General features: G+C 40.6%; 4 protein-coding genes across 12 annotated transcripts; 2 read left to right on the top strand and 2 right to left on the bottom strand.

The window, feature by feature from the left end:
* Positions 1-18,802: 18,802 nt before the first annotated feature.
* Positions 18,803-39,028, bottom strand: macroh2a1 (macroH2A.1 histone). Of its 2 annotated transcripts, none has more exons than XM_082548873.1 (9): positions 38,874-39,028; positions 37,372-37,572; positions 36,759-36,865; positions 36,468-36,659; positions 35,592-35,699; positions 32,028-32,127; positions 27,632-27,721; positions 22,472-22,646; positions 18,803-20,359 (listed from the first exon to the last, which is right to left on the bottom strand). In XM_082548873.1, the coding sequence occupies exons 2-9, from the start codon at positions 37,541-37,543 to the stop codon at positions 20,194-20,196; spliced, it is 1,110 nt and encodes a 369-aa protein (XP_082404999.1). In that variant the 5' UTR covers positions 37,544-37,572; positions 38,874-39,028; the 3' UTR covers positions 18,803-20,193. The 2 variants fall into 2 exon arrangements, with proteins under 2 accessions (XP_082404999.1, XP_082405000.1); XM_082548874.1 differs by lacking the exon at positions 32,028-32,127 and adding an exon at positions 29,782-29,872 and having other exon boundaries at positions 38,874-39,027.
* Positions 39,029-46,685: 7,657 nt separating this feature from the next.
* faxdc2 (fatty acid hydroxylase domain containing 2) lies at positions 46,686-61,460 on the top strand. Its single transcript, XM_082548638.1, has 9 exons — positions 46,686-46,817; positions 47,828-47,871; positions 49,464-49,561; positions 50,082-50,185; positions 51,383-51,504; positions 54,125-54,330; positions 54,760-54,865; positions 56,976-57,142; positions 58,294-61,460. The coding sequence occupies exons 1-9, from the start codon at positions 46,793-46,795 to the stop codon at positions 58,448-58,450; spliced, it is 1,029 nt and encodes a 342-aa protein (XP_082404764.1). The 5' UTR covers positions 46,686-46,792; the 3' UTR covers positions 58,451-61,460.
* Positions 59,410-114,895, bottom strand: larp1 (La ribonucleoprotein 1, translational regulator). 8 transcript variants are annotated; one of them, XM_082548630.1, is made up of 21 exons: positions 114,152-114,895; positions 86,848-86,912; positions 85,100-85,165; positions 80,560-80,631; positions 77,597-77,747; positions 75,429-75,563; positions 74,744-74,896; positions 72,093-72,255; positions 70,487-70,631; positions 69,812-69,992; positions 69,449-69,630; positions 69,031-69,135; positions 68,506-68,832; positions 67,454-67,577; positions 64,852-65,057; positions 64,647-64,753; positions 64,297-64,454; positions 64,026-64,170; positions 63,712-63,821; positions 63,474-63,601; positions 59,410-62,745 (listed from the first exon to the last, which is right to left on the bottom strand). In XM_082548630.1, the coding sequence occupies exons 1-21, from the start codon at positions 114,546-114,548 to the stop codon at positions 62,521-62,523; spliced, it is 3,345 nt and encodes a 1,114-aa protein (XP_082404756.1). In that variant the 5' UTR covers positions 114,549-114,895; the 3' UTR covers positions 59,410-62,520. The 8 variants fall into 8 exon arrangements, with proteins under 8 accessions (XP_082404756.1, XP_082404758.1, XP_082404759.1 ...); XM_082548632.1 differs by having other exon boundaries at positions 69,031-69,114; XM_082548633.1 differs by having other exon boundaries at positions 69,031-69,111.
* Positions 114,896-128,612: 13,717 nt separating this feature from the next.
* LOC309715643 (uncharacterized protein) lies at positions 128,613-142,616 on the top strand. The gene is made up of 14 exons (XM_082548911.1): positions 128,613-128,810; positions 129,472-129,595; positions 130,047-130,153; positions 130,232-130,328; positions 130,474-130,550; positions 131,334-131,491; positions 131,604-131,724; positions 136,720-136,821; positions 138,177-138,300; positions 138,768-138,874; positions 139,090-139,186; positions 139,300-139,376; positions 142,102-142,259; positions 142,403-142,616. Exons 1-14 carry the CDS (start codon positions 128,718-128,720, stop codon positions 142,533-142,535), a joined length of 1,575 nt encoding a protein of 524 aa, XP_082405037.1. The 5' UTR covers positions 128,613-128,717; the 3' UTR covers positions 142,536-142,616.
* The last annotated feature ends 1,563 nt before the right edge of the window (positions 142,617-144,179 follow it).

Raw genomic sequence — 144,179 nt, 5'->3', positions numbered from 1 at the left:
TTCCAGCCACAGCTTTTTGAGTTTAGGAGTAAACCAGGGTTTGTCATTGTTATAACTCACCCTGGTGCGTGATGGCACAATGCTGTCCTCACAGAAGTGGATATAGGAGGTGACAGTGTCCGTAAACTCGTCCAAGCTGTTAGAAGCAGCCTTCAGTGTGTCCCAGTCTGTAGACTCCAAACACGTGCGAAGCTCCTCCACAGCCTCGTTGCTCCACAGTTTTTTGGTCCTCACGACAGGTTTGGAGAGCTTCAGCCTCTGTCTGTACGCGGGGATTAGGTGGATCATGACGTGGTCAGACAGTCCAAGTGAAGCGCGGGGCACCGCACGATAGGCCCCGCTGATCGTGCTGTAACAGTGGTCTAATGTCCTCTCCTCTCTGGTCGGGCATTTAATATACTGCTTATATAATAGAAAGCAGACAGAAAGGCAGGCATTAAATGAAAGAAATACAGGCACAGAGAGATTTCGAGTGTGCTCCCCTGTCAGTATTTGTTAACCTGGCAGCAAAAGGCCCAGATCCCCCTGTAAGCTCCTAATTGAGCTCCATTGTCCTGCTGGACTTTGAACTCTGAGAGGTGATAGATGACACCCAGGGCTGCTGTTTGACTCCTGTACACCCTCTGTGGTGTGTGTGTCTGTGTGCATGCTGTGTGTGCATAGGATGGGTTAAGGCCTCAGATCCTGAAGGTACAAAAAGCAGAAGCTTAAAGTGTCGAGACCCTGACACCCAAAACACACAGATAAAGGTGTACATGTGTGGCCTGAAAAAGCATGAAAACCCAGCATATAAATATATAAAGACTCAAAACACCTGTGTGACAATAAACACAGAGGTACATGCATCTAAACATGCACTTTTCATGCCCAGACCAAAGTCTTTGTGATTCAGAGTGTCTCGTAAAGCATCCAGGCTGAAGACCACCAGGTTGGCTCCACCTGTCCATCTTCCCTGAAAAGATTTTCTCAGACATAATCTGTCTCCAGGGTCGTTTTCTTATCTCACAGTGGTACATGTTGTGTAAAGGGGCTGAGATATCTATGGCACAGGTTTGCACCATAGATGTTGGAGGGTTTTCTTTTGATACAATTACTAACATAATTGGTTTGTAGAGTCTAAGTTGCAGCCCCTGACATCTCAGAGCAGAAGGATGAAAAACATTATGCGATCAAACACATTTGAAGATATCTCAGTCTCAACTTCTTTTTTTGTTGACAAATTAGGCCTTAAAAAGTGGCCAGAAATTTAAGTTACTCATTATATTGTTCATGCTTAAATAAGCCATGTATATGTAGAAATACATTATGATATATGACATTTTTCAATTGCATTAAAGAGGCTAAAATCTGTTAAGGCGTGTGTATTTTTGGCCTCCAAGATTTTAATTTGACTGCATGCAGTGTGCGCTTGTGTTTTTTAGCCTCTTCACCTGCTTCAAAGCTTTCTGAGTCTTTAGACTGTAGCCTCCCCAAGACTGTAATCAAATGAACAGTTAAGAAAATGTGTGGCATTTGTATTTATTTCATTTCTTTTTTCAGTCAGATACAGACTTGTACTCGCTGGGATGATTTAATTCCTCCAAATTCAACACTACTCACTGCCATTATGTGTCATGGTGGTCGTTTATGTGAAACCAAATGCATCCCAGGACATCTAAGAATCAATGAGCTGACACGTCCTGACTAATCCTTAGATGTTCTGTGCTGTAAAAATATTTTGTACCCTCTGGGTCATTTATTATTTATGATTATTTTTCGCACAGATCCGTAGTGCAGATATGTAAGAAGCAGTGTTTGGCGCGGCTTGCGTGAAAATCATCCATCGTGTGGTCGAGTCAAGTGATTGTCAGTAAATCCTCCCTGATGTCTCGGTTACGATTTGTTGTGTGATCACAAGCGGTTGTTCTTTGATTTGTAGACAGGTGTTTTTAGATACAAACGTGATGTATCTGTTTTGGGTTCCATCAGGAAGTGCATCCGGCTTAAAAAACGGCCAAATGAAATATGTGTCCCTGCCGTGACAACCCTCTGTGAATAAGGAGGAGCTAGAAGTAGCTTTTTATTCTACCTGTCGTTCAAACCACATAATGACCGGTTCCAGATTCTGTAAAGCATTAAGGTAAATTATTACAAATATAACTATTGCTCCTTAACTCTGAGAAATAATGAATATATTTATACCATCCAGACATCTGTTGAAAAATAAACAAATAAATAAATAATTATGATTATTATTAATAATAATTTCATCTTATCAGGGTTTACGCTGGGTTTTGCCAAGGTAATGTATACTGGGACCCTAACCTGATTCAAAGCAGGGCCAAAATAATGAGTGGCTGTGTTTTTCAACTCATTATTTTGATCTAATGGCCCCTCATTTGCACTTCTCCCTTCTATCTAAACTGATAATCAAAGTGTAGATGCGTGAAAATCATCCATCGTGTGGTCGAGTCAAATGATTGGCAGTAAATCCTTCCTGATGTCTCGGTTACGGTTTGTTGTGGCACAGTCTCTGGAGATTTGTGATTGGCACTGGTTGATTGTCTGTTTTGTCTCTGTGTTTGGAAACACGATTGTGTATTGTGATGGAGACGTGGGTCACTGGCACAGGATGTTTTTATTCAATTTTAGTGCAAATTACTTTCTTTGAAATTGTGAAATTCTGTTTGGCAAAAGATGTGGATCTGGAGATCAGATAGGTAGAGCTATAAACTGTTATTGCAACTTACAAATTGTGTTGTGTAGCTATGTGACCTGGAGTGGCCATGGGAATGCAACACTTGGCCATAAATAGTGATCCAGTGTCATCAGCTTTGGATTGGGTGGACATCATTGCTCTGAAATCCTAATGAAATGGAAATTTTATGTGGAAATGTTCATATATGCTATTTCAGAAATAGCATATTTATGATGTTGTAGATGATAGAAACAGTGCCCATGAAGTTCTGGTGCAGTTCATGATTATACCAGCTATGTTTTATAAAAGAAGTGATTCAGAAAAGGAAAAAAAAATCACAAAAATCTTTAAACACTGGCCTAAAACCAAAAGGAAAATCGAAAACAGACAGTTTCCTACTGATACCTGAGGGATGATCGTGTAAGCTATGATGTCTACACTTGCATTTTCCATCTGTGCACGTGCTGTTGTCTGTTAGTGCCAGTATTCTTGGATATCTGTTTGTAGATGCCAGATGTAACTGCTTTAGATGGAGATTAAGCTCATTACAGATCTTGTTGACAATTTCATTTGAACCATGTGAAAATAAATCCAAAGCCGCTTTGATCCAAGTAATTTTTTTTTCAATAGTGTTCACATAGTTTTGTGGTTTTTACAATGGTATAAGGAGCAGCCATCGCCTGCTGTGTGATCACAAGCGGTTGTTCTTTGATTTGTAGACAGGTGTTTTTAGATACAAACGTGATTGTATCTGTTTTGGGTTCCATCAGGAAGTGCATCCGTCTAAAGGAAAACGGCCAAATGAGATATTTGTCCTTACCGTGACAACCCTCTGTGAATAAGGAGGAGCTAGAAGTAGCTTTTTATTCTACCTGCCATTCAAACCACATAATGACCGGTTGCTCTTTACCTCTAAAGAATTATGAATATATTTATACCATCCAGACACCTGTTGAAAAATAAACTAATTAATTAATAAAATAAAAATAAACTACAGTTTACAGCACACACTCAGAAAATGAACTACATTGCTGTAACCGTAGATAGGTGCAGTCCCCTCAAAGGTGTCGTTGAACCGTTGACGGGGGGGGGGGGAACTTATCTTTCTATTGTATCATGTAGCATAGAGACTCGTCTTCAAGCATTGGTGACAATATCTACTTATTTATTTCACCTACAGCCAGTTTAGAATTACCAATTAACCTAACATGCGTGTCTTTGGACTTTCGGGGAGATAGCATAGAAACAGGAGAAGAAGAAAAAACAAACACCAGGTGACACAGGGAAAACAAAGACCTCAGGAGAGCTCAAACCCAGAAACTTCTTGTTATGAGGCAACAGCGGCCAGATAACAGCAGGAAGGTTGGTAGATCGAGCCCTGGCTCCTCCAGTCTGCATGTCGAAGACACTGAACTCCAATTTGTCCCCGATGTATCCATGTGAGTGTGTGCAAGATTGATAGGCAGGATGTTTAGGATTGAAACATTTTGCTTGTATGAATTTATGTGTGATGTCTGACGTCTTAAATTTGTGCAAACGTGTCAAAATCTTTATCTGATTTATTTTTGTATTTGGGTCACACACACTCTTTCCTGATATTGCACATAGAGATCTTTAGGGAATGGTGCAAACTTCTATTTTTCCTGATTGGGAAGACACTGAAAAACTAGTTCATCTGAGGTCCAATAACAATCCCTAGGCATTTTATTTTTGACAGTATTTAAAAATGTAATGCTTTGGGACACATTTTCTTCTTTTGCTTTATAATTTAAAAAGTTACACACTTGACAGTTGACTCCATATTAAAGTGTTCTCGCTGCTAGTGATGCATGTGAAAAGCTAACACGCTATTGTCCACAATTCTCACCATGCCTCCATCTGTTGCCATCTTTCTTCTGGCCTCGGGAGATTCAGGAAATCAGTTGGCTGAAGAAAGTGGCGTCAGTGGGCCTGCGTGGCTGAGACCAGCTTCAGTGGATTTAGGGTCACACCCAGTGTTTGAAATTAACACCAGCCTAACACCAACCAAATGCTGATAGATGCAAATCTGCAAATGGTCTCCAGCTCTCTGACAATATTCTAGCTGGAAGAGATAAACCTTTAATGTTGGCTTTGTTCTATTTTAAAAATTATTTCAAGTCACTTGAGCACAACTGAATAAATATTATTTTTAAATCCCTTTGTTATTAAAAGGAAATTTAATAAGAAAATACTGCTTATGTAGTGCTTTTGTTAGCACGTACATATATTTTAGGCTCACTTGACTTATAGCTCATTAATTACAATATCATTTAGTTTTTTGGTTGGTGTGTACACTTACAGTGATTTCTGCTGATTTTACTTTGTTGATTTTTACAAAAGTCAGCAAGAAAATGTGTGAGTTAGGAGTTCTGATGCATTTTCTTTGTCTTTTAATGATCAATTATGGCATTAATTGAGTATAAGAACTTTTCTGTCAGTTTTTCCCACTGTGTTCACTCCCAGTTACACACCGTGCTGCATCGCAGGAATGAGCAGTCGGACGCACCGAACGCACACTCACCTCCCTGTGTATTCAAAGTGTGCAGGCTTCCACATGTGCATGCATGAATACAGACAGGTATACATCATATATACACTAAGACACAGGTAAAGCAACACTTCCACCAACACGGAGCTGAGCATGAGTCATGGTGCTAAAGCTCGCCCCGAGGTGAACCCTCATCTTACCTCCACCCTTCTCTATCCTCTTCATCTTGGGTGGGGAGGGGAGGCCTGGTGTCACCTGTCTGTTTCTGAAGGTGTCAAAGCACCGAGGTGAGAGCCCTCTTGCTGTTCTGAAGAAGGTTGGGATCCTAGGTAGCCGAAGGCCAGCATCCTCCTCCACACAAGCATCGCAGTGATGAAGAAATGTGGAGACCAAAGAGGCCAGAGCGGCGAGTCCTCTTTTTAAAAATCATAATGGCAGCTGCATGTGTTTTGTGGCCTGCTTTGTTGAAAAGCTGCCCAGCTGTTGGTGCCTCCCAGCCTCCATTCACTTTTCTCCTCTCCAGTTCTTTCTTGGCTTTCTCTCCTGCACCTCTCCTCTTTGCCTCCTTCCCCCCTCTTCATTCTGGCCCTCCCTTCATGCCAAACCCCCATGCTTTGATACCCTTCATTTAGCGTGTCAGCAGCGATGACACATGTACCCATTCAACCTCCCCTGTCTACATTGTTAGAAGAGTATTCCAAGTCAAGCAGGAACAAGCAGAGCCCTTTGCTTCCCATTGAAAATTTTCTGCCCAATAAAGCCTCCAGACATTCGACTGGCTGAATATTTGGCCTTTTGAAAAGGATTCCTCCTTGGAGGGCCCTCGTACAAAGCCATGAGAGAGTATAATTTGCGTGGTGTGTTTACATCAAGATCCCCTCCTGTCAGGGGTGAAGACTCTTTTATCTCTGCGGGTGTCTTGAGCACGTCTGGTTCAGAACATGCAGGGGCACAAAGCTGAGCGACAGAATAACGTCAGCATGAGTGGCAGTGGGCTCAATAGCAGTGGCTCTAACAAATCCTCCTCTATCTGGCCCAGAATCCCACCGCTCGAACTGCAGTGAATCACACTGAGCTTAATGATTTGCAGATATACGCAGAGAAGAAAGCTGGAACCTCCGGGGCCGGAGTTTATCTCTGGACCTGACCCTTTGATCTGGCCCTCAGATTAACCCCGCAGACAAAGAGATAGAGCCTGTGCGCGTGTGTGTGTGTCCCGTCAGCATATATGTCGTGTGAGAATATGTGTGTGGAGATGGTTGAGTGGTGAATAACCTCTGTATGACCCTAAAGACCCTGGAAAGACCAATAAAAGCTATTTACAACTGCAATGCATTACCTGACCCTGCGGTTCTGTTCCCAGGAGAAATTCACTGTCATGTTTGTCTGTCATGTAAACACCTTATCTATGATTCTGCAGCAATGCTTTTTCATTAATCACTAGAGTAAGATGGAGATGGCAGTCTCACACACACACACACACACACACACACACACACACACACACACACACACACACACACACACACACACCATACTGTACTGTATCTCATTAGCTATTGGAATGATTCTCATTCAGTTCGACCTTTTGAAGCTGGCATGTATGTAAATGTACAACTAATGTAAATTATTTGTATATTAATGAAGATCCTTTTTTTCTGCAAATGTATAGTAAAAGAACTAAATACTAATTTACAGAAAATGTAAGATTAGTTCTTAAGCAGTGAACTGTGAACAATCATATCAAACTTATTTGATATGCTTATTTGATTATTTCTAATCAAACAGTGAATAGCAGGGTGAACAACAGGTTTTTGCTGCCCCCTCAAGCACTAAGTTGAATGGGCAAGCCTACTGGCTAGCCTGCTGACTTAGCTACTGAGGGCAGTATATACAATTTTTTGAGGGGTCGACTCCCAGTGTAGACAGGATCTGTCAGACCCAAGACTTCAGTTCTGTCCATCTCTCACTTGTCAAACTATCAAGATCAAGATGAGATTACATTTTGGCAGATACAATTCCCCTTTTGCTTAATAAATGAGCCCTTTACCTACACACAACGAAAGCCCATTCAAAAGTGATCGCTCATTTGCTCTTTGCCTAAAACCGCTCAACAAACAGAACCCATAAAACGTCAGGTTCTAAAAATATTTCCACTGCATTTTCAGCGCAGCATCACTCTCGCTAATCACATCATGCTACTGGAGAACACGTTTGCATCACTGCACCAAGCAACAAATTATCAGCATGTTAGCATTTTCTGCCTGATTATACTGCAATATAACCAAGCCCAGAATATCCATGGCCCCCAGAAGGTTTTGGTGGCCAGACTTGTGTTTTTTGACATTCTTGCTCCCCAGAGGATGAACTTTTGGACACTGTTGCAGCTTGTGCAGCTAAAGTCTTTATTTGAACTCAGGACTTGTGATGCTTTTCATGCCCACAAGGTCTTTCCTGTAGTGCTAAATAGTAACTAATACCTTTTAGTTACTAACAACATGTTGCAAATTGCACAGCAATGTTTCATCCTTCATGTTAATCTGGCATTGGTCAGCTGGCTGGTCTTGGAGAAAAAAAACGCATGCCCAACTCCAAGCAATTAAACAATCTAATGAGTGTGTAGCCAATAAAATACCAAAATATTAATTATAACTTCAACACTCGCAATTTCCTCAGACCTGAGGTAAGCCACAGGCTGAAACAGGTCAGTTTTTTCCACTACCACGCCGTAATAAATGCATTATATACGTCATGGTGAGTGCTGAAGTTCTTATTAATAGTTTGGTCTTGTTAAAAACCCAGCATGGTATTAAGAAGGAACTATTTGTTCTTTACTATGTTAAAAATGTTCAGAAATTATGTTTAATATGTTCAAATTGTAGAGTACATCTGATTGCCCCGTCATTAGCGTGTCCTTCTCAGACTAGTGCTAAAACTGAAAGGTTAAGCTAATTTGCCTGGCAGTAAAGAGAAAGCCTCATGATGGTAACAGATTTGTCCTAGCTGTGTGTTAACGTTTAAGCCAGTGATAAAGTTTATGATCCTCAGATTGTTATCAAATGTCAACGTGAAGCAGAGTTTATTTTGAAAGATCCAGCCGCAATTCTTAAACAGAAGATTTTTACTGAGGTTATTGCACATTTTGTTTTCTTCGAAATAAGTTAGTAAAGGCATTTAATTGAACCTAAAGTTATAAAGCTGTCCCTTTAAACAACAGAGCAACACTGAAAGTGGAGCTACAAGGTCAGCATTCTTTGCACTAAAACCCAGAGGCTTCATGTCCTCGGTGGACAAAACTGGTTTCGCTTTATTCCACTATAATGAAATTCTGTTCCGGTTTGACTGCTCACCAAACGGTGGATGAAGACATCACAGCGGCCACCCACAGCTGCTCATGTATCACACAAGAACAGCACACAGTCTGTTTGTCTGCCGCTGACGGATGGAATAAGCAAGAAGGAAGGCGAGAAAGAACCCGAGAGCCAGCCCTACTCTACGTCTCCGTCCACACGTTCATATTAGGCTGGCTTTTGATGACTCGTTTAAATTTGTAATTCAACATGGATGCCTTGGGCTGCGCTGTAATTCCTCACCCCAAAGCTAGTTTTTGATTCAGCTTTCTTGTCGGTCTCATTCACAGAGACAGACACAGATCTGAATAAAGGCAAAAGATTTGCTTTTCTTAACATAAAAACATCCTGGAGTAATGGATGTATAGAAAGTCACGTATGTGTGACTGCAGTGTGTCTCAAACATGTCTTTTTAGGACCATATGAGAGGAAGAGCCTTCAGCGTTCAGGACTCGCTTCTGTGGAACCAGCTCCCAGTTTGAATTCAGGACACAGACACCCTCTCTACTTTTAAGATTAGACTTAAAACTCTCCTTTTTGATAAAGCTTACAGTTAGAGCTGGGCCTAGACTGCTGGGACTTCCTATAATGCACCAAGTGTTTCATCTTCACTCAACACTTCACTCTCTATCTGTTTATACACCACTCTGCCTTTAATCTTTAGTTATCATTAATCGCTGACTTTCTTCCACAATGTGTGTTTTGTCTTCCTCCCCTCATAACTGATGCCCCTCCCTGAGCCTGGTTCTGCTGGAGGTTTCTTCCTGTTAAAAGAGGGTTTTTGGTTCCCACTTGTTGATTGTTTTCTATGCATTATTGTTGGGTCTTTACCTTACGATATCAAGCACCTCGAGGTGACCATTGTTGTGATTTGATGCTATATAAATAAAATTTAATTTAAATGAGTACTTCTTTCCCCTCTCTTTGACATAATGCAGTATCACAGCTGTAAAACTGCAGCTCTTTGGGAGTTTTGTCCCTTTTGACAAAAGAACCGAGGATTATTGCTGCCGTCAGTCAGCATGTGATACTCTGTTGAGGAAATAATGTTTCACGGTTCACAGATATAAAGGACAAAATATAGATGGATTAAAGCAATAAATGAATTACTTGATATCAAAGATAAAAACAGATGATTACAGCAGGTATGGTCAGCCAGAGCTTTTATACCCTCTTCTATATTTACTCTTCCTTGCAGATAACGGGACGTAGTGATGTTCTGCAGTAAGCTGCAGCCTCCACAGATCTAAATAGAAAACATATAAGCAGACACAGAATTGTGTTGTGTTACTTAGACTACACTTACTTGATTCATAATATTTTACCAACAAATATGCATTAACATTACACACATTAATGCTATTACTAGGGTTAAAACTTTCTAATCCAGCTGGATGTAAACACTATAATATTAGCTTATGCAGTTTTAAAAATCTCATCTCAACCACTGTTATTTTTTCTTGTTTTATCATCCTTCAAAGCCCCCGTGTTGCTCTGCTGTTCAGAGTCATGGGTGACATTGACTCACAGCGGTAGAATAAACGTATAAAACCGGCCTGTTCCCCTTTGTCCATAAGACTGGCGGCTCTACTAAAGCCCCTCAACCTGGAACAAGACACTGGGGATAAAGACTGAATATCTGGAATCTCAGACTCTTGAGCCACTTGGGGACACATCTCCGTCACTGTCCTCTGTGCAGTCATACCTCTGTTCACCTTCTTAAACTCTTTGCAGTGACTGACAGCTGCACTGAAGCTTTTCACAAAAAGCCATATTTTAAAATGTATTTACCATTTTTCTGACTGAGGTGGAGATTGATGGAGGAGGAGGGGTTGTGGACAAGGAGAGCAGGAAGAGAAGGAAAAGCTCCCCAGATGAAAATCCTAAATCAGTATGCCCTGCTGCTGCAGCTGAGGCCTAGGCTGGGATTGCATTTAATTTATTCTCTTAAGCCTGGGAATCAGGCCATCAAAAGGAACCAAACTATCAGGTTTCCTGCACTAAATGGTCCAACAGTGTGATGTGGCCAGTCTGGGATCCAACTTAACCCTTTCGAGGTGGCAGACAAGCATCAGAGGCAGCAGCCTTGCTTGTCCAAACTAATTTCTTTCCCGACAATCGTAGGCTGCAGACTGAGAAACACATCGACTTGTTTGTGTGTACTGAAGGTGACACCATGTGTGGAAGGATGGCACTCCCTCCTAATGTTTGGTAGATGTTGGCGATCCCTTCTTTAGCCCTGTTTAATGGTTGCGGATCATGGGATTAAGGGACACAGGCTCACAGTAGGTCACAGGAGTTCGGCATAGCCTCCCTTTTAGTAAACTGTTGAAATACCAGCCTGATCATTCAGCGCGGCATATTTTAAATCCAGTTGAGTACCCACACAAGATTTTTATAAAGTAAGGCAAAAACATGAGGACGTTTCTCTACCTCACAATTGAATTTGCTGCTATTGCTCTGTTGCAACACAAAACACACAAAACTGGAACGCAAGTATGTGTGATGCATTCAGCTTTCGTTCCGGATGCGAGCATTTTCACCCGGTTACAGACCCACACCTTTCACCTTTTCCCAAGCTTTTCCTCAACCAAGAAAACTGGGTGTTTTATTTATCTAACCCGCACCAGAGTTTAGTGTTAATAAATTAAATCTCAGCTATGTTAAAGCTAGACTCTGTGGACAGAAAGCATGAATATAAAAACTGTCATGTTGAATGAAAGCTTGGCTCTAGTCCTGTCTGGCAGTGTACTTCATATAATACTGCGCATATCTCGCCTGTGACATGAACCAGTGTTTGCCATAATAAATCCTTAAGTCTTAACCATACTATTATAGTTGTAGCAATTCAGTACTGAACAACTTCAGCTAAATGTGATACTAATACAGTATATATATATACAGGCTATTTCTGAATAGAAAGCTAGATAAGGAAAAGCACAGAGTTTAGTGTAACACGATACAGCTCAGTTTAACTAAATATAGAGTTGAAGTAGCCTTAAGTGTAGTTTAAAGAGACTTTTTAAATATTGAAAGATTGTAGCAGTATGTTAGATAGAGGAGAAGAAGAAGAAGAGCTGGACAGCGTCTCCAGGACTGTGTGGGTGTGATTTGATCACATTTGACTGATGGTGGCATTTTCCTGGCGGCAAAAGAAAACAGCAGCAACTGCCATCAGCTTCTGATTCCAGTATTGCTAACATCTGCCATTTCCCCAAAGATCGCAGCTCACTTCAAACCGACGGGGCTAGCGCAAGAAAAACAACAAATTTAGAAAACTATCATGTGAAACAAGCAAAATTGGCCTTTAAAGAGGTTGGCAATGATACTTGTTTTGCATTTCAGCCAATATCAACATTTTGTAAAGTGAGTGGGGTTTTTTCAAAATGCAGAAGTAAAAGCAGTCACATGTTATAACCCCCCAAAACTGCAATTACTTTCACATTTTGGATGTTTAGCAAACAAATGCTTAACTCAAATACTGCTAAATATTCAGTAAAAAAAAAAAAAAAAAGGACTCTGTGCAGTCCTGTGAAAACATCTTTACAGCTGCTAATCAAATCAGATCATCAAACAAGTGTGAGCACCTCCATAAAGGAGGTTATGCTGTGTGTTAATACAATTCTACAGTCTTCCCAGCAAATTCTGACTCTAAGGTCAAACTGTCCAGCACTCAGAGAAAATGCAAGAAACAAACAAACATCTGAACAAACCACAAGACCTCTGAAGCAATGTCCTTTGGACAACATGACCAAAGTGGAGATGTTTGGCCATAAAGCACAGTGCCCCACCTTTTGTCAAAGCCAAGCAAAGCCTATCAGCACAAACACCTTATACCAGCTGTCAAGCAAAGCAATGGACAGGTGATTATTTGGGCACCTAGCTCTCACTGAGCCGTCTGTATACCAAAGTATTCTAGAGTCAAATGTGAGGTCGTTTGACAAACAGCTAAAGCTTGACCAAAACTTGGTCATGCAAAAAAAACGACGATCCCAAGCACAGCAGCAAATCTACAACAAAAAGACTGCAAAGGAAAAAAATCATAGCGCTCCGATGTCCCAATCAAGGTTCAGATCGAAGGAGCTTAAGAGAACTGAATGAACTGAAGCAACATTAAAAAGAAAGAAAATTTAGCCAAGATTCCTTCACAATGATGTGACAGGCTCATAAAGTCATACAGAAAACGATTATGTCAAGTTATTGCTGCTGAAAGTGGTTCTGCAAACTAATCAGTCATGGTGTGTACATGGGGTTTTTCCACATGATTGGACACAAATTCTTGCTGGACGATTCAGCTAATGTTTTACATGGTCTACAACCTTATTGTATTAAAACAACTTTTTATTTTAAAACTACCGTAACTGTTAGAAACCAAAGTTTAGTTTTATCTTAGATGAAATTCACCCCTGTTGCTATGATGCCAGGGAGTAGAAGAAAGCATGTGAAAATAGAGCTCTTTAGACACTAAAGTTTGTCATTTTTGGACACAATTCCTGTTGTCTTTATGTGGTCAAACTGGGACCATCCGCTCCTCCAAAGAGTTTAAAATTTACAGTATACAGGAAGTGATTCAAAGTGAGTCTTTTGTTAGGTCTGCTTTAAGCCCAGATTCCATGGTTTTCCCAAAATAACCCACTTGGGTCACATGAGGTCAGATGCAATATTTTTTTGCTCATGTGTAAATCCATCTCTTGAGTTCTTGGAAATTATCAAATTTCTTGCCGTGCTTTTGTCCTCGACCACATGAAACCCCAGCTTGACCAAAAAACAACCAAAGGCTACTGTTAAACCGTCTCAGAGAAGCACAAAACACCAACCATGCTCACAAATATACTTCACAGAGGCTTTATTTCCTGCTCGACTTAAAAACCAGTTGCACCGCAGAGGGTTTAGGAGGTTTTTATTAACTTATTCAAACATGAGAAGCAGTCTGGTACACAGGTTTTTTCAAAATGTCCTTGGAGCTCTGAGAGGCACCATGAAAACGTAAGCTGTGTATTTACACTGGAAAAGTGACCAAACTGAACATGCTTTTTAAAAATAGTCATAATAATTTTTCTTTAAGTTTATGTTAATGTACAGTTTTGTTTCATTTGGGGGGGGGGGGGGGGGGGGGGGAGGAGCAGGAGGTTGCAGCTGAAATGTAAAAAGCTGTAGAAGATAGTGACAATGACATCAGAAAGAAGCCAGAGTAGTTTACCAATAAATACTGCTGATGAAGTTCTTTATTTGGAGGTTTTATGTTTTTTATGCCACTGAATGATCTGTATGTAGGGGTGTTTGTGTTGTAAGCTACATATGTTAGCTTTTTAGAACATCCTGCAATTTGCAGAGTCCGAAAGTGGCCAATTAATGGAAACTGTTTTTATTAAAAGAATAGAAATATAACATTTTCTTCCTCTTTGATTTCAGTTTTATGAAATAATCAAAGTGATAACACCTTTAACACACTTGTTAGCCTTTTCTTTGACCCTCTATTAATGACTCTTTCTTGTGTTCAACTCATCTCGGTGCCAACACGTACACTTCGATGTCCAAAACCAGTAGCAGTTGGAACCAGACTGTTGCTGTTATTAGGCTCCAGTCAGGACTCATGGCTATAAAGAACATAATATTGCTCTCGTCTTATGAATACAATGAAAAGCGGGGCAGATCTCTGATGACCAGCCTCTTACCCCTCATCTTTCTACTCCTTGATCTTTCCTCACTGTTTGCTTTACTTTATTTTCTGTTTTTCCTTCCCCCCCCCTCCCCCTGTAATTTTTTCGTGCAAAGAATAAAATTTCATCTGCGCGGGCTCTGGGAAAGGCGACCATCGGATTGGCCCTTGCCCGTACAGATGCTTTGAATTTATGGGGCTTTTCTGCCTGCGAGCTGAAGCGGGGTTGGATGGAGGGATGGATGGTGAGATGGAGGAAAAGAGATGGGAGGGGTTGGAAGGGGGTTGAAACCTGCCTGTATTTCCTGGGGATTAGGCATCAGATGGGCGCCCTCAGAGGAGGTCTCAGGTCCCGGCCTCCCTGGATGGCTGGGAAACTGACCCCCATCTGACTTCCATGGTCTTCCCTGTTCCCTACCAGCATGTAGCCCCAGGACAGGACCAAGGCCTGGGCTCTATCCAATAACCAGCCGGCTCACCTTTTCCTGCATGGTGCACCAAATATAGAATGTTTATTTCATGTTTTTTTATACCTTCAAAGACTTCAGGTTTAGTGTAACTGTTTTTACAGTTTTTCTTCATCATTTCTATCTGAAGTAACAATATGATTACTGAGAGCTGGGAAAATCACTGAAAAAAGACAGCCTGTTTGATTTTGTTGGAGCAATTTTCCTCAGTAAATAAGACCGACATTAAAATGACTGAAATGATCCAAAAACTATTAAACCTAGCCTGATTTAAATGTAAATAAGAGGGGGGACACAAGTATACAGTTGGTTTGAGAAGTCTGATTCACAAATAATATACAGATGAGGTTGAAAAGCATGACATAAACTTGACACAGAGGACGCTCGCCTAATGTAAAGTGTTGACATGTGTTGGCTGAAGCACTGAGGCACAATTTTGACCTTTGTGTCAATTTTGTGTCACATCTTTTTTCTCTTACAGTTTCTCTGCTTATAGAACCATTGGTAAGTGTTGGTAGACCAGTCTGTGTCTTCCAAAGCAATCACACAGCGGTTTTCGGTACAGAACCGTATGCCTCACGTCAGCCAGCTTTACCTTGGGACAGCAACCATTCAATCGGGGAATGCCAATTTTTCCTGTGGTTGCCAGACTGCCACCAACTGGTCTCCAGGCCTATGCCATTGAGGCCTAATGGTATAATCATACAAGGGAAGCCAGTGGTTGGACACGCCAGCGCAACCAAATTACTGCAACTGTGAGCAATGTTGCCTATGACAAGGTTGCTTTAGTGACAGGTACCAGGTCTGTAGTCAATCACCATCAGCTGCTGTCTTCAAAGCAACTTGGGCATCAAAACAGAGTTACAATTGCAATAAAACTGAATTTGCAACAGAATGGAGTCAAGTTGGCATTTATATGCAGTCTGTTTGCGATAATACAGCCATTAACTGAGATAAACCAGCTAAAATCACAAATCTTTTGCTGTTTAGCATACAAAAATTAACATTAACTATTGACATTCAGACTCCAGCCTGAGGCTCACAGATTTGAAATTCAGAGATTCCTTCACAAATAGTGAAACAGTTACTATAGAAACTATCGATTCAACTTTAAACTCATAGACAATCTGCAACGTTGCTTTCATGCAGGAATATAACCAGAAAACCACCAGTTGTTGAGTCCCGTATTGCAAAGACACACATCACAGACAAGCTGCTCAGCCCATACTGACTCAGATTGATTACACTGTGTTGGCAATCTGTCTGTGTTTATCACGTAGACCCAAATTATTTCCAAACCCTAACCAATCTGTCTGAGAGTGATTGCAGCCATTCCCAGTCTGGCCACAATTGTTGGGGGTGTTGCACGCTCAAACTCTGGGCAACCAGTTGGTCACTGCAACCACTTGGAGTCACTGTGAAAAACACTCAGTGCGATCACTGAGCAACCACCGATTTTTCCTAGGTACAAGGAAGTTGTCGTCTTGTTTTCACTATAGTATGACTGAGACATACCACAATTTTTTACCAGCAATTTTAATGAATTTTATGTTGCAAATATATTATTACTACTGTACCGGCAACATTTGTAGATCAACAATGGATCACATGGTGGTACAATATCCCAGTTTCCTTATTTTCATCTTTCAGCTAATTTTTGATTTTACCTGCTCTACATGCCCAACACCAAACAAGCTAGAGACAAGATAGCACCTGGTGGCTGAAATCAGTTGAGAACATAACTTCAATTTAATTGAATTTAATTGAAATTTTATTTATATAGCACCAGATTAAAATAACAGTCATCTCAAGGCGTTTTAATGAATTTGTTATAAAGAGCTTTTAATATAAGAGTGAGAACATCAACTATATGACAGTCCCCTGTAAACAAACTCTCCTCTTTAATAGGAAGAGACCTTGAGCAGTAGAGTCAGGAGATGAGAAAAACAGATGAGAAAAAACGAGTTTAAAAAGTAGAGTGAATATTAAACCTGTTCACCACGTGCCAAGTAACACAACTCTAAATGACTCCAAATGTTTTGTACTTGTTGAATGAGTCGGCAGAAAACACACACTACTTTAAAAATGATGGTGCATCATAATTATGCATAGAGGCTTTTTGCTCAAAATACCAAATGAGTATTTCAGAGGGCCAGCTCAGGTTGAGCTAAGATGGTTTGGACATGCAGGGCAATGAAGAGCAGGGATAGGGGAAGAAGACGACTACAGAGAAGGTCCATGGATGTAGTGAAGGAGGACATGGAGAGGGTTAGTGTGATAGAAGGGGATGGTAGGTGTAGGGTGAGATGGAGGTAGATGATCTGAATGTGTGGCACTTGTAGGTCGCTTTGCTTTCACTCTTCTGTCCAGTTCATCCCAATGATGAACGATGGGGTTTAAGTCTGGAGACTGTTCTGGCCACTCCATGTTTTCAAGCTTACCATCTTGTTCTTTTTTCCTGAGGTAGTTCTGGCAAAGCTTAGACGTATGTTCTGGGTCATTATCCTGCAGTAGGATGAACCCCTGATCAATTAGGTGCATATCAGATGGAATTGGATGGCGTTGCAGGATGCTGTGGTAGCCCTCTAGTAGTAGTTTGGTTCAGAGTGCCTCTCAGTCTATTCAAGTCACCGACCCTGGATCCATCATACATCCTCGTCCATGTTTGACAGTGGATGCCACACACTGTGGAGCCATCCTTTCACCTACTCAACAGCGTGCAAAGATCCTGCGTAACAATTTCAAATTTAGATTCCTCAGTTCATAATACCTCTTCCAGTCTTCAGCAGTCCAGTGGCAGTGTTTCATTTGTCTTATTCTGACATCTTAGCAGTGGCTTTCTTGCTGCAACTCGTCCTGTCAAACATGCAGCTCGAAGTCTTCTCTTCACAGTTGAAACTGAGACCTGATTACCACGAACACTATTAAGCTGTGCTTTAAGCTGTTGTCCTGTGAGTCTCCTATCATGCAAGCTGTTAACTCTCAGAAACTTGTCCTCTGATTCAGTCGTGGCTTTGGGTCTGCCAGACCTCCTCCTGTGACAGTTTACCCCATTTTCTGAGTGCCTTTTAACGGTGAAGGAAGCTGTACTCACAGACACCTCGACTTTCCTTCAAATTTCTCTGTAGGAAAGATCGACATTTTTAAGTGTTACGATGGTCTGTCTCTCCTCCATTGTTATTTGCCCTTTTCTTACCATTTTTGTAGCAACACACTACTTTCTGCAGTACAATGTGGTGCAACTGATGCTCACGGGGGTATGTTACCGCAGTGTTTTCCAACACTGCTTTCATGCAGACAGAGGGGGTTATAAGTAATCCAGAGAAGTTGGAACACCTGTAAGAATTGGTAGCACCAACTGTCAAGGCTTGATTAACCTCCAGCTTTAAATTGTGTTCCCTGAAAAAGGCCTTTTTGTATAATTCTGAAATGTACATTATCTTTCAGTTTTGAGTAACCTTAACTTTTTTTTTTTTTAACCATACCTTTGTACCATTTTAAGCTATTGATTGGACTCGAACAACTTGAATTGCAATAAGTAACTGGAAAAGTTTGGGTTTTCTACGATTATTATTTTAACATTTGCCTCCTTATGTTCCATTTTACACTGATGAAAATGGGAGATATGCGAGAAGCTCATGTGAAAAAATCTGTAGGGAAGTAAAAGTTAAGCAACGATGACAAACTCATCCTAACCAAAAACAGTTGCTTTAAGTCTTTTGGATTCATGCACAACTTGAACCAATCTTAAACGTGTGACCCTAAATTAAATTAAAAGAGAAATGAAAACTACTCAGGATTTCTTCCAGTAAAAAAAAACTCATTTGGGCCTCCTGAACACAGACACGCATATGCTCAATGAGCTGAGATTCGTGAGGCTTTCGCTGTGGCTCTCAGTCAAATCAAATAAATGTAGCGTGTCATCTTTTTGCCATTTGTTCTGCAACACTTACAATTATGCTCACTTTAAAACAGTGGAGAGGGATTTATTACTACATCCAGCATACACACACTCTTTTCCAAAGGGGACAACAAAGGCTTCTATTTCAATTAAACTTCACGCTCACACATGCATTTTTAATCATGAAGCTCACGGTTACTGGCAGCATCCCACAGATCTGCATGAAACACAAAATGATCTCAGAATTTTTGAAGGTATTTTATTACCGGAGTGTGTACAGACCTTTTGCAATCATCAATTGTAGCAATTATTAGAAAGCACCTTACTTTTTTTTTTCCCATAAAAAGTTAGACTGTTGAAAAGTCTAAATGCAGCAAAACAGTCCGGTTCCTCATGTACGTTCAAATAGTCCCAATTCAAATCCAACCTCAAATCAACCGCTGTCTGTGTGAAGAGGTCTGCTGCTGCACAAGAAAATGGCTGAGATGGAAAGTCCAATTTGTGATTATAGGGCGCCATCTGGTGGTGGCTGAATGGAAAGAACCAAAAACCAAAAGCAACAGCAAGACAGCCTCTGAATGAGTACATACTGTATGTTTTATGGCTTAACAAAGACAAACACACTTCTACATTTTTTTTTCCTTCCAAATACCGTGCCACTTAGAATCAGTCAGAAAATTAAAATAGAAAATAAAAATCTATGTTACAGTTCATTATTTTACTATAACATTTCACAAATACTCCATCTATATAAACACTTATAGGAACACACAATATAACCTATTGTTGCTCTGCAAAGACCTCCAATCTCCACTTATTCAATGTAAATGTACATTTTTCCAGGTGCAAGTATAAACTCTTAATATTAGGGTCAAGACATATCAATAAACTCTTTCCAATTGAGGTTTTTTTTGGAAATTGAAGGCATCTGCAGCACACTGCGAAAGCATCTTTTGCCTGTGGAATCAAAGGCAAAAAAAAAAAAAAAAAAAAAAAAAAAAGAGGAATTTGCAACACACAACACAAAAACAAAACTCACTCCTTTAGTCTTTAACACCGATCTCGTAAAGACCAAACCAAACGGAACTTTTCTTTACGCTTTTCATTACACAGTGCGATACCAACAGAAATTATCCAAAAATGTAGACTTAATACCCAAAAAAATACAACACACGATTAAGTGTCCTGTGTTACTAAGCACGAAAGAATGAGGGTAGCTGTTTTTATTGACTGTACTGTGTTTACATGCATTAACCCGTATTTATCGGCCTTCTCTGGAAGCCTTTTGTACTTGAGGTGTAGCAATGTCTCATAGCATCTTTTTAAACCGTATATGTTCTGAAAATTAAATCTTAGAGTGAGTGTTCTCACTTGTTCAATCTGTTTTGTGTGGCACTGTGTGTTAAAAGACCGCAGAATGAACAGTGCACGTCTACATTTAAATGCCAGTGATGACAAGTAAATAGGAAATTAAAAACAATATAGGAATTTTACAAACTTAATGCAAAAACAAGTTCCCAGCCTTAAGAAAAAATTTTCTTTTTTTCTTCTCTTCAAAATTAATCGATCACTAGTAAACGCCGCCTTCTTTCCTTGCAGGTAAAAACAAGGAGGGGAATATTCCGTACTTTTAGCTCGTCTCCAGCTTCGCCATTTCTTGCACGTAGATCCCGATGCTCTCGCTGTCAAACAGCACGAAGTAGACGGTCTTGATGGTGGAAGACATGGTGGCCACAAAATAACTGGAGATGGCCTTGAGGATCAGCTGGGCTGCCGTCTGCTTCGGGAAACCATTCCTGATGGGAGAGTTCGCACACACTTGGTGAAATGTGGTCTCACACGCACACACTGCAGAGATTGTCATTATGTTAGTGGTAAGGATACACATGAAGGTAGTTATTTACTAGGCACATATTATAGATTGAATTTGGAACCAAGTTTTACTGCTTTCAACTCAGGCACCAATTTTAAGCTGTAAAAGGGTGAATGGCGAGGTAAAGTTTTTCCTATAGCTGTTCAAACCTCATGAACCTGAACTTTGGCTGCCCACCGTTATTCGCTGGTTTCCAACCAGTGGCTTAACAAAGGTTGGGAAGATCAAATCTGAGCTTCTGATTATCAAGATAAGAAATGAGAAAAAAAAGGTTTCAAGCTAAATGCTAATGAGAACAAAAGTAAAAGTGCTAAAAAGTTTAGCAGGCTAATTACACATCGTTAGCTAAAAAAGTCAGACGTAGCCAGTATAACATCATCCACTGGTCTTGAAATTGTCGTCTTGTTGGCATTTTGGTCTTTAGATACTGAATGCAGCCACATTTGGATGAGTGGGTGGTGTGGGTTAACTAAAGCTCATGCTAACTATCTTGTTTAGACCTCAGTAACACAGGCCTAAACTGTGCGACCATCCGACGAGGTTAAAATAAACGTTGACTAGTTTGGAGTACATGCTGAAGGTTTTTGCGTGAAGCTGAGTTAAATCTGTTGCAAAGAAGGTGCAGCACCAAAAAAACCTCCATGTGATTGCTTTAGCAGATTGCTGCAGTTGTCTGTAGTTTGCAGGAAAAATGACGACTTGTCTGCAAACATCCGCCAATTTAATTTCCCAGCCATAGTGAAACTTGGAAGACGTTCACGTTCAGCAGCCTTACTACGGCAAACATATTTCAAAAGGCACAGCTTTCACTTTAAAAGGTGAACAGCCTGGGCCACACTTTTCAGAGTTTCACTCCTGCTAAATAAAGACTGAGTTGCAAACAAGTCAGCATATTCCATGTAAACTACTACCACCAAAGAAATCGCAGAGGTTTGCAAAGGATTTCATGCTACCAATAGGCAACTGGTCAAGGAATACACTCTGGATTAAATCACAACCTATTTTATCTCAGTCTCCTCTAAATGAGGCCATAATTATCATTTCTTCATTAAAATTAAATATCATTTATTTCTATGAAAATGCAAAGATGTGGCTTTAGACCAGAAAAAGCAATCTGATTGCTATGCAGGAGTCAACTTCTGCAGGCCTGTTCATCTTTTATAGAGTTTAAGAAAACAACAAGTGTGTAAAGACATAAGATGTTTGCAGATCACCAAAAATTTTGCCAATTTCTCCTCAGACAGATGTGAATGTGTGTTAAGTTGACTAATGTAAAGCCACATAGCATTTTACTTTGGAAAATGTTGCTTTATTGCTTAATTTTGATGCTACAACATGCAGAGTTACCTTTTCAATCAAACCTTTGTTTGAACTTTGAACCATTGTCAAATATTCAGTAAAGTAATTCTGAGTAATTAATATCAAGTATGTAAATCTAAAATGAAGATTGGCACTAGAAGCGGGTTTGATTTCAGCCTTATAGGGAAAAAAAACGCTTAAAATGCAACATCACGTACAGTCAGGATGTCATGTTGGTCATCTCCATCTTTTATATACAGTCTATGACCTCATTGTGCTGCTCTCAGTGCTTTCTATGGGATCAAGCTGGATGTGTTCACCTCTGTTGCCAAAGAATTCGTCTCAATCCCCATTTTAAGTTACAAAATAAAAGAAGGAAAACTGTATGGGTACGCACATAAACATGAGCATGAACAATATTTTCTATAGCCGAAGATCCAAGAATGCTACTCAAAGGAGATCTGAGACGTTTCTCCCAGCTGGAATGTTATTTCAGGAGAACTCAGTACAGTTTTTTGGGTTTCCAAAGTGTTCATATTATCCCCCTTTTTAAAAAAAAAAAAAAAAAAAAACACTTTTAGCTTTAGACCAAAAAAAAAAAAAGTAAAAGTAAAAATGTCCTTAAGTGGATAATCATACTGCATACTGGTGATATACAGGATGTGGACCAGATAACATTACATTTTCTAAGAGTGTCTTGTTTTTACAGGCGTCTTTCATCTGCGTGTTTTCTTACCTTCCACTCCCGATGGAGGGAAAGGCCACAGACTTCAGTTTCTTCTCATCTGCCAGAGCGAGGCAGTTCTTCACCGTCTTGTCCAGCATCTCCTCGCACTTGTCGGAGCCCCAGCCTGGACTGTTACAGTGGATAACGTACTTAGCAGGCAGGCCAAAGCCAGCGGTCAACACGGCTGAGAGAAGGGGGAGGAAAGAATGGTTAATCACTATGAAGGAAAGAGGAGAGGAAATCGAGACACCAGACGGAGAAGAACTGGGAAACAAGTAAGGATAAATACTATGCTTGCACAAAATGCCAACATTTTTAGTCTTGTTGCAATTATGAGTTTTTTGAAACACAGCCCGAGATTCATTTAGTCAGAACAGTCAAATGTCACAGCTTCTTTCACTCAGTTTTGTCAGAAATAAAAACCTACAAGTTGTTTGGAGGCCAAAGGTGCTAAAAGATCACTGCTTAGTGGAAAATCTCCAAAATCTCCAGGATATTTCAGTGAGGTGGGCTGTTCCTCCAGACAGCAGAGAAGAAGGGGGGAAAAGAAAAGTAGAACAGCAAAGACGGGGAAGAAAAAGGAATGAAGTGAAAGTAAGAGAAAGAAAAATGAGAGAAGCCTGTACTCTGTTGTTTAACATTTAGCTTAGTCTTCCCTCAAACCCAGCAGCTGTAAAAAGTGTAACTCAGCCAAAGCCTCTGATTCTGTGAAGTGCAAAAGCCTCCAGTCAGAGTTTATTAGCCCACAGCGAACGTGTGACTGGACCGAAGTCAACGCTGAGGACGAGTTCATTTCCAGATGGCTCAGAGAGGACGGAGAGACTTCACACAGCTGAGCGAGAGCCAGTCACGCCGCATGTGTGATCTGGTTGTGAGGTAAAGTTGAAGGACGATGATGATTATGGTTTTCATGACTGCCTGCCGAGTCCAATTTGTTTTATGGTTTGGGTGGGAGGAAGTGTGTGTGGTGGTGTTTGTGCACTGCGCATAACCTGCCGATCAAACGATGATGAAATCCAGCCCTGCAACACTTATGTGGATTTTCTGCATCTAGGTGCAAGGAACTTATCTGGTTACGCTAATGATCGCTGTCTTTTAATCAATCTGCCACTGAAATATGAACACCATCACATTGCTGCAAGAGACAAGAACCTTCAGGAACCCAGCATGTACCTGTGGGTCTGATACTGCCATTTACAGGCTAAAAAAAAAAAAAAAAAACACAAACAAAAAAATATATATATACCCAGTGCCAGCTGCTGGTCGATGGCCAGGCTAATCATATTGTGCATTTAAATTTTGATACTCATGTTAACCCTTTATTGACCCCAGGTCTGTCAGTCTTAATTTCTCCTAGAGACAAAATTCAGATGTTTCGGAGAGAAGAATGTGCTTTTACCACGTGCACTTCACATTAGCTTATCCCTCAACCATTTTGTGCTAGAGAGAAAATTCAAATGGTTCCTGAAAAGATGAAACTAAATTTTTGTTCAATTTTACAGACAAAATCCATCCATCAGTTCTGTATGAAACTTTGTTGATTATTATATGCATCCACTGGAAACATGACTGGCATTATGTACTGTCATCTGACATATATTACAAAAAACAAAACACTAAATATTTTTATTACATAAACACCTTTTTATTTACCCTCAGACCTTATTTGTTTCATCTCTGCTGGACTGGGATGACCCATCCAGCCTTAGGGTTGCATGGGGCCATCTAGAGCAGCAGGATGGTGTTTGTGGGACTAATTGTGAATAAAGTGCAGTGGCAAGTTCCTTCATTAGTCATGCAGGAACATGTGCAAGAGTGTGGTTAATTCCTGCAATTTTATAGTGCTGGACAACAATGGAGCTTTATGGCACTGATGATTAAGCCATATCGAGTTTTGGCTTCTTGTTAATAGATAAACCCACTGCTGCTTTTCGTGCAGAGTGTATTACAAATGAATCGATTTATCCTCCAAGAACAGTAAATGTTACAGATTTAATGAGCTAACTGTAAATCAGTAAAATTATCAGTTTTGCTGTTTATTCAATCCAAAATTCAGAATCTTGGCTGCTCATTTAAAAAATCTTCTATAATCAGCAGAGCAAGTCAGGCTTCGCAGAAAACTAATGAAGGGAAATTTCATGCACTCTGAGCTTTGCTGTATAAATAAAACAATTAGCTTTTACTTACTCAGCTAACGTTTTCTTTTATGTTATTATGCAGGCAGCAGCAGTAATTTTAGAAATTACCACCTAAAAATCACTCGTAATTTCAGAATATTAAACTAAATGAATAACCTGGGGTTGAATAATTCACTTTAGTACCTGCCTGGACTTAAAATGTGAAACTTTGCTTGCAGAGAGACAAAAATGTTGGTAAAAGACATCACTGAGGACCTTTTGGACAGCTGTCCTGAGGCAGGTGTGGTCAGCGTGACCACAGGGCCGATCCCAGAATCCCCGTCAGGCGCTGCTGGCTTGGTGTTCAGTCACCTAGTTATCTATTTACGAGCTCCGCATAGAAAGCAGGATTAGGATACTGAGCGAACTTGGCTGAAGGTGGGCAGCATTTGAAAAAGTGAGTGTGAGTGATGAATAATGAGAGAGATAAAGCGAAAGAACCAGAGACAGATGGAGAAAGAATAAGAGAGGCACTAAGAGCGAACAGACTGAAAGATAAAATAATCTTTAAGGACTAAAATAATATTGCTCTCTGAAGGCCAATCCCTGTAGCTGCAGACTAAAGTCGCCAAGAACAGATGCGATGTGCCAGTGCTAAATGTCTTTGATCACAGTCATGACCAAAAGGAAAAAAAAAAGTTCCTGGATTCACGGTTTCAAGTTCAACACTGAGCTTTTAAGTAAAGAATGAATTAGTCCAAGTGTGTAAAATCTAGGCTTCCATGTCCAAAGAGCTAATCCTGGCTGCGGTGTCATTTTCTTAAGCTGGAAGGCCAAAAAGACCCTGCCCTGCTCTGCATGGTGTGCGAGATGAGAGATTTATGAGACACGCTGACATCACTGTCATACGAGCTGGGTGGTGCTCGAGTGGATCAATATGCACTTTTCCAACCCCTTTCAATCATGTAATCAGATCAAAGTGTGGAAAAATCTGATGCAGTGTGTGAATGTTAAAGTAATTTTTAAAAAGAGGCAGTTTCAGCGCATCTTAGTGTTACGCTCATACTTCCTTTCCAGCAAACCAAATGTTTCATTAAAAAGATAAAAAAAAAAATTTTACAAAAAAAATCTAGAAACAACACTGATCAAGAATGTTTCTGGATACCAAATTACAATAAACTTGTTAACATTGTTAAAAAGGACCCAGGAACAGTTACAATACACTTCGAAAAGAAGTGAGAACGAAAAGGTGGGAGTTGTTATTGAGCACTTAAAATGTTAAGCTAATCCTGTGAGGTGGCAAAATTCATTTTTATTTTATGGACAGTTTTGGTTTTTCATCACAGTGTGTGTGAAAGCCAGAGATTGTTTATTCCTAAATAAAAGGAAGACTTTGAAAACACACAAGACGTCAGGGTAAAGAAAATAACTGAATAATCATGCTGGATTTCTCAACTGACATCATGAACTGTGTGTGTTCAGTGAATAAGTGGATGCCACTTTGATTATGGAAATCAAAATTGCCAACCTACAGGGGCCTGAGTTCAAAGACACACCGAAAATCAAAGTGAAAAAAAATATTTTGGCAGGTTAGTCAATTTTACTGTATGGATGGACCAATCACTGACTTCTACAGACATGGAGATGGACCCACGTGTTTGTTTGCATGTTTGACAACATCAGGGCGTGCTTCTAACGAGACAATGTCATGGATACAGTCCTGGGGGATCTGGAGCCGGACAGTCTGAGGTGCAATCTGACAGCATCGGATAGGTCCCCTAACAGCAGTCAGGGTGCCGTCGCCTAGCCCGTAGAAGCCTGTGCGTCCCTCGACTATCATTGACCCGTCAGCAAACCAGTCATGCTGAATGTTACAGGCAGCACAACGTTCTCTGTTGCTTCTCTGTGCTGGGAGGTGCAGCAAACCTTCTGGAAAAGGCACCCTTTGATGTATCAGGAGTTGGACTACTTGTGCCACCTCTGTAGGGTCCAGGTATCACCTCATGATATCAGTAGTGACACTAACACTAGTGGCAGCACCTATGGTAGGAATTTAAAATTCCTACATTGCTTTGTTCTCAAGTTATTGCATTCACAAATTTGGGTGTCCATGTCCTCGCCTGCCCACAGGTGGTGCACCTGTAGTTAATTTCTTGTTAACACCAAAACAGCAACAAACCTCTCTGCCATTTATCTGACCAGATCAATAGCCCAGATTTTTAAATGACTTGATGCCACAGCCTTATTAAAAAGTGTTCCTCTAATTTTTAATCGAGTAGTTTAAAAGTTTAAAGAAGCACATGCTTATTTGTTACTGTACAAGCCAGTAACAAGAAGACAGTGAGAGGAGCACTCTGATGTGATTGGAGGATAAGGTTAGTGTAGGCAGGTTAAAGCAGTAGACCTCATCCAATCAGCAACTTTTTCAGACTCCAAAGAAAACTAAACTCTGAACCTGCTCGCTCATCACATGGTCTCATAATCATTACCAGAAATTATAGGAGTTCTTGTCACTCTTCAGAGGATTTATCGAGCCTGAAAATGTCTAAAGAAATTATTAAAAAACAAAAAAAACAAAAAAACAACTCACTAGGATTATCTGGATATTCCATCATTGAGCAGGCATTTAGTTTTAAATTTCTGGATTTGGATCTTGTATTTATTTCTAAGTAAAATATATCATTTCCCCTTGTTCAGCTGATACTCCTCTTACTCAGTGACGATGATGTTTCAGTTCACCTGTGTTGCCAGCCTAGCATCATGTAGCAGGTTTTTATACCCCTGTGCTTATGGCGATTTATCTTTTTATATCACTAAAATACACCAGCGTTTATTTGAAAGAAAAAAAAAAAAAAAAAAAACACATTCTGCCAAATTTTTATCATTTCCACATGTTTATCTGTATGTGGTGTTAAAATAATGGTGATAGAATGATTTAATGTCTTATTTACAGTACCACAGCCAAGTCCGAGCGAGATCTTTCAGGCCTCCTGATATAACCTCTACTTTCTGTATCTAAAATATAAATAAAAATAATCCTCTGTGCACTTACCACCAGCCACCTCCAGAGGGCCGTTTTTCTTCTTCAGCTCTTGCACTGCATCGGCGAACTCTTTACCCCCCTTTTTCTCCAGAGCAGAGCCTGCGAGGGGAGAGAGGACTGAGGTGAATGCATCCTCACATACTGCAGCGAGAAAAACAGCAAGCAAGAAGAGAGCTGACTGGTGATCATGCAGACAGACAGGCAGGCAGACACACAACAGACAATGATGCTGTCAATCATTTCCCCCGGCCTCTCTCTGAATCTCTGCACTCACATTTATAATCAAACATACATGTTCCTGTTACTTTAATTTTAAGAGTCTGGGAAAGTCTCATAAATGAAGTGTAAGGATTCAAAGCTGCCATTTTCAGAATGACTCATTCTGAGAGTTAAACTAATGTATTAAAGCTTCAGTCTGTAATTACTTCCCTCTGTCCTTCCATAGTGGCTTATATACAGTGAGGAGAGTATTTTCTTTCACTCTCAAAATAGCAACAAAAAAAGTGGGTGAGCGAATATTATAGTTAACAATGTAAAAGCTTTGCAGCACTGATGAATGGACTTAAAGTAAAATAGTCCTAGCAATTTAAGTTTAACTAGGATACTTGATTTCATGTGTATTCATGTCTCACTGACGACATTTATACCACTTTAAAATGCACTCAGAGCTAAAGAGAGAAGAGGGGAGGCAATTTAACGTCACCAGAAGCAGACAAATGAATGCTCTGGCTGCAACAATATTAAAAACAGGCAGGGGGGGGGGTAAAAATCAAGGTCTGGAAGTAAGAGTAAAAGTCAGCATTTTAAAGAAAAGCCCCTGAAATCATTTAACAGTCATTACAAGAAAAGCAGACAAAGGGTGATGGTCCTCGTAGGTAAAGAGCTAGTTAATATTTGTTCAGTCATTAATCCAAATTGCCACAAATCAACCCTGACGGGTTTTAATATGAAGCTTCAGGAAACAGCGTCTTAGACATTTTCTCTCTTTCTAACCGTCTGAACTGACAGCACAGTCAGAGAGGTTAAATGTCACAGGAAATGAAGCGAGTCCCAGACTGTCTGCGTTTCAGTCGAGTGGAACAAAGCAACAACAAGCAGCAGCACTGTGTTAGGATCACACTGAGAAAGTGTGTGTATGCATTACTTGATGCTTGGACTAAGAGAATCACTAGGAGAAGCATAAACATTGTGTACATTGTCTTTGGTGGGAATAACTATGAAAGGTTGTTGGAGAGAGCACAGCACAAAAATATGCGCTACCCAGGTTAATTGTTACACATTCTGCAGGCCAGCTGGAAATAATACCTGGATGATGTGATAATAAACTGGCAAAGATTTGAAAGTTAGCAGAGACCATGAACGTTTAATGCAGTCTGATTTAAGATTTTGTGGCAAGGAGCCAGACTCAAAGCAGGAGGAATAATTTAGGCAGAAGATATGATATGACTCTGAAAGCTTGTTGAACACGCTTACAAAAAGCTTATAACACGCTACGCTCCAGATACATCTCTGAAAAGCTGTCACAGAAGTATGTGGCAGTCCAGCTTTTCATCCACATATAAACCTCACACAGTGTCAGCGCTTCGACCCCTGGTGCTGACGTGGGAGTTCGAGGTCACCCAGCTAACTACAGTTACACTGCTTTGCGAATGAGAACGAGCGGGAACCAGTTTCGAAACATTCTGAGTCGAGATGAAAACCAAAATTTACATGAACCAATTGAGTTGAGTGTCCACATTTTGTTTGCCTACTGGCTTCGGTTTGTGGAAAACATCGCGTGTGAATGCAGAACATTTTTTTGGCGGCCAACTTTCAGATCTTGGCAGTTACCCACAAGTACCTCATTGCACTAATCTTAAAGCCTTTACTTGCACTTTTCAAGCCTGTGCAAGTTAATTTTTCACTGATAATGAAGGATGGTTTTTCCTCCCTTTTCAATTTTTAACCATCGAGCAATTCTGATCATATATTCTGTGGTTATGCTTTTACAGTAAGAACAGCAGGGACCTTGGTCGTGGTCTAAAAAGCGCTTCATTAAAGAATAAAAACTGTGCTGCTGCTGTGATGTTTGCCCACAGACTGCAGCGCTGACCATCTGGATATGCAGAGGGAGAGCAGACAGGCAGTCGTGGTGTCTGCAGTGTCAGTGGTTCCTTTACCTACTTCACCACCTGTATAGAGGGAGGAGTTGGTCGGGTGAACGACAGCGTCGCTCTCCACGATGGAAATGTCGGCTTGGACAACTTGCAACTACAGACAACAACAACGACAGGCAAACAAACATGGTGGTAAAAAACACAGTGAGTGACCAGGAGCAATAAGATGGCAAAAAGAAAAGAAATAAATGAATGAAAGAGAAGAAGAAAAGAGAAAGTGAGCACGCTCCTTATTGGCTGAGGACATCACAGGGAACAAGGAGGCAACTGAGGGAATGGTAGGTCATGTTACAGTATGTAATCAGGAAGCAGGACTGCACAGTTGGCTAGATTTGCTTAAAATAAAACAAGAATAGAGTAAATAATCCAAAAGCGTGTAATCGTCAGGGCATATAACCACACCCCAAAATATTTTTATTCCTACAGTTTTCCAGCAGCAGAATTTATTCCGTCCAACTGTGTCATCCCGAGTCCTGAATGTTATGATCGCACTCCAGGTGAACAACCTCACAGTCAGGCTGAAGTGAGCGCCTAAATGAGGCTCGTGTCGGGTTTTCTCTCGCTCTACTTCAGTGCACTACACTGATCTTCAAGCATTACAAAAGGTCCTGCAGCCCTTTGAAAGGAGGACAACCTGGAATGAACCGCAACACATTTACACAACAGGAGGAGCAAGCAGGATCGCTGCTCTGAGGAGCTTTGAGAAAATCCTTGAAAGTCTCCACAGAAATCGCTTTCTTCTCCTAGAAGCGGCATTTTATCCATGCTTTTCTATTGATTTGAAGGAAAATTTCCACCTTTCTGCTCTTATATTCACGAGTCAAAGAGCAGGAACGGCTACTTTAAGAATCAAAGCATCTCATAGTTTATTCACACTGTGAGCAGTTCTGTTACTTCCAAGGAGCTGACCATCCAGCAAGCATCGAATAAGTCTACTAAGGAACGTTTACAGGAGCATTAACCAAATAGATTATAAGCATAAATAAAAACAAGACGCAGTTATTTAAACCCACACCCCAAAAAAGATCTAATCTAACATTTGGCGTTTACTAAGCTTTAATATATCTGATCTTCTATTTCTATTAAATAGAACATTATACAATTATAATGTTATATTTCATTTACATATAATTTAGAAAATTTCATTACTTCAGTGTTTTCAGACTGCTGCCACAAACGGTGTGTCTCCCCATGAAACCAATAAACAAAATTAGATTATTAATTTTATTTTATTTCCCCAATTTGTGTGCACTTGTTTCATTTCAGTGCATCTACTTTTAAATGCTAGTTTACCCCACAGTTCTCTTTAGTGCATGTATGAGGGAGACACAGGAGAAACCATTTTCTCCATGTAGCAGAAAAGAGGCAGTGTTACTTAAGTTTCTCTGAAACTGTTGACCTAATGTCAGCAGAAAAACAAACTATTGAAGTATTAATTTGCCCCAAACCAAAGACGAACAGTTGATGTCATACAAATCTTATGGCAGGGAAGTTTTAGCTACAGCACTAAACGTCTCGATGCATTCTCAATCATCCAGGGAAGGAAATCTCCAAAAAGTTGATTCTGTTCATCTGGACGTAGCGTTTTGTGGGAGAAACGTTTCGTCATTCATCCTAAAGTCACTTGGATTCACCCACAAAACGCTACGTCCAGATGAACAGAATCACCTTTTTGGAGAGCTACAGCACTAAAGAACCTCTGTCTTTGAATGACAGCTGAACAGTGCAACTGCTGCAGAGGACCACCTGCCACCTCAAAGCAATCAACCCAGAGGAAACAATGATAAAAATCTTTTCTGATTTTCCCTCAATGGCCATGGGTGAACATAACTAAAGCCTTTTTGCAGTAGCGTCAGCATAGAAATGTCTTAAGGAACAGAAAATGTAGATAAAAATGCATCTCAAATACCTGCTGATTAGAAATCACAGTTTAATACAATTAATGTCGAAACTACAGACTGGTTGTGCTACAAATTGCATTTTAAAAACCTGATTTTCACCTTCTGTTAAACCGAAACCTAAAATATCTCTTCCACTGTCCACCATCTGAACCGAGCTGCTCACAGTGTGAAAGAATGGAACGGGTGGAAAAAGGCCCTCTAAGAAGCTTGAAACTTTGATATTTTTTAACCCAGTAAGGATTTAAGTTAGAAGAAGCTGTACTGTTGAACCTTCAATGATTTTGAATATCTAAGCCCACGCGGACGAGAGGGGGTGAAGGAAGGAGGGCAGGGAGTTGAGGAGCTCACCTAGATCATCTTTAAGTTCAAGTTCAGCATTGGTGGGGTTGATGACCCCCTCCACGTCAAAGCCAGCCAAGTTACTGACCTCGCTGTGGATGAGGTTGAGCTGCGAGGCGGAGAGCAAAGGGGGGGAGCAGGCATGCCAAGGAGGAGGTGGACAAGAAGGAAGAGGTCAGGAAGCAAAGCCATTAAAACCAGAGTAACACTGCAGCTCAGTAGGGATACCTTGACTTTCTGGTGAATTACAGAAATGGACACAGTGCACTTTGTTTCCTAAATTTAGATTCAAAGCCAATTTTGCACAGGGCATGCAAGAAAACACCTGAAAACTCCCTGAAAATGATTTAGTTTGCAAACCTTATATGCATTTATTAAACACTACTTTAAAGCTGAATGTTACCGTATCTAGTTGAAAGCCAACTATAAGCACACTGGTCCTTTAAATGACATGATAAAGTGCTTTCATTTGCAACTGTATATTGTCCAGAGGGGATGCAGCCTATGGTATTCTACATCTAAATGCAATGACTTCTTTTTATTGAACGCATTTTAAAACAAGCTTATATTAGTAGGATGTCCCGTGGTGTCCCACAAGGTTTCCAACTCCTACATGTCCTGCAATAATCTTTGTAGAGTACAAAGGAGAATCCTGCTGCATTAACTGGAAAAGATAAATTTGCTTCTTTGTTGACTTGATTTTAAAGTTTTATTTCATGGCAGCAGGACCAACAGTTTCAAGAAAAAGAATTGAAAATGTCAAGGTATTCCTCTGAATGTTTATCATTTCAAACAGACATCCAGTAAAAGCACCTCTCAGCTTAAGATTCAATAGTCATCTGCTATTCCCCAGACACTATATTTCAGCAACAAGCATTTGAAAGTCAGAGTTGATGATAAACGCCCAGATTGTGCCAAAGAAAAACAGAAGCCAAGAAGATCAGAAAGAACGATAGCAGTTACAACAATTGAATCTTAAAAAACACACAGAATAAAAGACTAGATTTTCTATTAATGACTTCATTATCATAGTCAGTGGGAGGTTTATTGCATTCATCTGATTAATTATCATCCACTGATGATAACTGCTGCTGTAATCTTTGGTCAGCTACACAATCAAGCACTAATACTCTGCTGCTGCCGAGTATAATATTTCCAATCCGCAAATGAAAAGCTGAAAGCTTTTAATATTTTCAGCATCTAATCATTTTTTTAATCCTTCACTAAAACACTACAGTACACTACATGCATCATCAAGGAATGCAAGCACTTCATTGTTCTTTGTTCATTGTTACAGCTCATAAAAGATTCACAAGCACGGTGCCAAGAGTCATTATGCTTTTAAAGTACCAGCGGTAGCAGAAGACGGCAGCTAAATCAGGGCAGAATCAATTCTAATTCACTAGCAAGAAAATGTCAAGTTAATTAGAATGAAATGACATATTAGCATCAACATACGCAGGGCAGAACAAAGCATGCAGAGCTGCCAACTGCCAGGTGAAAGCTAAACCCTCGGTCACACCGGGACAGAGAAGCAACTCCCTGGCGCATTTTTCCTTCGCAACCGGTTGTTGCCAGATTGTTGCTGACTGGTTCCAAGTCTGTGTGACTGAGGCCTGAGGTGAAACCTTAAAGTAAATTACTTCTCCCAATGCGTTTTGTTTTTTTTGTTTTTTTTGCATTAAAACAGTGTAAGAACATATTTTATGATTCAAGAATTTGCAAAATAAAAATGAGTACACTTAGTGGACACTTTGTTGGGTAAACCTGTTCTGCACATGTAGATATGGTCAAAATGACCTGCCGACATTCAAACTGAGCATCAGAATGGTTGAAAGATAGCTGATTTAAAAGGGGTACTGAATATGGCGTGGCTGACTTCCAGGTCTACCAGGATTTTCCTGCACAAGGATTTACAGAGAATAGCCAAAAAAGAAGAAATATCAAGTGAGCCAGGTCAGAGAAGACTGCTTTAAGCTGATAGAAAGGCAACAGTAACTCAGATACACCCTTTTGTTACAACTTAGGGTACGCAGAAGAGCATCTCTGAATGCACAACACATCAAACCTTGAAGTAGATGGGCTACAGCAGCAGAAGACCACACCAGGTGCCCCTCCTGTCAGCTACAAACAGGAAACTGAAGCTTCAGTTTGAACTGGCTCACCAAAACTGGACAACATGAATCTAGAAAAACGTTGCCTGGTCTCATAAGTCCTGATTTCTGCTGTGACATTAGGCCTAAAAACTAAAGCATGGATCCACCCTGCCTCATATCGGTGATTCTGTGTGGTGGTGGTCTAACTGCTACTACTGTCTAATACAAGTAAAGTGTCCAGATGTTGTTATGTCATTACTAATGTGTGTTTAATTTGTGATAAAGTACCAAAACATTTAGTGAAAGGTGAAAAAAGTCAGACTGGTGTTGACAAACAGGAATGCTGTTCATTCAAATATTTGTCTACACATCAAAGAAAAAAAAGTTAGCACAAAGGGTAAGAATAAGGGTCAGATTCATATTAAATCAGCAGTTATCTTCAATTCTCAATGTGTGAAATTAATAAAAAGGGAACCGGTGGCACTTCTTGCATCATTCTTGAGTCATTCATTCTCTAATACAGTGTCACTTCAGTGCCTTTTATGTGTTTTTTTTAAACCTCCAGTGATTTTCATGAGCATCTGATCTGATGACAGTCTTATGCTCTTGAAGTATATTCTGGAAAAAAAAAATCTTTTGAAGGAATTCTGATTATGACTTGTTGCAAACTTACTTTCAGGTTTCAGCTCAGCCAAAGGGTTAAAAAGCAGTTTTTAATGCTCAGCAGGACCAAAGCAATGGGAGCTAACGGATCACAAAATATCTCTGTCATTCATATCTTTATCTATCTAACTATCTATCTATACTCCAATTTAAGCCTATTAGACCTTCACGTGAGTTACAACAAAACTATCACAATGTTCAGTGTGAGGAAACTTATATTAAACAGAAACTTAAACTTCCTTTTAAGACACCAACTGAATGGCTTCGATGTTATCAAATCATCTTTGTCAGATTTCCCGTGTTAGATCTAGTTCAGTCATGAGGGAGCAGCACAGATAAAAGACTGAATAAAAACAGTCGGATGTAATATGGAGGCAACAGTTTGTAGTCTATTGAGTCTACCAAGAGCCTGAGAGACCCTGTGGCAGCGCATGAAGGATTCTTTTCTGCTTCTTATCTGATTTGAGTTGTACACACAGAGCATTTGGTTGCTAAAGAAACACAGGTCACATTGAAAACAGAAGAAAACTCACAACTGAAATAAGAAAAACATTATCTCAAGCTGTCCATCCTTTAAATGAAAAGTTATTAAACGCTGACCTCAGCATTGCTTTTTAGAGTCCCCTTAAAACCCTCACCAGCCTTTAATATCCAACGTATGGCTCTACGTATGTTTTACTGCATCTATAAAAGATTTGTGTAGACTTTCTTCGTAAGCCTCATGAATCACCATCTAAAACTTGAACTCGACTCTGTATAATTAGCGGTGACCTGTGTTGAGGTTAGTGCATGTCTGAATTGACAGAGGACTGACCTTTTGACCCAGGAAAAGGCTCTTGGTGGAGAGCACGGTGAAGCTGTCAGATGGAGATCCCTCTGTAGTGCTGTCTGCTGACGCCGCCTTGCTCACCTCACCCTGTTTCTGTTGAGGACACAGAATACATGTTGACATGTGACACTGCAGCAATAATGCCCCCACCATGGGAGGGTCAGAGGTCAGCTACTGCCTCTGTGTTAAAGCTGCAGTTTTTAATAATATCTTGCCTCAGTTTTGTGCCTTCAGTTGCATATATTTCTGAAAGTTAAAACAGTAAATCCTGCAGTGCCATTAGTTCCCGTTTTATTTTCCTACAATGTGGAAAAGGATGAAATCTCAATTTTTAATAATAATTTCCTGATGTTACCTGAATGCAAATTATTTTGTTCCAAACTTAAGCTCCAGAAGTGTTAAATCCACTCCAGACATAACTGGGGCAAAAAGGTTTGCTGAAACATTGTGTATGTTTTGTTGAAGGCTGGGGGTTTTCTGCTCCTACTTGTCTTTCCAAATTTGATTAGTCTCAATTTGCTTGGTTTGTGTAAAGAGGGTGTATTTCCTCTCTTACAGCCACAATGGGTCAAACGTGTGTTTGTGAAGTGGTGCAGCTCCACAGCTATCAGCAGGAGAGCTGCAAGCACTTTGGACAGGAATAGCTTCCCTGCAATCAGCAGTGGAGTGTCTAGCATCTGCCGCTATGGTCAGTATGGATGCTTTTTAAAAAAAAAAAAAAAAAAAAAACCCAATAGTCTGGACTGATTTTGAGACATGCCCGACAATTAAGCGCAGTAACGACTAATGATACACTTCAAACAGTTAAATTCAGTCACAGTCGCTCTTAAAGGCATCAGTCTTGTTCACATTAAGGCATACCTTAGCCTTGCCTCCTGCCTTTTTCCCACTCAGTTTCTTAGCTGTCGTTTTCTTGACCGACTTGGGTTTCTTCTCGGGGGCAGGTGAGACAGGCGTCTCCAGTTTCCCCTTGGCGCCTCTCTTCTTGGCCAGCAGCTCTGGATGGATGTTGGGCAGGACTCCACCTGCTGCAATGGTCACGCCTTTTAGCAACTGAAACAGTTGCAAATGTGAAATTAGACAAACCAAGACAATGTCCATGATGCCCTGCACCACCTGGAAGTTAGGATCATTATTTATAGAGCAGCTCACCTGGTTCAGCTCCTCATCGTTGGCGATGGCCAGCAGGATGTGTCGTGGTGTCACACGGCCTTTTTTATTGTCTCTGGCCGCGTTACCTGCCAACTCCAGAATCTCAGCTACATGGATTTTTTTAAAAGAAAAAGAAGAAAAAATAATCAAGGGTGCTTTAAAAAAAACAGCTTTGTGTCCTGAATGCTGAATGTATGAGTGAACCTGATTAACTTTGAGGTCTTCAAAGAGTAAATGTGCCTCCGAATGTCATTTGAAGCAAACATCAGGACAAACATGGGTGATCTCTGAACTGTGAAATCCCTCAATAAACAGATTTCCAGTGCTTCCTCATCAGTATCCTCTAGCATCACCATCGCTAATAGCAGCTAATCTGCAGCACTTTGCATTCTATTGGATATCCATCTATTGCTATCCAATAGATTTACAAATATGTAAATAACAAAGCATGCTTCGTCACAGGGATTTTTCTTTCTTAAAGTGCCCTTACATACCCCTAAAATGATTTTAAAGTAGTCATTTGGTAGTTCTATTGTCTTGATTCTGGAGTCAGTCCTTGTGTTGCTGTCTGTTAATATTTAACCACTCTCTTCCATTGCAAAATAAATCTCACCAGTAAGATACTCGAGGACAGCAGCCAGGTAGACAGGAGCTCCCACCCCGATGCGGTATTTAGGCAATCCCCTCTTGATGTAGCGCAGCATACGCCCCACGGGGAAGATGACCCCGGCCTTGGTGGACCGCGAGGTCTTGGTCGACTTCTTCTTTCCTCCTCGGCTGGACATGATGCTGTCACTGCTACCAGCGTCAGGCTCTGCACGGGCACATCAGCCACGATCCATTGACAAATCTGAACAACACTGATCTCCTTTATTACAAACAATAATTTGTGCATGACAAAAAGACCAATACCCATAGCCAAATATCAAAAAGATTTATCTTTATCAGCTTCTTAAATTGCTGCAAACATTGTGGACCAGACCCAGTACTCTATTAAGCAATCTGCCAATAAACAGAGTAATCCTTTGATAGGAAAACGTACCCCTGCTTTAACTTTCCTGTGATTGGAGCCCCTTTCTTGGATTTACAAAGTAAAAATTATAAATAAATACACAGATAACAAGGACTGGGTGGAACAGCCATTAAATTCCAGACATAAATGAGTTTGATGTCATGGGTGCTTCTTAAAGAAGGGGGGGGGGGGGGGTGTTTTTTAGTACACACAGTATGCCGCTTTCCCTCGGGACTCCTACTCTTTTGACCATTTGATGAGAAACTGCAGAGGACCCAAATAAGCCTTTCATTTTATGTCACCATGGGGAAATTGCGCAACCCAAATGTGACATTTTACGGTCCAGACATCTCGAGAGAGGTCGCTCATCAAACGTAAACGTGATACGCACGCGGTAAGGCAATAAAAACTTCGCAAGTCACCCCGCCGCTTTACGAAACGTAAAGATTACTGCGAGCGAAATCAATGCTGCTGCACCAGATGCAGACACCAATTAGCTGTGTGGTAATCAATTAGCCCACAGCACAGGCCACGCCACCCCTCCCCAAAAAAACCCCTTCTCCCAACGCAAACACTCCGCGCGCGATACAGTGTCCAAGCCCCCGTTTTCCGCGGCTCTTCAGCTTTTTCCCCCCACCAACACACAGCAAGCACGTTTTATTTCTCCCGCAACATCTGCGGCATTTTTCTACTCTGACCAGGTGTAAGGTGGGCTGAACCGCCACTGACAGCTATTTCCGCGTGTCAACAGCCCGCCGGATGCCTAGCGCGCGTGCGTTTAATTCCCCCACAGTCCGTGCGCGTGACTAACGCCAAATACCGAGCTGTCAGACGACCCGAGGACGATTTTAATGCTCGGGTCAGCGGGCTCTACCGGGGTTATTTCCACCCGAGAGTGGCGGCAGCTGCCCGCTCCTTCCCTCCCCTTCCTGCCCGTCAGCCCCAGCAACACGGTCTCCCTATCGGCCTCCATGCCAGGGAAAAAAAAAGCACGAAATGGCAACGTTAACGTCTCAGCCGGGGTAACGGAGACCGGCTCGATCGACACGAAACGCCAACACCAGAGCTGACACGGCTGTGCGCGAAGCTGGCGGATTACTTACAAATGCGAGAGAGGAGCGGAAAAATTTTCCTCTCGGTCTCCGGTAACAAGCCTGGGCAGTGTCCCCGTCTCCCACAATCCACAGCGAGTTGAAATATCGGAGCGAGCCAGCGCTGCTCGCAGAGCGCGACTGCTGAGAGCAGAGAGCAAAGCTGCTGAATCTGAAGCTAAGATTATCCTTAACCCTTTACACCTTTTTACTTTTGTCAAAAAACACGTGGTTTGAGTGGAAATACTGGACGTTTCCCGCGCATATCGATAATAATATTAAGCAGATTTAAGCTGATTCTTTCACTGTACACCAATTAATCCAATATAGGCTACCTTGATTATTTTCAGGGGTACAAATATTTTTCGTCTACATCAGACTACAATATGTTTATCTTTTAATAACTTATTTGAACATCCTTTAAAGACCCTACCTTATGAATTTATAATAAGTGTCCCACATGGACATCATTCTTGGACGTTTCAGCTAGCTTTTACTTGTTTACCTAATTTCTTTTAATAATGATTTCCCCAATAGTCTTAAATCTGGTGTACTGTTGGATTCATAACCCTTTGGGCAGTTAAATTTCCACCATCACAGTGGATTTTAAATCAAGCTTACATAGTTGTAGAAAAAATATATATATTTGGAGAGATGAAACCCAGGTTAACTTGTACCAGAATGGTGGAAAGAGAAAAGCATGGAGCAGGAGAAAAACTGCTCCTGATCTGAAGCATATCACATCATCTGTCAAACGTGGTGGATGCAATTTTATGGTAGTGGCATGCATGGCTGCCAGTGGAAACAAACATGTAGAGTTTATTGATAAGGAGATTTCTGATAGAAGTAGCAGGATAACCGAATAATGGCCAAAGTCAGTCATCCAATAGAGTAGCTTTTTAGTTAATAAATACAGAAACTGTCACACCAACCCTCTGCATCCATGAATCTTCTCTGTGGTCTTCCTCTTTTCCATCCTTTGTCCAGTGTATCCACTATCCTTCCTCGCCACATGTCCAAACCACCTCAGCCCTGCCTCTAACTTTGTCTCCAAACTGCTCAACTATGACTCCCAATGAAAACCTTAACTCTGCCATCTCCAGCTCGGCCTCCTGTCTTTTTGTCAGTGACACTGTCTCCAAGCCATGAATCATAACAGGTCTCCCTACTTTCTCTTTCCCTCTTGCTGCCATCCTTCTGTCACAAATCACCTCTGACACTCGTCTCCACCCACTCCACCCTGCCTGCACTCTCCTGTTCACCTGCCTGTCACCACTGCGAACAAGAAGGAGTTTAAAGCCGATCCCTGATGTAATCCTATCTTCACCCTGAACCCATCTGTTACTCCTATTGCACAATGTCTAGCCATCCTCATATATATCCTCCACCATCCTCACACACTTCTCTGCCATTGCTGGCTTCCTCATACAGTATCACATTTTCTCTCTTGGCACCCCACTAGGTCTTTCTTTATCCACAGACACAGTGCACCAACACTCTCAAAGGAAACATCACATCTGTAGTGCCCTTTCTCTGCGTGAAGCCAGACTGCTGCTTACTGATCATCAGCTCTTTCCCATATCTTCATGTTATGAGCCATCATACCATGTCGTTCCTATTGCTCTGCATATCACCCTTGCTTTCACATATTTGTGCCAGTATGAATGAAAAGGGCTGTGGTTGAAAAACAGTCAATGCAAACCTTTGTTTAAATGTTAAAGTCTGCACTTCGATCACATATTGAGTGTTTGATTTAAAATACACCGGTGTGCAGTGTGTGATATGAAAACACAACAGAGGCTTATACAGTTTACAATTTAAGCACAGTCCAGAGGCCTGTAGTAATAAGGTAGGTCCAGGAATACAATACATATGTGCACATGCTACATAATGACAGAAGAGATGATATAGAAAAAATATAGCGCTGATTTGCTACATATTTCAGTTGATCTACATGGACTTTTAACTGTATAATCCTAACGTGTATCTAAATATTACTTGCAGATCTCCACTGGATTTTAGCATCACTGCTGCTCTAACCAGACGGGTGTGCAAAGCCAATGATGTGGTGCAGTGCTCAGCACAGTGCCACAGAATGTTTGCTCACAGGATAGTCTGAGATTCTGTCTGTACGGAGAGAAAAGATTAGCTCATTGGTCCACTTTGTCAGAAATGTAAGCAGCAGAAGGAGGAAGCTCAGTTAATAGACTTATGGGCTTCATCATTTGTCTCACTTTGGTCAGATTTCTGTCACTGTTATTGAATAGTATCTTTAATAGTTTAGCTTTTACACGTGAGACCTGAACCTGAGATCCTGCTGTTACCTCTGCAAGACGCTTAAGATCACTGAGTGCATCAGAAAGGTCTTCTTCTTGGGTGTCACTCTTTTTTCCACTTAATCAGGCAGTGCATCACCTGAATTCAGGGGTGTAATTTCCAGGGGGGTCCCCCCCCCAAGAAAATTATGAATTATCTTGTGTAAATAGGCTGTTGATTTTCTTTACTCATTTCAGTTATTACCAGCAAAACAGTTGCATGTTTAATCACCTGGAATTTACCCAGATTTATTTATTTTTTTAGACACAGATTTTGACACCCCCCCCCCCCCCCCCCCAATGTTCAGCACAAAGTTACACTGATCAAAGTCAAAGACCAAAGATAAAACACATGTCATCAACAAGTATGAGCTAAATCTTCCTTGCATCTCCTGGTGCTGAGAAAGTTATGCAGCTAATCCGTCGGCAGAAGTCCCAAATAAAATATGGCATTTATTAAAGCATTAATACTCCAACGGTGGAATCCCACCACCATCCACGTGATCTGAATAAAATATTTAAGCTGCAGGAAAAGCATAGAAAAAACCATAAAAACAAACAGATAATGCTGCTGACCACCCTTCTTCCAAAGGTTTATCAGCTGTTTATGTAAGTAGTTAGGCAGGTACCAGAAATCATCTAATACTTCATGACTGTTAAAAACTGTATATGTGCAAATCAAACCTGAAAAAGGGAGATTTAACACAAAAATAAACAAACAAAAAAAGCTGAAGGACATTCAAAGACAGTCAAGGCTGTGCAGGACTCACATCCGATGGATGTGTGCACCATACTGATGCAGTGCGCACAGTTTCTCACCAGAGGTCAGACCTGAGCTGTGTAGTAAATTTGTATCAGCGTGAAAATACGCTGCAGGGACCGGATGAAATCGGACTGACTAGATCTCATTTAGTGCATAAAAATCTAAATCAGACTTAAGATGAGTTTTACAACAAATCTATTGATCCGTCAAAGTCTGCTATGCAGCATTTACAGTGAAACTATTTGACCTAAACTTGTGATGCATACTTCAGTTTTCTGATAAACCAGTTAAGTTATTTGTGTGTAATATAATAGAAAAGTACTGAGGATCATGTCTCCTCTTTCCTGTGATTCCCAACCAAAAGAAAGACAGAAATAACAGAAAACATAATATAATAACTAATATTATAATTTTTTAAAAATGCACTGTAAATTTATATTTATTAAATCAGATCCTATGGCTTGAATAAAATTTGGTTACACCATGAAGGTTGGAGTAGAGTGAGTGGAAATGTGTCGCCCCCTCCTGGAGGGTCTGAGTCTGGATCTGAAAGTGTAGGCTGATAATACAAATAAATAATAAATTAATTAAAAAATTAAATCTGCCGAGACTTTCATTTAGTTCTGGCTAACTGATATCAACAGTAAAATACTAAAAGACTACACTGCTGATATAGCACAATGTGTCATGTAATACAGGAACGGAGTCATCCAAAGGAATTAATGCAGTTGCCAATTTCATCAGTACAGGATATCATAAAATGTGTCATAAATGCATTAATTAAACAATTTAGAATCATAGCCAATAGAAGAATAAAACAGCAATAAATCTTCAGACTACAGATGAGAGAAGCTCCTCCGGGATGTAAGAAGAGCGTCACCTCTCTTTCCACATTTTCTACATTTGATCCGCAGAAGTGTTTAAAGCATATATTTTTTACAGTGTGCCGATTGCCTGTTTCACAATGATTGGTGATAATAAAAGGAGCCACATGTTGCTGACAAATCTGAATATCTTCTTGATAAGGGAGTATTAAATGATAACTGCACGAGCAGTTACAGCACGGAAAATAGGGGAAAGTGCATGCACGTGCATCCTGTAGACATTCATGTCATCTCTGTAAAGCTGCAGTGTTGTACATGGAAGTACAGCATTGTGAAGTTTGACCACCCCTCATTTGTTCATATTTTGCTAGAAAATTTTAAAAGATTTAGAGATTTATTGAAAAGAGTGCACATATACATGGAAATGCATATACAGAGAGCTTTGCAACGAGCTTGAAAGTAAATATTTAGTACCTTTATTCTTCGTCACCATCTGACATCTGTTAGGCCGCTTTCTTGTAATTTCTTTATGTAGTGTTTAGGAACAGTTCTCCGGGCTTCTTAAAGGACATCCAAAGCTCTTCTTTGGTTCTTGGCTGCCTCGTGTTCTATTCTCTATCAGCTGCTTCAATAATGTTGAGGTTCGGGCTCTGGGGAGGCCAATCCATGACTGATAGCGTTCCATTGTGTGTTTTTGGTTTTTCTGCACTGGCAGTGTGTTTGGGATCACTGTCATGCCAATTTTGTAATGTCAATATTAACAGGAGGCCTCATTTTTTTCTAAATGATAAAGCAATGAAAGAAATCTAACAACATGGCTCTTTGGACCTAAATTGTGATGAATAAATGTTTAAAACTGCAGAAAAAGCTCTGGTAGCTCATCACCAGCCTACCCAGTCACAGTCATTCACAGAAAATGTATTATCTATTTATTTATGCATTTATTTATTTATGTTACTGTGGAATCATTGTAAAAACCTGAAATATATAAGTAATTGTTTATCTCATTCATAATTACTTTGGTGCCATGTGAATGATCACGTGGGAGATCTTTATTAGTAGCAAAAGCTGTAAAACTTGTGAAAATACAGTTAAAGGTCTAAAGTTTATGCCTTTCATCACATTTTCCAAAGCCGTCCTGTGGGACAGATTGGAGACAATTACTCTTGTAACTTTCTCCCGACCTCCTCCGTACATGTTGATGTGTTGATCCAAAAATGTTACATTTTGATTCATCACACCGTCAGACCTGCTACCACTGATTTTTAGTCTGGCTCTTTTGTGATTTGCCATACCTCAGCCTTTTCTCACTGTTTCCCTTTCTTAAAAATGGCTTCTTGAAAGCCACCATCACATCACACTTAGACCATTTCTGGTCTACTAAGGCTTCATTGTAGATTTAGATGGATCTACTGGAGGGTCAGCTGCATCTCTCAGGTCATATTTAGGGCCTTTGCAGGATTTTTTTCTCCATTTTTCAGATACTGTTTATCTATTCCAGATAGTTTTTTTAGGTCTGTCTTTTCCCTTTTTTTGCACTCCACTTGTCCAGTTTCAGCTAATAGTTGTTTGGAAATCACCCTATTGGTACAAAACCACTATTTTATTCCTGTCAAACTGTGTTACCGTTGGTATTTTTCATAGGTTCAACTAAAGAAAGTACAACCAAATCATATAGTAACAAAATGTCTAAAGATAAAATTTAAGATGGGTTCTTGACTAATTTGTTATTATGTCCAGCTATAACACTGGTTCATCCCTTGAGTTTTTTTGTTTGTTTTGTTTTAAGCGATAAGTCTTAAAAAACACTGATATAAGAATTGGATTGAAAAAGCAGCCACAGTCCACAGAAACCAGGTATGCTTTTACTCTACTGGACCTTTGAAACCTTTGAAAGACCTTCAAAATGCAAGAAAGATTCATCACACCATCACACAAATGCCAGAAAGACTGTTGCACAGAACTGTCCTTCCAAACTGAAGGTTGGACTTTCAGAGTTAAAGCAATACTTTGAGTGATTAGATAACAATATACTTTGCCTTTAGGATATTTTAACTATAATTGGAAGAAACAAAAGGGATAGTTACAGGTGCCGTCGGTGCAAAGCCTTACCTGTTATCTGTGCATTATAGCTTTATTGTTGTTCAGGCGAGGGGTGGAGCAAAGGTACGACCACAGCCACCACAGACTAACGTCTCACCGGCCCTCTGACCATTTTACACAACCAATGGTGAAGCACATTAGGATCAGCAACTCACAGTTTACAGTAGGGAAAGCACAATGTGTACAGCATACAGACCCATAGTGTAGTACAGCATTTTCAGACATACCACTAACCTATTAGGAGATGCTTTCTACAGTAAAACACAGCCATACCATATGTGAATATATTTAATATTTATGCACCATTCTATCAAATACGCTTTTGATGTATAGAACTTCAGACACATTTTCCTAAAATCTCCTTTGGAAATTTAAGCATCTCCAATGTCAACTGGAACTGCCTGCTGGCGCTGTTAGGAAAGAGCATGGCTCTGAATGAAGAGTTGAAGATTTTAATTCAGTTTGAAAGCACAGCTGAAAGAGTCCCAGGTCTGCGTTCACTGAGCTGTGTGAGCGTGAACGTGGCTGCACTGGTTTTAAATGGTTGGAGTTTTCTTGCATTAATGAAATGTTTGTTTGTTTTTTATGCTTTTTTTTTTTAAATCATGTGCTCCCATGCCCCTGCAGTTTCTCAGTCATCTTGGTCATGGTCGTCTACAGAGTTCGAACTAAGAAGACAAATGGAAGAAAAATATGTGCTCTTAATTTGCAAATTATTATTGTTTTTGTTCTTGTTAATATTAATTTTTTAAGGGTTTAGGTCAAGTTCAGTTTTTTCCATTTTGGGGGGGATCTTACACATTTAGTTATTTTATTTCATTTTATTTTTTTGTTGAAAGCTAATTGCCAGCCTATTCATTAAAAGCTCTTTTTTTGGATCTTGGCTGCCTTTTGTTCTGTTCTCTGTTAAGATGATCTCACTGTTCAGGTTAAGGTTCAGGTCCGGGCTCTGGGGAGGCCAATCCATGACTGTTGGTGTCCCAGTGTGTGTTTTTCTATCTGGGTATGCTTTTACTCTACTGGACGTGTGTTTGGGATCACTGCAGACTATGGTGAAAATTGAAGCTGCTGACAGTCAGATGCCTTCCAGATGGTATTGCATGTTGTTTTTAAATCTGGGCTTCAGTGAACAGTAGATAGATCAAATGAAATTCCAGATGCATCTCTCAGGTCCTGTGGGCTTTGAGCCATGTCCTTAAGTGTTTCTTAAGGACATGACTTTCAGATGCTGTTCGTTTGCTGTAAATAGTTTTTGGAGGCTTGCCATTTCTTTTTTTGTCCTCTATTCTTTGAGTTTCCTTGTTTTGAGGACACATCGCACACCATGCTGAAAAATGCATATTAGCGTTTCAGCTAATAATTGTTTGGGAACAACCTTGTGCAGAAATATATTTTTAGCTCGGTTAAACTGTGTTCTTTGGCATTTTTTGCACATTTAACTGAGGAAATGAGAATAAATGATGTGGTTTATGACAAGCTGCTAATAATAAAGTGCAATAAAGATAAATGATCCTGCAGTGAACAGTTATTATCATTAATGATTAATCTGGTGGTTGGTTTCTGTTTTTCTCGGCGAATCCAAATGAAAAACGATTTCCTAAAGACGACAATTTTATCGTGTTGAACAAAGTACGAAAATAAAATATCCAAGGACTCTGACAGCGGTATTCACTTAATGAGACAGCTATCTAATGCATTGGATCACAGCACTGACCGGACTCCGCTGTGGTTTCAACCTTCACCTGGATCTCACGTGGACCGCAGGAAAAAAAACACACCGAGCAGGAAGAAGTCTCGTTTTCCGGGCTTGGGTCAGCTGACCGGGAGTCAGCCAGTGAGAAGTCGCTGGCTGTTGTAAATAAACTGCTTCTTTCCAGAGCTGCTGAACAGCAGCGGCCAGTGCGGGACTGTGAGCAGCGGGCAGACATGTCGGTGGAGACAGCAGCCAGCGGTAAGTCACCGCAGACTTGAAGCGCTAACGTCAGGTCAGGTTTGATCAGCGTGAAAAAGCCATTACTAAAACTGGGCACAGCCGTCTTTTTCCTCACCTGTAGGCCCAGTGATGCATAAGCAAAGGCACCTGGTGCGTTCAGGTACACGCAGTTCAGCTCGCAATATATAAACTCTGTATTACACTCCTGTAAGGTGCACAGCTGAGCATCATCTCAGTTGTATTAACGATTTTTTTTTTAATATTTCTTTTTAGGATTACATGCCTGTTAGTTTTAGTTGAATAATGGCGTTATAATAATAATATAGGTCACCATAATTTGCTCGTGATTTAAACTGTGATTAAAAAAAAAAAAGTCTGTGAATGATTGCTGTGAAAGTAATTATTAGTTGGATGGATGTTTGTGCTTTTACACCGTTACTGCAAAAAGAGATGGGCCGAGTGGATGTAGGGCAGCCTGATCCCCAAGAATTTCACTAAAAACGTCCACACTCTAATAATAGGATTATATTTAATCCTCCTGTGGTACAAATTTGCACATGCACTCGGATGATTACTCTACATTGGAAAGATACAAAGAAGTTTGAGACAAAAATGTAAATGTTTTTGAGAAATGACAACATTTCAAAGAGAAACTTAATCTCTCAAATGTAATCACAAAAATGTAATAAAAAAAAATCTCCTGTTATCAAAGAGTCTTATTTTGAAGGACAGCTGGAGTTAGACCACTTTACTTTTCCAATAAACCTTTTCGCTCTGTAATTAGTTATTTTGAGATGGTACACTTCCTTAGGAGTTTTTGCTTCCAGAATCATAGTTTGATTTTTTCTTCATTTTAAAATGTGCTTCCCTGGCAATTACTGATAGATCATAGTTCCTTACAATAAGCGCCTTGAGGTATCTGTTGTTGTGATTTGGCACTATGTAAATAAAACTGAATTGAAATTGAATTAAATATTTGCTGTAGCATCTACATGTTTTAACTCTTGTATGTAATTTTGTGTTTGCAGGTGCGAGGGAAGCTGAGGAGAGCAGAGGAAGCAGCGGCCGACAGGTAAGAACAGATCGTCCTTGCAGCCAAACACCTTGCTGTTATCACCATTCAACTGAAAAGATTCACAAACGGACAAGGCGGCAACACAATACAGCGAGTCATCGACAACACAGGCACAACCCTCGATCCGTTATACATTACATGACTTTTTTTTCCCTCTTAGCTGTCCGATGTGAATTGCTGGATTACTGCTCATCTGTTTTTGGGGAGGTCGTTGTTATGTGTATGTTATGTAATGTAATTTTGCCAAACAACTGCAGATACTTTGATGCGTGCAAAGCTTCAAATGAAACCTGTCTCATGTTGCCCTACATATCTCTATATTCCCCCCCGGGGCTGAAGCACACACAGAAGCTGATGTTTGGCAAATCCTTTTAAAAAAATCTAATCTGGATTTCTCACCTTCCCTGTGGGCTAAATACAAGTCAAATTTTAGCTTATTCTATTAGTTTTCTGCATACACTACTTGTTCGTGCATATTTTTCTAAATCACATCTTTAAAGGTTTAATTTTTATTTTTATAGCTGCAGCCTGATGTGTCTAATTAAGAATCTTTCCATCTGACTGCTGTTTTTAAACCGTGACTCCACCGAGACTTGCCCTCTTTGCTGTATGTTGTTGACAACAGGCTTGACCTGATAGGCACGTTCCTTTTTTTTTTTTTTTTTAAATTTTTGAATCTATAGAGGCAGCAAACAGACAAAAGCAAATACTGGATTGTGTGTATGATCGTGAGAAAAGGAGTGTTTTGATCAGTGAAGCGGTAGAGACGGGTTTTGTTGTCACGTGGAGCAGAAAAGCAAAATGAGTGTAGCTCACAGGGAAACGATAGCTTACTCAGTTTTCAGAAAAAATATATGGGTAATAAATGTAGTAAGCAAAAATGTCACAATAAGTGCACAAGGAAGCATGGGTGTATTTGCATCTTCATGATCATGATTGCATCTCTGAAAACGACCAGCTGAGGCGTGAGACCAGCACGGCATTTGTGTGACATTGTTCTCTCTGTTGTCGTGGCTTGGATGAGGGCAGCTGAGGTGAAAAGCTGGCATTTTAGAGAGTCTAGTGAATGTGACATCAATCCTTGGGCTTACTTCCTGCTGAGTGAACTGATCCGCATTTCTCAGTGCAGATGCATTTTGTCAGAGTCATCGTGCACATTTTCTGTGTAAACAGCTATATTTAGACCTTTCTAAACAGGTGTAAAATAGTGTTATCCTTTAACTGAGATGCTCTTTATGATGATTGAAAATGCACTATAAATGTACTGTAATTGCCTAAGTAAAATACACAGAGAGAGTTTTCAGAGTCTGACTGTTTCCCCTCCTGCTGCTTTGCATTCTGGGTTATTAACTTCAGGCAGTTCCTGAAAACCCCACACTCAACAGGAACCACTCAGATCCACAGTGTTCTCGTCCTCCTGGCGAGATAGAGGTTTCAGTAACAGTCTCGCTGTTGTTTTTGAGACATTTCTGTATCAGGAGAGGTTTCTGTGGGGAAATGCTAATATAGCGAAACATCATGAGATTGCATTCTCATCGCCGAAGCAACAGAGGGCTTCACACAACGCTGTTTCTTTTTCTGTCTCCCAGGAGGGCCCCGGAGGACTGTGGGACTCTGTGAAGAAAGCCGGGTTTGTCATTGGATCTGGGATCTTATTCTTGGCTGCGTTCGGGAACTCACTGACATGGTATGTCACATTTGCAAAACAACAGTTTGCCCTGACATAAACTGGAGGAGTGGCATTGCCAGGTTGTTACGTTATGCATAGTAGAAAGAGGCAGGCGCTACATGACAAGGAGTTGGACCCAACAGATGAGAACTGGATGGGAGGAGTGAGAGCAGGATGGTGCAGAGCCAGGACTGGATAGACGAGGACAGGACAGTACATGTTAGGCTGGTAAAGGGTGTAACGAGAACACAGCATTACATGAAATTACAAATTTCATCACCTGAAATTATGTAATGTGTACAAGTATTCAGATTGGAGTCTTTGCTGGACTAGTTGTAGCTGCAGTTGTTTGACACGCTGTCCATCCCTGGGTGTTTTTATTGGTGGTTAGATTTTTGTTTGGAGGGGCTGCTGGAAAGGAGAGAGCATGCAAGCACAAGATGTGTAGACAAGTGTGTAACGAATAGTTTCCACAGAGGTTTGTTTAACACGTAGTCAGTTTTGTGAATTTAAAACTGAGCTGTAATTCCTCCTTCAGGCACCTTCAGAGATTCTGGGGAGCTTCGGGAGATTTTTGGCAGAACTTGTGGACCAAGTTGTACGTGGCATACGAGGGCCACGACGCTTCTTTGTTCTTCCTGGGTAAGAAATAAAACCAGAGTGCAACATTGCAAATGACTGTGGATTTGCAAGCACTGCAGACTGCTTTAAACATGCAAATAACTTAAATGACCTCCTTTTGTATCATATCATTTAGGTGGTTTCATCAATGCATAGATTTTTTCCCCTATATTTTGGACACATAAGGTCACATTAGCCAGCACAGAGGAAAAATCATGTTTGTGGAGCACTAAGAACACATTAGTTCAGATTTCTCACTTGCTGTCTCACAGCGAGCAGCTTTTGCACAATAGGTGGTTTACCTCATTCAGATGTTATCTAGAGTATGTAGGACATAGGATGTGTGCTAGGTAGGGTATGTATTTTCAGTTCAGTGTTTTCAGTCCACATAACATCACACTATAATAATAACATCACTATAATAACATTATCAACTATAATATAAGAATTGGGCGACCGTGGTTCAGGGGGTTGGGAAGCTCATCTTGTAACTGGAAGGTTGCCGGTTCGATCCCCTGCTCGTTGTGTCCTTGGGCAAGACACTTCACCTACTGGTGTTGCTCAGAGGTGATGCTAATAATGCGAAAAAAAAGTGATATGGCGGCCTCACTTCTGTCAGTCTGCCCCAGGGCAGCTGTGGCTACAACTGTAGCTTGTGAATGTGAGAGTGAATAGTTGAATTGTAAAGCGCTTTGAGGGTCTCGAAAAGCGCCATATAAATGCAATCCATTATTAATAATAAAAAGACCAGTTATCCAGAATATCAAAGAACTGGATTTGATATTAACTAAATACTATCAAAGCTAAAAACTCAACACACACCACGCATGAATTGATTCCCTTGTTAAGAAAGCTATCTGGACCTGGATTAGGGTGTAATGATATCATCAAGGGAATGTTTCCATTAATTTTAATTAATGAAAATAATAATCTCAGTGAATCATTCCAAAAATCTCCAGATCGAGTGATTAAGTTTTGGATCGACTCCAAAACTGAATCACTCCTCACCGGCTGGAGCAACACCTTTGGTGATATAATTTAATGCAAACAAACAAAAACAGCAGGGTGCACAGTGATGATGTCATTGTGGAAGATTTTGCCATGGATTTAACTTGAAATCTCCTTCTGATGTGTTTGGAGTTGTGCGTAAATGAACGCATAATGAAGGCCCCGGTTGAGTTAAAGGTTCTCTAATAGTTATCTTATTTATCTCCATAGGGACCATGCTTGTTCCCACTCTGGCCTTTTGGGGGTCAAATGCTCTCCTGCTGTGGGTGGACATCACTGGCACACCGTCCTTCATCACCCGCTACCGTATCCAGTTGGACAAGAACAACCCAGTAAGCTTTTTTATTTTTTATTTTGTTTTATCTGCACTGTTACTTGTTTTATTTTTTCATGCCATCTACATAAAATGTACAAGCTTATGATATGATCACATGATATCTTTTTTTTTTAAGTGAATATGAGATTTAAAAATGAAAACAATTACATTTTAATTTTGAGTCCTGCTATTGGGCATGCTGCTGTAGGCCGCTGCTCTACTTAAAGATCCACACCATGCGCGTGTGTGCTGATGTGGTTGATAACATCTGCAAACGATGGGGCTCTCCACATGCCCGTCTGACCAAAGTCCTCTAACTGTGTTTGATTAACAGATGTTGTCAGACACCGCAGAGATAAAGAGGGGCATTACTGATAACCAGGGGTTACTGTGAAACGTGTCCTTGTTAGTGATTGTTTTTCCAGTGCACAAACTGGAGACTCACTTTACCCAAATGAAAAAGACTTCCAGTTTATTGTTTTCCCCCTATTTTCTCTCGTTTTCCCATCAGAGAGTGTGTTATCGCTTCAAAAATCCCTCCTCCTCTGATTTGCATGTACTCAGTGGAATTTGCCGCTGTTACAGCTTGACATATATTTCTGCGGCCCTTAAATTTTATATCTTTAATGATGAGGTAATCTGCGAAAAGCTGCTGTCACAGTGTTTCTCTGTGACTCCGAGCAGAAATACTGCAGGTCAATGATCGAGAATAGCTGTCTGAACTTGGGATCTACTGGTCATAAACAAACCAGGATGTGCTATAATGGAACAAGATTATAAAATTGGGTAAAAGTGCTTGTGTACTTTAAAAAGCAATATAACTGGTTAAGAATGATAAAATTATATGACTTTATCAAGTAATGTAACTGTTTATCTAAATTATCTGATCAATGTGTCAGAGCCCATGTGTAGTGATCACACATTTGCTTTAGAAACTGCTAAATAACAAGTGCATGTCACTGGTGAATGAGAAGAGCTGTAAATTTGAATGTATAGTCACACTATCTCTAAGTGTAGGAACATTTATTTATGTTAAAATTAGCATTTTGTGGAGCTATTTACACTAGATGATAAAAAAATCAATGTAATCTACTATAGGTAAACAGCTAATTCAGCATGATAGTTATCTTAAGGGACTTTATACTATAACGCAAACACCCTGTAGATTATAGGGAACCAATGTTTCCCTTGGCAACAGTGGGGAGAAAAAAAGGCCTTTCTAAATGGAAGAGAGCCACACTCGTGGAGCTATCTGCTGCAGCTGGTTCAAGTAAAGGGAAAAAGATGTCAAATAAAAGAACATTGAGAGAGAAAACAAAGAGCATTCGATAAAGAGTCTGCACAGAAACAAAGTCTGCTGTTCAGAGAGCGTGTGTGCGTGCATGTTATGGAAAACACACAGATGTACAAAAGGTCAGTGTAAGCTTCAGAGACACACTGTTCTCACACTCTGGAAAGTTCATTATGACATGGCATGAGTTTATAACTGGGTTCCAAAGGTTGGAGGTAAAAGGGTAAATTAGCTGATACAGACCACTTTATTAGGTACATCTTGCTAGTACTGGGTTGGACCCCAACAGAAAGGCCTTAATTCATCATGACAACAATTCAACAAGGTGCTAGAAGCAGTCTGCAGAGATTTTGGTCCATGCTGACATGATTGCATCACTCATGCACATCCATGATGAAAATCTCATGTTCAATCACATATCCAAAGCTGCTTTATTGGATTTTTAAGATTATTATTAAGATCTGGTGTGGAGGCCATTTGTGATGTGTGTTATCTTGCCGAACGCAGCCATTGGAAGATTGGTACAGTGTGGCCATAAAGGGATGGGCATGGTTGGCAACACTACTCATCTTGCTGATTTGGTACCGAGGCACTCTAAACATGCTGAGAAAATGTCGTCTAGGGCTTTACACCACCACCACCAGCCTGAACCGTTGATACAAGGCGGGATGAATCCATGCTTTCATGCTGTTTACACTGAATTGTGACCCTTCCATCTGCACATTTCTGTAGAAATTCATACCAGGAAATGCTGCTTAATGGATATTTTCTCTTTTTCACACATTCTCTGGAAACCAGTAGATTGGCAGGTTTCAAAACACTTTATGCCTTATTCAAAGTCACTTCAGTCGCCTTTCTTCCTCTTTCTGAGAATGAACTTCTGCAGATCATCTGAACCATGGATAAATGTGTAAATGCACTGAGGCGCTTTCATGTGATTGGCTGATTAGATAAGTGCATTAATGTGGTTGGACGGGTGTACCTAACAGGGGATGTCAGATGAGTATAAAGACTTATTTATAACACACTCTGCAGCATAAACAGAAACAACAGTATGGAAAAGGATAAGACATGAAATAAGAATATATATCAAGTATTAAGTGAAGATGATTAAATATGCATGATAAAGATACAAATAGAAAGAACTGGTCTGACCTTGTTATTGGTCGTCCTTTTAAAGAGAGAAGCTTTCAGTTTTTAATGTTTTCCTCTCTTTATGAAATAAAAAGTGTCTTTCAAATGAACGCAGTGTCATGCCATGTAAATTACATTTGTCAGTGGAAAGGGAAGCTTGGTAGTTTGAATAGTTTTGATACCTCTTTTGACCTCTTCATTTGTCTTCCAGGTGGATCCAGCTAAGCTGCGCCAAGCCTTGAAGTGTGTCCTCTTCAACCACGTGGTAATCTCCGGGGCCATGACTGTGGTTGTTTACTACCTGATGAGCTGGAGAGGAAACCCCTGTGGCCCCGAGCTGCCCACCTTTCACTGGGCCCTGATGGAGCTGGCCGCCTTCGCCATCTTGGAGGAGATTTTCTTCTACTATTCACACAGGTAAAGAACATTTATTTTTTATTTTAAACACCCATGACACATCAAAATGAAACATGCAATCAGTGGATCGTTGGCAGTAGATGACATTTCTTCCTCATTTCAGAGATGGAGGCGATTGTGATGTTAACACTACGCTGATCTGTGTTTCTTTCATGTGCGTGCAGTCACTCTGTTTTATAGTTATATACTGTTTTAATTCACCATGTTAGATTTTTAGCGACAGGACATGGACATTAGGTGCGATCCGTATAAACATTGTTTGTAGACTCACCCTACATAAAGCAATGCAGCCTGCAACATCGTCTATCAGCGTTAATCCGATTTTTCTTATGTGAGCTCAGAGCCTTTGCCAGCGCACAGTACAAACCTTGACGCAGGATAGGGTGCAGTCGTTTTATGCGTTCATTTTGTTTGTTTGATTTTCCTCAGGCTGTTCCACCACCCCAGCCTCTACAAGCATTACCACAAACAGCACCACGATTGGACCGCTCCCATCGGTATTGTTTCCATCTACGCTCATCCTCTGGAGCACGTGGTGAGCCTTCCTCTTTCTCCTACTCAACAAAAAGAAATGAACCGTTTCCCCTGTGAGTGTCAAAGCAGCTGGAACTATCTCACGTAAACAAAACAGATTCTTATTTATACCTTTAGGAATCTGGTCAGACCTGATCCTGAAAGAACTCTCTGCACTCTTAGCACAGTTAGAGCTGAGCGGATTAGTCCCTGAAGCAGAGGTGTGGACTCGAGTCACATGACTTGGACTCGAGTCAGACTCGAGTCATTAATTTTATGACTTTAGACTTGACTTGAAAAAATGTTCTAAGACTTGGGACTTGAATTGGACTTGAACCGGTTTACTTGAAAAGACTTGATATTTCACCCCAAATATAAAATTTAACATGCATATTATATAGAGATTGAAAATGTGACGTCATTCAGGGGTAAACCGCAAAGAATTCTGGGAACTCGTGGCAAGAGGTACTAGAGCACGCAGGTTTTCAATTGAAATCAGTTATACAGCGATAAAAAGAAACACAAAAATGTCAAGAAGCTGTTGTATTATTAACTGCAATAGCCGGTCGCATGACAGCCACGGGAAGCCGACGGGTAAAGAGATCGGTTGTTATCGGATTACGTCGTTGAAGAGAAATTGTTCGAGCCATGTTTCCGAAGTAACAAAGACGCGACGGATGGCCTGGATTGCAGCCATTCAAATATCAAATATAACGTCCCAGAACACTACAGCTCACAGGTTAGTCTGCTCCAAGCATTTCCACGAAGGTCAGTGTTTTTTAGTAGTTAATACGTCATTTTCATAACATAATTAGTGATATAGGTTACAAGCAAGTCTGGCGCTGAACAGAAATTGTCGCGCTATGCTCCTTTATTTATTGTGCATAAATAGTGAATTGTCCTGACACAATATTGCGTTTCGCTTCTGTTATTATGGTACATTGACAAAAACATATACTTTTATTCACAGGATAAAACAGTTGTTTTGTATCACTAATTGCCCAGTACGATTACAGCATACAATATTATTGTCACTGCTACATTTCTGTGATGGGTACCAGAAATTATTTCCACTACTAATTAATTACCGTTGAGCTCAAAGGTCCTATTAATAAACTGTTAACGAATCTGTATTTATGACGACAATTTGTGAGACTGGTAAACTTATGATACGTACGATGGTCTTTCGTTCTACACGGTGCATTTCAAGGTCCTGCACCCATCCGTCGGTAAACTGTACCTGGGCTTGTTGCAGTGACCGGAAGTTACTAAACTTCATGAGTGTATGCACTCACTCCAAGAACCGTATGATTATAAATATGCATATAAATATGCTAAGATGAGATAGCTGACTTCATCTAACTAGCAAATGTTGTCCAGGCTACGTTGGTGATACAGTTTTTTTTAATATGTATGATATTTTTGTCATGCGATTTTAAAGCCAGTCCTACAACCGCATCCAAGAATAACATGCAGCTTATCTCAGAACTGTCGGTGAAAATTATTCTTGGAGCTAGGTTTAATTGAGCTGCATTTTAAAGAGGTGCAATTTCACAATTTGTGTATATTTTCTAAGTTCACTATTTTGTCATGTGTTGAGAAAAACACAGATTTAAAAATTACATGGTCTAATATTTACATTTAGCATAACTGCAACATTCTTTTTTTTTTTTTTTTTTTTTTTTTTTTTAAAGACTCGAAAGGACTTGAAATTCAAAGTTTCAGACTTGTGACTTGACTCGGACTTTTACACCAGTGACTTGAGACTCGACTCTGACTTGCCTGACATTACTTGAGACTTGACTTGAGGATAAAGACTTGAGACTTACTTGAGACTTGCAAAACAATGACTTGGTCCCACCTCTGCCCTGAAGTATCCCTGCTGGCTCAGTGATTGCCACTGTAGTTGATATTTGTGTTAAACAGCAAAAATGGATCAAACGTGCAGATACAGATCACACGTGTACATTTGCTGTAAATCACAGAGACTATTTCATCTTTAAATATGCAAGAGAAGAATAAAAGAAAGAAAGAAGAATTGATAATTCACACCTCAAACTCTCGCAGCACTTTACTTCTGCTAAGGGTAAGTGTGTTTCTGTTAAACGTACTGGATTGTTCTCTGCTGTTAGATCTCCAACTTATTGCCGGTGGTAAGCGGGCCGGTTCTTCTGGGCTCCCACGTATCCACCACCTCCATGTGGTACTGCGTAGCTCTGGTCAGCACCACCATCTCCCACTGCGGATACCACCTTCCTTTCCTGCCTTCTCCTGAGTTCCATGACTTCCACCACCTCAGGTGAGTTTACCTGTCCTGTCTTACAGAGGTCCTGTTCTGTTGTTTTGAAGGTGATATCTTAGAAATGCTGCTTAAAAGTTTCTTTAACTGGTGCAAATGTTCAGTTGGACTCAAACAGGATGTCACACAAAAGTCTGCTGGAGAGAAATAATGATGACTTTGCAAATCCGAAAGGTCAAAGTTCACAGTAACTCGACCGGATGGGAAGGCGGTGATGCTGGTACAGTTATCTTGTTTAGATAAGACCCGTGAAGGCACACAGAACCTTCACGTGTGCAAAGACTCGGGTGAAGCTACTCCAAAAACTTTTACCTCGACGAGATGAAGCTGATAAATGTATAACTTTGAAAAGGCAATGTTATGTACTGCACTTTGTACACAGTGTTACTCATACAGGAGAAAGTAATTATGTACAGTCTGGGAAGTCTTTCCATGTGGCTTAATATGGCATAAGCAAGACACCAGATTAAGTAAAAAATATAGTATCTTGGTGTTTATGCTTGTATGACTGTGTGACTCTGAAATGATTTTTAATAGTTAGTGGGACAGCACTGTAGGAATAATCCACTATCACTGGACAATTAAATCAATGAAAATGTCCCATCAAGAGGAAGACGAGTAACACTGAGTTGGGGAAGATGCCAAATTACAGGAAAATGCACAAGAGTATTTGTTGTGGCATGCACTCTATAGCTGTAATATTGTAAGCAGAGATAATATAATAATACAGAGAATTCCCCAACAATCAGCTGAAACCCTAAGAGCAAGCACCTGGCGACAGTGGGAGCTAGAAACTCCGTTTTAACAGGAAGAAACGTCCTGCAGGACCAGGCGATGACCGGAGGAAGAAATGTTACTGCGTTTCCCCACATTTATAAATTCTATGCAAATGTGAGTTTGCTTCACAAAGCAGAATGTAAAAGCTTCAAATTAGTATCTGAGTTTTCACTTTGATACACAACAGCACTCATTGTGCAGTGCAGTGAGGATGACAAACTGAAGTCCACTATTATTCAGCTTTTTATAAGTTTCCTGTAGTTGAGTTGTTTAAAACTTAAATCTGAATTTGAAAATTATTATTATTGGGGCAATTGTTTCTAATTCTGCTTGGTGGATAACTAACAGTTGCCCTCACTTGTCTCGGTTTTCAGGTTCAATCAGTGTTTTGGCGTTTTCGGCATCCTGGACAGGCTCCACAGCACAGACAGCAAGTTCCGTCAGACCAAACAGTACGAGCGCCACACTCTGCTCACCAGCTTCACCCCGCTGAACGAGAGCATCCCTGACACACAAAAGAAGGGCCAGTGAGGACTGCAACGGTCGAATCTTATGCGGGAATATGTAATTCCCAATCGATCTTAAAAACGTTGATTTTTTTTTTTTTATATTTTCAATCTTCAGTCAAGTTTGACTGTCAAAGTTTGCCGAGCCTCTGCAGTCACCCACCTGACTTTTATGTGCTAGTGTGTGGTCATTGCACTATAACATACAGATGTGATTTTACTTTTAAGCTCTGTTACCTGTTAATTTTTAACAATAAAAAAAAAAGAGAGAAGTCAGGATGGAAACAAGCTTTTCCTTTTTCTTGTCCGTTGTCTTGACATTTGCTTCATTTCACATCTTTGAGTTTAGTCTGAATTACAGTCATCGGTGACTTAAGCTACAGCACATTTGAAGTCTTTCTGTGATTAACGGGGTGAAAACAGGAGTGGACCGCACTCTGCAGTCTCACTATTTGCTGGCACTCGTTCTGAATGCATTTTTACTTGTACCCAACTGTTAAACCGTTTGAGGAAACCACTACAATTACTTGGTTTGGACAACAAATGCTCCCTCGATGGATGTAAAAGAGGCGATATTATCACCGCAAGAGCATGCAAGACAAATGTGAATGTTCCTGTTTGATGTATCTTATTGCAGTTTTAAATGCAATCGTTAATTTCTAATGAATTCTTTAACTTTTTGTAAGTTTAGTAAAAGCACTTTCACCCATTCAGACTCTTCTGTTGCGTTCACTGACCACTGGGACAGACGAGAATCTGTATTCTTTGGCAAATGACAAGCAATTCCTTTGCACTTTGCATATCTGTGGCACTTATACTTTCAGAATATCAATGTCTTTTTGGATTACCAAAAAAGTGATTAATACAAATGTAACAAATGTTCTGATAGAACTGTTTAATATTAAAGTATTAAAAAAAAAAAAAAAGCATGTGGTCTTTCTGTGGGTTTCATAGACAATAGGAATGATCACATGACACCTGGTGTTTGAGGTTTTTTTGTGCGTTTTGTGGGGTTTTTTTCTTTATTAAAGGAAAAGCATAATTACTACAAATTACAAATAACACTAATAGCGAATCACGTCAGCCTACAAAGCAGATATTATGAATATTAAATGTTATAATACAAGATCTCATTCAAGTATTTTACATTTTTCCATTTTATATATTTTTTTGTTCCTTTTTTCCTCGTTTTCATCTTTTTTTTCCTCATGACAAGCCTAGGATACTGTAATGTAATGAACTATTGATGTTCATATACAGTTATTTCTTATTCATATGGCTTTATGGAATTTTGTCCTCCCAGTCTCCAGCCATCATAACCAGCCATATTCCTCTGAGCGACATCACATCTTGCTCAGTTTCCTCTCTTCCTTCCATACGTCCATCTTTTATCCCGCACAGCTGGGAACTCTGACCAGCTGAACAGGCAGCGCCCCCTAGAGTTTATATGGACAGCAGCAGTTCAATGCCGATAGAGATGGATGAAAACTCCCAAAGCACCTGAATCCCCTCAAATGTCCCGAGACGAGTGATGATCACATCAAAGGCTTTGCCGGCTTTGGGAAATGAGTTTTCATTTCTGAATTATTTCATAGCTCATTTTTTTCCTCCTCTCCAGTAAACACTTTGATGTTTCAACTGAAACTGATCCAAATCTCCCTGAAGATAAAAGATTAAAGGGGAGGGTGGGCAAAAAATAAAATAAAAAGCAAGTACAGCTTCACTTTGCATTTAAATACAACTCTAAATTTAAGAGGAAGAAACTGAACAACATAACACTGACAGGACAATGTGACATCCACCTCTGGGCCCCCCCCAAAAAAAAGAAAGACAGGCACAGGTGTCTGATGCAGTTTCAAACTGAAGTTATGACTGGAGCAAACATTAGCTACAAGCACTCAGTAGGTCAGCAGGAAACACTTCTTCCCACATGTCTATTTGCACATGTGCAATTTTTTTTTATAATTTCTTTTAACTAGAATTTGATGAACTTCTGGTTGAGTTCAAACCCAAAAATCAAAGAATTTTCTTCAGTTTTTTTAGACTTTGCATACATTCTAATTGTAGAAAAACTGAAGGCTGCATAAAAGAGTAATATTAGAGATGTTTCTCTCATCTTCACTAAAAAGAAAATATCAAATCAACTGATTTCAACATGAAACACTAGAAGCTTACACATTATTTTTCGTTTTAAACATTGAAGACCCGTTGACGCCCTGATGTCAACTTTCCCTTTTGCGATGTGAGCTACGTTCCCATTTCTGTTTTTATATCAGCCCGACACAGAGCGCTCCTCCAGCATTACAACACTACAAACACTGCAAATTGAAATTAAAATGCATTAAAGATAAATCATGAGACCATTAAAAAAAAAAAAAAAGTTAGAGTACGTACACATGTAAGGCAAATATATATCTGTACTATAGACAATAAAACAAGAGGTGGGGAGCTGTTATCTTTTCTGTTCATCTCTCAAATTTCACATTTACACTCGTGGAGGAAGAGTCGCTCTTCTGCTTGATATCATCAGATTTAATAGTCCTGTACGAAGAGTGACGACTCAACAGGTTGTGAACAAACAATCCAGTCCACAGTGAGGCAAGACGTCGAGCGGTGCGTTTTCTACTGAGCGTGCCCACGCTGCTACATCAGTACCTGCCTGTCCGTGTTTTTGCCTGCACCTTACGTTTGGATCCGTGTGAGAACCAGGAAGCGGTGGCGGGCAGCTCGCTGAACGTCTTAGCATCGTTAGTGTCTCCACCCAAAGCACCTGCGTCACAGGACGACGGTCCTCTTTGTAACCATCGCCTCTTCAAGTAATCCAGATTGTAATGATTTCCAGTCCTGTAGCGTCACTGATGATCAACTGATGGATGGATGGATGGATGGACAAACGGATGGATGCAGCTCATCTGACGGGAAGGTGGAGGACGACAGAAAGTCAGGTAGCACCCAAAGGGAGATCAACCCCAACTCTCCATCACGTTTAAGTGTTTTATTTTATTTTTTTCGCGAGGGGTGGGGCGCTGACAAACTTTCACCAGGTTGACGTGTTTCAGCACAAAAAGCCACAACTTGCAATCACAGCGATGAATTACAGGACTTGTAACAGACCAAATGACACTTGGAAGACAGATGAAAGGGGACTGAGGGGGATGGAAAATAAATTTGGCAGAGAGCACCAACTAGTGGCCTCAGCTGGAAATGGTGGTGAGATATATGGGTGACTGATGCTGTACAATCGACAATAAGGTGGCGGGCACAACTTAGAAGCAGTAAAACCATTAAAATAAGGCAACTTTCAATGATCTTGTCCATAGCAAGGGGTTGATTCAAGTCTCTCTCTCTTTTTTTTTTTTTTTTTAATCATTTGCTTCCTTAAATATTTTCCCCCTCCAATGTGCAGCCATAAGGTAAATTATTTTTTTCATATATTAGCCCTTTGAAAACTCTCAGGGCGCTGCGGATGAAAAAGTTAGTTGCTCGGTTCTAACCACTTTGGTCCGACTGGATGTCAAAGAGCAGTACGGCCTCCAGCGGGCCGTTACTGGGGCTTGTTTTTGCGTTTTTTTTAGATGCTCAGTCTTGTTCAAACTATTTCCACATCTCAAATTCCACTTCGTGCTGAAGAAATAGTCATCATTAATCTGAGATTTGGATGAGGGATCAAAGATCTTTCAACCAGCAGGACAGTGACGATCAAAGAGGGTCCCAGAGACAGGGAGGGAGGGGCCAAAAACAAGGAGGGAAGAAAAAAATATTTTTTTTTCCAGAATGTTAAACCTAAACCATCCGGCGAAGGTCTGCACAAGTGTTTTGCAATGGATGGGTTTGTCGACCCATCCATTGCTTGCCTCATTAAGACAAAAAGTTCAGAAACCTTAGCAGTGATCAATAAACCGAGGCATATTATTTATTGTCTCTCTTATTTATCAAACCTTTCACAGGCGCAAAAACAAGGGGAAAAAAAAGAAAAAAGATATCACATGCTTGAAATGAAGAGCTGGATGCCCCTCCCCCTCCTGTGGCGCAGAGAGAACTGGCGACTTGCAGACTTGGTTAATTTAGTCTGTGTGGGCCAGTGTGTTTGTGGAGTTACTTCAGTGTTTTGGCATTTGATGCGGGATCAGCAGTGGGAGCCGGGGCTTTGTGGCTGGTAGGTTTGGCATCATCCTTGGCTGTGGGAACCTGGGTGGTGGTGGCGTGGGTGGGGCCTGAGCTGGCCTGACTGTGGGGACGGCTGGAGGGCTGAGAGGGGTGCCGGCGGCGACCATCCCCACTGGACGAGTGTCTTCGGCGACTTCCTTCCTCCATAGGCGGCTAGAAGCAGAAATAATCGTGTTAGATAACACGCCTAACGCAACAACATGCTGCGCTTCAAAAAACCCTTTAAGCTCTTATTGATACAAACAGGAGAAAACTTGAAGCACGTAAACTCCTGATAAAACAGATAAAACCTAGTGAATCAGCACCAAGGACAGTATCTGTTTCCGTGGGACGCCTCAGTCAGTGAGATCATGATAACAGTATAAGGAAACATGCAAACAGCTTCTGCTGCTCAGGCTCAACTCCATTTACACATTTCACTTGCATCCATTTGGTCCGACTTTCTGTTTTCCTCCCTGTCAGTAGACGCATTGTGAGACCATCATCCTAAATCGAAATGTTGTTTGTTTGGAAGACACCCAACTTTGAAACTGTCCACAGTGTGACATAGGACCACACATCTTTCATGCTCATCTTCTTTCACCTGTCAGAAGTCACATCATCTTCCTGAAGTTAGTTCGTGAACCAATTTTAGGCTCATCTTAGCATTTAAATATCAGATTATATCCTTTATTATCACAGAGAGCTTAAATCCGATATGACACTTCATGTGTGACCTCAAATCTTTTCAGGATAATTTCTTATGAACTTTTGTATCTCAGTTAATCTTTCTTACCTAAGAACTGATCATCGATACTGGAAGTAAGATCATGTCTCTTCAGCCCTATTATACACCTTACAGCCTGCTTATACCTACAAACTTCAAAGAATATTTAACTTACGTCGATTCTGAAATCTTCGAGGCGTTTAAACTTGCTCAGGCACTCCTGCAGCTTGGGTTCAATCTCCAAGTTCTTGGCTTTGGAGTATTTAAGGAAGGCCCAGAACTTCTCAAGTCCATACAGCTGCCCTGTGGTCAGAAAACAAATGTTGTTAAACGTGACTGTACAGAAGACAAGAGCTTGTTCATATAAAAATCTCTGCTGAGGTGCCTCTGAGAGTGTTTTAAGGTTTCCTCACCAGCTTCGTAGTCTTTCATGGTCTCCTCCTGGAAGTCCTTAAAGATGTCTGGTCTGAACTTCTTCTCTAGACCGTAGCTGTAGTACCTGAACAAGCACTCTAAACCGTACCTGCAACACATAAGCGTCGAGAGAGGAAACAAGAGAAATTAGATCACACCGAGCTTTGGAAATAACAAAAGCTAGATTCAGACAGCGGCACAGAGCCCGTTTCCACTGTGCTGCCAAAGCTTTACATCTGCTCTTCTCCTCATCACGTAAATCCAACTGTCCAATAGTAATGTCACTGCTACATACACAGGTTGCAGATCTTACCTATATCCTTCTTTTCCATCCTCGACTACCAGCTGTCTGAATTCCTCGTACATTTTCCTGTTGAAGTGGTCCCGCAGGAAAAATGACCAGAATCGGAAGAGCGTGTTCATCTCCTGCGACTGGCCGATTCCCAGCCGTTTCCGCTCTGTGATGGAGAAAAAGTGGTCAAATACATGAAGATAAAGGACACAGTTTCAATTAACTTGTAATAATTAATGCTAAACAGTCTCTGATCAGAACTTAAGGGATGTTTAAAAACGAGGAAATGCACCGTTTAGGCAACGCCGGCGGTACTTGTGGTAAACGTGTTGCGTGAAGCCGTTCTCCTTGAGCAGCTCGTGCGATGGGTGCTGGAACTTGGGGAGGGACTGGGGAGTGCAGCCGATGTTACCCAGGGCGGGGGTGCCCTCCGATGGGCTTGCATTAGAGCTGATAGAGAGAAAGGTGGAGGATTAGGTGGAGATCTACTAAAGTAAGTCCACCTTCAGTAAACCTTTAGTCTTGTGATCATTTTACTTAAAGGACAGTACACAATATGAATATCTTCTATGCTTTTCCTTTTATGTTCTGGTATTATCAAAGCTGACTGCAGAGCGTGTAACAGAGAGCAGAGGGTCTCACCTGACGGAGGCGGTACGGGATCGATGCTCTCTGGAGTCCATCACCCAACCGACGTGGAACTCCAGGGGCGGGTTGGAGCTGTGCCGGGTCTTCCTCTTCCTAGGCGTCTAAAAGGGCGCGGGGAAAAATCAACACGTTTAGTCGCTGAGCTTTTCATGCTGAACCCAACAGGTTTTGCCACTAAAACACAATTCCAACGTCTCACCTTGGCATCGACGGGCCGACTTTCCTTCACAACTGGGTAGAAGCGAGGCGTCATGGTCGGGTCCTTCCGGTGAGGCGTGCGAGGCGTGCGGGGCGTCCGGGCACTGCGGTAGTTGGGCGAGTCAGGCACGGTAGTTGGCAGCGAGCGAGCTATTGAGGAGGGCTCGGGGGCACCGAAGAGTTTGTTTGCCAAAGCGTCTGTGGGGACTGTGGACGAAGATAGATTTGTTGTAGAAAAGAACCGAAAAACTTCACACGCAAAGTCCCGACACACACTTAAACACTTTAAGAGACATCTAATGTCACAACATCTTTGATCTTATAGCTTCATTTATTTCACAGTGTGATGATAATGGACTACAGTAAAGCCACAGCTGTTACCACAGAACCAACATGGATTCAGAACTTCTTAATGTCTCTTTAATGCGAGTGATGTTGAACAAAAATGACTCAATGAAAATAGTGAGTGTTATTAAAGCCGTTTACAGCACATTTAAAGACTGCAGATTTTAACTGGAGACCAGTAACAGTTCCTACAGAGTACCACCAAGTTGCTGGAAATTGGGTCGTCTCTGTCTTGCAAGTCATAAAGCGAGACCGCATTTCTGTCATTTTAGACCGACCTCTGGACAAAACACTCAATGGTTTTCCACAGTAACGTGTGGAGCGCTGGTGCTTTAACAGAGCATGTTTAATGGCGAGTCGATCACAATAAAACTAATTTTAAAATTAGAGAAAGATCAGAAGAATATGACATTATTTAGAGCAGCATGCTGCCTCTCTTCTACCCAATCCTTTGTCATTCCATCAAAATTTTCCTCTCAGGAAATTGTTCCAAAGGGAGTTCAAAGATTCCTTCAGACCATTGTTCACATAGGACTATGTCGACATGTTGGCATATTTATTAGCACTGTTGAATGTATCTGCTGTAAAATAAAAATGCGATTTCTATGAATCACTGCTCTGTTTTTGCTGACGCCCATCCTCTTGATTCATTTCCAGTCTGTTTCGGTCTCGCGTCAAATCTTTCTTTACACAAGCAGCAATACAAAAATCCCCCCAACTACTATGAGATTTATTTTATATTTTTAAGCTCTTCTAGTTGTGTTGCCATTCTTCATCTGGGTTCTGCTAGGTTGCCTGGTTTTTAAAAATGGGTTCATCTTCTTAGACTTGACTCCCATCTAGGAATTTTTCCAAGATGGGGGTCCTACACGAGGGGGGGGGGGGGGGGGAAGAAAACAAAAAAGGTCTGGACAAGCCGAGAACTGCCCGACTGTTCTTTCAGTGAAACAGAGCCCAGTTTGCAGCTCTCTCTGTATCTCTTATGGGTGATTTAGACGTTCGTGGTGAACTTTTGTAGAGCCGTGGGTCGTAGCATCACCTCCAGCATTTATGACCGTCTCTTAGGGCTGTGCGATATGACCAAAATCTCATATCCCGATATAAGAATTTTATCGTCCGATAACGATATAAATCACAAAAATGTAACATTGTCTGTAAATTCTGTGAATCTCGGGCAGCTCTACTTGCGTGAAGTGTTTCCAGCTGCGTGTCATGTACCTGGAGTCGAGTGTTTTAACCGATGCATGAAACTACACATTTTTAGACATAAGCTGTAACGGCCGCTGTTCTCTTTGTGAGTATTTATCACACGGCGTGCTGCGGGGAAAAGCCTGTTCTAACGTTTGAGTCTAAGGTTTATTTTTTAGCACCTGGCGGCTCTTTTTTTGGTTCTCATCCGTAAATAATCTGCTCTTTCACGTGATTCAGTTTATTTTGAAAAGTCTCAACAGGATCCTGAGCTTTATTGTGAAAGGTTTATGTGGAACATAAACAAGCGGACACGCAATGATGTTACAGTCATTGTTGCTAACGACAACGCATAAAAACAGGCGCTTGTCCGTCCATAGTGTGGTTATATTAAATATAAGAGAAAGAGAGAACTTTAAGAAATTAATATAGCCACTACAGTGACCAGCAAAACGATGAAAAAATATTGCCGTAAAAAGTTTATTTTGCGACACCACGAAACGAGCGATAGCGTAAAATGAAACGATAGACGTTTTTATATCGTCATCCGATATATATCGTTATATCGAACAGCCCTACCGTCTCTGGTACATTTTGTGTTAATGATCTTGTGGTCACGAGTGTGGGAGTGTGTGGTCATGTGGTGCCAGCCACTTGACTCTTTGTTGTGGACAATTTGTTTTGGGGGGGTTTTCACCCCAAAAAGGCATTTATTATTATTTCCACTTCTTTGTACACCCCTTCGTGTTCATTTCAATAGTTTTGGCAATCTCCATCTGGGAATTTACTAACATTTGTGAGTCCTTATATTGATGCTATGATTGTACTAAGACAATGATTATTATTTTCAATGATAAATTCAAAAACTGCATTGAAAAGGTAGCCAGAAACGCAAAGGAGAATTCAACAGCAGTGAACAGGCCTGTCATGGTGTTTTCCTTCTAGAGAGGTCTCTAGAGTTTGTGACATGTATACAGCATAGATTTCCCTCAGAATCCTCAGATTTGGGTGTGATAATTATTTAAAAACACAAAAGCGTTGTATATTTGGCTGTGTTTTTGAGTCCTTACTCTGCTGGGGTCGTGGGGGGCCTGGTGGGACTTCCTGGTTGGGGTCGACAGGCGGCTCAGGGGTCAAGCAGTCAAACTGTTCACGGCTGATCAGGTGGACCTTCTTGAAGTTCTCCACCTCTTGCTGTAAAAATGAGAAAAATCACGTTAATGCACGAGGCGTGACAAAATGTCTCTTTCTGGGAACCGTGATACGAAAACGTCACAAATTAATTAAAATATAAAAGTTTAAAGCCAACTTCAATCGTCCAGAAAAAAAGCACATAAAGTCATTTTCATATTATTTCCCTGTAAACTCCAAAACACCACAGGAAATGTCTCTTACATTCTGGACAAAACCGATTATTAACAGACCTTATCTTCAGCAGTCTGGAGAGCGAGATACAGCTGCAAAAAATAGCTGCTAGAAACACTCTCTTCGCCCTCATATCTGACATCTGACTGCTCTGACACGAGCGCAGCAGCCAGCAGGTTCACATCAACACAAGTACCCTGAAGTTTCTGCACATGAATACATCCGTAAAGCATGTTTTCTTGTTCCTTCTACAACAAAGCTAGTTTAAAAACGCCACCAAAACCAAACAGCGACGAATCATCCTCCCTGCCAAGATCATCAAGCGCGACTCACACTGGCTCTATCCCTCCGAGCATCCTCAGATCTCTGACCTTCCATCTTTAGCTCCCCTGCAGCCCATCAGCTCGAGCCCTCAGGCCGAGGCCTTGCGTGTGGGGTTTATTTATAAACAGCAACACTCTGTTCCACACGACACAGGATTTGTGCCGGCGAGTACGTGAAGGTCGCCACAAAGAGTTCAACAATGCAACAATGGGCGGCCACAACAACAAAAAACACAAAAACAACAAAAAACTCTGTTGGGTGTTTTGTTTCCATATCCAGAAACAGCTGAAGGATCTACTCATCACCAGGCTTCAGGTGGAAACGTGTCTGACATGGCAGCGACACAACCTGGACGCTGTCCGACTTCTACATCAGGACGTCGTCGTCTCATAACCCACCAGATTAAGTGCAGAATCAAGCAGAACATCCTCACCTTGATGGTGGCGTATTCGGGCTCGTACGTATCGTCCCACAGGTCCTGCTCGTAGTAGAAGAGCCCGTCGTTGATCACCTTGGCCAGCTCGCTGGTCAACTTGGCGCGCGATGTGTGGTGGCCCGTGCGGTCGCCTCCCGGGTGCTTCCTCAGGTAGGGCGGCGTCTGCGTCACGATCAGGATCTTGTTGACGTCGTGGTCGTCGATCTCACCGTCCGTTTCCTCGTCGGACCAGTCGGTGAAGGTGTTGCGGCGTCCGTCCATCTGCTCCATCTCCTCGTCGAACATGAAGTCGAGCTCCTCGGGTTCGTCCTGCTCGGCTCCGTCCTGAGTGACAAAACAAAGCACAAAAATATTCAAACGTTAGCTGATTATGTAAGTTAACTGAAAAACTGATAAAGATTAAAAAAGGTGCAGATTTAAAAATCACAGAGTTGCAGAAAGATGAAGCTACAGTCTCAATCTCAACAAGACTCTAAATAAAATAGCACAAACACATTATATAACACACATTTCCTTCCTCACCTTATTTCCTGAGGTAGCAGCGGAGGGTGAGGAGCCGGGCTGGGGCACCGGGGAGCGAATCGACTCATCCTTTTCCTTCTGCTGCTGATGGTGTAATGAGGAGGACTTCATCAGTCAACCGATCAAACAAGGGGAAATAAAGGAAGGAGGTGGTGGAGGAGGGTACGGAAAGCGAGGTTTGATTAAAGAATGATGTGAAAAGACTAAAACAAAAGGAAAGTGATGCAATGGGGTCATGCAAAAATATATGCTGCAGTTAAAAGAATAAAATAAACTGCAGTGCCTGCTGCTGTGAAGCAAAAGTGATATGATAGTCATTATATTAGAGGTTCATTTTGTCTAACAACCACACATGATCACTTCCTTCTTAAAACGTTTTTAATTCAACATCTCGTTTGTGTTTTGCTCTGAATTTCACCTTTTCTGAGCTGACCTTGGGTCTGGCCGGGGAAGGTCTGGGTCTCTTCTTAACCTCGATCCAGGACTCTGAGTCTAGGTCAGGGAGACTAGCTGAGAGGCCCTTGGGCATGGTCTTGAGGTTGGAGACATCTGGTTCAGCCTTGGTCTGTTGTTGCATTGGTGTGGAGGCCCTGGGCAGACCTGCAGCAGAGAGAAGATTACAGTCAACATTAACTTTGATCACCAGGCAAGGATTACTTATCTTAAAATTCTCACTTTCTTCATGTAAATGAGGGAAATGCTCATTTCACGTGATGCAGAATTGAGGGTCAGTTAAATGCTAAACATTACAAAATGTGCAGCTTCAGGTCAGAGTGCTCACCTCTGGGCTCCTCAGTCATTTGTCTTGGAACAAACTCGGGGCAGTTGATGAGCTGGGAGAAGTCCGTATGCGTGTGCGGCATGTTTGGCATGTTCAGGCCCGGCAGCGGCCACTTCTCCGGGTCCACCTTCCGACGGATCTTCATGTCGATAATTTCCACTTCCTTACTGTCCTTTAACGCCTGACGGGACAGATGAGGGACCGGTTAGCCCAGGTGATTAGTAGAAATTTGCGACCATTCATGTATTGACAAGAAACGGGAAAACTACCCAGACTGACTCTGTCCAAAGGTGAAAATATCCCAGTAGCAAATCTAAAGGTCACTAATTAGAGCTGCATCATTTTTTTAATGTATTTATTCATTTTTTGAAGTTGTACAAAAACCCAAAAATGACCTGCCAAATATTTGTTGTTTGGTACCCTCGAGCTACTTCTGGACAGAAAATTGTTTCACATAATGAACTACAGAAGCTTCTAGAAAACACAGTCCCCAAAGGTTTTTTTCCTTTAGTGCATTTTAACTTGAACGCTGCTTCACATTATTTTTTATGCAATTTAATTGCTTGTTTTTCTGTCCTACAGCCGCTTTCAGACCAGTTCTGACTGCGTTTAACATGAATTTTTAAATGTCTTCACTGACTGACATCATTCAACCAGTCAAAGAAACGCGCTTACATCCAGAATGATGTTGACGTCGGTAGTGAGGGCCTGAACTCTGTGAAAACTGGCGATGAGTCCGATGGGCAGGAAACCCTCCTGATCCATCTTCCTCCGCAAGAAAAAGTCTCTCTCCAGGTTGTCTAGGCTGAAGTAGTACTCACTGGAAGGGAAAAAAAACACAGGGAGAAAAGTGGTCAGCAGATGCTGGTATTTCATGCCTAGTCTTTGACATCAGAGGGAAGTAAAGTGAGAAAAGAAAAAAAAAAATCACAGGGAAAGACTGAATGAAAACTTATTTTTGTTACGACTGGTTATGTAACATTGTCTAGATGTCAACAGTCATCACATATCTTCCAAACTAAAAACAGAGGATTTAACAAGGTTTCAGAGCCTGAGTAAGTTGGCCAAAAATGTATTGTTTCGACACACACAGCATCTCCAGCAGCAGGTGCTTTACTGGACTATGTCAGGTATAATCTGAACAGCTTCAGTAATGTTGAAAAGAGATACTTTATTCTTATAAGTGAAGTAAACTTAACCACTTATCGACAACAAGACTGTTAAGCATGCAGACCGGGGGCCAAATGTGGCTTTCCGAAAGAGTCCAAAATCAACTAAATGTGTGACTTTCCAAAGAGTGAAAATGACTCCAATTTCATCAGTGAAATGCACTGCTAGTCCTGCTGTAGGGATAACAGTCTTACAACACAGGAGTGTAAACGTATGAAAACTTTGAAGGATTTCTAGACATCAGTTGAGATCTGAACCTCGTAAGATCAAACTGGGCCCTAAGGTGCTGATCAACTTCAATCAGTTTAACAGCTCTGGTTTAAAGCAGTTGACTGTAATGGGAACAAAGATGTGATGAAACCAGTTTCTTTTTGATCCATCATAGTTTGATTCATTGTGTGTGTCCGTGTCACACAGATAATTTGCCTAAAACAAAATCCAGAATATGACACGATGAGGTGGAACAATAGCCGTTTAAATCTGGTGCCAGACAAATGAGGTCACACTACTCAGAATCTGGAGAGTGAGATGCAACTGCAAAGTGCTGAAAGATGAACGCAAATGATCAAAGCTGATGTTGCAGAACCAGAAATACTGGGGGGGGGGGGGGGGGGGGGGGGTTCTCCATGTTTCCTTATCAAGCAAATCACAGTGCAACTCGGCCACCAACCAGATTCAAGTGTAGAGGCTCAAGCTGCTAGTGTCAAGCACCGATGATGTTTAGCTCCATCTCCAGCGCCACACCACAAATGTCTAATAACAGTTTGTACCAGTAGAACCCATTTAACTGACATTATTTGCAGCAATTCCCCAAATTAAGCAGCTCTAATCTTAGGAGGAAGAAAAGCCAAGCCATGACGTCAAGATGTGACATCATGCAACCTTAAGGTCTGCCATCTTTGCAAAAGCCAATCACTTCATCTCATTATGCTTCAATGCTGAGATCAGAGTTGTGAAAAGTTCTCTCCACCGTCATTTAGTCAGAGAAGAGACATGAAGAGCTCATCACTTCTGCAGCACATCTGCACATAATGTCTGAACGCAACCCAATAAATACGAGTTTACCCCCCCCGACATCGACCTATTCCTGTGACAGAAAAGCTAAACTCACATTTGCCGCTTGATGTAGTCCTTCAGCAGATCCTGATCGACAGAGTAAAGGTCATTGCTGCTCATGTTGTCGTAATAGTAGGTCACAGAGTTGCTGAACTTCTGTCCGTAGGGTCCGTCTTTTACGTCGTAGGACTTGTAGCTGTAGTGATAGTCGTAGTGGCCTTGAAGGGAGAGGAGCAGTCGGTTAGACAGAAAGCGTGCAGCACGGCGTGCATACATTACTCGTGTGAAAGACTGTGCACGGGAACAGCAGATGCTCTCTGCGTTGTGAACCTTCTCAGCTATCAGTGCTCACATCGTTTTTACCCTTTACTATTCATTTCTTGCAAAACCAGCCAATCAAAAGATTAAAATTCTTCCACTTGCTATTAGTAGGCAGCAAAATTGATTGGGAGGTGCATCTTTGTTCTCAGATCGATGCTATCTGATGGCTCTCACATTGAAGACATGAGAGAAGACTCTTATACTGACACTCACCCCCAAAGCATTAATTCTTATTCAAGTACTGTTAATTTTGTTGTGTTTCACCATTTCTATTAAAAATCCCCTAAGAATAGTTTTTAAATGTTCCATTTATTGCATCTCTTTCGTACCATATTGTCACTTACGCTGCTAGTTATAGTTAGGAGTGAGAATTATCGAAGGTTACACAAGAATGAAAACAGCAGACTGACAATCAGTAAGTAGGAGCAGATTAATGAGAATAAGTCTCAAGTTTAACTGCTGTTTAACTCAAAAGCTATTCAAGGCACAGCCAAGAAAAAAAAAATGTGTTAAGATGTAAATTATAAAGAACGCAGAAGTGAAGGAGCAGTGAGCCTCTTAAAATACAATTACACTGTGTGTATGTGTATTGGCATATGTAGGAGGGCACCCACTTGAGGGCTGAGTAAATACACAAAGACAAAGTTCATGTGCTGAGCATTAACTGAAAGTCTCTTCAGCGCTGCTCAAAGTCAACAACCTCAAAAAAAGTTGGAAAAAAGGGAGAAAAGTGGAAATAAAATTGCTTCACTCACATTTCTGGGCACCGTTATAAAGTTTATGAGTAGCCGGTGCTTCTGGGAAGGAGGGTTTAGGATAAAAGGAGGAAAATGAGTACATGAAGAGAGAGGTGGGGGGGTTGGAATAAGGAAAAATGTATGTATGAAGAGAGTGAAAACAACAGGGAAGTGGGAGGGAGACTCTGGCCAAAACCAACAAGCCTTCAGGGAAACCAGTTTCTCCTGCTGGAGCCAAGGCCAGTCCTCATTCCAACACTCTCTGGTTGTTATTGCACTTTTTTGTTTTTACTCTAGCCTTGGTGGGGGCCAGATCAGGGTCATCAAACACTCGGATTCAGAGCCGTGGCAGCCAAAGCAACCAAAACTAGATAAGACACTGTCTACCTGTACCAACTTAATTCATCCAATTCACCAGCTTAAATCCTTGAAACATTGATAAAGAGAAAGTTGCTGTACTCCATGATTGCAGATGAACAGAAGACTGGACTGGAAGTAAAACCCTCAAACTATACTATTAAGACAAATTCACTTAAGTTCATGGGGAGTCTTTCCACAAAAGCTGTGTGGGTAATGGGTTTGTCAAAGCACTCAAAACACTGACATCACCAACCAAACGGTACAAAATTAAAAACTGCGATGTCTCCTGTGAAAGTAATTTTGAAAGGATTTAGCCCAGGCAGCTTTACTTTCAGTGCTGAGATCAGAGTTGTGAAAGTTCTCTCCACAGATGTTTAGTCAGAGAAGAGACATGAAGAGCTCATCACTTCTGCAGCACATCTCTTATAGTGATACCAAGCGCTCTGCCATATCACAGCGTCTGCAATAATAGCTGTAAATTCTTAAGTGATATAAAAATGTTATATAGCGATACCCCACGTTTACGTCCCCTGGTGTGCACAATGGCACGTCCAAGACCGAGGAACACTCGTGTGCCTCCAATGATGATTCAGTATCTAAAAAGAGGCCTACTTCAACAATCTCCACACACAATACTCTGCATAAATATGCATGAAAACAGTTCCTGCCAACAGTGAAAAATAAACCTGTTTCGCCACTTGGGGCTAAAAAATACACAGAGTACAGCCAGTGCAGCTCAAATGTAAACACATTCAAACAAGCGTTGCTAGCTGCGGTCCATATGACAGGAAGAACAAATGGTGGATGGAAGTTTCTGCTGCTGCTGGTTAAAAAGCTCCAACCAGGATATGCCATCCAAGGAAGAAACGCTTTATTATGTGACAATACTGTGCAGCTCGTTTTCTCCAGCATTAAGAAATCATGTTATACTTTTTCTTAGAATTTCCAGAGAAAACACTACAAGGCTACTTTTGTGCTGAGATGTGACTTCTGCTGTGTCACTGCTATTGCACTATTATCTGGCTACCACCTTGCTTCAGTGCATTCAGACCTCAAATTAGGAAACGTGTGTAAGTATCCTGCATGATGCTGATTTGTCAGTGCAGTCTGGTCAGCCTTTTAACTTAAAAGGAAAAAAAAAAAAAAAACTTACTGTGGTTAAAAAAAAACAAAACAAAAGCGATGTTCATATTATATTACTTATAAACATTTTGAGGACACCTGCCTAGCGGTGAAAAAAAAGTGTTCTTTTGATATTTTTGAGTCGTCTAAAACGAGTAAGATGTACCTCTCCCGGCACCTCTGCCTCGTCCCCGACCTCTTCCTCTTCCACGTCCTCGACCTCTGAATCCTCCGCGGAATGGCGCCCCCTCACTCTTCACGCTGGAAACCTCATCGTGGTCGTCACGCCACTCGCGCTCATACTTTTGGCTATGCCAATCTGCAGGGAAGCCAACCATATTCCTGTCAGCAAACACTAAACCAGACTGGATAAGTAGGTCTGAACAAATATCCAATGAGGCTAACTAATTCTTTCTTACTAGTTTTCTAAATTGTGATAAAACACATTTGAATACGATACAGCGTCTTCCTAACAGCGAGTAGATTTCATTTCCTGAACACAAGTGGAGTAATACGTGAAGTGCACAGCTGAATAGTGAAGCTATCAAAGCAGAAGTATAAAATTAGCAGTCGAGCATGCACACGCACACACACACACGCGCACACACACACACACACACCTCTCCACATCCTGCTGCTGAGTCATGTGCACTTTCTTAACCAGCTAAATGTAATAATAAGCTCTGTATTATCAACATCTAAAGACACGGCATCAAAGCCACTTCCAGTAGTCGCATATTCAGATGTGCTATCATGTGCAAGCACCAGAGATGACCGCCATGTGGAGCCAACTTCCTACTACCTCTCACCCAAAATAAACCTGTTACCACGTGAAGACGTCACAGACTAACCTCTGAGGTCGTTCCTGGCGTTGGGAGGCAGGCGCGGGTTTTCATTCTGTCTGCTGTTGTTCCTAGAGGCCGAGCGCTCCCTGGGCCCCTCTGACTTCACCTCGATCATCAGAGGAACCCACTTCTGCTTGTTTCCTGTTTTCAAATGACATGTAGAGGAAACACCGTTAAAAGGAAGAACAAATCCACGGACTGTTTCAGATGATGTTATTTTATTTAGTCATTCTTACATCTACCAAATGAATATCTTAATCACCACCATGCTTTTTGTGTTTAGAAACAGTATATCTGTAAGCTAGATGATTGGCTGATTCTAATAGCCTTTAGATATGTGCATGTGATAAACATACAACTTTTATTCTGAAAAACTGATAATCGCTTCCAGGACTTTCATAGATGTAAATGTATCCTGCAGTACCCTGGCTGTCCAGCAGGGTGCCTCACAGAGCTGCCATCTGAAAGGACTGCTGGTTGTCAGGGTGCTGTGTGGACATGTGGTTAAGTTTGTGATAGACAGCATGTGCAATAAAGAAGGGAAGTGACTGTCCCTGCAAATGTAAGAGATGTGGTCATCAACCCTCTTGTTCTTAAAATACTTGGTTGCTTGTACTTGACAGCAGTTCTTTGTTTACTTATGCATCTCGCTTAAAAGGTAGCTTGTAAATTTACTTATATTCCACATTTTGTGGCAATTGCAGCCTTCCGTGCAAGCCCAGACCCGTCATTTCCCTTCTCCCTCCCTCCTGCTTGTGGTATCTGAAAACCTTACCCATGTGTCCACGTCACACCGTGACAATCAGCTGTCCTTTTAAACTGCAGCTCTGCAAGGCAACCTGCTGGACAACTAGAGCCAATTAAACTCTACTTAAAACAGAGCCTGTTTTACTCAGAGTCCTGGTGATTTACCTGTGGCTGAAAGCCAAAACCTTTTTGATGGGCACAAAAAACATGATTCATTTGCTTCAATACTGTGATCAGAGTTGTTCAAGTTCTCTTCATTTTAACATTTTAGTCAGAGAAGAGACATGAAACTCATCACCTCCACAGCACATATACAAAAACCGACAAATGCATCTCCAGGAACAAGAAGTTTTACTATTATAAACCCAACTGCTTTAAAATTGATACGAGTACATAAAAATGTGCACTGTATGCACTGATCTTAAATACTGCAATTCAGTGTATAAATAACTTCATTGTTTAAGTCTCTTCATCAATACAACAACTGGCCTGAATTGTTAGGAAAAGAAAACGAACGGGCAGGTCGGTGCTAAAATTCGTGCCAGACCATTTGTATGCCGGTATGTTTTTTGAGGGGTGATGAAAACATGAGAGCCAGGAAACGCCCCCCTCCTCCACACACACAGAGCAAATTCAGCCATGCACACTGAGGGCCAGCTATGCTGTGAAGGTCAGAAAGCACTCGCTGGCTGCCTGGCTGGCACGGTTTAAACCTTTAACTGCTGCCAAAACTGCTAAACTATAACCAGCCACCACAAACTTCTCCTAAATGATCAGTTATGGGCACGAATTTAAAAGGCAACCTGTATTTGACTTCGAGTGATACAACCTTGTACTGTAACTGACTCTGCTTATTTAGATTTGCTCCCACACTACTAACGTGGTTATTACAATTAAAACACGCTTTGTTTAAGCAGCCATGAAAGACCCAACTTATCTTGCACTCACTTTACCCTTTACACGTGGAGTGAACGCATCTGAAACACTGATAAACGTAGGCAAAAGTGGCCTTTTGTTCTCTGATATTACACGGGGAGTACGGCGTATTTGCAAAGGCACAAGTGGAGAGCACAAAATCATCTACCACATAATGTGTACCCCTGTACCGGTTACTGATCCTTTGACTGGCCATTTAAGAGCAAAAACAACAACAAAAAACAGCAGCACAATCCTAACATCTTAGTTCACAGTTCTGGAGTCATTACTGCCATTTTTAGAGCTGCTTAACTGAAATCCTTTCATTTGTATTTCATCAACCTTACCACCAACTTTAGCACCAGATACTAATGAAGCCAATTATTTAAAAGCGAGAACCCCAAAAGCTCAGAGTGGACTTTTTCCTTCAAACGTTTTAATGTCAAAACCAGATTCTTTAGCAAGCACTATAATTACAGACAAATGATTAAATCAGTTTGATCATTGGTCACCTTTTTTCTTCGGTCCGTTCTTCTGGGAGTCGTCGTCACCGTTCTTTTCCTCTCCCGAGTCGTCTGACTTGGCCTTCACGTTCTCCTTGCTCTCTTCATTGCTCTCCCTTTTCTCCTTTGACTCCTTTTTAACCATCGTCTTTTTGGTGCCCTAAGTAGACGGGAAACACATTCAAACCGCTATTTAGAGGAGGCGAAGAAAAGTCCATGAAAGGAGACTGAGACAATTTCATGTAAGACTTGAATTATATGGAACTTGCCACAATGAATTCTTAATACACTTGCTTAACAAATTACACTGGCAAAGATTCTGTATAATGTTAGACATTTTTACCATTTGATTTCAGTAAAATTAAAGCATTATTTAAAAACCCTTTAACAGTTGGCACTTTGACGGGACAGGTTAGCTTTCAGTAACCAAGGGCTCATTTTCACTGAACCAACATCACTTTTATAATCTTGACCTAGAGTTGAGCAACTCAGTATGTTTACATACGCACACACACAGCCAGCAGTCTTTTTTAGTATTTTAAATCAATTTTTTTTTTTAGTTTTTAAAAATAAAGTTTGCAATAAATCGAATGCAAACAGGAAAAAGAAGCTCCTAAACCAGCAGTCTAGTGTGTAAAATCAAGAGGCTTTGGATTAATAAATATGGTGGACTGATGCTTAATGAAGGCTAAAACTGCAAATACCCACCAGGTCATAAAGGTGATTGGGACAAAGGTAACTTTGCATGTGGTTTGGGGTTTACGTGACCTTTTTTTGGGACTGCAGCAGAGTAACACACTGCTCCTACTGCCCTACACCCCAGCATAACCTGGCACAGTAACGGACACTGGGTAGTTCACCATATATAAAGTGGCTCTGCTGGTTATCTTTGCTCCCAGAGCTGATATAGTAGTTTATTCAAATCGGCCACTCCTCTGTGTTATGACAGCTCAGCAATCAGCAACATGCATATCTGCAAACTATGGCACTCCTGAGGTCTTTGCACAAGAGTCACGTAAATTTGTGTGAAGTTGGGTAAATAAAAGCAAGTTCATTTCCATGAACACGCACAGCCATGCACACCCTTTATTAAGTTTAATATGATCATACAAACTCAATTCAAAGACCAGACCAACCCAAACAGACTTGGTATTTCTGAACAACAGTAAGAAACAAAGCAGTCTGTAAAAAAGTCAACATTAAAAAAGTGCAAAGTATGAAATTATACTACAAAATAAAAGCATTTTTAAATTAAATTACACCAAAAGCTGAAGGAACCCATTTCAAATCTTGCTACTGAAAGCATTTGTATTACACATAATTTTATTTGTTTGTAGCTTTAAGAGAGACAATTTGTAATCTGTCTTTTTAACTTTGTACCTCCAACAGAAAATTAAGAATCTTGCAAGGCTCGAACGTTCCACTTTGCTGAAAATAATTACTTCAGGTGAACATAAACCAGATTACTCATAATTCTTGATACGATTTCAGACAGTGACTGCACATCTGACCTTACACACCAGCTAAAGTAATTCCTTTCAAATATATAACTGTGTATTATGCAAAGCTGACACGTGCTGGGCCTAAACATTACATACTGTGAAGTTTATTTTTGAGACTTGCCCTACAATGATTCAGTCAGCTAATATATTATTAACCCTTTTAACCAATGTGAAATTCTTCCAAAGAAATCACTGAGCTATAAAGACAAAAAAAAGTTAAACCAACTCCAAACGAATGTTAACGTTTTATCTCAGATGGCATCCATCCCTATATTATACAATATAGAGAACACAAATAGCACAAAGCAAAGAAGTCTGGCTTTATTGGGTTATCTCTGTTATCCTCTTTTGCCAACTCTTTCTTTAGGCCAAGCTTAGAATGAACAAATCTTTTAAATCTAATTTGGAATAAAATGGGATAAATGAGAAGGAAAGAAAAAGAACAAAATCCTAACAGCACAACAGGTTTTCCAAATTCAGTAGTGCAGAGTTTTGTAGCAATACTGAGTCTGAAAATCACTTTCTGTTCTAGCACATGTAGTACTGTTTTATTCAACAGTCCAAATTCTTGTCTACATTCATCTACTATGCTGTGCCCTTGATGGCAATCTACGATGCTCATTTCTGCTTTTTGGCTCCACTGCAGCAATTTTTTTTTATTTAAGCGCCCATCTCCTTAACACCCTCTCCCTCTGACCCCACTTCCGATTGACTGCCCCTCACCAGGCTTCCGAAAAGAGAGCACAAAACTTGTAGGCTCCGCCTCCTCTGACATCGCTCATAATAGATTAGAAAACCCTTTGACATCAGCTGCTTAGAGCAGCCTGGAGCTTGAACATCTGACTCACAGATTACATTTACAAATATGCTGACCTCATTATGTGAGCTCCACCATCATATGTGACAGAAACAAAGGAACAACACAACAGGCCCCCCTCAAAAACTGCATAATGAATCAAAAACATGGCACCGGTGACCATTACATGACTCAGCAGATGATGATGATGATGCAAAATGACACTGACAGGGAAGAATCATAAAAAAATAAAAATAAGTCATTAACTTACTGCTCACTGAGTAATGACTGTTGTTAATGGGAAGAAAATACTGAGATTTCCTCTGAGTTTAAACGGACAGAAGTTGACAGTTTGTCTCATAACAAAGGCTCTCCTAAGGTTACCATGGGATACGGCCACTTAAAGGCACAAGGCTTACCCAGTGTCTTAAAAGAAATGTTCAAAAACTTCTTTCACATACAGAAAAATTACAAATAAAAGTCACAGCACAAATGTCTTTAGTCAATGGTGAGTTATCTGGATCTTTTTGTTTAACTCTAAAAAGGGTAAAGCGATACTTCTGTGAGTGTAATGCTAAGTTTTACATATTTCACTTGTTTTTGGTCTAAAAATCAGATACAGTTATTGAAAGTGAACAGGTAGGCAGGCAGCAGGGTTCATGGGTTGAACTTACAGTGAATTTCCATGAGTCTCTGACCTGCCTGACAGTCGGCGGGCAGGACACGGTCCGTGTCACTGCCTCGATCTGAACAGAGGGAGGGAAGAGCAGTTTAGAGAAGACAATGAGGTGGGACCATGATGCACAGACAGACAAACACACAGACCCACACGTACGGTATGTAAAGATGTTTAAAAAAAACAAAAAGCTCTAATGCTAAGCAGTTAAAATGGATCAAAGCTTTCTAGCACCCGACCAATTAATCAGTGTACTTCGCAGCCCTATAGTTAGAATCTGGTAGTTTTCGGATATAGTGCAGATCAGACCTACTGGGCTTTTATAGCCTGCGCTCCTCTGCTCCAACAACATCATGCTTTTTATTGGTGTTGTCAAAAACAATGAAAATGCCAAGTCAATGTTGCACAAGCTGTGGATAATAAGAAGCATCTGCTGCAACTATTAGTCGGCCGAGCTCCCTCTGGGCCTTCCACACTACAGCCAAGCTCATCTCAGTGGAGACAAAGCTAATGTGTGTCATAACATCAAGAGGTTTATTGCTGTGAAATCTGTGCGGCTTGGACGAGGAGTGAGGATACTTTCAGCGATGACAGAATGGTGTGAGATAAACCATTAAAGGATCAGGTGTGAGCGGTTCAGTGAGTTTTCTTAATCAATAACACTGCTGTCGGCATTTTCAGCCGCACAAAGCTAAGATCACAAGGATGCTGAGTCATTCTTCCTGCGCTACAGGGAAGGCACTGATGACGCGTCTGTTTCAGCCACTTTCATAATGAGACATTTCTAATCCCGAGCATAGGAACAGTTAACCAAAAACCCAGCCCAGAAAGCAGCACCGCCCTGCTATTTACGGTGGGTGAATGAAAGAAAGAAAATTACAGGCAAGACACTGATGAGATGATAAAAAAATGGGGTGAAAAATGAAAATACAATCAGGTATAGATGACATGACACCAGAAGCCACTGTGGACTAAACAGTCACATGCATGTATATGGCTTTTCTCCCCAGACTGCAGGGGAAGAGGGGCTTTCTTCTGCCTGCATGACTCAGACAACCTACAGTTATATATGTGGCAGTAGCTACTTAGGCTGCTGCTCTCTAAGAGGTGTGGAGTGGTTCTGACTGTAATGGCACAAAAGGGCTGATAACATGACACACTGAATTTTATACCATTATTTTTTCCAAGTTTTTAAATATAAAAACATTAAATTGTAATAAATTAAGATGGATTAGAGAGATTTTTGCACTTCAGTGTTCATCATCATAATTATTCCCCACTAGGCAAGTGGGCCAGTGGATCCAATTTTTACTACAAGCCAATTTAATTATTTTATGTACCAATATCTTCAATATAGCAACACAGCATAATTTGTTGATAGTAGAGTACATGCATGCTCCTACAAAGAGCTGGAGTGGCTGCGGTCAGCCTGAAGGAAAAAAATCTGAAAGGTTAAAAATCTAGCACCTTCTTAATAAGATAAGATAACCTTTATCAGTCCCACACGTGGGAAATTTGCTTTGTCACAGCAGGAAGTGGACAGTGCAAAAGTTATGTAGCAAAATTAGAATATAATAAGAATAAATACAGTACACAACTGTAAAGAATAGAATAAAATAAAATACTATATACAGTAGAATAAAATATGTTGGTTGTGTTAAACAAACTGGTGGTGGATGGGAACAACTGAGGAAACGGCTTTTCTTCACATGTAAACTGAGGGGCCAGTTCAGCAAGTTTGCGTCACAGGTCAACCAATAAGTCGCAACGCCATAAGTGACCCAAACAGGATCAGCTGCCTAATCAACGTGACTAGTATACGCACGACAACAGTCGCCCCAAAGCATTTTATACTGTAAGGTAAGCATGAGCCAGCAAAATCCCAACAATCACATGACTTCCAATGAGCAAGCATTGGGACGGAAAAAGGGCCTTTTAAACAGGAAGAAGCCTCCAGCAGAACCAGCATCAGTGAGGAGGCCGTCATCTGCAGCAAGCAGTTGGGGGTGAGGGGAGGAAGACAACCTTTTTATTTGATGATTATTCTAAACATTTGTCCCAAAACAGAGGTGTGTACACGCTTTTCAGTTTTTCACTGATTTAAAAAAAAAGAAGAAACAAAAAAGTGCAACCTAGCTTGATTAGTATTACAAAACAGTTGCTAAACTTGGATCCAATTTATTCATCTAATTAATCTTACAACAAAAAAGTAGCACAAACCCTTTTATTACTTATTCAAATCTACTTTCAGTGTCTGGACTTTACACTTTGTTAAAAAAAGTTGTAATTGTTTTGTCTAAATGTGTTATTGCACCGCACGTTACTTTGAATCTCTGCGGGCTGCCCAAACAAGTGTGAAGTACTTTCTGCTTGCACTGCTGTGCTGTAGTTCATGTTGCATCGTGGAAGACAATTTTAAAACTTAAAAAAAAGCAGATTAACTTTATGCTTTATGCTTTATGCTTATGGAAAATTAAAGTACACTATGCAAATTCCCCACCTTCTCTTAAATATCGGAGTCCCCAGCATGAATAATCCGTGGAATTGAGTGACTGATTTACACCTTTGAATGTTGCATGATGGATGGCGAACTTCAGCCCCCCCTAAGAATAGCACCACCACAGATCCAGGGGTGGCTTCTTCGAGGGGGGATCCCTAAAAGGACATCCTTTCCCAGACCTTGGCCTACCTCCAGACTCCACCCTTCCCACCGGTCCTGCAGGTTATTCCTGGTGCTGATGATATGACCCACATTTTCGTGCTCGAGGACACGCTCTCTCCTTCATGTTCCCTCAGACCTGCCTGCCTAAAATAGGGGAGGTTACCGGGGGTTGCTTGCCCAGTGACATACTATCATCCAGAGACCAAAAATAGAAAACAGTTCTGGGGGGGGGGTGACTGACTGCTGGTGCTACTGTAAGTGGACACAAATTAGACACATCCCACAGCTGACCTGCAGCTCTAAGGGACAAGTGCAGTTTAGAGGGGAGGGGCTTAGAGTGTCATGGACCTCTGGGTAAAGCTTATATGCAGGCGCATTTCAGGGTGAGATAATCACTAGCACAGTGGTTCTTAACGTTGTTGGAGGTACCGAACCCCACCAGTTTCATATGCGCATTCACTGAACCCCTCTTTAGTGAAAAATAAAATATGATTTTTTTTTCAAATTCAAGACATAGATATGGTTTTTTTACTGGTGCACAAAATGAGCCATGCATGTCATGGCGGAGGCTCTGCCGAACCCCTGAGACCGACTCACCGAACCCCTAGGGTTCGATCGAACCCAGGTTAAGAACCACTGCACAAGCAGAATAGAGACTTTTTTTAATGTACATTAATGCAATTTTAACAGACTCCCACCTCCTTAGTTCTTTTGTTACATGACAGGAGACAGCGCAGGCCCAACAAACCTGTAAACATCCCTCAAATTTGAAGGTTTAACACTAAGGTGCTACTGCAGGATCAATGACTCATTTGGATGTTTTTTAAGGCACTTAAGTAACCAAATAGGCAGCTTGAAGACTCAGAACAGCTTACTCCTAGAAATAGCTAACATTTTAATCACAATAAAACATGCAAAGTCATTTTAAACTCACTGAGTTTATAATGACTCAGGCCTTAGATACCGTCACAATTTTCTCTTTTTGAAAGAAAAAAGAAACTAATCCTTAAGAGTAAAAAAAAGATGGAGACATGGTGGCAAATCTTGGCTAACCCACACCTTAAAAGAAACAATCAATCCTGGGGACACAAAGTCAGGGCCAGCAGAAGCAGACTGCTCTGTCTGGATGTGCTGTTTAGCTGGCGTGTAATTACAGCCACTAAAATACCCATTGAAGAAAGCTGCAAACACCCACTACAGCAAAGTGTAGCAGGCTCGGCTCCTCATTTTGCTTGGTGAATATTTTTAACTTAAAAGTTACTGAAATCTGCTTCCAACTCTAAACTGTTGCAACGCTTGTGTTCCCTCAAGTCTTCACCTTCTTCCCATTACTATAAAAGGATTTCCTCCAGACCCCGTAACACCACAGCTCGCTTATAAAGGCTCCAGTTCGTACATTCGTCCCAGAGCAGTCTCTACATGCTCTACCTCAGATTTTGTGACCCTTTACCCTGCAGACATTTTCTGCAATTTTGGTCCATATTTTTCAAAGACACAACTCCTGAACACAAATTTTCAAAAACCTTTCTGCTAATGCTTTTCTCTACAAGACAGATGTGCTCTGTAGCAATGGGTTGAAAGAACCAATTCTAAAAAGAAAAAGTTCTGTAACCAGAATGAAATGACATATCATATCCGTCTGCAGCTGAAACCTAATGCACCAGCTGAGAGCAAAAGAAAAAAAAATTATGCAAATCAGATACGTCTCATAGCAGACAAAACCTGTTGCGCACGTATGGATGTCGCTGCTTCTACTCAAACATCAAACAATGTAGTCAGCTGAAACAGAGCTTAATCTCTCCAGTGTATCTTCTACATATACCAGGCTACAAAAATACAACACGCAGTAATAACAATAACAACAACAACCACCTACCTGCATGTCTTTAGTTGCAATCTCCCCTGGAGTTGGCCAGCTGTTCGTATCTCCGAAGTCTCCAACCTGAGGACAAAAAACAAAGAAATTACGAAGAAATTCAAGAGGGGGGAAAAAAAACAAAAACCATCCGATTGCTGCTTTTCTGTTTAAAAATGTCAATTTCTTCAAGAAATAGAGAAAAAGGAAAAAAGATAAACACCTCTCAGGTTAAAATGCAGTCTAAAAGCTGATCATGTCTGAACAGGCAGTACCGCTGTAGTCCTTACACCTTAAGCTCAAGTATAACCTGGTTAAAAACACTTTACATGAGTGTTTTTACAGCTTTTTACTGTTTATCTTCAGCAATGTGCTGCCGGCTGATTGCCAGTTTCTGTCTTTTGTTCCTGGGACTGGGTAGTTAACTCCAAACCAGCCATAAAAAGTTTATGGACAAGGTGTGGCTACAAACAACCAACTGTAGAGTACTACAGTGTCAGACAAAAGGGGTGGGAAATTCTGAATGAAAGGCTTCATCTCGCATGCAATTGGTTCACTGCGAGCACATCTGCATTCCAGCATGTGAGAGGAGGTGACTGCACATTTCTCGAGGCATTAAAGAAATACCTGCGCTTGAGCTGTCACATGGGGGGGGGGGGGGGGGGGGAAACAACAACTTTCCTTCAGCTCATGTCATAAAATAAAGGTTGTCATTTCACTTTACATTCAGCAAATATTTCATTAGATACATTTTTCTAATACCAGGTAGGACCGCCCCTTTTCCCATCAGAACTGTGAAATCCTTCACAGCATAGATTTATTAAGTTTATGGAAACATTTCTTGGGTGATTATAGTGCATATTGACAAAATATCATCATAAGGTTGCTGCAGATTTGTCAGCTGCACATCAAATTTGCACTATTGGGTTGAGATCTGGGCACTGTGGAGGCTGTGAGCTCATAATCATGTTCAAGAAACCAGTTTAGAGAAGACTTGAGCTTTGTGGCATGAAGACTGATCGTGATGGAATAGCTTTACTCGAGCAGGCTGCAGTGTTTAGTTTCAACTAGGCATCATTTTAAAGGGGACCGAAGTGTGCCAAGAAATTACTCCACACACTTTACACCAGCAGCAGCACCTGAGACAATTGGATCCACACTTTAATGCCATGAATGCCAGTTTCTGATCCTACCATCCAAATGTCACAGCAGAAACGGACTCAGAACACAGATTTTGTTGATTCAATCTTCTAATTTCCAGTTTTGCTGAGCCTGTGTGAACTCTAGCCTCGTTTTGGTCTTCTTGCCAGGCAGGAGTGGCACCCAGTCTAGTCCCCTGCTACTGCTGACATTTTGACACCAAAGCAGAAAGCCTGATACTACAACAGAAATAAAAAGCCACTTCACCTACATTTTAATAAATCACTTTTGTTTTTAAATGCAGCACAACAAAAATCTGTTATCTGGTGAAAGTTATATAAAATATTGATTTCTTGGCTGGGAATTATTAAACAACGACAGACATAAATAAATCTTATAAGCTTACTCGATGGGGGGAAAGTGTCTAATTTTTCCCATCAAGTAAGCTAATTTCCCTTTGGACAAATTCCCGTCAACACAATCTGGATTTTAAAAGCACTGAATTTTCCTTCGAGATTTTTAAAAACAAATTGAGCCATATTAATACGTTTAGAGCTTGTAATTATTATAAACCCTTTAACTGTCCACTGCTTAACATTCAACACAGACAAACGCATGAAAAGTATTACCTTGCCGCCACGCCTGGCTTTAGGTGGGTTGCCTGCTCTCACTACCTTGGCAGGGCCGGTGGACTCTGTGGGGACACAAAGATGACTGACATTACAACTTGGTCTGCATACATGAACAGAGTAAGATAGAAGCACAATCATTTATATGCATTTGATTAAAAATGTAGAGTCTTCTAGGAAGAAGAAAAAAACCCCGCATAAGACAAACTTGCTTCTTTCTCCCACAGGTACTCGCTTGTCTTTCAAACAGTTCGATTTACATTCTCATTACTTGTCTTATCTACCAGCAGCAGGCAGGCTCTCGGTGAATAATCTGGCTTTATGCGTCTTATTTCCCCTTTAATAAACTGCTGTGGTGTCTGTTTTCACATAAACTAAACTACAAGCCGACACCATCATTCTTCTTTTCTGACTCTGTTGCATCCAGCGACAATCACTGCAACAAACCCACACAACACAATCACTCGAATAAGCAGCCACAACAGGAGAATACAAATTCAAAAAGTGTGTTGAACAACATGTCAAGGCATGTCAGAAACTCTTCCTCTTATATTTAATATAATCACACTATGGTGATTCTATTATGGTATGGTTACTATGATGGTAAAACCATCGCGTGGCTCTGCTGTCCGCTTGTTGGTTTTCCACGTAAACCTTTCACAATAAAGCTCAAGATCCTGTTGAGACCTTTAAAAATAAACTGAATCACATGAAAGAGTATGCAGAGAGTTTACGGATGAGAAGCAAAAAAGAGCCGCCAGGTGCTAAAAAAAAAAACAACAACCTTAGACTCAAATGTTGGAGGAGAAAAAAAAAAAGGGGGGGGGGGGGGGGGGGTGGCCGTTACAACTTATGTCTAGAAATGTATAGTTTCATGCATCGGTTGAAACACTCTACTCCAGGTACACGACGCCCAGCTGAAAACACTTCACACAAGTCGAGCTGCCCGAGATTCACAGAATGTTACATTTTTGTGATTTATATCGTTGTCAGGACAATAAATGTCTCATATCGGAATATGAGATTTTCGTCATATCGCACAGCCCTAGTGATGGTGATAAAATTCTTGGCAATAAAAGCGAAAGATTTTCAAGAGCTTGAGGCTATGTTAAGTTAAAGTATAAAAAACAACAAATGTTTTATATTTTTCCTTTAAAAAATGGAGCACTTAGCATACCGAACACACAAACCAACCAATAAAAGGATTAAAATATACATATTACTCAACTGAGGCCTGACAGCTAATGTGTTGTGTATTTTGTTGGCTCTTCCTCAGAACAATAAAATAAAACATATCATAGCAGGATCTGAGTTATTCCTTAAAATAAATACATAAAACAGCAGGTGATGTCCATACAACATGACCAGCTCAACAGCAGCACACACCACCATCTCTTATGTGAATGTAAATTAGTAGATATAGAATTTAAACAAAGGGTTAAATACGTCAGTAACAAATTATTGCTACAATCCAGCTACAATTACAACAATTATCCATAAAATAAAAAAAGAACAAAGAGAACCTCGGAAAGATAGACAAACTTGTTACCTTTAACCAGTTCTGAAGAAAACGTGCACGTTATTATCAGCCTTTAAAGACGTGAGTCTGGTATTGCTGTAGTTTCCCCCCCAATGAAAATGATAGTCACGCTCGCCACCTCATTGTCTGGCTCATGCCCTGAAATCAGAGATGTTTCCTCCTTTCTATCTCCTCCTGCACTGTCACCAGCCACAGTGACACGAGCGAGGCAACCAGCTCCCAGGCAGCAGTTCACACCAAAGAGTAAATCTTACTAAGCGCCTTGAGGACAGTCACCAGGAAGAAAGAGAGCGGGGGGGGGAATAAAAATCCTCTGACGGATACATCGCCAAAAGCACAAAGAGAAGCAGCATGCCAGAGTTTCAGTAGAGGCGTCTATGCTCTACATGTTAATGACAGCAAGATATTTCAGGTTTGGAGGACAGTACAGTCAAACAGGAATTTCTGGGCCCAGAAAACCTACTTATATTTCACTTTTCAATGCATTTACCTTCTGAATCGCACGTCCACATAACACCCATCGCTCAAATCTTGTCTTTTCACCATTCAGGTAACCGTAAACAAAAGAAACTGTTTCCAACAAAACAAAAAGCATCTAACCTCCCATTTAGGAAGGGGAAAAAACAAACAAACAATACTTGGGAATCTGTATTAAAATGGCACAAACTTAAAGACCCAGGCAAACAATATTGCTGATTTCATCGCCATTTTTCAAATTCCCAACAACCTCCAGTAATGACAAAGCTTCTGGTGTCTAAAAAGTTTGCAGTCACAGTGCATGAATGAACGTTTAAAAGTAGAAACAACAGGAAACATGAGATTAAAACCTTAACCAGTGCAACATGTTTAGCTGCTGTAAAGCAGCTGTGTACAGGCGCCTTCAGTGGCGTCTCCTGACTCCAACTCCAAAGGGACTTACCATACTCCTCGTCTCCAACTACCTCTCAATGATCTAATAATCTCTCAAGGTTAAACACCATAGTGTTTTAAAATAAAATGAATAGTTAGCTTAGGACATGGTCAAAGTTAGCATCGGTTTTCAATACTGATGTTTGCAATTTGGGACTAATAAAGGTTATCTTATCTTAAAGACAAAACTAAACATCAAAAGAAAGAAGATCCAGAATTTAACTAGTTCTCCTGTAGTTTGGCTTTCCGATTGTATTCTCTCATCGCAATGCTTGCTGTTGTGCACTCTCTTTTTCCCAGGCTGGGAACGCCGTCATAAGCCGATTCTGAGGCATTTTAAGTACAAGTGAGGATGAGGAAAACACTGAAAGCCACAGCAAATGCTTCGCCAGCTAATCGCATGGAATTATATTAAATTAGCCACTGAATTTAAAATTTCTATACAGAAATATGTGTACATTACCCATGATGCAAGTTGACCAGTTTGGTTAGCAATTCAATGCTAAAGACCTCAAGATGGTCACATTAAGCAGATGAAGAGGAGGCGGCGGCAGAGGTTTTCTTTTTCAACATCACTCTTCAGCCCATGTGGAGCCACAAATATCCTTACACACAGGCTTAATAATCAGAGTCAACCTTCAAATCAGTTGTTTTTAATCAAATAGAGGACTGCAAGCTGAACCTCATGTCTCTTTACTGTTCCGTAGTATCCCTGGACTTCATTTACATGATTCCTGGACTTCAAACTTAGACTGTTTGTTTAACTTTGAGCCATGAATTTAGGAGATTGTGCAACAGTGGTTTAATTTGAGCTTCCTGACACTACACAGTCTTTAACTTTTGCTTCATGCTAGGCCGTTTAGGAGCCTTGTATCCCCCAAGGATTACTCAACAGAAGTTGCGTGGTAAATAAAAAATGATTTCTTGGAGAGATCAAAGATGGGACGCAACATACGACAGCAATCACGCAACATGAGCTAACAAACAGGGCGAGGGCGTGGTGTCTTTCTGATCGCTAATACATTTGTGCAATGCCCATTTAGATAAAACGGTATGAAGAACATTCAAAAACCACATTTTCTTTCAACATCAACCAGCCAGGAGAATCACAGTGTAACTGAATAACCCATTTAGAAACTAAGGCGGAAAGTGTGTATATTTTTTTTTATTTATCTTTTAAACATCCTTCCTTTAAAAGAACAATTTTATGAGCAACAAATTTGCAGATCTTCTCTAATAACAAAGGATTTGTTGCAGATACAGACAGCGCAATTTTTAGTCAGCCCCTCATTAGCTCCAATCAGAGGACTTCAGGTCCATCTCCCAGGCTACTACTTTGTTTTCATCAATGCAGTAGGGCTGCCACAAACGATTATTTTGATAGTCGACTAGTCACCGATTATTTATGCGATTAGTCGACTAATCAGATCATCATCCACTGGACGTAAAACTACAGCTTATTGCACCAGCAGCATCTGCTCTTATATAACTATCATTAGCTTACAGCTTTAAGCTTTTAAGGTGCTAACTAAAAATAAAGACAAGATGATAGTTTATTCAATTTTAATGAAATTTGCAGATTGTTTCGGTAAAGTTTAATAAACTCCTTGCTATCTAAAATATAACAGGACACCGGAGTATATTCTCCAGCATCTCACACTTCTGATAATCAGCTGTCTGCTTGACGTTTATTCAGCTGTGTAAAAACTATAACTTTAATCTCAGCCAAACCGATTTACTCAGGAACAAATAAAATACTAAAAAAAAGCCAAACAATAACATTTTTAATTTATCTAAGTGACTCATATATATTTAACCTGAGTCGCGAAAGACGGCGGTGGGTTTGAAAACAATTTGCCGGGAGTCCGGTGTTCTCACGAAGCCCCCGGCTAGCTATCGAGCTAGTGGGTAACAGACGTCTCCGAAAACGTCGGAGCGCTTTTGAAAATATGTGGTGTCCTGATAAACTGAGCAGATATTTGAGGTTTACACAGCTACATTCTCGCCTGAAAATATGTTAAACGTTTATTTTGTGACCCAGAAAGAATAATAAGAGTAATATTAAAACTAACTAGCTACCGCCATTGTTGGAAACTAAGCTGGGCCGCGCTATGAATTCTGGGACACAGCTGCTTCTTCTTCTTCGGGGTTTAACGGCAGCTGGCATCCTTGTACATGCTGTGCTGCCATCTTCTGTTTCAGTCCGTTATTACACTCTTAAATCCTGCCACTTATTCCTGCGTCTTTTGCGATCTTACAAAGCTTCAAACGACACGTCGACTATTAAATCAGTCGTCGACGATTTTGATAGTCGACGTAATCGTGACTAGTCGACAAATCGTGGCAGCCCTACAATGCAGTCTTTCATAAAGAAGCTGTGTGAAATAATTAAACAGCTAAATGTTTTCTTTGTGAAACTGGCAGCTTTTTACCCTTAAACAAAAGCTTCTTATAACCTGGTGACGTTTCAGGTGGCGAACGCAACATCCCACACTTAGCAGGCATAAAGTTGCGTCAGCAGCTGGCCGCTTACACTAATCGCGGCTGATAATGTCACATGAATGTGCCAGTCTGATAAAACTCACTAATGGCAGGTGGAAACCGAAGGATTTCTCCAAATAGAAACCTGATTCTGCGCTAACCTGGTTTGCTATTTTAAGCTGGAACCCCCCAGTGTTAGGCGGCCTCATGACCGGACTTTTCAATCATCCTGGCCTGTAGTCATTTTACCACCAAAGTTAGGAAAATTCCAACAGATACAATTTGAGACACAAGTGAAATCAAGTAAACAAAAATCCCTGAAATCTGTTTTGTTATAATAGAATTTAAACCTGCAAAATCACTAAAAGTAGAAGACTTTTACAATTAATGGAAGAAAACTTTGGTTTACTTTGACCTAGATTTGTACATCCTTGTTCCCGACCTTCATAGGAAAATAGAAATGTGCAGCCAAAAGTGGACAAAGTGTGAACTATTACCCCTGCCTCTTTAGTTAAAGAGATAAACGTCTCCACAGAAGATCCCGCACAAAGTTATGAGTCCAGCAACTGCGCAAAAAGCCTGACATCAAACTTATTTTCCTCCAAAAAAAATCCTGCAACTCTAAAATTAAAATTTGTACTCTCCTAATAGCTAGGAAGAGCAAATGGCACTCCTCAGCTGGATAGTTTGTTCATGGTATGCTCAGCACCAAAAATAGCTTTAACTGGCCTTATAAGTAAAGATCCAAAGACACATGGATCATTTGCCCGTGTCACATTGTTCTGTGACCAAGTCTCAACTACCAAACAGGACTGAACATATCCTCCTGAACACAGGTATGCATCTGCAAACACCTAAGATTTCCACCCACCCACCTACTTAAACTCCAGCCACATTTGGGTCAGGTTAATGCATAACTGAAACTCCTGCTCTCCTGTCAGCAGACCCATGTTGAAACACTGGCCAGCGTAACAACTTTGCACTTATTTAGTCAAGGAATCCGTGTTAATTCCTCAAGCATTTAGCCCTCTCTTATCTGCTTAGTGTATGAACAATAGTAGTTACAAAAATTTCTCACTGCTCCTTGTTGTGCATGATTGTTCATTTTGTGCCTAATCACAGGAAGTGGGACAACGGAGGAAACACTTTCCTCGAGTCTTTCTACCTCGTCACCATGACAGAGCACTCTGACGTGGCCTCCAACAATCAGAACTCTAGAGGAGCTGTTTTAGTTGGGCAAAACCACCAACTTTTAAAGTGCATTTAAAATCAAAAGTCAGAATACTTTATTAATCCCTAAGGAAATTATGTTCTCTGTAAAAAATTACAGTCCTCTGTGAAAGGGGTGATGCCTTGCCCATTTTTGCTATACTCTGTACTGCTTCTGTGATTCATCTGCTTTTCTCGGAAATCAGCTGTTCGGTGGTATTAGGATTATTAAAGATAGATTTGCATGACCATTACATCAGTGAGCGAGTAAATGCAGAACAGAAGCAAAAAGTGAGATTTTCTTTGACTGTATGGACACAGTATCTATTATAGGTTCTAATCTTTAAAAAAATAAAAAATAAATTGACAAGTGACATCAGGAGCCAGGTTTACCATTAACAGCATCTATCAAGTTACTTATGTTTTGATTACCCCTCCCTTACCTGTGTAAGTGGTAGTGCCCAGGTAAATGAGGCTGGTAATGCAAAAGCAATGGGATTAGAGAGAAAACGTGGCATCTTCCTGTAAGTGTGCATTGTGTTTAGTTTTATTTTAGAGTCACATGGTTTAGTTGATGTTTCCAATTTTCTCCCCCTTTTGTTAATAACTACCAGATACAACTGTTTGTGCACGTGCTCCTGCACAGTTGATCTGATATCCTTGTGTTGCTGTTGTTCCCAGATCATCATACTAAATGTTGTTCCAGGATCAACATTGCAAGTGACCAATCAGAATGTTGTGACGTCATACTTTTGCGACTTCGGGAAAAACCGGCGTAAAACAAAAAACTGTACTTAAGCTGCGTGAAACCGCCTCTGTCCGCCGATCAATGGACCCTGACCCTAACCCTTTAATAAACAGTAAGCAGAATTTATATTGTCCTTGCAACATTGGAATTTCATAAATGCACGAATGGCTTAGCGCGCAAAGGAATAACGTCACAACAATGTGATTGGTCACTTGCAATGTTGAACCTGGAACAACGTTTTCATGATGGTCTGGGAACTAGGGCTGGGCCATATTATACCGTTCACGGTAATACCGGTATAATGTTAGGCAACGATAGGAAAATGAAATATGGCGAAAGAATATGAGTAAAACGCACATGCGCAGTGCCTTTGTTTTCATACGCACATGGCCGATTGTTGAGTGAAACAGATGAACCAGAATTGGTTTGTAAAAATGGTGCAACTTCAGTGATGTGGAACTGATTGGGTGTTTGTCCGTCAGATACACGACAAAGCACATTTTTTTGCAGAACATGCAAGCGGCCGTCGTTATTGTCGTATTTGTCGGACTAAGATGCTCTTAAATCTGGGAGTAATCTGGGTCCTAAACTCCGTATGCTTCAGGTCAAACGAACACTGCAGCATCACTGAGCGTTAAAAACTGTCTAAATTCTTTCATCTTTAATAAAACGATCAGCATTACTGCCTTACCAGGGGTAACTATGAAGTTTAACTTCCAGGCATCCATGAAAACAAAATGTATTACATTTAACGGAGTTAGAAGTTAGCAGGAAGCTAGCGGAAGTTAGCTCGCTAGTTTCGCTAGTTACCTAAGCATGATATAGCATGTTCTGACTGAGAGATTTCTGAAAAAATTCAAACGTACAGCTCTGCTATCACTTCCAACATAAATGAAGACAGGAAACTAAACAGCAGTGACGTTTGTAGGGTTACTGAAGTTGGGCTAGCTGGTATATAATGATGTGCTACGTAATCGCTAGCGACACAGCTATGTTAGCATAACATAAACAGTGAAGCTGGAGGACGAACACTAACACTTTTCCACTTATAAAAGTTAACGTTAAGGTTCTTCATGGTTAGAGACAAATGCAATCGCATGGCAGGATGCTGTAAACGGACCAAACTTCAGTCAGGAGAACAACTGAGATAATCCATCCACAATACGAGGTTAGTCATTAATATACTGCAACAACATGGGAATAGAGCAGCTGCTAGAGAATTCAACATTAATGAATCAATGGTACAGAAGTGGAGGAAGCAAGAAGAATGAGTTTAATAAAGTTTGATTTATCTGACTGCTTTGTTTCGCTTAATGTGCCTTATAATCCCGTGCACCTTATGGTCCAAAAAATACGTACTGCACACTGCAGTTTAATGTTGCAAAGCACCTCTTTTTAACTTCAGTGGATATTATATATGGTTATGCTCAGGATATGTCAGCCCATTTCTACTGGAAATGCCTTTTGGTTAAACTTTCAGCAAGGAATTAGCATTTGCACTGTTACATTTTTATAAAGCTTTAATGTACATAAAACCAGCTTCTTGTTTGAGTGAAAATAAATGGAAGGTTGTCTTTTTGCGCTAGTAATGTTGTGGAGTTGTATTTTGTCTCGCATCAATTATATCGTCAGTTATATCGTTATCGCAAATTTTCAAATATATATCGTGATAAATATTTTTGGCCATATCGCCCTGCTCTACTGGGAACAACACCAACACGAGGATATCAGATCATCCCTCCTGCACATCGTCTCCCTCTTAAAATATGGACTGCACAACTAACATCCCGGAGACGTCACCAGGTGGAAAGATTTGCCACTAGAAGGACTTGCTGATGTTTTCTCACAAACTGATCTCTTTTACTTCTGTAACTAATTGTTCATACACTTACAGCAATTTATTTAGTTTTATTTTTTTTAAATATCACTTCGACCACTTCTGGGAACCCAACAGCAGCAATGAACCAGACTAGTTCCTGAAACTGTAATTACATTTCATAGTCCACCAAACTCTGCAAAAAGTGGACAATCAAGTGTTGTTCAGTACTAAAAAGCAAGCTGTTGAACTAAACTGCCACCTCATGATCATCTGAGCCGCATGCTAGGAATCCTCCTCGACAGACATGTAGGCATTACTTACAGGGCTGCTCAGTGTTCAGTGCACGTCACATGATGATTGCAGATGATCGTTTAAGGTCAGAGGAGAGCCTCCCTGGGCCAAGATGTTAGGCAAACTATAAGCTGATGCTCCTCAGGCAGTCACATCGTCAGTGGGTTCACATAAGATGCTCTTTGTGTATCTAACTACCTTCCAGGGCATTTAAGTAATGCAAGCAGTGACTGATTATTGCAGCAAGACTCCGTGGTATAGCCATTAACTTAACCTCTCTACTAATTTAATGCTTCAGCCCAAGAGTACAAACAAATGCAACATTTCCCTCATTAACAATTATTTCATGATACCTTTATAGTTGTAATGTCACTTGAGAAGCTAAAATTGTATTGTTAACTGTATTAAGGGGACTCAATTTAAACCACAGAAATCCATCACAAATTTCATTGCTTCTGCCCAAAAGCAGAAAAAAAAATAAATGTGATATGTGGCCTTGTGTTCAGGTCTTTGAAATATTAAGGACGCAACTGTAAAAATATTTTACCACAGGAATTATTGTTGATGTTGGACAGTGTTTGTGGTTTTGTTGACTATTGTTCTGACACAATAGCAGCTGGACAGCGTCTTATCGCACAAAAGTCACCTTGAAGACGGCACCTGAACGGGCGTGGCTGCACAGCTGGTCACTTCTAATTTCACTAGTGTGACTCTAGCATCAGTTTGAGCATTTGGCTGAAACTGATGACAACCCTTCAGTTGTCTCCGTCCTGTTTGCGTCATAATGCTTCAGAATTATTACACAACTACTGTAACACCTATTTAAAATGCTCTCATAAGCCAAATTGTAGATTTTAATCTCTTTAATGTGGCCCATTTCACAATACTTTACTACACCACATCAAAAAGTTTCCATCTGTGATCCCAAACCTTCACTCCTGAGCTTTGCTTCATGACTTAAGTGTTTTTGACTTTTGGCACCTTAAAAACCCTCTCTGCAGGTATGAGTACAGGCTGGTTGTATTTTAAGTTTTATGGGGGCAACTGTAATAAAGCTCTGACAACTGTGCTACTGAATACTCTCAAACTGAAAGATGGGTGTAGGTATGACTATGTGTTACAAAGAGAAATGGCTAAATAACAGAAACCCTACAGAGAAAAAAAAATGAGTGAAGATGTAAATGGGGGAGGAGGAGAGGGAAGTGTACGACAATCACGTCATCAGACCACGTGGTGCCAACCTGAAAAAAAGCTCAGAATTAAAAAGAAAATAATTTATTTTTCCTGCGCATAAAGAAGAAACAAGTACAAAACGCTGGCCGACTAAAACACCCAGTGAGAAGAATTAATCAGCGAGCTCATTTTTCATTAAAAGTAAATCAAAATGATACAAACAACTTCACCATTTGCTGTTTGCCGATCCTCAACAGCAGCTGTATATGAACTGAGGCAAAGCCACTTAAATACAATCTAAATGCACAACAATTAAACAAACAATGCTGCACTCGCACACAAACAAGTGTTAAACTACTGAAAGCCAGTCATGAACTAAAACTAACTGAATATTACTATAAGAAGGAGTGTCCATATTTTGTTTACAGTGTACACAAGACTAAATTATATGTAGCTTAAGTTGCGCATCAGCTGATCAAAGAAAGCACAGCCTGTGGCACACCTTTATTCCCCTTTTAAGCTTCACAGTTTGAGTGTTAGACCCTGATGAAAACTCAAGTTTTTCTTTGCTGTACTTCTACTCATTTTATTAAATATTTTTAATTTATGTCCTAAAAGTTTCTGCTTTTAGGACATGTTTTTACCCCACTGAGGAGCACCTATCTGGGGTATATGTTTTAGAAACCGCACAGCACTTCCATTTACAAATAAAAACAAACAAACAAAAAGACTGCTCCATGCTGATGGCTACTTAAGTTAGCGAGACCTATTCTCATGCATGTTACAGATGAGTCACCGACTGTTACATTTTTAAATGCTTAAAAAATAAATAAAATAAGATAGACAATGAGTTGAAAGGTGAGTCTTCAGAGTCGGGTAACACCGGGGTACTTTCAGCCTCCGGGAACCTTTTTAAGACTTCTAGGAAGCGTTACAGATAAGTGTTCCTGTGTCTGCGATACTAGGAAATAGGGCTGTTCGATATAACAATATATATCGGATGACGATATAAAAACGTCTATCGTTTCATTTTACGCTATCGTTTGTTTCGTGGTGTCACAAAATAAACTGTTTACAGCAATATTTTTTCATCGTTTTGATGGTCACTGTATTAATTTCTTAAAGTTCTCTCTTTCTCTTATATTTTATATAACCACACTACGGACGGACAAGCGCCTGTTTTTAATGCGTTGTGGTTAGCTACAACAACGGTAACAGCATCGCGTGTCCGCTTGTTTATGTTCCACATAAACCTTTCACAATAAAGCTCAAGATCCTGTTGAGAGTTTTCAAAATAAACTGAATCACGTGAAAGCAGATTATTTACAGATGAGAAGTAAAAAAAGCGCCACCAGGGGCCTGTTCTTCGTACCTCGCTAAGTAAGTTAGCTGGATTAGATTGTTGACGATTTTGCGTGATCCTGGATCGTTCGGTTCCCCGAAGCTCATCCGGGACTTGCTGTCATAGCAACAGAGCCGTAAGCGTAAACCTGCTCGGGAGCAGGTTTACTTTATGTAAACAGGATTAGATCGCGGCCACGCAGGTATGTCCGCTTCATTTATACGAAAGCAACAGCGATATTCCACCACTGTTTCACCATAAATAAATAACATCAATGTAACTAAAGATAATGCAGCACTTGATCCTTTTATTGATGTCACACAGATACATACAGGTCATTTCCTAAAAAAGGGAAATGTACTATTAACATTCTATTACATGTATGTGATTATTACAGATGTAATTCATATTTCAGAGTAGTAATTGTAAATTACTTCGTGTAATCAAGATGAGAGACCACGGCTATAAAAGCGAAGGTGGATTTGGGAAGCCTGTCGCAGCCATGTCCTGTCCGTATACGCGACCAACCCATTGCGGAAGGTGCAAGATTGATAAGGAGAGTCCTCAGAATTCAGCGTATATTGCGGGATAGACAGGATCCTTTAGCTCAGCGCGACAGTGTGCTCATTGAGAGATATCGATATTCCCGTGAGGGTATTATTTATTTAACCAACTTGTTGACGAGGGGGTGCAGGACCACCACCTGTCTTTTTTTCCTCTGCCCTTTTCTTGGTTGCTGTTATGAACAAACTAACAGAGTATTACAGGCCAGTATTACCTTGCCAAGAGACGAAAAGCAATCTAAGAGATAAATATTACCATTCTGTAGAATACTCCTGTATTCCACTTTTACTTGTTCCCATGTTCTTGTGGGTCCTGTTGTGGCTCTAATGTGAAAGGGGATAAAATATAACATATTATAATATAATATAATGCCATATGATATTGGACAATATAGTGTCATATGATAGATCTACCCTACCGCCTACTGGTGTTGGCCAGAGGGGCCGATGGCGCGATATGGCAGCCTGGCTACAACCGTAGCTTGCCTCCACCAGTGTGTGAATGTGAGAGTGAATGAATAGTGGTATCGTACAGCGCTTTGGGTGCCTTGGAAAGCGCTATATAAATCCACTCCATTATTATTATTATTATTAAATTACCTACGAGTTTGATTTGTCAGCAACTTTCTGCCAGCCCTCTCTCCTTGCTTTTGCAGCCTTTGCAGTGTTCTCTTGCGTTTTCATTAAACTCTGAAACTCCTGAAATCCCTCACTCATGAGTTCTTGCTCTGCTGCCGGAAAATACCGAGCGCGCTCCTTCGACATTTTCGCCGACCAATCAGCGGGTTGCCGATCAATGTTTCTACTATCGATGCGTAGCCCCTTTTACGACACCCAGTGATGTCACATTACTGCGTCCAGCTGTACTAATCGTCAACAGCAGGTGTGTTCGGGGAACCGGATTAGCGAGCTCACGGTTAGCGCGATGGTTTGGTCTTGGATGTGTCATTTGATCTTGGATGTAGTAAGCGACGTACGAAGAACAGGCCCCAGGGCCCTGTTTCAGAAAGCCGGTTTAGTGCAAACTCTGAGTAAGTATACCCTGAGTTAACGAAAACTCTGGGTTTTCGGTTTCACAAAGCGAGTTCAGCTGAAGCCTGAGTGAGTCACTATGACGACACACTCCGTGAAGCTAACCTGCCCCTTAGCAGGTTTACTACAACTAACCCTGACTGTCCCCGCCTCTTTGTCGGAAACCTGACAGTAGGAAGTGTCAGACATGGCGTGTCCCTTCCTTGAAGAGCCAGTAGATCTTGAAGCCCAAATACTCCGCAGAGCTCTCCGCCGGGAGAGAGTGATCAGAGCGCGTTTGGACATTTTATCATTTCCTGATGATTTTCTGTGCGAACGTTACCTTTTCTCAGCACAATCAATAAGTTATTTGGATAACATCCTCAGGCCATATATTGCGCATGTGACACATCGCGGACATTCTCTCAGTTCTGTACATATTATTTGTATTGCACTTCGGGTTTTTGCAAATGGGAGCTTTCTGTATAATATTGGTGACGCTGAGCACGTTCCCAAGGCTACCGTCTGTCGGGCAGTCAGGAATGTTACAGTTGCACTGAAACGTCTCCTGTACTCGTCTGTGGTGTTCTCCGGTCATAGACCCACAAGATTTATCAAAGAGGGATGCCACAAAATTGCAGGTAGCAGGATGAACAAAACTTAATACATGATGTGGTGATACTTGAACTACTACTTAAATTTTACATTTATTTTCACGGTTCCCAGGCGTGATTGGCTGTATAGATGGCACTCACATTCCAATCATTGCTCCTTCAGTAAATGAAGGAGACTATGTGAACAGGAAGTCTTTCCACAGCATTAATGTACAGGTACATAGTTCCCTGTAGCATTTCAAACTAACAAATTATTTCATTATAGTAATGGATGCTAATTTGTGTTCTCTGCACTGTGAAGATCATATGTGATGCTGCCAACATTATCACAAATGTGGAAGCCAAGTGGCCAGGCTCTGTGAGTGGTGGTGGTGGAGGACCCCCACCTGTTTTTCGGGCCTCCGCTTTTTTTCTGTTGGCTATAACGGGCCACATTTGAGCATACAGAGTAAGCAAATATGTACTTATAATGTGCTCAGATAATTTCAATAAGTGCTTACAGAGGGGAAATTAATGTAGCCTCTAACTGCAATTGATTTACATCGGACAAACAGACCAAGCACTATGGCTCATAATACAATTACACCTTACCTGTTTGGACTATATTTTTATATTTCATTTTTACTTGCTGCCAGGAACGTTGGGGGCCTGTTGGGTTGCACCTGCGCTCAAATCACATCACAAAATAAAAAGGTATAAAATACAAAATAAAATATAATAAAATAACGTGTTAAATGGGTGGAAATCCCTAGATCAATGTTTAAAGTAACACTCACGCATTGACTCTGTCGGCTATGTTTTGCCATGCATGCTCCCTTTCTTTTGCAGCTGAGGCTGTGTTACTTTTTTTCTGCAAAATTTGCATGTTATCAGCATATGCTGCCATCAGAATTTCGGCCTCAAGCGCTGTAAAATACATTGACCGCGCCTTCTTTCCCTCCTTCTCCATGGTAATTCGCTTAATCTGTGCTCCACTAATCAGGGCTTTATGTATCCTCGTGCGCGCGCTTAACTTGGGGTTAAAGCAACTCCGCGTTGATTGAACTAATTGTTATCAGCCTTTCTGAAACCGAATATTCCGAGTTGGACAGTTCGGGGTTACTCAACCCTGAGTATCGTTTTTCACTCTGAGTTTTCTAAACCGGCTTCCTGAAATAGGGCCCGGGTGCTAAAAAATAAACCTTAGACTCAAACGTTAGAACGGGCTTTTCCCCGCAGCACGCCGTGTAATAAATACAAAGAAAACAGCGGCCGTTACAACTTATGTCTAAAAATGCATCGTTTCATGCATCGGTTAAAACACTCTACTCCGGGTAAAGGACGCGCAGCTGGAAACACTTCCCGCAAGACGAGCTGCCCGAGATTCACAGAATTTACAGAAAATGTTACATTTTTGTGATTTATATCGTTATCGGACGATAGAATTCTTATATCGGGATATGAGATTTTGGTCATATCGCACAGCCCTACTGGGAAAGCGTTTACAGACGTTTCTTTTAGCTCCTGCACTGGATTAGACATTTTCTCAGCATTGGTAATAGGCCAACACAAGAATAAAGCACTGGGGGCAACCACTTAAACAAAAGCCTTAACATTACACACGTAAAGAGCCTAAACACAAAAATGGGGGGAAGAAAGATTTTGACAGAGCAAAATGTGATAAATATGCTCTTAGCATCCACCAATGAAGAGGCTGAAACACCACGAGAAAATAAAATTGTCACAGCTGACTGGATTTACACCATTACATAATTTTTTATTAGTGCTTTGACAGCAGCATGTAGTTGTAGTTGGATTTTCCCTGCAGGTAGTCCCCGAAACCGTTTGCTCCAGCAGAAGCTCACAACTAAGTACTCATAACAACTGCACAGACTGATGACATCCATTAATAATATAGAAATAGCCCCTAAAGGTTTGAGATGCTTGCACTCTCATGCAAACTGTAATTTGCTCACATGCTAAATGTAAATTTCTTCAAATCTGTTTAAACAGAGGGACGTTTAACTCTTCAGGACTATTAAAAGATTGCTGTTGTAACCAACAGATTATTTTTAGACAGAATGTAAAATGATTATTTACATACCAATGTGAATGTTTGAGAAGCTCCAGCTGCTAGAGGAAAAAAAAAAACCCATTCACTGCTTAACTGCTTCACCAAGATCAGCGTGCTCTTGTCTAAAGACATTAGTATGTAGTGACTCTTCTCTCAAGCACTACATCAACTACTTCTTTCAATTCTCTCATTTCACCCACTCCTATGTTTATTCCCCACAGTGCTCACTAAAGGTTGTTGCAGCCTGCTGTGCATGCTGGATTGCCAGAGGCTACCATTAACATTAGCCACTACCAACCAACAGTTCAAATCAGCCATTGTCTCTTAAAGTTACTCCAGTGGGAGCTTCACATCTGTTCATTTTGTAATTCTAATGCTTTACTGTAATATACACTTAAACTTATTTTGCAGTCAAGTGCTCTAACTTGACAAAACAGATTTCTGCACATTTCTGAAAAGCTCTTCCTCCACATCTCGTCCTCCTTCCCGATCAACAGTCCCAAGAGTGCCTCCCCCCTCCCCATCCTCGCAAACCAAACAACCACTCTACACAACGCACATGCCTCATGGGAATTTGTGTTTGGCCTCCACCTGAATCCTACAGCACGGAGCAGCTTCAGTACCTGCCCCAAGATCCCACGGGGGCTCTCTTGGTGAATCCTATAAATAAACTTTATGCCACGTCGGCTCTGCAGTCTTATACAAACACAGTCGCAGCGTTGGGAAACGGGCCCATTCCTCAGCCAAACGCTGGGGGTTTTTTGTGGTCTGAATCACACAGGTTTTTCCTCCACTCCCACATGTGTTGTATCATGATTTCGAGGTTGTACATTCAAAAGATTTGTTATTTTGACTCCATATTTGGCTTCTGGAATTTCCCCCATAACTGTCACATTCTTGATATATGGAAAAAAAAAAGTGTTGAACATAGAATCCCCATTATGATTTCTTTAATTAAAATAAATCCTGGTAGATCTTGTTTAAATGTTTGAGACACACCACATTTCCCCCAAAAGGCACCGAGGAAAGCAAACAACCATCACTGGTTGGATAAAGCAATAATCACCTAATAAAAAAAATATAAAAAATATAAAAAAAAATCACCACACACTGGTCACAGCCAACATCTCAAGTTATGAGTGTGACACTTTCTCTTGAGTTTCCTCTACTCACTCTTGCAGTCTGAATTGTTAACAGAGCGGAGTAACCACTGAGGGTGGGAAGCCTTTCTGCATGCAAGAACCAAATATGGAGGAAACGCGTACAATCGCAGCGCATGCACAGTCGAAGACTCCCTCTGAAGTCACGTGATCTGTAGGGTGATGACATCACAAGCTCACATGGAGTAAAAAGACTAGGAGATGTCTCGCTCAGTATTCTGTGCTGCATTCGCAGCCAGCACAGAGACACACATCAAATGAAGCGACCCGGGCTCTAACTTCACCTCAGATGTGGAAAGAGTTCAAGTTAAGAATAAGATGAAAACTGTCCAATCGCCAGAGTCACGTACAGGCAGGACAGTGGTGACAGATGGTGGTGGGGGTGATAAACAGTAGGCAGAGTGAAGAACACATGACTTAAAGCTTCAACAATTTTTAAATGAACTAAAACCAAAGCTGCGAAACTGTAACAGTATCCCGAAGGGTGATGATCAGCTATGATGAAGGGCTGAACAATTATACCAACTTCAACTGCTTAAAAAGCTGTGGCCACTTTATGGGTGCCTGACAACGATTTCTACATCTCAATACACTGTGTACAGTACTTGAGACACCCCACATTTTACTTTTTTCCCCCCTTTCAAGGAGTGAGACTTTCTTATTGTTTTAAATGTGCGCTTCAGCAATATTTCTCCATGCTATCTAAAAGGTATTCAGATACTTTTCCTTTAGATATCAGCCTTTTCAGTCCAGTTCCTCTGCCTAACGTCTTGCACAAAACTGCCCTATTGATATGTTCCAGATTAAGTTGGAATTTCTGAGTTTCCAGTCAAATTTCATCTGGAATGCCCCCCCAACTTCTGGATTTTGCCACTCAGAATTTAGGAGCAGCCCCACCAACCCGGGGTTAACAATCCAAGCTGGCAGCAGCAAAATGAATCTTAAATAAACAAACAAACTGCCACCGTTGTGCATTTGTGAGTCGCTAAAAAAAAGCAATACGCACAGCAAGATCCATGAATATGCTGCAAAACAAAATTATGTTGCTTCTTAGCAAGGAAGAACCATTGCTTTATCGACTTTCCTACAGGAACGTACCGAGTTCCGACATGCAAGACTTCCAATGTAACTGGAACTGCATATGAATAATTGCAACATAAAAAAGGCACCTAAGTCAGTCGATGAACCAACGTTACAAGGAAATTTAAAGTATCTTCAGACACTGAATCTACCAAATAAATAAAAATACGAAACAGTCTGACAGGGACAAAATTAATAAAAATACAGGGCTACAGTCATTTTCCATTTTCCTAGCAAAATATAAAGAAATGGTTAATCGTCCAAGGCTTCACAGAACTATAAATGCCAAAAGTGATTCAACGTTTGCATGAACATTACCACAATTATTTCCCCCCATAATGTACACACTTCATAACAAAGGAATAAGATGAAATATAACTGGCACCCACCCACCCTTCAAGCCAATAAAAAAATAAAAAAAAATACAGAGGAGCCAAGTCATATTTCAACGTGCCACCAACTGGACACGTCCTCGATATAAACTGTCCACACCCGAACCTTCTTGGAGGGATGTGCCTTTATCACAGAGTCCAGACACAAGCCGGTGATAGATAAAAGTAACTCGAGCTGGACAACCTAAGAGAGGGACTATAGTTTGTATGTGACACGCGTGTAGTGTGTGGGGAGAAGTGCAGTACAGTGAGTACAATAGACACTAGGCTGCTACCTAGCTTAGCAATGCTACACTTTGTGAACAAGCCATGATGTTCTCAGTTTTGCTATCTGACACTTTAAAAAAAAAAAAAATTAAGAAAAAAAAACAACACAGGATTGGTTATGTTGAAGACTTCCATTTTCAACTTTTGGTTGTAATTCCTTCTTCCTACAGAACAATGTAAAACTGTGCATTACATCCTACTCGTAGCCCAAGAGCACACATGTTAAAATGGCTCATTATGCAGTGGCATTAAAGAGGGGAAAAGCAGAAACTCCTAAAATTAGAGACACTGTTATGCATTTCAAATATAAACATTTTTGCCAGTCAACTCATTATTTGACTATGACAGTAGGGCTGCCACAAACGATTATTTTGATAGTCGACTAGTCACCGATTATTTTTGCGATTAGTCGACTAATCAGATCATCATCCATTGGACGCAAAACTACAGCTTATTGCACCAGCAGCATCTGCTCTTATATAACTATCATTAGCTTACAGCTTTAAGTGTTTAAGGTCTGTGCTAACTAAAAATAAAGACAAGATGATAGTTTATTAAATTTTAATGAAATTTGCGGATTATTTCGGTGAAGTTTAATAAACTCCTTGCTATCTAAAATATAACAGGACACTGGAGTAAATTCTGGAGCATCTCACACTTCTGATAATCAGCTGTCTGCTTGACGTTTATTCAGCTGTGTAAAAACTATAACTTTAATCTCAGACAAACTGATTTACTCAGGAACAAATAAAATACTAAAAAAAAAAAAGCCAAACAATAACATTTTAAGTTATCTAAGTGACTCATATATATTTAACCTGAGTAGCGAAAGACGGCGGTGGGTTTGAAAACGATTTGCGGGGAGTCCGGTGTTCTCACGGCGCTAGTGAGCCTAGCCCCCGGCTCGCTAACGAGCTAGTGGGTAACAGATGTCTCCGAAAACGTCGGAGCGCTTTTGAAAATATGTGGTGTCCTGATAAACTGAGCAGATATTTGAGGTTTACACAGCTACATTCTCGCCTGAAAATATGTTAAACGTTTATTTTGTGACCCAGAAAGAATAATAAGAGTAACATTAAAACTAACCAGCTGCCGCCATTGTTGGAAACTGCGCTGGGCCGCGCTATGAATTCTGGGACACAGCTGCTTCTTCTTCTTCTTCTTCGGGGTTTAACGGTAGCTGACATCCTTGTACATGCAATGCTGCCATCTTCTGTTTCAGTCCGTTATTACACTCTTAAATCCTGCCACTTATTCCTGCGTCTTTTGTGATCTTACAAAGCTTCAAACGACGCGTCGACGATTTTGATAGTCGACGTAATCGTGACTAGTCGACAAATCGTGGCAGCCCTATATGACAGTAATGAAATCTTCAGAGAAAAAAAAAAAAAAAAAAGGAAAACTCTGCAGCACCAGAGCATTGAGATGCTTCTGTAGGTTCAACAGAAGCTCACAGAAGCTATCAAATTTCCCCCTAACCTCCAACACAGTCTCATTTACACAAGCCAACCAGTCAGCTGAGCTGCCATTAGCACATTAAGGACCCATTCAGCAGCTGAAGCATGGTGGCAGCCTGGTCTGCAGCTGTAGTTCCATTTTACCCATTCAACTGTTAACACTCATTCAGGGATGGCAACCTTCACTGGGTCCCGACACCTCGTAAAACCCGCCAACAAACAGATCCGTGGTGTGTGACGACACAAGAAGGGGAGTCGGAGGGGGGCTCTTCACTAGTGACATTAAAGATGACAACGAGAGCTACGGGCTGGGACAAATGCAGGAGAAAACAGAGTTGTCCATGCTAATTTTAAAACAGCAACCCCCTACAAAGCGCTGAGCAGCTCTGAATAGCCACAAACTACCAGAGTACTTCAGATTTACAACTGAGAGGTGAGATGAAAACCATACCATGCTACAGAAACAAAAGCAGCACATAATCTTATACAAATAGTGTGCTAAAAATAAACAATCTAAAGTGGTGACAATAGAAAGTAAATAAACTAAAGGCATGTGATGCAAATTATAAAGAGAAGACAGTTGAACTGCCTTCCTCTACTCAAAGGTTTCTGTACGTGCTATAGGAATGCTAATGCACTGAGCTCAATCTATATTTGCATGTATTCTGTAGATCTGCCGATTGTTTCCGACTCCCCAGCCAAGCTAAGGTCACACCTCATCTGACAATTACCACAACAGCAAAAAGAAAATAACACTTTAAATCATTTAGGTGCTTTGAGCTGAAAAATGTATAAATCACCTCAAAAATTGTGGCTGTGTACACCAATGTCTGCACTAAACCACAACTCTCCAGGTTATACTTTTAAATGTGCCAATTCTCAAAAACACAAGAACATTTGAGTAATTAAGGACAATTCAAGACTATGATTAGCTGGTGTGTTCATGTTAGCATGACTTCATCACACAACACAGCAGATGCACTGCACCTCCAGTCCTACTACAACTACGTTTAACTGGAAATGGGTAAATGGAACGCAACATTACACCCACACAAAACTCCCGAGTGAAGAAAAACACCAACTCCTGATCTCTAAATGAGAGAAAGAGTCATAACAATGTTAGGGAGATCCACAACGAGTCAGCCCTGTTACTGTTTCGACACCATTAGCCAACACTGAATTCCCAACAGATGACAGTGTCTCTCTTCCATCTGTGAAGTTGTAAATTTGAAGCTCAATTATAGAGGAGTATACCAACATAACCATGCTACCCATCCAAATTGTAGCTCAGGGAGTGGACGCAATGTTAGGTACAACACAAAGTGCAACACATTAAAGCAACATTTAATACACTTTGATTATTAGACAGCATTAACCTTAAATACACACGAAATATTTGCATTACCAAAGTTTAGCCATTAGTCCGCCCTCAGTTTATTGTTTTCTGACTTTTAGACTAGACTAACTACCAGGAACATCCATACTGAACGTTTTGAATCTGTTATTGCCAATCACATTAAAATTATGTAGTGACCCAAAGAATAAGACTGGATACAAGTGCTGGAAATTAATTTCCTCTAAAGGGTGTCTGGCTGTTCGGGAAGGGCTCAGTATAGAACAACTCCTGCATATTGAAAGTTGTGAGTTGCGGTGGTTCAGGTACCTGGCTAAGATGCCTCCTAGATCAGCGGTCCCCAACCCCCGGGCCTCGGACCGGTACCGGTCTGTGAGTCGTTTGGTACCGGGCCGCGAGAGTTGAGGCTCAGGTGTGGAATGTGTGGTTTTCAGGGTTTATCGGTTTTCAGCGTTATTTTGTTATCGTTTTTATCGTTAACTCTGTTTTCCTGGGTCTTTTCACGTGTGTTATGAATAAATCTTTTTTCGGTACCGGTACTAGTTTTATTTTGTTGTATTTATCCGCGACACCTTAAAGGCCGGTCCGTGAAAATAATGTCAGGCATAAACCGGTCCGTGGCGCAAAAAAGGTTGGGGACCTCTGTCCTAGATGAAGCATTTCATATATGTCCTGCTAGGCGGCGGCCCAGGGCAGACCTAGTATACACTGGAGAGATTACAGAGGAGCTGAAGAACAAAAGCTAAAAGAGAAGGTGGCTAAGTCAGGTCTGGGCTTCTCTGCTTAGAGTGCTGCTATTATGACCGTTGAAAACAATGGATGGATGGTTGAAACACTAAAGTCATGGTAAATAACTGGAGTGAAATCTCTCCAGAAAACAGCCCTGGTACTGCAAACTAAACTTGTTTAATTTTATTAGTACCAGAAGCAACACCCACAGAGCCAGAACAGAGCAGTGAGGTGTTGTAGGAGGACAGGAAAGAGAGTGGTTTAGCCAAAGTGGCTGCACTTTGCTCCTAATTACAAGTCTTTTATGCACTGGACATTGGTCAGCTCTCTATATCACCTTGTTTTTAGCTAATTGATTTTTGTTATCACCAAAACTACTTTGAAAATTAGCTGGAAAACACTTTTAATTGCCCTACTTTGCCTGAGAAAGACACAAAACAACATACTACAGATGTTAAAGAAATCTAAAGGTCATCAGCTTCAGCTTCTAGGTCAGACCTCTCTCAGTAATAGTGAAGGTAGACTGGATTTTTTTAAATGTACTTTGCTGAAGTGGAAAAAAGTAAACAGGACAGGAAGTAGAAACAAAAACAGCTCATGGGGTTGGCAGGGTTGACAACTGCAAGCCACAAAGTTATCGCACCCCTCACCTGGTTTTGTTAAATTTCCTACAGGCAGCAGTGGTGGGGTACACATGCAAACGTGTTCATGTTACAAATGGAGCTTTCATCGTTTCACAGTTTAAAATATTGCATCGACCAACTACTTTGTGACAAAAATCAAATATAATCAGCTGTCTGTGAAGATTCTCCACCCACAAATGAACTACAACTCCACCCCGTCTTGTACTGCAGTCTTTGTTAAGCCACAGAGTTTCTTGTAATGGCTCAACCCGTCACCCGTCACTAGAAAAGAGCCCATCAGCATGAAGTCCATGGCAGTGGAGTCAGCCTACGTCCAACTCAAACGAGGATACGATCCTTGTTTGATGAGCAGCTTAAATTTATTAAGGACCAATATTAGTACCTGGTCATTTATTTGTCTAGTAGGAAAAAAGAGACAGGAAGCTCTGATTTTTGCGCTACCATTAAAAATCAACTGAGGATGGTGGTGTCCCATCAAGTGGATAACAGATGCTAAAAATCAGATGCCCCACACATACACAACACTGGCACAGTCCCCCCCCCCCTGCTCCACAAAGAAAGTGAAGGAGATCAAGATATAGTGTACCCTGTGGGAGTTTTGACTTCCAGTAGGTCTACAGAGCAGTTGTGTCATGCATGTGGACAAAAAACAAACAAACATACAAACTTCTCCTAAAGACATGCCAAAGGCACTGAAAAGCATGGTTGCAATTAAGGAAATCCCAAAAAGTTGATTCTGTTCATCTGGACACACTAAATCACTTGGATGAGTGCCGAAACATTTCTCCCACTGAAAACGCAACATCCAAATGAACAGAATCAACTTTCTGGGAAGTCTCAATTTAAATATACTCAACAAGCCATTGTTGGAAATGATTGATGAGAAAGGAAATGCTTTAAACATTTGCCATATCTTAAGGAGCCCAAGAAAGTGCTTTGGTACACAACACCGGATGTAAACATAATTTGTGTGCTCATGGTAACTCCACAGTGCACCTTTAAGCCTGTGGTCATTACTCTTTACACGCCAGTCTGGGGGAAACTGGTGTGGTGTGCTTGAGCGCCAGTGGTGGTTTGGGGAGTAAACATGAAGCCACACTCCCTGGAGAACAGCCCCACTCATGTTTACTACAAATATTAACAGTCTTACACTGAAGCTAACAAATAAAAACTGCGCTTTACTAATTTTGATCCATCATCTCTGAACAGAAAGGTTACACATGCCTTTAAATTTCAACCAGAGTGTCGTCTCGTATTTTCTCTAGGACAGCAAATTCAAAGGTCTGATAAGAATGTCCTCTCTGAACTCTGTACGATGACATGGAGCAACTACCCATCCAGGTCCTTACTGGGTCAAACATTTTATCTCTCACTCCTGTTAAATGTTCATAATGAGTCAGCTGATGATCTTTCTTTTAAATGGTGGATGGTAACGGTAATTATGACTGTATATGTAACAGGATTTATGTTATGCTACTTTGCACACATTAGGTGTGGTTAGAAAACTCAAGGTAAACTTGACATTAATATGAAACCAAATCAGTCTGAACCATGGGGAAAATTTTTTTATATATCTTGTCGAAATCCGCTTTTAACATATAGCAACATACTCCCACTGTGACATGTGGATAACCATTCCCAGTCATGCAGGTTCTAGCTTTATCCACAACAGAATTCCAGGATCTTGTTCAAGGACACACAGAGTACAAACGGCTGATTAGAAACTACAGTGTGATCGCTTACAGGGTTTTAAACTCCATTTCCACCTTCTGTCTTACCAATTTCCATGACGGAGGGGATCTTAGTTTCCCTAAATGATCACTTGAAACTAATCATAAGCCTACTTCTATTAGCTTTTTAAGGTGACACTGATGCAAAGCCAGACCAACATAAAGGTTTGCCAGGGTTTGGCAAAGTAACATCGGTTCAACAGCCATCAGAGATGGCCAAAAAACACCCACAAGCATCCCCTGGCTATTTAAAATATCCCACTTACAGAACTCCACTTAAGAGTAGGATTATTCCCACCAATGACTGACTAGCTAAGGAGCAAAATCTTGACCTATTGTTTTGTTTTTGAAATCAAAACTCTAGCGTTTTATGTCAGGAATTTGTCTGTGTGGTGGATCAAACTGAGCCAAAAGTTCTGGAACCACACAACCACAAAGACTTATTTTATCATTTCTTCAATTAATATAAAATAGCTTATTTGGACCAAATTCAGTCCTTGTGAAACATCTGAGTCGTAAACATCATATATGTGTGTTATTAAAACTATTTTGCAAAAGCAAACACTTGTATGTTGACATATTTTATGCTAAACTTTCTCACAAAAAAAAGTTTGTTTTTGTACATATTCCTTATGTGTTCTCATTCTTCTTGGCTTTTACCTGGGACCTGTGTGCAAAACTTAGTTTCACTTCCTGCGAATGAAAGTGTTGGAATGACAAAAAACACAGAAGAATTAAAAATTCCTCATGGTAGACATATTTCTATATCACTGCCCAACCCAAAACCATGGTTTACCTACATACCCAAAAACTGAAATCTATTTTCAGGGAACTGCTCATAAGTCATGGAGACAAAAACCTGTGACTAGAACTTCCCAGCAACACTGGTAGTGGCCTTGAATCATAAGTAAACAAGAAAACAAAAAGGTTTAGAGCCACTGCCTCAAAAAGTCAACCAGCAAACCGGTTTCAATCAGGATAAAGAAGGGGTGGAGGGGGGCAATGCTGCCTGGCAAGCTACAAACTGGCTCTTCATGTGCTGATGTGACAGATTTAGGAGCAAGAAGCAATCCAATCCACCCTGAGTACAGGCTGAAGTCTGCATGAGTTACACACGCTTTCAGCTCTTGTGCAAACAAAGACTCGGACCTGACTGAGCGGCTGCAACACAGCCGGCGTGCAGGAAATCACGCATGGCTGTGAGACATGAAAACCACGTTGCTTTAACAGGACAGGGAACTGTCCCCTACATGTGCATCACCAATTATCACTCCACCTGATAGATTATCGACAAGCGGTGTGGATTCTGGGGCAACTTCGTGTGAATTGTTACAGACAAAAATATAATAGTAATCAGTTTTCTAGATCACTGATCGATAAGATAAAATCCACGATGAAATCTGCCTGCTAGCTTCCAAGCTAACGACACCTAGCAGGGTGGAGGAGCAGACTAGGTACCGGGTTTTACTCTGACAACACATGCACGACGTGACAACCGGCTTCTTTACCACGAAAACCCCCGGACCGCCTCAGGCAAGACCGCCACATGCGACATCTGCCCTCTAATGCAGCGAAGTCGCCCAAGCAGACAGCTAGCTAGCTAACAGCTCTCATGCCTTTCTCTAGGGGAACACGTGGAGTGAACACGTGACGTCTCACAACAAACATGCTCGTTTTTAGAGCTTAAACCACCAAATGTTTCAGGTTTAACAAGAATTTTAGCACCGAGGAGGGCTCTCTAAACGACTGAGAGGCTGACGTACTTTACACGGGCTGATCGGAAGCGAGTATTAGCCACATGGGAGCTAGGCTAACATCTGAATGAGAAGGGCCCGGCCAAGGACTAGGCCAAAAAGGGAGTCAGTGTGCTATTGTTAGCCAGCTAAGCTGCTACACAACCGAGCATACTCGTGCCTTTAAAGCTAATTGATGCAATGCGAGAGACATGGGCGGATGTCTCGATCGACTGATGCGGTTGATGCTGTGTCGAAACCGGTCCCAAAAGCAAACAGTAGTAAATACTGGTTTAAATATTTGGCAAGCTTGGTGTGGGTCAGCAGAGCAGAGATGTGGCTGTATGCAAGGGTGGGTGTCAGCAGAAGAAGGGGGAGAGAGATCATCAAGACAGAAGTCTTCTCCTTCCAGTCTTCTCCTCCTAACTTGAAAGTTTAAAGTCTATGCAAGCAAGCATGCACGATGACATCGCTAAACATTAATACGCTCCTTCTCCTAAAAAGCCCCAAGAAAGAGACACCAAAACTCTCTCAAGTAAAAGAAAATGCACGATCTGATGACACACCAGTGAGCAACTTCACAACCTTTGCACCACAACACACAGTGCCCATAAAACGTCCACGCAAGTGAAGGGCTATTTGGGGTACCGGATCCCTGAACTGCACCTTTAAATTTCAGAAAAGCTGCAGGCACTTTGGAGCACCTTTACTTTTTTTTGGGAAGGGTGTGCTCACTTGTGCAATCAGCCACCCATGTTCCCCCAAGAATAGCCTTCACTATGAGGTTGTGGAGGGAGGGCTTTAACTCCAAATATAACCAGCCTGCAAAATACCACAGTTAGAGCTTGTTCATCAATTCTGTTGCCTCTCTTTTTTCCTTTCTTTTTGGTTCAATAAATCACCCCCATGACTCCCCCTGTGCAAGCAGGACGACCACACCTGTGCAGGCAGACACTAAACACAACACTGACAGCCAGTAAATCAACACGTAGGGAGGGTACAGACCGTGGTGTGCTTGTCCATTCACGCTGACCACGGTCACAGCATTCATTTTCCTCGTCCACGGGTTCACCTTGGGCGGGGGAGCTTCAGTAAACTCCTTTTTGTTGCCACCGCCGCCTTTAACTCCCTCCTCGCTTAGCTTGTCTTCGCTGTCACAGCCGCCTTTGCTCTCCTCTGTCGCCCGCTTGGAGGTCTGCTCCTCCGAGCCGGTGGTCCCTCCCTGTCCTGGACTGCTGCTGCCGCCTCCGCCGCTCCCCTGATCGGCGACACCCGTCTGCCGCTTGGCCCCGTCGCCCCGGCCGCTCGCCTCCTCCTTAGGCTCACTGCGGATCACTTTACCGTGCTCCTTCGCTTGAGCAAGCGGGTTGCCGGGTAGGAGAGCCTCCACCTGAGTGGCCATTTCCCACCACCGTCTTTCTTCCCCCCTCAGGATTACCAGTCCTCCCCCCCGGCCCGAATTCGCCTTCAATTTCAGGGAAACGTGAAGTTTTTCCGCAGAGTCTACCGCCTCTGTGTCGCTCCGAGACAAAAAGAGCTTCAGTCCACGACGCGGAGCAGTCAGCGCCGAGTTAGAGCATATACAAAAACCCAAGAAACGTCTCCGGGGCCTCTCAGGATTACAACCTTATCTCCACCACTAGTAGCAACATGGATGATCCCCACCACGCGATAGAAAGGTGCGCGCACGTACAGTGTGGAGGGGGAGGAGACACGTAAAACGCAGGGAGCGCGCTTTTGGGTCAGGTCGACGTGCTGCTTTCATGCGCTTCCTCGTCATAAAACCTCTTAATTTCCAATTTGGGAAGTCGTAAAGTGGCTCTTTGTCGGGCGCATTCAAGTGCGATCAGTAACGAAATGTATCACTGAGTCACGCTGTGTGTTTTGGACGAAGTTAGCTGTTGAAACCAAGGACTCACACCAAAGACAAAGACATTTTTATAAATGAAAAAAGAATTCATCATTTTAATGCATTTTTTTCCACAATGAAACTGGAATAAAAGTGAAACACATCATTTATATATATTAATGACTTTCACATAACAATTGATTTAACCCAGCTGTCTCAAATTTTGCTGTTGGGGTGTGACTCAGCATGTAAGCCCACCATGCATGAAGTTACAATATAGGAATGACCAATCAAATGCTCCAAAAAGGTTTCCCATCATGACTTATGACCCTCAATCACATGCTACGTAAAAAAGCTAGTTAAACACCTGTAATGTTTAAGCTGTATTTAACTAAGTAAAGGAAGCGTGAAGGCAAAATAAAATAACTTAAAATAGCAGTGCCTGTCCCACAGAAAATACTATCAGTGTGAAATGTGTTACAAACATGCAGTCAGCTCTTTTTGAGATGACCAAAAAGTCTGTTTATATTAGGCTACTGTTATTGATTTTATACAATTTTATTAGTAAAAGACAACAATGTTGGATGAGATGTCTTTGAACTTTAGGAGGAAATCCAAGCACCTGTAAAGGTGAGCAATTAATTTTCCCAAGAGGCCACATGCCAACCAGGGACTGTTGTGCAGGGCTGGACTAATGACCTTATAAAGAGATTAAATAAACTTGTGGGGCCTTCCGCAGTTTCTCATGTGGTATCTCGGAAATATGAAGTGCCCACCCCCTGATCCTGGAGGAAACTTATGCAATTATAACCATTATCACCATCTATCATTTCTTATACCCTCGTCTACATCCATGTCAGATTTTTCCGATAGACGTAAACGCACCACGGATCTTTTGATGACGTCTGGCTCGCTCTTTGGACGTGTCACCGTTTCATCACCTTTACCTCATTGACTTGCTGACCAAAACACAAGCTTATTATTGTAACAAGTAGTTTACAAATACATGTTCGTGGGTACCACGTGGAATTTGTCCTTTTATATGCTTGTATAGATTGTTTTCTCTCTTTTTTTAATTTTAAAGAAAGGAAAAGAAAGAAAAGGAGAAAAAAAGGTGGGCATGCAAACCCCCTTCTCAGAGTTCACACACTATACACACACGTGTGCATACCGGAGCTGCACGTGTGTGCTCCCTCCTGATTTCCCCCCAAAAAACAAGCTCTTCCTATGAAGTTTTCTACTTTTACCGAAACACACAGATGTCCCAGTTGACTATGCGTCCGTTGTTCTGCGTGTGTTTGTGTTGTGTCTTTAGCGACATTACGCGTGGCTCAGCATTACAGACCCTTTTTTAGCTGGTCTGGTTGATTATATAATGTGCTACTTGATACTCGGCGTGTTTAAAAGCGAGAGTATGGGAAAGAGGGGACGCGCCTGTGCGTTTGGAGAAAGAAAATGATGACTTGTGTTGAACGCAGAGGGAAAAAGTGGCTGTGCATTAGCAAGCTGTCCCTCAGGCAAATATTCAGTTTACTGAATGCTCCAACATTAGATTAGAGTCAGAGGCTCTGAGATATAAAATAGCAACATAAAAATATTGCATTCAAACTCTATAGTAAAACATTATCTGTGCAGTATACAGTATATGAATATACTAATATAATATATAAGTACAAAAAGCAGTCATGTAGGGCCTGGAAGTACTTTTAGAGTGTTTTTGGACTGTAGAAATATACAAAACCTGGATCAACCCCGGTTTCCACAATAGGACATAATTAAAGTTGATTTACTCTAAAACATTTCAAGTGAATACAATTTTATTTATTTAGTACTGAATCATAACAGTTGTTGCTTCAGAGAACTTTATATTGTAAGGTAAAAGCCCTGCTAAACCACTGAAAACCCCCAACGACCCCCTACGAGCAGCAATGGAAAGGGAAAACTCCTTTTTAACAGGAAGAACTCCAAAAGAACTAGAACATTGCATAATACATAAGTTAATGGACGTAAATATCGTATCTATTCGTATTTCTTGCAGCTAAAATGTGAAATGTACAGGACTGAATAATGCAATATTTCCTTTTCAAATGTACTCCCTGGTGCGGTGAAGTAGCAAAAAACTAACCTAATATGATACATATAATATAAAAGTGATACAGTGCAAAATACCATTTAAATTATAAATTCTGTACACTGTAAAATAAACATATAAAAGTACAATACTGTAAAAAATTCTCGAGCCACAACTCATGTCGTTATATTCTGTTTTTAAGGAGCAAGACTTTCTTGTAATCTTTTGAGCAATAGTTCTACAGGCTTTCTGAAGGTCAGTTTTTCTTTGGACATTTGCTGTTTTTTCACTTATTTTCAGCCCACTCCTTACACCTGACTATTTTCAGATGAATGTTTTTGTCTTAAGCCACTAAAGACTGACCTATGAATCATTCGAGCACAAAAAAGGCACCTAACTCAAGGAAAACCAGTGTTGTGTCTGCACAACAGGCAACTTAACAAAGAAACATTTTTACATTGTATCTTTAGAAACTTTGTTACCAGCAGCTTGCCACAAAAACATAATGAACAACGCCAAATAAAACACAGTTTGGCAGGCATAAAATATTATTTTTTTAAGCAACAAGTTGATTCTCAAAGAGCTCTTAGCTCAAAAGTTCACATATCTGGGTATGGTGTGCACAGTGTCCTTAAAAAATTGAGGAAATTGGAAAAGTGGAGGAAAAAAGAAAAGATGGTAGGCCCAAAAAATATCTACAGCAGATGAACAGTATATTTGTTATATTGCAAAATCTATCAAAAAAACAACAACAACAACAACAACAACCAACAAATCGCAAAACAAAAAATAAATGAAGGGTTTTAAAAAAAGCAAAACTAAATCTGAGTTAGCTGATTCTTGATTCATGGAAAAACGCTTTCCAAATAAATATTGCAATCACCAGCTCTACTAAAACACTAACTTCACCAGCTTCACAAAGTGTTTAAAAATAAAACATATGTTATGTGTTACAAAGCATTTATAAAAAAAAATTTGACACATCAGCCCAGGAGCTGTAGTTGTTGTACTCAACCAACAGGATTCCTGGAGTGTTTTCTGAGTAAAGCCAGAACTATGCTGTCAGCCAGTACTGATCATGGCATGCACAAACTTCCTCTTAGCCTACTAATGGCTGCATTATTATGAAGGGCGTAGCATCAGTTGCTATATTTGAATGACGGGTGTGTGCAAGAGATAACAGTTCTGTGACAAGAGAAAGTAATGAGAAAAAAAAAGTTTGGTTTGATTTAAATTACACCAACCATATGAATGAATTCACACCCATCACATTCCTGCACGCACATTCTCCAGCTTCCTTAAAGCGGGTGGTCCTGACTACTGAGATCAATAAAAACTGACAGGTCTCTTTAAAGCTAGCACCACCATTTCTGCAGCATTCATATAGCCATAAATAGTATGCTATTTTTAAACCGACCCAGTAGCAAAGTGACCTCACTGCAAAGAAACCAACTACACGTTTATTTTTAACATTAAACTATCTCCCAAATCCTCTATTAGGGATGAATTTTCATCTACGCTGCCAACATTATTGTGTTTTTTTCAGTCAGTGCTTCACCACAGGGAATGCTTTAAAGTTAAAAATAAAAATAAATGCTTAGTGGAAGAGTATTAATTACTAGCTGTTACACCAGTACCAATTTGTGATACCAAAACTGTGAAAACTCAGACACCAGCTTATGTAGACCTAAATCTCCCACGTGAATGAGGGCATGGTGGACAAAACTGGACCAGCTGCTTTTCTCTAGCTGTTATCCACATTATAATCATATAACTGTCATAAAAGTCAGTCGTCCTGCTTTAGTCCTGCCAGAACACAATGTGTTTAAAAAGTGTGTTCAGGTATGTTAATTAATAAAATACTTTCTTTATTCATAGAGTTGAATATGAATGTTTCCAGCAATACATTTTTTAAATAAGGAACATTAAAGGTACAGTGTGCAAAAATCTCACCACTAGATGTCACTAGATTGCAGGTTGCAGTCGATTGGATTCTGTCTTCTTAACCCTTCCAATTAAAGTGCAGAATCCTGGGTAAGGTGGCCACCGTTCTTCTGTAGTGAGTGTGGGCTGTCAGGCCACTCTTTACCTCAGCTGTCAAAACGTGTCCACATCTGTTTACTTTGCAGGAGGTTGTAAAACGATTGTGTTGATGAGCCAGGGACGTTCGCTTCTGTCTGATGACAGCAATACTGAAATGAGTTGTCGAGGATATCCTGAAGTTTCCTGTCAGTAAGCATCACTGTTTTTGCTACTGTTAGCCAGCGTTTGTGAAACTATCTTTGAAGTGGATTTAACATTTTTGGACTCTCTCATGTCTTTTGTCTTCTTCCTCTCACCCCAACTGTTTGCCCTGAGCCTGGTTCTGCTGGAGGTTTCTTCCTGTTAAAAGGGAGTTTTTCCTTCCCACTTTCTCAAAAGTGCTTACTTATAGGGGGTCACATGAATGTTGGGTTTTTATCTGTATGTATTATTGTACGGTCTACCTTAGAATATAAAGCGCCTTGAGACGACTGTTGTTGTGATTTGGTGCTGTGTAAATAAATTGAATTGATTTATATGAGAGGGAATAAACCCTAATACAATGTGAGAATGTAATCAAACTGTTCATCAGAGGGAAAATGTGATTTTTGGGACACTCAGGTCTAACATTAGCACAATGTTAGCTGATAACCAGCTGTGTTGATGTTTAGCCAGTTTGTTGTCAGCTTTGCGCAGAAGAGATGGCCACATGTCTAATCTGCTGTCAATAAGTAATTGTAACAATACTGAAAATAAATAAGCATGTTTTGTGCCAGTTTGTGTGTGTCACAGCCCTGACTTCAGTTTAGGAGACGAGGAATGAGGTGAGGAGAGGTCATTTAGATATCAACAAAAGTGATAATATTTAGCAAAAATGAAAAGTGAACTCCAACAGCATTATACATAATTTCACTTTTAATATATGAGCCAAATAATGTGCAATTCCAGTGGCTTTCTCACATCGCATGTCACAGCATTCAAACAACACAACAGTGTCTGAATGACATAAATGCATCTGCACAGCTGGATGCAGCCTGTAATGTTGCTTATTCCACAAATGAAAAGCAATAAAAATTGATGACCAAAGGTTTTAATGTGGGGCACTGGGGCGCTTTGTTTACCATCACAATTATAACACTTGGTGGACACTTTCCCAATTTATCCCATAAAGCACAAGACCTAATGAATGTTGTGCAGCAAACTTGGATGAAATCAGCATCTAAAACAAACAGGAAGTAGCTTACCTAAGGTCATCTAAGACCCCCCTGAGACATTAAAATAGAGAGTTTATATTATGAATCTATAAATGAAACGAGGGAGGCAGTGATAATTGAAAAGAAAGGGAGTATGAGGAAAGATCCCCAATTCTTTGAACCATCTCCCTAGGATCATTGGCCTCTGAGAAATAATTTCACCCCAGGCATCTCTTTATCTTTTGTTGTGCAACTCTGGTGTAAACAATGCGACACTTGAAACTGTAATATCTAATCACTGTGTAATTGTAAATGATTGTCTTTGCAGTCATTTTATTATTACACTGACATCATTAATCTCACTTTCTGGTGTCAGGTTTTAACAGTGCAGTTCTGATGCTTTTGTGGTTTTGATTGAAAATAGCACATGACACATCAGCATCAGACCTATGTTGATGATACTTCCTAATCTCTTTCTCTCTCCTCCTCTCTTTTGTCTCTGAAGGGCTACTCAATTCATGACAACAACACAACACACAGCTGAGTAGACATACACAAAATACACAAAATGTGGTAAAAATGTGTGTGACTGATGCTGTCACCGCAGCATCAGTCACCGCACCATCAGTCCTCCTGTCCTCTCTCGCTCTTTGTTCCTGCACATCCTGCTACTACTTAAGACAGAAGTCGTTCGGTTGTTGCCCGAGTGTTGGATTACCATGTTAGTGAAAAGTGACTCTGTTTTGCTCCACACCTACAACTCACCTGTTTTCTCATCTGCACAGAAACCCTGATGTTATCCTGAGAGCCAGTGATCAACGAATGTGTGGAGGTGAAATTTGACTCTGACCTGTCCTCGACCGAACTCTCAACCTCTGGAAATCCTATTTCGATGTGTGCTCTTTTGCATTTTGGGAATGTGTTTTGCTGCTACAGTTCATGTACATTAAGCTGAAAGCAGGAATTTCTGTTGGTATTATAGGCAAATATGTCACATACCCTCATTGGGCACTTTTTTAGGTACACCATGCTTGTACTGGATTGGTCCCTCTTTTTGCCTCCAAAACTGTTTCAGTTCTTTGTGGTATAGATTAATTTGTCAGAGATCACACAGTTGCTACAAATTTCTGCACATTCATCTCCCATTCCAAAAGAGCAACTCTTGTTTTAAAAAGTGCTCTTTTGGATTGAGATCTGGTAACTCTGGATGTTCAAGACACCATTGTGATGATCTGAGGCTTTTGATGACTCGAGGTGGATTATCAGAAGACACAGATACGGTCAGCAACAGTTCTCTAGTAAGCTGTGACATTTAAACATTTTTTAGTTGGTTCTAAGGGCCCCAAGTTTACCAACAAAATATTCCCCATGCCATCACACCACCATGAGCCCGAACTGCTGATACAAGGCAGGATGGATCCATTCTTTCATGTTTTTTGAGTCAAATACTGATCCTACCATCTGAATTTTGCAGCAGAAATCAAGATACATAAGACCAGGCAATATGTTTCCAAGTTGCTATTGTCAAATCCTCTGCAAATAGCCTCAGGTTCCTGTTCTTAGTTGACAGGACTGGTACCCAGTCTGGGCCAGTGGTCTTCTGTTGCTGTTGCTCATCTGCTTCAAGGTTCATTCAGAGATGCTCTTCTGCATACCTTTGTTAATACGAATGGTTATTTAAGTGACCGCTGGCATCAACAAGTCACTCTAATCACCTTTCTTCCTTATTCTGATGCTGTGTGAGCTTCAGCAGGGTCTCTTGATCATGACTGCATGCTTCAAATGCATTGAGTTGCTTCCATGTGATTGGCTGACTACATATTTGCGCTAATGAGTAGTTGAAAACCTGACAAAGTGGCTGGAGAGTGTATTTATTATTGGTCCATGTTTCGTTAGAATTTTAAATTCTGGCTTTTATTATATGTTTGATGATATAAAGTTCGGCTTTTACAAACTTTTAGAGTCTGATGGCTATATTCACGTTATAATGGATGCTATTAGCATTAGCAGTGATCTATCACAGATATACTGATGTTGGCACATACAGTAGTTCTCTGATTAGCATCAGTAAAGAAACATTGTTTTTTTTTTAAATTTAACATAACAAAATGCAGAAAAAAATGCAAAAAAGGTTTTTAGGTTTATCGTTTATAAATTTGGCATTGTTTTCGTGGTGAAGTGGATCTGAATGCACGGTTTACAAGTTTCTAAGTAGTTTGTGAAATATATCCCGGACGATAACATACAATGAAGCCATATTTTTCCTTTTGCAATGTAACTCTTAACATGTTGTTCTAAAACATCATGAGAAATATCGAGCAGATATATGAATACTGGAGGTGTTTTTCTCTGAGACACTGGTACTGGCATCTGTCTGAAACATCCAACATGGTTAAATCTCTAACATGTATTTCCACATTGTTAAAAAAGTTACATTAGGAGTAACGCAGTTAGGAGCAGTGACTTAGCTGACTGAAAAGATTGAGGAAGGCACTGACTTTGGAGAATGCTGTGCATAATATAAACTGATCACAGGTCCAGTTCCTTTTCATTATGTTGCTTTCATTCTCAAGTTTTTCCGTCCCCGGGATCAAACCATACATGTCACAATAATGGGGCGATCGTGGCTCAAGAGTTGGCAGTTCGTCTTGTAATCGGAAGGTTCGAGCCCCGGCTCGGACAGTCTCGGTCGTTGTGTCTTTGGGCAAGATACTTCACCCGTTGCCTTCAGTTAGGAGCACTACTGGTGGTAGTCAGAGGGCCTGGTGGCTCCAGTGTCCGGCAGCCTCACCTCTGTCAGTGCGCCCCAGGGCAGCTGTGGCTATAATGCTCCAAATAATGAGAAAGGAGGACCTGAAGCTCTCCCATCTGACTTTGGCCAAGAGCCGGGGTACACTGTGGGCAGGTTGATAGTCTATCAAAAGGCCGACAGGGCAAAAACGCTTGAAACCTTGACACAATGACTGATGACTGATGACATGTGACGACTTCCTTTACAGCAGATGTGATCACCCTGTCGTCAGGGTACGCTGACTCTGAAACTAAAACTTCTAATAACTTAAACTTAAAGCTTTTATTCTGTCATTAAACACTGACCGATTGCTGTGTGTGCTGAAAGGCATGAATGCAAAAAGTGTGTGTGTGACAAACAGCAGAATGGAAGTTTGTCAACAAACCACCACAAGGTCTGTTGTGGAGCTGCTTCTTGACTCAGTGGCTTTTAGGTCATTGTGCAATTGAATGAAGCTGCGTCTCATTTTTAGGGTCACGTAAACACGTGTGAATGACCGAGGAGTGAGGTGTGATCCACTATCTTTTTGGCACACCAACAAAACCCCGCTCTATTAAGTTCCAGCAACCACCACACACCTTCATACCACATAATCTCTGCGCATTTGCACTCAGTCTCCTGTAGATACCGACATACAGACACAGACACACACCGGCAGCCCTGCTCCTCCCCCATCACGGCCTCACACTGTAAACAGGCTCAAATTTTGTTCATTGGCGGCTGCCTATTCTTTGCGGCCGATGACACTGGTGACATGTAAAGCTCTCTGGCATTGTCCAGCTCGCTGGAGCTCTTTAGCAGTGTAATCACCAGTGAAATGGCAATGGGCCACTGGGATGAAAACACAAGTCAGCAGCTGGTCAGCAAATCACAGCTGAAAGCCGTTAAATGGTGGATTTGCCCTGTAAGCAAGACGAGCTCGGGGGCCCTTTGTGGACCCAGTTTGTGAATGCGCAGAGCTGAAAGGATATTTTTCGTAACAGTTAACGGGAATTTTATAACTCGGCCTTTCACACGTCTGACACATCAAGCTGATGAAAATAGTTTTGAGACTGTCTAAGCAGACTTCATGTCAGGGCTAGCAGGGTACTGAAAAGTTTGATTAAGGTGTTCAGACAAGCAGAATTCTTATCAGAGTCGAGTGTATTTATTTTAATTAAAACTTGACACAAGCTGAGCACCTTCTGTACAGATAAAGCACAATTTCCATATATGACTCACAGCCCAGATTTGCTAACTTTACGCTGACAGTGATTGGAAGATGCTGAAGAGAAACACCTTCACTGTCAAATCAATTTTTACATTTTTTTAATTTAATTATTTAATTTATTTAGTTTAAAAAACAAAATAAAAAAGATTCAGGCAATAAAGGATATGACACTTACACCTCTCGCCAAGGCTCCCGGCAGCAGAGAGACAAAACTGTAATTATCGTCTTGCGGTTGCATGCCTCCAGCAGTGAAGTTGCAGTTTACATCCATTACTGTCCTGACTCATAATATGGTGGAGGCTTAGGAGGAATTTAATACGCGGGCATTAAAGATTAGTGTCACTATTTCAGCATCCCACCAAAGTATGATCGCAAACTCTAAGTATGGTGCTAAATAATAAGCAGAATTATTGCAGTTTTCTTTCAAACATCATGAATCTACATTGGTGATGAACTTTAACCCTCTTAGATATATTTAATGTCATCACTTAATTTCATGCTATTTCATGTTTACCTGTAAAGTTGAGTTAGATCTCCTTTCAGTCTTAGTGAACATCTGTGCTAAATTCAGTCCAATGGCGTTTATGAATGGGACAGATCTATAGACAACCCCCAAAACATAATGATTCCTGCTACAAGAATGAATATCACAAACAATGTGTGTGCCTGGGGTCTGACGAAAGGCAGGAATGTAATATTGAAAATACAAAAGTGGAGCAATTTTAGCAAAATATGCCCCGTCAGTCTTAAAGTTTGATCTTTACATCAGGTGCTGGTCTCATGATTGTTGTTTCTTACAGTTCAGCCAATAAAGCAGACCCTATCAAAAAAAGAAATAGAAGGAGAAAAAGTAATCTTTAAAGCACTGGATAAGTATAAAACTCATGTTTTATCATTTCTGTGAACGGTAGAAGTTAGGAGTCTGAATGTCGAAGCAACTGATATCTTCAATGTGTTTATGGTTACAAAAAACTGACGAAATGACTTCACTGAAACAGGCAATCAATCACCATGAGGCAACCGCTGCTATCAACTCTCTGCTCCACCTAGTGGCAGGTCAGGACCAGAGCTCTGCAAACCTCTCCACACCAAAATGAGACATGCTGCATTATGATGTACAGCGGTGTCATAAATTTATATATTTATCATGGGCATGAATGTCATGGTAATTTTGATCTTTTAATGATTCCAGCGTGGAATTAGTTTACAGTTTTAATTACTTTAAAAAACAAGAACTGGGTGCACAAGTTTGAATTTATTTGGTGTGTTTTCCTCATCCACACAGGTTAAAAAGTATATATACAGAAATCTGTACATACACTCCCACTAATATATTGTTAAATGTCCCTTAGAGGATAAATACCACTAATGTTCCTTGGCTGAATAGCTTCTTGACCAGATGCTTTTAGTGGCCATCAACACGCTGCTGGCATAATTCTGGCTGGATATTTGACCACTTTTATTGGCAGATTATCAGAGTTAATTTAAAAAGTCTTGGCTTCCTGGCACAGATTCGACTTTTAAGTATATTAAAGAATTTTCATTCCAGAATCTTGATGTTAGCCTTCTTTATCTGTTCAAATCCAGTTTTGATGTGCGTTTGGGACCATCGTCCTGTTGGAGCACCCAGATGTGTTCAAGCTTCAACCATCTAGCTGTTCATCTGAGGTGACGTTGAAGAATTTGGAGGTAGTTCTCCTTCTTCACAATACCACCCACTTTGTATAGTGTACCAGAACAACTGGCAGCAAAATAGCCCCAGAGCATGATGCTGCCACCACCATTAATAAAAAGACAAAAAATGAGGTGCTGGCTCTGATGCATATCAACAGATGCTCCTCAGTAGGGCGAAGAAATTCAATAAAAAGAGAGAAATTCTTTTAATTGCTTTACCTTTAACAGAGTGCCTCAGCTACCAGCATGACCCTTGACAGTTGGCATAGTTTTACAAGTTTTGAAAGCCTCACCTTTACTCCACATTTGGCTCGTCTACGTGGGCAGCTGCAAATTCCAGTCGAGCTTGATGGTGCCAGTTGAGCAGGGACTTCTTCATCAGTGATGTGAGATCTACTTCAGTGTGGAGAGTGATGCTGGTATTCCAGCTGTTTCCAATTCCAGGCTTGATCTTTCTACATGGTTTCTTTTAAAAACTCCTTTTTGCATAAAATGATTGAAAACCAGAAGCATTTCATTCGAACATTTTAGAATATCTATCATAGATATATGAAACAGAGCCGTGACAAAAGTATTCTTATATAATGGGGTCATTAATGGCATCACTAGTTCACTTAAATTCCTAAAAAAGCACATACCTCACTGACACAAGGATGCAGACTATCCGCGCTGTAAAAACTGCTTTCTTTGAGCTGCTGTTCAGTTCAGGACGGCTGTTGAGTCACATCGCATTAATACTTGAGGTTCCCACCCTGCCCTAACAGCAATTATGTGTGTTGCTGGAGCTGCAAAAACAAAAGTGATGCAGTTCATAAAACTGTATCGGCTACTGACCTTCCTGCTTAATGGACTGAACGAAAAAGAGAAAATATTTCAAGGGCTAAGCATCATCATCGTTATCTGCATCAAGTATGAGCAATGCGCCGCTTCTGTTGCAATACTTTCTGTACATTTGCAGCGGTTGTGACAGAAATATTTTGCCAGAAGCCCACACAATGAGTTCTACAGTTATAATCAACTTGCACAGTCTTGCCGTGTACGTTTATGCTCAAAACCCTTTAAGCAATATGTGTCCTGAGCACGCGCGCACACACACACACACACGCACACAGCTCAGTATGTGGCTCAGTATTTATAAGTATGACTAATACACTGTATATGCATACTATCATGCGTGCTTAAACCTGCTTTCTCTGCCTGGCACTGAATAAAACTAATCAGACAGCTTCTTGACCTTTGATGACAATAACCACTCCTGTGTCTCCTGCAGAGCAGCAGAGCAGCAGTAAATGCAATAAAAAGCAGCTATATTAGCAAGAAAGCATCCTGCTTCATTGACCATTACGCCTAAAAATCTAATCAGTGACTCATTGTGACTCCTCATAATAAGTTCTGTTTGTAGTGGAATGTTTTTCCAGACCCCTACAGACTGCATACCAGATGCTTTCCCGTGCAGTTTGTTCCACACTTGTTCATATTAAGGAGCTTTAACATCAGTGTTAGCTCAGAGTGCTGCTGCTCTTGCTTCACTGCACTGACTTAGTATCAGATTTGGGATTGAATTTAACTTCATGCTTTCTCAGGCCCCACAAAGAGTCTCAGGCTTTCAGCCTATGACCTGCTAGAAGCTAACTTTGGGATAACCGGGCTTTAGTTGTGCTGGAACCTCTGTTAATGGATCTGTTTGACTCATCAGCATTTCTTTTATTAAATGCTTCATTAATGCTTAAATATTAAAGTCAGCATATGGAGTATTTGAGCCAGCCAGTGGAGTGTCATATCGGTCGAGTGGGCTCAGCTATCTGGACCAGCTGATAGCACTGCTGCTCAAACTCCTTCCTAAAAGAAACATTAGGCTGTTTATTTGAATGCAATCCTCATAAATGCATGTGGCTAATTGGATTTGCCACTTGAAGGCCTCAGAAAAAAACACTTACAATGTGATTTAAAACAACAACAACTTTACATTGGGCTACTCTCCTTGAATTTAAAAACAAACAAACAAACAAACAAACAAACAAACAAACAAACAAACAAACCATTAGGTAAAAGCAGAAAAAAGCTGAAATTCAGGTGTTTTTGACATTCTCTTTCACTTTTCTGACAGTAGATCAGAGACACTGGCCACAAAGTTGCACAGCTCCATACCTCCATCTGCTGGCCACATGCAGCTCCACTAATGGCTGTGGGGATTAAGAGATTTATGACCGTCAGGTCAAAATAGATTTCAAACATTTCCAAAGTATTTCATTGGTCAAACTGAAGAGTGACTTATCGTGACGGATTTAGCCCAAAACATTTAACTTATTTGTGTTGCCTGTATCAAAGACATCGTACTAAGTTAGACTGTTTCCACTTCAGTAAACAAACAAATCAAATAAATGAGGGCAAATGATGTTTGTTTGTTTGTTTGTTTGTTTGTTTGTTTGTTTGTTTGTTTGTTTGTTTGTTTTCTTCTTCTTTGTGTTTAACGGCGGTTGGCAACCAACGTAAAGGAGCATTATCGCCTCCTACTGTTCCGGAGTATGGGTCAGACACAAATGATGTTTTATTGAGTTGGGCCAAGTTTCAGTCAGCAGAGCCACACCTCCTACAGGTGCACTCACTCACTCTGATTGCCTCTCCCTGTATTCGAACCAGCTGGAAATTGTATGGCTTCCTGATGACCAGCAACATATAAAAACACATAACTTCTCTCTGCTTAACATTTTCTCATTTCCTTGCAAATCTACTCTAGGTCTTTTCTTGTGAAACAGCTGAAATGGCTCTCAATGGTAAAACTGCAGTAGTGACCGGAGCTGCGATGGGAATAGGAAGATCAATAGCTGAACTTCTTCTGCAAAATGGTGCCAAGGTAGTGTTTGAGATCAGATATTCTTGTGCTTCACATTTTGAAGTGCTGAGGTTGAATACTTTTTTTTTCCTGCAATAAATGAGTAAATTTGTGGTGATGAATATGAGCATGTAACTGCGAGAGTAGATAAGTTTGTTAGTTTTACTAGTCATAGGTGAGTAAAATCAAATACTCTAAGTAGACTACTGCATGGCCTATTTAGAGTTAGAAAGCGGATACAGGTTAAGTCGGCATGAATGAGTTTGATTTGAACTGCATCCTTTTATTAAGCTGTCTTCAGTTTGTCCCCCCTGGTCTGAAGTTGGTTGCCCACCAAATTACTGTATTTGTGGTGTTGGAAGGTGGATGTTGGAGGGGAAACTTGCTATCCATTTAATAGCATTTATTATAGCTCTTTCACTAAAAATGGTAACACTTATGCTTTTTAAACTCTAAGCAATGAAATGTAACTTATTTTTTGGGTTGTATTTGCAAGAATGGAATGCAAGGAAGACTCTATCTGATGAAATTTTCATCCTCACTGAGGAGGGATGGAAAAGGAACAGGTTCCTGACCTCTTTTAGTGTCTGTGGCTAAAACCCTTCATGGGGGTAAATCATAACATTTCACTGCAGGATGTGACCAAAAACAAAATGCTTAATGTGTTGTCCTGCACATATAGGTGGCCATCCTGGACATGAATGAAACTGCAGGACAGAGTTTAGTTGAAACCCTGAACAAAGAGCACGGACCAGACCGAGCCCTGTTCCTGCTGTGCAACGTAGAGTCAGAAGAGGAGATCAAAGGTAACATGCATACACAACAAAATGTAAATGGTGGCGGCAAAGGCGTGTGTTCTGCTTTCCTTCAAATACTTGTAGATTTAGTTTGTTCCAGTCAGTGAATTTTTCTCGAACTCACCAGCTTGAGTCACAGTATGAGCAGTTATCAGCAGCTGGAGCTCCAGATCATGAGAAATTACTTGCTCTTCATGTGGGAGTCAATGAGCCATCAGAACTTTACCAGAGCACAGGGGTTTTGCTAATGTAGATGCTGCTAATAAAGCTGATCAGATTCTGGAGGTAGTTGTAGTTGGCATGCTTCTGTAGTCAGCTTAAAGTTGCTTCATGAATTGGGAATGCTGCAACAGTTCTTGTAGTTCCCAATAAACAGCTAGAGATGAATTTGTCTTTTTATTGTTGGCTTGAATTTTGTCACTTGGTTTTGAAAGGACTGTTATTCCTGTGGTGTCTCAAGCTGCCTTTCAGAAAACTGTAGAAACCTTTGGTGGAATTGACATCCTGGTCAACAATGCTGGCATCTTCAATGAGATAACGTGGGAGAAGACTATTGGCATCAACCTTGTAAGAAACACTCACATTGAGCTACTCAAAATCAGATATGCAAGAGATTGCAAGTGTCATGGATGCCTTTTGTTGTAGGGTGGCTGTATTAGGGGGTCTTACCTGGTTATCGAGCACATGAACAAGCTGACTGGGGGTCGTGGAGGGGTCATCATCAATGTGGCATCCATGGCAGGTAAACTTATGTATTTGCGTCTAAACAGACCATTTCATGCATGGTAGTCACTTCATTTGAAATGATGAACAGCCTGAACTATCAGGACTACTTTGACTGCTAAAGGAAAACTTGAGTTGAACTTGAACTGCAACCCATCCAACAGGTATTGGCCTTCTGTCTTGCTGCCCTGTGTATACAGCCACCAAGCATGCAGTGGTTGGGTTTACTCGAGCATTTGCGGTAAGGAAACTGACACAATTTCAGGAAAAATCAGTTTCAATTTGTTTGTACTGTCTGGAGAGTCAATGTAAGCTGCATGTTGGGCTTAGTGGCTACTAGGGCAACTGTGCTACTGCTATAACTTGCATGTTCAACTGCTCATTAACACATTGTCTAATCAGCCAGTAAAAGTCAATTGGGTCAATATGACTTGAGGCTCAAAGAGACATCAAAAGAAATATGATTGAAGTGATTTTAAACAAGGCATGGTGGGTCTGAGTACTTCAGAAACTGATCTACTAGGATTTTTCCAGCACACTTTAGGGTTTACATAAAATGGTCTGGAAAGAAATCAGCGAGCATCAGTTGTGAGTGTAATGCTAGGTCAGAATGACCAGACTAACACAATGGCAACAGTAATTCCACCAAGCACTTATTGCAACAAAGGTATGCACAAGGGAATGGACTGCACCATACACTGAAGCGCATGGTATTGAAGAACTGAAAACTGAAACTAGAAATTGCATGGATCATCCTGCTTTGTAACGTCAGTTCATCCTGCAGGTGGAATAACAGGGTGGAGGATATCCTGACACACATGATTACTGTTGCTATTCATGTCATGCCTCTGACCAGTGTGGCAATCATCTGATGGTTGCTGCTAGCAGGAGAACATGCAGGTCACAAAGCTCAGGTTCTCTTCGGTGTTCCAGTGGACTCGATCACCATCTTTCTCCTGTGACCATTTTTCAGCCCCTTATTGAATCGAGAGCTACACAAAATGTAAAGAAACTTTCTTACTAGGCTGCCTCAGTTGCATCAGGCTATGGTATACGGATGAATGCCCTCTGCCCAGGATTCGTTAAAACGGACCTCTTCTCCTCTATCAAGTCCAAACTGGGACAATTCTCCAACTTGGCAGGTGCCAACCAGGAACTGATAGAAAAACTTGGCGTGTTAACGTGAGTCTAAAATTGTACAAAGCCTTAAAATGTCTGTGCACATGGCATTATGTTTTTAAAAGTATTTTGCAGTGGAAATGAATATTCATGGTAACTGTATCTCTTGATGCAGGCTTGCAGAAGTCGTCGAGGGCTTCCTTGAGCTCGTGACAGATGAGACCAAAAATGGAGAAGCTCTCCTAGTTCTCCCAAAAGAGAAGAAATATGCAACTTTTTCAGCATCACCCACTGATTAACTCATGACAATATTTCAAGTCTTTCAGGCAAGAGTTTCAACTTCTGTACAATGTATGAAATGTACTGCAATAACAGATTAAAATTATAAAATCTGTGTGGGTGTTTGATCTGCAACATCCTGCCACTGGCAAATGTCAGTCTTGTTATTGCACAAGACTGACACTTAAACCATTTGACTGTAGGAGCTGCTGAACTTGTGTCACAACACACCGCAAAGATGTAGTGTCACCTGTATCTAGCTCCCCCTAGTGTAACTTTTTTCTTCCCCTATTTAAACAAACGCACGCCTGACAGGGACGTAGTCAGTCACTGTACCGGCGTAGAATAAACTAATATATCTGAACAGAAATCAACTTCCTCTGCCAATACCCGAAATGACAAACCACAAGGGAAAATGCATTGTCACTGCAAAATATCACACCATATGTTTGAAGGCACTGCAGTCAGATCTCACATAGATACACATGGGTCTCTGTATTAAGAATTAGTTATCACCCACAGTCAGCTGTGAAAGGGAAGTCACCAAAACAAAGATGTGTTTTTAAAAAAAGGGAAGCTAGTCTGTACTCACAAGAAGTATGTCTAGACAATGGTTTTATCTAAAAGGTTACACGGCAAGGTGGACTAATGTGATTAAAGGCTACGAATGAAATGAGAAAGGACTGAAAGAAGCAGTCACAAAATCAGAGTATTTGATCAAAAACCAGCACAATGTGGAGCCCCCGAGCCTTCATACAATTGGTATTAAATGTGCAAGAGCCTAAAACAAAGATGTACTTAAACACTTGCTATTACTAATGGTACAAAAGTTTCAAAGGAAGAGTATACATTAATCATTCATGTCACATTGTTGCTGGGCAGATTTATCCATAAGAACACTTCATCATATTTGTAGATTTGTTTAAAAAATCAGTGAGTTACTAAGTAATTAAAGCTTTTTGATGGTATTGAGAACTTTGTCTTTCAGCTGCTTCCTTAAGGGGTCGGCTTAAGAAGTACTCTGTACCACTAATACTACAGCTTTAATTACTTAGTATATCGCTGATTTAAAAATGGTGTCATGATTTATGAGACAAATTATCATCAATTTAGAAATTCAGAACACATATTTTTATTTTCTAGTTAATGCAACAAAACAGGTTTCAGGTTTTCATGTACTTTGAAACTGCGGTTTTTTTGTAAATGTACCCGTCTCGGAATCAACTTTCTTTTGTTTAAATGCGTTACAGGCTTAAAATCAAACAGATGTGGCACTTACCAGAAAACATTTATCACAATGCATGTTTGAGTGTAAGGAAGAGGACTCCCTTACTGCATTTATTTATATTGTATTGTCTGTATAGCACTTTGGAGCACACCTTTCACTTTATTAAAAGCACCTTATCAAGCACTTTATGTAGCATTGCACTTTAAGCATGGATTTGCACACAAGAAGTTTAAATATTTATTGACTATTTATTGGGAATTTTAAAATCAGTTGGTGGCCTTATTTCAGATCCTGCACAGCTGCTCCTCGTCAAGGAATGTGGTGGTTGTCTGTCAGGAGAGAAGAATGGTGATTGAGATTGTGATTAAGGTTTACCAATAAGGAAAACTAATGCAAATGTGTGTGTGAAATCTAGGGAAAAGTGTTGCAAATAAGCGTTTGTAAGTTAATGATTACTCACCTTTCTTGCCTGTGTCCTCTTCAAGGTGTTTGGGCAAATGTTTCCCCGGGGGTCCAGACACCATTTAAAGGTTCCGGGAGAGACCATTGGTAAAGAGAGTGTGGTGAATCTTTTTGTGCTTGGGTTTCTGGGTTTTTATAATATTGGGTTTGGTGTAACATTAAAGTGTGAAGTATTTATTAATATGTAAATGTGAAAATGTATTTATGTATTTATTTATTCTTATTGATATATTGTATACTGTGGTGGAAGGTTGGGATTTAAGAATTTACCTGAGAGTGGAATAATGGTTAAGTCTGTGACAGCTGAACATATTTAAGGCTGCCAGTTGTCATTAGAGGATGGATTTTTGTGCTGTGAAGAAGCTCGACAAGTTAATTGTTTTAAGGAGAGCCATATAGCAAATAAATACTTTGTTCCACTACACTTGCCTTGGTCTGTCTCACTGTGTTTTCAGCCGCTAAGGGCTGCCCTGTTACATTGAGGTATATATATTTTTTTTATTCCAAAAAGTTTATTTAACACAATTATATGGGCTACATATTAACTTAAAGGATATATATTTTAAAAAAGTATCGATCCTATCAGGTTGGTACCAATCAGACACCAGCGTTGGCATCGATACTATTGATATTTGGATCAATCTGCTCATGTTTACTCCTTGTTTGTAAGGGGTTACTGCAGTGGGTGGATGTGCGACACTCAAAATATATTGAGTGTCGCACATCCACGCGCGCGCACGTGCTCAGGACACATATTGCTTAAAGGGTTTTGAGCATAAACGTACACGGCAAGACTGTGCAAGTTGATTATAACTGTAGAACTCATTGTGTGGGCTTCTGGCAAAATATTTCTGTCACAACCGCTGCAAATGTACAGAAAGTATTGCAACAGAAGCGGCGCATTGCTCATACTTGATGCAGATAACGATGATGATGCTTAGCGCTTGAAATATTTTCTCTTTTTCGTTCAGTCCATTAAGCAGGAAGGTCAGTAGCAGTTTTATGAACCTCAAAATATCTCCTGGGAGTGCAATGACACAAGGCACAGTATTCTGGTAACATGACTAATCACTGGCCCTATCCATGTGTATTATCCAGTTATATTGGGGGTGGTAAAATTAACAGTACTCCTCTCCAGGGACTGTGATGCTGGAGCAGTCATTTCAGGGAAATTGGTGTCACCCATGACCCCCCTCTGAGCACACCCCTATGATGGAGTTTTAGGCCTACATTAAAATAAATACATTAATTAATAAAAAAAAAAATACATTATTAATCATTTTGAGAATAAAGTTGAAAATCTATTTTGAGAAAATCGACTGATTAGTTTTTTGTTTCAAGACAAACTGCTATGGTAGGTATATCCTCCGACTTAGTGAACTTGTACTTCAGAATCGGTTTTAGTAACAAGGAAGTAAATGGTTTCTCTCTTAGCACCTTTTTTTTTTCTCTCTCTTTTAGCACATTAACACAGTGTGGTGAGCCGTATAAGGACATTGAAAAGATGGTGCGGAAAGCTGCATCTGGTCAAACGGAAAAAAACACAAACTCCAAAGAGTGGATTTGTACAAAATGAAATGGCGCGTAGTGAACAGAGCCGAGGTTATCGGGGATGTACGTTGTATCACAGGACAGCTGATCAGTTTGTTTAATTCAGTCATCTATACGAGGCGTTTTGTAGAGGATACAGCCGCTTAGAATTACGACTTTATTCTTGAAATTTTGACTTTAGTCTCAAACAGAGATGGGCAGTAATGCGTTACTTGTAATCCGATTACTTTATCAAGTAACGAGTAAAGTAAGGGATTACTATTGCAAAAGGTAATTAGATTACTGTTACTTTCCCGTAAGCACGCTGCGTTACTACGTTAATAAAATGGTGTTTTTGTTTTTTTTGGGGGGGGTTTTTTGCCAGAGAGTCTCATAACAATGACGTAAACGAGTACGACTTTCGTGGCAACAGCTGTGTGCAGATCAACAATGGATACTATTACGGGTGCGAGAGAGAGTATGAGCGTGTAGGGTTTACAGCGTGGAAGTACTGACCTTACTTTGAGTTTGATTCCATAAAAAGTGACAAAAACATTAGCGTCCGCTGCTCACTGCGTGGGAAGAAAACTTCTTTTTACAGCAAAAAACCCCTAAACTTCCGAGCAAGCACCAAATATGCTGCCACTGGAATGTGAAATTCACAGTGAAACTGCCATATCCTTACACTGACCGCTGCGACATACCTGCACCAGGGCAAACCGCCGCCTGCCCCACTCCTGCTATAGGTGAAAATAGAGCAACAGGACCGCTTTGATTTTATTTATTTTCTGCTGTGTTTTACGTGCATCTATTTGAAAGAGTGAGTGTAAACACAAAAAAATATTTTATTTTATATGCTGCAATATGCAGAAAATAGGTTTAAATGTTAAACAAATTTCTTCCAGTCAGAGAATGTTGCATATAATTTAATCTTTGCTTGATGCATAAAGTTAAAAGATTAAAACTAATAAAACAAGTTTTAAAAAGAGACTTTTTCATTTGATTACATTTTATATGATGGATTATGCAGAAAAAGTCGAATTGGGTTGAAAGTTCTATTGCTTTATTACCTATTTAGGGTGTAATTTATGTTTTAAAAGGTAATCAGTAACTAATTACTTTCAAAAATAAGTAAAGTAACAGGATTACTTTTTTCAGGAAGTAATCAATAACTAATTACTGATTACTTCCTGAAAAGTAATCCTGTTTACTGATTACTTATTTTTGAAAGTAATTAGTTACTGATTACCTTCAAGTAACTTGACCAACATTGGTCTCAAAATGGTCAGTAATATTTGTTTTTCTTAATGTGGCCCTAATACCCCTTCAAGCATTATGAAGCCATACAGTACTTAAAATATACTTCCATTAAATTGTCTCCTGAGAGTGTAATGACACCACGCACAGTGGTCTGGTAACATGACTAATCACTGGTTTTATCCAGTGGCATTGGGGGTTGTAAAATAACTGTACTCTCCAGTAAAACCCCGACCCCCCTCTCGTTACGCCCCTGCTGCACGCACCATCGAAAAATGACCGCGAGAAGAGTTTTTGCACAGTTGGGATGAATAGGCTGGTCGTTAACTGTGCAGTTACCAGTTACTCACTCTGACCGCCTCCAGTCTCTCACTCAACCTCCGCACGGTTGCCACACGTTTGAAGCCCCGCGCGTCTTCCTGGTGGGCGGCGACAGATGGGCAGTTTAAATAGCGACCAATTTCTCTCTATTTAACATTCTCTCAGTTCTTTGCGTGTGTAAGGAAGCTGACCACCTCCTGGCTCTTCTTAATAAACAGCTGAAATGGCTCTGGACGGTAAAACTGCGATAGTGACAGGAGCGGCGATGGGAATAGGGAAAGCGATAACGGAGATTCTTCTGAAAAACGGTGCTAAGGTAAAGATTAAGCTCGGACTTGGATTTCTTTTGTGTGTGTGTGTGTGTGTGTGTGTCTGTGTGTGTGTGAGTGAGAGATTATATGTGTGCGCTTGTTGTAAACAGTGGTGTAGAAAATATTAATTTACATTTACCGGCACCCTTTAGTTGAAAAAAATAGCAACTACAAAACAACCGTCGAAGAGTTGCCAAGCTGTTGACACCATGCCAAATTGTGACACATTAACTGGTAACACTTGACTAGCAGCATGTAATCCATGACTAAATGTGGAAATTCACTTGTTGCACACGTCTCTCTTTTTATTTAAGTTTTTTTTCTTCATTTTTTTGTTGCTGTTTTCTTTTATATTGTGTTTTTAGTTGTTCATGCCCCACAACCAAGAATCTTTTAATCAGCCTGTGGGGCAAAGAGCAGCTGGCGATGGAGTCAGCAAGAGCCTGTATATTTAGGAGTGTCTGAACATGTAGGTGTGCCCTTTACTTAAAAAAAAATAAACACCTTGCAAAGCTGCCAAGTTTAATCTTAATCCTTGTCTTAGATTAAATGTGGAAATCTACCTGCCGTGTCTGTTTTTGTGTCAGCGCTGCATTTGTTATGTGGTTGTTGTTTATGTATTTTTAGTTCGTAAAGGTTGGGTGTGGATGAAAAGTGGGCAAAATATTGAGTTTTATGGAGAAAATAAAACGGCACACATTCAGAGGTGACACACATGCAGTGTTGGGAAGGTTACTTTTAAAATGTATTCCACTACAGAATACATGCCCCAAAATGTATTCTGTAACGTATTCCGTTACGTTACTCAATGAGAGTAACGTATTCTGAATACTTTGGATTACTTAATATATTATCATGCTTTTTACAACTGCATGAATGTACTATTGCTGTGTGATTTATTACTATTACTGAAGGTCAGAGGCTCCGAACCACAGTAAAGGGACCTCTGGCTAATACATCGGGTTCCTTGTCGGGCTCGTAGCCGAAAACTAGCTTTACTTTATTGTCTGGGTCAACTTCGCTTATGAGACACAGAGAGAGGCGTTGAAAGGCTGCTCCAACGGAACTTATTGTTTCAGAGGAAAACAGGAACACGGTGTACAGTCGAGTCTTAATAGCTTACTTACAACTGGGCTCTCAGGCACTCTTCTTGGCTGCAGTGGTTATTATTATATTTACATGATACCAGCTCCCGTTTCTGCTCGATGACAACTTCTTTCTACTCTGCTTTCTACTTCCTTTTTCTCTCTCCCCCTCCCTTTTGCATAAGTCGAGGAACGTGTCAGGTTACATTTCACTGTGTGTTATACTTGTATAACTATGCATGTGAACCTTGGTCCTTGAACCTTCCTGTCAATAGGTTGCCGTCCTGGACGTGAATAAAGTTGAAGGAGAGAATCTAGTTAAAGACCTGAATAAAGAGTATGGAGCAGACCGAGCCCTGTTCCTGAGCTGCAATGTTGAATCGGATGAGGAGTTCAAAGGTAAAGCACACAAACCTGGAAAAACATTGTGAAAGGTGGAGGTACCGAAAAGGGGGAAACAGCTGGAAATGCTAAAGTAAATGGGTCCCTGGCTCATCCTGAAGTAAACAACTGCCAAAACACATGAAACTGATCAAACGCGCTGTGATTTCGTAGTATGTGTTCCAGGCGGCAGATGTTCACCAGATGAAAGGAAGTTTCCAAAATTTGGGGACATTTTGTCTTGAGTCATGCAAGTGGCATTTGATTGCGGCTGAAAATCCACATTCAATGAAAAGGGAGAGTAGAACAAGGTCAGTGAGGTCTGAAAAAACTGAGTACAAGGGAGAGGAGAAAAGCACAGCAAGATTTGGATCCAACAACAGCTAAATTGGGCTTGTTTGTTTCATATAAAGGTGGGTGGGAAAGGTCAGCATAGTTGTAAAGTGACTCTTGCAAAGTTAAGTGACTCCTGTAAACTCTCTCAGCTGCCTTTCAGAAAGCTGCAGAAGCCTTTGGAGCAATCGACATCTTGTGCAACAATGCCGGCATCTTGAATGAGGAGAAGTGGCAGGATATGATCTCCATAAACCTGGTAAGAAGCTGAAAGCACAACAGACGTGTTAGATTTGCTCTGTCTCAAATGGGATTAATTGCTGAAGATTTCAGAGCGACATCTAGGACAGTTATTGGTCTGACATAATAATGTCACAATAATATTCCTGTTATTCATTTCACAACATTTTATATGCAGGCAAGTGTTCATAGACAGTTGAAAGATTTTCGCCAGATATAAAGTTTGTGTTGTAGGCGGGTGTTATTAGGGGGACTTACCTGGCGCTGGAGCACATGCGCAAGACGAATGGAGGTGGAGGAGGGGTCATCGTCAACATAGCATCTATGGCAGGTAAATACTGTTTAATGGAAACTTGGAGAGATCACAGACAAGAGTGTTAGAAGTCATGAAATTCAGGTTTAAACTTTAATCTTTTACAATGATTGATACAACCCGTCCTACAGGTCTGGGCCCTCTTCTTACCTGTCCTGTCTATACGGCTACCAAGCACGGAGTGATCGGATTTACTCGAGCCGTTGCGGTAAGAAAGAACTCCCCATGATATTGTTCAAGAACATCAAGACGATATTTGTTTGCCTTGTGATATGCTAGCTAGCAGTCTCTATGAACATGCATGCGTGATGCAAGTTTTGCCTTAGTTTTTTGTATTAAGTAATCACATTATGAAAACATCTGAAAGTGCAGGGTGTTTTTTGGTGTGGCCTGTCATTGTGTGAAAATGGTGGAATTGATCAAAAATCTGATCGGTGTGGTGAATAATCACTGTTTCTTATGATCTAAGTTAGAGAAGGTAGCTAGCCTTGTGCGTTGTGGTTGTTTCTGTCGCAGCATAGTTGATAGTTAAACAGCCTTCAACTACACATGGACACAACTCGTATGCATCATCAGGCAGAATTAATTGAGAAGAGGTGAGACGTATACTTGTACACGCACACACAAAACCCCCAAAACAAAAAGTCCTACAAAAGTTCAGAAAAACTAGAACCAAAACCTAAGAAACACATAAAGCAGGCAAAACACAGTGCAACTTAGCAAAAATGTAATAAAAGGACATAACTGTTTAGAACTGAGCATAACTGATGAGTTGAAACAGCTGGGTAACAAGAAACAGCTGGAACTAGTCAAGTCCAACTAACTCGGGGATGCAAACTACAAACTGTGCTGAAAATCAGATATAAACAAAAAAACAAACTAAGAATGAAACAGCATCAAATAATAAACAAGAATTTAAAATTTAGCAAAAACTCAAGGTCCAGCACCCAGGACCATGACAGCATGTGTGAATGCTCCTTTAGTCATTAAGAAGCTGCTGGTCTGATGATAAAGTTACAAGCTAATCTTTACTGGTAGTACTTGCAAAGCTACATTTTTGCAGGGCAAGTACCAACTTGCCCTCTCAGAAAATGTGCATTATTATCATATTAGGATATTGTGTAATGTGTCTTAGTAAACAACAATGAAAAGTAGTTATCCATGATTACTGTTTTTTCTGTTGGATAACAAGGATATCGAATAAAACACACACAACTGATATTAGAAGCTGCACTCTTAATTTGTTGTTATTTGTTCTGCTTTCAGTGGCAATAAAGCTATCCTCTTCTATTGAATTAAATGGCAGTGCCTTGGTTCAGTAGGTTTAATAAAATACATTAGATTAAATTAGATTTATGATATGTGCAATGAAATCATTTATAACAGCTACTTTTTGTGAGTGTTCCTGTGATATTATGAAGACTGGCTGATTTAGTGATATGTAAAACCAGTTGTACACTGGTGTGTTGGTGTGCTGCCAGATGGTACTTCATTAGAATAAGCATAAGCTAAATGAAGACATCCATCACCATATAAGTGACTAACCACACAAAAAAAAGTGTCATTGCAAATTAGTTGTACCAGGAATTGTCAAGGCAGTGTCATTATTTTATTTTGAAATCCTTCCTCAAGATACTACCCCCCCCCTACAGAAAGCTATGTTGTTGAGTCATTCATCTGATAGAACACAGTTATGCATTTATTATTAAAGTGACCACAAATGTCAGTTTTTGAAAGATGCTATGGTCGTGTAGTATCTGATCTGTAGCTGTATGGACAATAAGAGCTTTTCTTCTATACACCAACAAAGTGGATTTTAACATTTCTTGCAAACTCTCAATGTGACGTCCAATTATATGTTGACACAAGTGAAGGAGGCCAACATTACAGCGATGGAAATTCTGGCTCTTTTTAGAGAACTGGCTCTTTCGGCTCCCAACCGGCTCTTCGGGTTGTTTAGTTGATAATTCTATATTATCAACAACAATATAAAATTATACACACAATTATGTGTAAATTATGTTGTCTCTTGTTGTTGCCCCTGGCTCTCTTTCTCTCCCTCCTGCTCAACATTGTCATATTAGAAAGTTATAGTAGTGAAAATGAGTGACACCAAGAAAAGAAGCAAAATCTGGAACCATTTAAATTTTACTGACAATACATAGGCAGAGTGTAGAGTGTGCATGAAAAGGATATCATGCACAGGCACCTGAGAACTGTCCACCCATCAGTGCAATGGGAAGACGAAACGCAGTCAGTTGAGTGTGATATTAATGAAGATGCCAATGTATCTACTGCAACAGGTGTCAAACTCCAGGCCTCAGGGGATGGTTTCCTGCAGGTTTTAGATGTGTCCTTGAGCCAACACAGCTGCTTTAAATGGCTAAATCACCCCCTCAACATGTCTTGGGGTTTGCCAGAAGCCAGTTAAATCATTTCGAGGTCAAAATACTCATCATTTTTGAGGATTTTAAGTGCGCCTTATAGTGCGGAAAATACGGTAGTCACTAACTGCAGTGGATTCTCACTCAAGTATTAAAAACAAGCCTCAGACTTAAAATAATGTTACTCTATCCTACTACTTTCGAGCCTCTGAAAGTGGGAGGCTGTGTTTAAACTCTACTGTGTTGGTGTATTAGAGACAAAAACAATGGGTTGTCCAAAAATCTGCTGCTCATGTTCATTCAGTGCAGAGTTATGAATCAACATGTACATGCGCTCTATGTGTAACTCCAACCTACTGCTGTTTTTTTTCCAATTTAAAATGCCCAAATAGTCATCTATTGATCTCCGAACACTTGAGAAATATATATAACCTGCATTTTAATGCCTCCGATTAGAAACAAACAGTAACTTAATGTTTATGTCCGTGCTACGCTTTACTTAAACCAAGAAGGCTAATTATGTGAATTTTTTTTTTTTTTTTTAACTAGGCTGCCTCTGCAGCATCAAACTATGGAATACGGGTCAACGCTCTTTGTCCAAGTTTTGTTGGAACCGAACTTTTTACGACAATCAAACACAAACTGGGACAATTTGCTCACCTGAAGGGTGTAGCCAACCAGCTTGTGGAAAAGCTTGGGGTGTTAAAGTGAGTAATTTTCTTCTGTTTCTTGTTAAAGCAGTCATAAACCTTACAACATCGACATTTTGTTTCTCTGCTCCATCTGTATAACTTGATATAATAATGTGTACATGCATATTCACTGATGTCACTGTACCTTTTTGATTCAGTACACCTGAGGTAGCAGAGTGCATCCTTGAGCTGGTGACAGATGAGACCAAAAATGGAGAGGCCTTCATGGTGCGCACAGAAATGAAAGGTTACGTCCCTTTTCCATCACTAAGTAGCACCGATAAACCTTGAAACCATCATGTCGACATCGGATATCATTCCTTAAGTATGTAACAGATATGTGAATAATAAAGAAAAACCAAAAACCTTCAAGCATAATTTCTTGTGTCTTTATTTAAACTGCTGTAACCAACTGGAAATCTGACAAAAGTAGAAAAAGGTTATCTAGGAGACCAAAACTGCACCTGCTCTGCTAGATTACACATTTATGAATCTGGTTCGTATGAGATAACTTCACTCTGAGATGGAGAAAGATGTAAGAAAGACAGGACAGTAGAAGAAGAAGAGTGGTTAGAATCAAAAGTAAGGAATTTTAAAGTCAAGATAGTTCCCAACGTGTTTAAGTACTTTATGTAAAAGTTGTCTGTGTAATTTGGACAATTTAGTGTTTACTGGGACAGAACTGCAAACCAGGTAAGACACATTTCTGATCAGTCAGCCATAGTTTAACAGAAGTAACCAATTTGTTTAGGTGGGACAGAACTGTTATGTTTTGCACTAAATTTCTTAACATTTAACATATCACAGGTGACGTTTAGCCCCACGATAAAGCAGCACAGAGGATTTTACATTTCATTTTCTAATTTTAAACATTTTTCAGTAACAATCATATTTCTAATTAATATAGTGGATTTTTTTTGTTTCCTTAAACGTGTAGGGCACACTATAGCAAGCAGAGCAAACCATGTTTTTGTTGTTATGTTAGATACTTTTCTTTCATCAGTGCAAGTTAGTATGGAAGTGCTTATTAACATTTTTCTTAAATTTATAAGAAATATTTTCTGCATCATGATGCAACATTGTTGTGTGCGGGGTTACATATTCGCAGACCAGTCAGGGGGCTGGTATGTGGCCTGCTATGATGAATCATGTTTTCTTTGACGTCACATGAAAGGTGTGTTTGCCATTATTTATTTATTTATTTTTTTAAAATCTTCCTGTGTAAAAGTCAAAATACAGAAGGATTATAATGAAAAGCTAAGTAACTACTACAAAAAACTAAGTATGTCCTTTCTGCTTCCATAGGAATTAAGAGGTTAAGTATGCGAAGCTCATCCGGTGTCTGCTACTTGTGAATTACTGTCTCACTGCAAAATGATTCACAAGTAGGAAACATTCAGATGAAGACATTTGACTTTGTGGACATCACCCCAAAGTCAGACTGTAGATCTCAGATCAGCCTCAGTTAGCACGAAAGACTGAACAAGTATTCCTTTTTGGAAGGGTTGATAGAGTTGTTGGAATGGTTTCTCTCCAAAAAGAACAAGTCAACACAAAGTTGACACGTCGCAGTCATTAAGTCAACCATTAACTCCTCTGTATACCAAAGTGTTCTAGAGTCAAATGTGAGGCCGGCAGGTAAAGCTGGCCTGAAACTGGATAAACAGGTTAATGAGTGACGCACAGCAGCAGATCTACACCAGAAGAAAATAATCAAGGGGTTGCAATGGCCCAGTCAAAGTTCAGACCTCAGCCTCATTGGAATGCTGTGGAGGGACCTTATAAGACTTGTCTATATAGAACTATCCACAAATAAGGAAATGAAGTGAATATTTACTCAACAACACCATGGGAAAGTGAAAGCCATACAGAAAAGTTCCACATTTCTTCCATATGAGTTTAACTTATTACTTTTGATCAACTTCAACTTTTTTT

This window comes from Aulonocara stuartgranti, assembly GCF_965226115.1.
Source record: "Aulonocara stuartgranti genome assembly, chromosome: 10".
Taxonomy (NCBI): domain Eukaryota; kingdom Metazoa; phylum Chordata; class Actinopteri; order Cichliformes; family Cichlidae; genus Aulonocara; species Aulonocara stuartgranti.
The sequence above is the reverse complement of the archived record's forward strand: the minus strand, read 5'-3'. Positions and strand labels throughout refer to the sequence as shown.

Coding starts and splice junctions, on each gene's coding strand:
- macroh2a1 (XM_082548873.1), bottom strand. CDS start 37,543: ATGTCCAGCCGAGGAGGAAAGAAGAAGTCGACCAAGACCTCGCGGTCC. Junction 22,647..27,631: donor CCCTCTGGAGGTGGCTGGTG/GTAAGTGCACAG, acceptor CCCTTCTCTCAG/CCGTGTTGACCGCTGGCTTT. Junction 20,360..22,471: donor CCCTCCATCGGGAGTGGAAG/GTAAGAAAACAC, acceptor CTCTCCCATCAG/GAATGGTTTCCCGAAGCAGA.
- faxdc2 (XM_082548638.1), top strand. CDS start 46,793: ATGTCGGTGGAGACAGCAGCCAGCG. Junction 50,186..51,382: donor CGCTTCTTTGTTCTTCCTGG/GTAAGAAATAAA, acceptor TTATCTCCATAG/GGACCATGCTTGTTCCCACT. Junction 54,331..54,759: donor TTCTTCTACTATTCACACAG/GTAAAGAACATT, acceptor GATTTTCCTCAG/GCTGTTCCACCACCCCAGCC.
- larp1 (XM_082548630.1), bottom strand. CDS start 114,548: ATGGCCACTCAGGTGGAGGCTCTCCTACCCGGCAACCCGCTTGCTCAA. Junction 80,632..85,099: donor TTGCAACTAAAGACATGCAG/GTAGGTGGTTGT, acceptor CCCTCTGTTCAG/ATCGAGGCAGTGACACGGAC. Junction 65,058..67,453: donor CCCCCCACGACCCCAGCAGA/GTAAGGACTCAA, acceptor CTTCGTCCACAG/TCCCCACAGACGCTTTGGCA.
- LOC309715643 (XM_082548911.1), top strand. CDS start 128,718: ATGGCTCTCAATGGTAAAACTGCAGTAGTGACCGGAGCTGCGATGGGA. Junction 130,154..130,231: donor AGACTATTGGCATCAACCTT/GTAAGAAACACT, acceptor CTTTTGTTGTAG/GGTGGCTGTATTAGGGGGTC. Junction 138,301..138,767: donor ATCGGATGAGGAGTTCAAAG/GTAAAGCACACA, acceptor AAACTCTCTCAG/CTGCCTTTCAGAAAGCTGCA.